Raw genomic sequence first — 144179 nt, 5'->3', positions numbered from 1 at the left:
CCTCTTATGATGATAGTGAATTTCCTATTTCTGAAAAGCACATGAAACAATTATTTATGTCTACATTGGCTGACAACAATAATGTATCACCAGATGAGTTAGCTTTTTATGATACCAAACTACAACCAAATACTAATACAAATACAAACTACATTCCGTGTGACCTCGAATTAGGTAGTGGCTGTCCAGTTAACGAAAAATGTGTGCCTGTATATCCAGATGTACCCACTGGGGTATGTAAATGTTCGCACGGGTTTTATAGAAATGAGCGGCATGAATGCGTTCTAAAAACTGTGGACTATCAGTTAGATGAAAACTCTCCTCGCTTACATATGACAATGGCAGCGGCAAGTTCAAATGTTTCTCCAACAATTACTGAATTTAGCAAAGAAGATGCGATAAATAACGACGCAGATTCAGCGAAGGAAGCTGAGAGAAAGAAACTTGTAGTATCTGTTGTATCAAAGCAGGTTCGACTACCTGAAAAGGAAGTGACTTTAGCCGCTTTTACCGTGCCAGATGAAGAAACGGCTAATACGAAATACAACTATTTATGGACTCTAATTAGCCAACCAAAAGGTCCGATGAACGGTACAATATCTGATCAAAGTAAAGCAAAAGTGCGACTTTCGAATCTTTCTGAAGGATTGTATACATTCCGTGTAACTGTTACCGGAGCTAACGATACGTTTGGCGAAGCTACAGCCAATGTAACGGTTTTACCAGAAGCACGTATAAATCGTGTACCACAAGCTATAATAAAGCCACCTTTCCAAATATTACAACAGCCTACCTCACATACTGTACTTGATGGTAGCATTAGTACGGACGATGACAAAATTGTAAGTTGGCAGTGGGAAGTAGTATCTGGTCCAATCGGCTATCAACCGAAATTGCCCAACACAAGTACATTGCAATTAACCGACCTTACGTCACCTGGAAATTATACTTTTAAACTAACCGTAACGGACTCGGATAATGAGAAAAATTCTACAACAGCCAATATTATTATGGTAAAAGCTACAGATTATCCACCAGTTGCAAACGCAGGTAAACGTTATGGAAATCAAAATAAGAAGTTCTTCATTTACATTGTTTTCAATTAAAATCAGGTGAAGCAGTTATATTGTTCTTGCCTAACAACAATGTCACACTTAATGGCACTGCTAGTACTGACGATCATGAAATTGTTGCTTGGGAATGGACGAAGGATGCGAGTGATGAAACGAAAGCAGTTGACATGCAAAATACTAGAACTCCATATGTGCAGGTTTATTCCTTCTTATGGTTGTATGTAAATTTTTTATTGAATCATTATATTGCAGTTGTCCAATTTAGAGGAAGGGATGTATACGTTTGTATTAAAAGTTACAGATGAAAGCGGTCAATTTAGTACGGCGAAAGTGAATGTTTTCGTGAAGCAACCTACAAATTCTCCTCCCATATCTGTAGCAGGACAAAATAATGTAATTTTAAAGAAAATGTAATTTAAATATGTGAAAATATTTATTTAATAATTTATTTTTTTAAGACCATCAATTTACCACTAAATTGGGCTCTACTAAATGGAAGTCAATCAACAGACGATATTCGAATTGAGCGCTACAATTGGAAACAAGTCTCTGGACCCAATACCGCAGCTATAAAAAATTCCAACACTTCGGTAAATATGCAAAAATTAATATTATGCTGTTCTCTCTGAGGAAATGTGAATTTTTGGCTTTTTACTGAACAGAGGACTACTTTCTTATGTATATGTTAACTGATATTGTAGTTGTAATCCGACAGGTCCTGTTGTTATTGTCGTTAAAGGCTGTGATGAGCAACATTTAGTCGCCTGTGCAGACAATTGAATCTTTGACGTAGACTTCTGTTCCTGGAACCTATACAATAGCAGCTTGCTTGTCATTACGTCATCCATCAGTTCAGTTGTTCTAAAGTAGCTAACTTAAAATTAATTAATTGTTAGCTTACTTTTGTTATATTGGTAAAGTTATTGAAATTTGATTCAGGCTTTACCTTACCGATACCCACTATACTTTCATTAAACTCAGCTCTTCTTAAAAGCACCGCAGGCGATAAAGCACCGGTGGATATAAAACACTAATCATTTCGTCTATATCTTCCTCTCAGTTTAATCTTTGTTGCACTTATATATTTTTTGCTTACTAGACTTTGTCAAGGACGGTTGGACAACATGGAGTAACATAACAACCATATAGAAGCCTAACATGCTTAATAATTTATTTTCTCTTTTGTGTTAGCATTTTTACCTTTTATAACAAACGGTCTAGGTCTGGCCGTTCTTGAAACCATAGAGCATTTTATTTAGTTACGATAGAATATATTTATTAAATGGCATTCAGAAGTTAGTCTTTACTTTTTACTTTCATTGAGAGTTTTTTAAAATAATAAGTTACTGATGTCTTGCTTATTAAATATGATACATAACTTAATGATGACATTTGTCGTTTTAGATAGTGAGCAGACATTCTCCACATATGCTGCTATACTGTGGAACAAGTGTAGTGGTCATAAATAGATATTAAAAGCAATGGGTGGCTATTCCATGAGCGAAGACAAATTAACAATACGGTTATTTAATGCAACCTATACTGTTCCAGTATACATATCCTAGTTTTGCTTTTTATATGCGCTTCAATAATATCCAGTCATGTACGTCACCTGTTCACCACCATTGTGCGGAGTCTAAAATGATTCTTATAAAATAATATAATGAGCTTTAATGCTGTCTCAGCAATTTCTACTTGCACGCCATATATAAATATATATATATAAATAAATATATATATATATAATATATAAATATTTAATATATAAATAAATATAAATAAATATAAATAAATATTTATATATATAAATAAATATTTATATATATTATATCTTCTTTCTTTTCATTCAACATTTCAGATCGCTAATGCCACATCACTTACTCTGGGTCTGTATGAGTTTGAGTTATTTGTAACAGATGCAAGTAATAATACTGCAAGCGATAAGGTTTGGGTTAAGGTAGTACAGGGTAAGAATGGACTTATATTTTATATGTGTAACTCCTGTTCTTAATTTATTTTGTTAAATATATAGAAAAGAATGCGCCACCTGTTGCGAACGCTGGTGGTGACAAAAGCGTCACTTTACCGATTTCTGCACTGTATTTAAATGGGTCGAAATCATCGGACGATCTGGCAATCGTGAAGTATGCGTGGTCTCGTGATGATTCTAGTCTTGCAGCAGGTGTTATAGTGGGAGACACGAATACAAAACCTGTTCTAATTGTAAGCTGAGATGTGGCTAGTTTTGATATCAAAACCTAAAGAACAGTTCCATTTTCTTTTAGTTAACAAATCTTGTGCATGGACGTTATGTTTTCAAATTGACGGTTAGTGATGAGCAGGGCTTAACTAATACTGACACAATCAGTGTCATAGTGCACCCGGATCCGATGCTTATGTACCTCGTTGAGTTGACATTGCCAATGAGCATATCCAACCTTGCTCAATCTGAATTGAATTCAGTTGTGCAAAAAATTGCATTATTACTAGGAGATATGAAAATTCATGTGCGAGAGCTGAAATATGATTCGAGGGCTGAGACATCAATTTTAGTCATTTACGTAGAGGTGTGTACTCATAGTTCATAGCTAATTTTTTATTATTTTTTGTAATTTATGTTCCCTTTTCAGTCTGCTGCTGGTTCTGATGGACAAACGAATCCCGTAGAGGGGCTTGTAATTGAACAATTACTTAAGGATAAACTGCAACGTGATGTCTCCATACTAGGCACAGTATTTGCAGACGTAAGAACAACAGTTTGCCAAAACAAATGCTCCGGTCATGGCGTTTGCAACACAGTTACCCGTAATTGCATATGCGAAGCATTTTGGATGTCTTCGTTTGGTTATTACTGGGGTGTCAGTGAACCAAATTGCGGTAAGACAAACAAAATAGACTATTTCACATACATACTATAATGTTGATACACAAAAAAAATTGCAGATTGGTCTATTCTATATGTGTTTGTTAGTGTCATTATGTGCTTCTTATTGTTGTCAATAATATTATGGGGCATTGTTTGTGCATGCAAAAAGTCAAAACTAAAATCCCGACCAAAAGCACGATCACGTCCGAAAGTGCAAAAGTATTCTCTGATTGGTAATCAGGATGAAGAAGGTGGACATTGTAAGCTAAAATCATCCACAACTCCAAGTATAAAGTAATATTATAATTTTATTTTTTTAGTTGGACGCGTTTCATCCTTAACAGATTCCGACACGGATTCCGATGTCCTTTTCGAGACACGCACAAAACCTAATGGAATTCTGCGTCTAAATGGAAACAAAAATAAGCACAATAACGGTCAAAACAAATACGCTATCACCAAACTTGGAAGAAAAGTGAAAACATAATTTCTTTAACTATTCTCTAACTTCAGTTGGATGAATGATTGTAAATGTTATTTTCACATTTAGAACCCATCTTAGATAGTTCTTAAAAACTAGTCTAAGATATTTATTCAGTATTTATTTGTTATGCTTTACTATGTACTTAATTTAATCGCAAGAACTTTTGACTCACTTGGGGAATAATAATGCCGTTGATGATCGCACTCTCAAAACAGATTAGTCCAATCATCACAACATCTTAGTTTTGCCTGTAGTTTCTTATCTTCTGCCCTAAGCTTTGTTGTTGCACGTTTTAAAATTTTAACTTTAACACATTATAATGTAGATGTGATACGCTTAAACTCGTGCATTGTCGAAAACATTCCAAAATTTAGTTCAGTGGGGTCAGTAAGTTCTTGGCTCCCGAAGAAAAACTTTTTTGAAAAAAGTTTTAAACGAATTTGTAAACAAAAAAAAAAGGTTGCCAAACTGCAAACTGAAATAAAAGCGGCATTTTCAATTGTAGATATTTTGTTATTTTGAAGAACCTAGTTTTGACATTATTTGTCACAATTTCCTATAAAAGATTGCAAAAATGTTCCCCAGCAGTCTAGGGCAAACTTCGCTCTATCTATCTATTTATAAACAACACTTGTGTATTATTTTTGTGCTCTCTTGAATTGAAGTCTATAGGTCGAGCCAGTTCCGGAAAACAAGCGTTCTCTCCGCAAACACAGGTTTCGACTGAATTTCATTTTTATACTTAAGATTTAATGGAAATATGATTTGTATATAAATTAGTTATTAGGAGTGTTTGTATATACTTTGTGTGTGTATGTGTGTTACCTATATGTGTTTATGTGTAACTATTTATATGTTCTATGATGTCAGATAAAACAAAAAAAACTTATTAAAAACATACTAAAATTTCATTATTTTTATTTGTTTATTTAAAATCATTTATATAGCCGTGTATATATGTTAATGATATCTGCGAGTAAATTTATAGTAAAGACTTGGATTGTATACGTCGTATGCTGGATGTCTTTCTACGATATATTTAAAATATAGTTTCTCACCACCAATGGCACAGAAAGAGAATAAATAACCGATTCCAAGCGCACCGAAAGAACTAATAAACTTAGTCATATCCATAAATGCCTCCTGTGGGGTTTCTTCTTCTGATGGTAAATTTTTTGTAATATCCTTCAACCACTTGTTGGTGAGTCCTAAAAAAAGGAATTGAAATATAAACTTATATATATGAAAAGTGAAGCTATAAGACCTGATTCAATGAATCTTTTCAAATATTTATCAACATTTGGTTTGAATGGTGAATTTTTCGTCATGCCAATTGCGACCGGAAGATGAACTATACAATCACCCATAATGTGAAGCACTTGATTTTGCCTGTCTCCACCCATAAGACGTATGTGCCTTAAAAAATATTCGTTATCGTAATAAGCATAATCACCCATAGCAATCCGTTGCGTCTAAATTTTATTTAAAACTATAAACAATTTGGAAATCTTTAGTTAAATATATTACCAATCCATCTATGTTATCAATGACGTCCATTTTAGTAGCAATTTTTTGTGCCTCTTCATCGAAGGCCTCATTGAAAAAACGCTCATTTTCCTTTTCTCCTACAGCCACGGTGATGCGGCTCTGAACTAATTGCTGTAGTGTATCGATAGTAATGCTGCATATAAATGAATTTAAAAAACATATATATACTACATTTCTAATCATCTATAAGACTTACCGGGGCGGAGGATTAGCTAAAATGGCGGTGAAACTTGCTCTATAAGTCGCTGTTATCAAAATGCAATAGAGCCAATACCAACCCGTAAGCACTCTAAGTGGCCAATTTCTGGGCATTCGCGGAAGGGCTACATACATTAGCATACTAGATGTGAAGAGAATGCAATCGGCGATATTATCAAATATATCTTTCTGCTGTGGTTGAATCAGGGGCATATGATTTATATATTTTCGGAAGTTGACATCGTGTAAGCCGTGTGAGTTCATCAAAGCTTTCAGTGAGTTTTTGCGTTTTTTCCTCACTTCAAGTACTTGAGTCGATGTAAGCATTAAAACCATATGGGAGTGTATATAGGATATAGCATAAAATATGGAGCCCACTAGTAACAATGAAAGCAGTACTCCAGTCCACATTTCAGCACTGTATTTAGTAAATATATATTCCATTGAATGTAAATAAACCTGAATCGAATAAAAGTATCTGCTTATGTTAGTTACAATATGTGCATGGAAAAGTGTTCCAAAATATATGAGCCGATTTGGACTGCCAAATTTGGGTCCAAATAAGTGCTTACCATACGAACCCTGGAATTGAAATGCAGACTCATCTGTCCATTACACATTGTACCAAAGCTGTATAAGTTTCTTAAAATACTCCAAACCAAATGAGACACGATTTGATAGGGTCGGATACCACATTGGTATTGATATTAATATCTTTCAACATACAATGAAAGATCTTCAACTTTTCCGATGGCGCTGCAATTTTGACAGGATTTATTGCAGGATTTTCAAATCAACTATACAATATTAGAAACTCTCCTGGTAAAGGCAAAAGCGAATTTACCAAAATACGTATAGAAAAGACTAAATATTAACGCTCGAAATAAAAGTTAATATTCTTAAAAAAACAAAATCGACTTTCAAATCAACTAACCCAAATTTGAGAGAAAGAAATGACATATATAACTTATCTAAAAAACATGGAAGAAGGTCTGAAATATGTGAAACTTTAGGCTGTTTTAAACTAGGTACAAAATAGTAAACAAAATGTTTTTTTAACAATCTTTTTTGAGACTAAATTTGATCAATAATATCTGAGTAGAGGCAAGGTTACATATGTTTTATAATAGTCTGGTGCTCTTAATTTGCGTACGAAGAACTACTACTACCACATATAATTTATATACCTCTATAGGACTATATGAGCTTCTTAGACTTATTCACCCTATTGATTGAGCAAAATAGATGACTACTAACTAACAGTTACCGTAGGAATTGAGTTTTTTTTCATAATATATAGGCATATCTTGTTGATATTGGCTATATGGTAGATCTATAATTATAAAATATGTCAGTCGTATTTTAGCATATTTGAGTGCTGACAAAATTAAATTTTAATATAACTATACTGCACTTTTTAATGGAGTCACTATTCATTTTCCATTATTCAAGAAAAATTCCAATAATTCTGTGAACTATTGCCGTTGCCACTTCAAATTGGAGATAGCCGTTCAACAATTATTGTGAAATATATTATTACCTAAAAGGTTGTATGAGTGTTTTCCATGAGTTATCCTGTGATGATTCTGGTGTAAGAAAAGTCAGGCATTCGTGATTATAGGGCCAACTAAAATCCAATATATCATTATAAAACGTGTACATGTGTAGGTCTCCAATAGCAAACTGTGCTTTATTTTTCATCTACGGAAACGAAATTAAAAAGCTTATGTGGCAATGCTTTAGAGACATTTAGAACCATTTCTCCAAGTAATCCATTGTAACTGCCATTAATTAATTTTCGTCCCCAACGGTTACTACCATTATCTTCATTTGCATAAAACAGTGGAGTAAAATTAAGCCCTTCTGCGAGTGTTTTTATTATTTCCACCTCTAGGCCTATATAATTACTGTTGTCCGCATTAGCCATTGTCATTGGTAAATGTTTCGACACAATTATGGGTACCAGTTTTCCTAAAATCATGATAATTTTTTTGGTGGGTAATATTTTTTTGCATTCTTACCATTCAAATTAGTGCACTTGTCCCAAAACAATTGGTGATTTTTTAGTCTTGTTTTTCTATTCCATGTGATAAAATCGGTGGTTACTGTCAATCCTTGCAAATATGTTGGAGGGGAAATTGTGGAAATCAGGAAACTGAAAGATAGTAAAAAAATCACATTTCTCTATTATAAAAATTAAGTTCCCTTTTCAACAGAAATAATTTTTTTAACTGCTGTGCTGAATTATCTTTTTTTAGTAGTTCTTGTTTTTATTACGACCCGTGCTCTGAGTAGAAGCTGGGCCCTCAGTATCTAAATATATTTTGAATTATATATCGGATATCTGAGGACATTAAGATGAAACGCTAAGCTTTTAGAAGGTTCCATCTTAATTTTCACTAAGATTTTGTTATACTTACGAACAACAATCACTCTTGTTTGTCTTTATAAAGACTGTTGAAATCGCGCTGCTCCAAATATGGTACATATCTGGTACAAAAAGCCTATCATCGTGTAACACTATAAAGCTCTGTTGTGCAGTGAAGAATTTGTGCTTATATATGAACTGGAAAAAACGCTTTGCTTGGTGCCCATTTAGCAACGTTACCAAATAGATGTCACAATAGTATAATCTCATAAGCTTAACGACTTGTAACATTTGATAATTAGGTGACATGAGATCTTCACTTTCGGCCACTTTAATATAGAAATATGGCCAGTAGAGTGATGACGCTCGAAAGAAGTCTTGATTATACGTTGTATGATAGTTGTCATCAGTTATGATAGCGAGACAACGGTGCAGACGTACTGTAAGCAAAATCTCGGAGAGCAGGAAACCTAAATGTGACACTTTATCCAAATCCGGTATGAGATTCCTTAAAATCGGTAAATAATTTTTAAAATTCCCAATAAACAAAACATTTAAATGTTTTAATTTTGCGCTACTTACATTTCTTTTAATGCAAAGCCTAACTGCGTTCTGTGCAGGAGTAAAGCAAAAAGTATGATTGTAACTGATTTCATTATGCTACCAGTTAAAGACTAAAATTAAATTATTTTTGAAGCAATCGATTTGTATATTACCTACTAAACCAAGTATTTCAAAGTCATTTAACGGTCGATTTTTGGGATCAAATGCCAAATGGCTAAAGGTCAATACTAAGCACGTTCTTTTTACACAGACTATTCTTAATGGAATGATGAACAGTAAAAGTGAATAAGAAAGTTGTATCTAATTGGATATGAAGTTGGGCCAAATTTTTACTAATACAAGTATAATCTATTATTATAGTTTTTTCTTTGGAAATATGCAAAATCGTAAAGAGGAGAATTGTAATGTTGCTGTGACCTGGATTATTCCATCGTTTCCGAGAAGGACTGCTCTAATTGTTTTACTTCTAAATGGTGAAAGTTCAACCGGAGCTATAAGTGACACTAAGTGGTTACTGACGTGTTAAATGATTTTAGCATATCGCTCCTCACATAGTCTTTTCCCTGTTAAAAAATGACCGACACATTATTGACTATTCTAACCTGATGTTAATCTATTATAATGACTGGAAAGATATTAGTCCTAACATTGTGAGTTTCTAATTTATTTTTAATAGAGAAATTATCAAACAATAAATATAACACTTAAATTATTGGATAATCTTAGGATTCATTAAGGGTTAAAAAGAACACCATCAGCAGATGCACAATTAGTTAAATAACCTTTTCTATTTTAAAGTTTCTCGTGAAAACATATTAGGGAAACAGATCATCTTATAACGAGTCAATAGGGTTTTGAGCATTTTGTCGTTTAAACAACGTTGATCATGATCTGTAGGAGTCACAAAGAAAAGATCTACACTAGTAACAAGTGATCTCTTACAGCAATAGGTATAAGTAAAAAAAGTGAAATCCACAAAATCATTTTGTGACTACGCATTCTCTTACATATATTCTAACATCCTTTCCATTTCATTCCATCCTGTGTATATAGAGTAATCCATTTATAATTTTCATATCTAATAAACTAAAGTCACTAACAATCGAATATAGATCACATTCGATCATGACAAACCTTCTAGATTTTTTAAAGAAAAGTGTACAATCTATCCCTTTAGAGAGGATATGCATATATATAACTCTTTTAATTCACTAAAATCAAGATTCGAACATTTTTTTTATTAGAAATTTAACAAATACATGATATTTATATATAATTAAAAATATTATAAAATAAAATAAAACTTAGTATTAAAGCATTTTTATACAAATATCCAAAAAATACTTTCACAAATATATATACCAGTTTTGGAACAATGATTATCTCTTATAAATAAAGCTACAAGTGTAAAGAATATCGAATTTATTATAATCTTAGCATCTATTATATGTGATAAGCACTTGCAATCCATTTTAAAAGATCTGTAACCAAATCTTGTCTAGCAAGACGAAAATCAGCAAAAGTTTCGATATTTGGATCTGTAGATATTCTAAAGGTCTTTCCTAAGCCTTGTAATACCTGGAATTATGAAAAATAAACATTTGTATAGATTTACAGAATAAACGGTTTCTTACTCGCATTGCATCCTCGTCTGTGTTATCATCACCAGCAAACACAACACCGGCGTGATTAGACCAATTGTTCCCGAATTTATTTTTTAGAATCAATAATGCTGCCTCACCTAAAAACAAAATTTTAGTATATGGATCGATGTTGCGAATTAGTTTAATATACCTTTATTCCAATTCACTGGTGGTTTAGCCTCAATTGCTTCGTGTGCTTGGTTCGCTCTAAACCCATGAGCCTCTATGATTTTAATAGCTAACTGTTTCTGCTCTTCTTTGATAAGTGGTGGCGTGTCACGATAATGGTACGTAAGTGACACACGTTTATCTTCAACCCAGGCATTATTTTTGCTAACTTGTTGATTTAGTTCGTTGACGAGCTGACGATAGGAATTTAAGACTTCACCTGACAACTTGTAGTCTTGCCGTGTACCATCTGGGTTCTCAATTTCAATGCCATGATTACCAGCATATGTTATATTGGCTATGCCAACTTTCTCCTGCACGTCTTTAATGCCTCTTCCCGAAATAACAGCTAGAAATACTTTAGGATGACTCGCAATTTTGTTCAACAATATTTCACATTCTATTGGCATTGCAGTTTTATTAGGGTTACTAGCAATCGGAGCCAAAGTGCCATCATAGTCCAAAAGGATTGCTAGCTTTTTTTCAGGATTTAAGTAGCTGATTAATAAGAAAAAAAAAACAATATTATTTAATTATGTTTTGTTTTGTTTATATTTAATTTAATAGTACTGGATAATAAGCTCATTTGTATTATAACGATAATACAAAATCAAAATTAGATTCAGATAATTTTTTAGATATCCAGCAAATATTTTATTAAAATATTTATTGTTGGAACTTCTAATTTTAAGAAAGATAACAATCTTCCGTACAGGAGTCCATGTTACTATTTACCATTAGAGACAAGTAGTGTGGTACGGCATACTAAAAGGCAGAGGAATGGTTTAACTCGCCCCTTGCTTTTTGAAGAACTTCCAAATGTGTAATTAACTAATATAATTTATATTGTTGGAAAAGTAATTTAAAAAATATTAGTTTGTGGAACTTCAATACTTGAAACATATATAAAACTATTTTTTACCGCTTACACCGTCTTATCTGTTAATCTGGTTCTTTGAGTTAGTTCAGTGACAAATGGAAGAGACAGAGAAATTCAGTGCTAACCTTTTTAAATTTCAGGAAATGGAATTTTCCTATGAGTCTTACAGTTAAGGAATTTAATCTTGCTGTAGTTTTACGAAGGTTAGGTTTGCTATCTAATAATCAATATCGTAGTTGCAATGGGAAGAACTAGTAAACCACTACACTATTTCTTCATCGGCGGTGACACCTATAAGTGGAACCTTTTTGTGCTTTGCTAAAACCTTAAAATAGTTTCTCAATTCATAGATACATTCGTAACTTACAATTATAACAAAATGAGACATTTATATTAAGTGAATCCTAATTTCTTAATGATATCATTCTAACTTGACCTTAGTAATCAATTCTATATGTAAATATTGTAAGCATTTTTTTTTGTCTTTGTTAATTACTTTATTCTAATAGAAACTCATGCTTTACGCTAAATAAGACTAGCCCTAGACTGGTGACAAGAAGGTTCACAAAGAGTTTAAAAAAAGTGTGAGAAATAGCGCTGTATTATTTCTTAAATCTTGAAATCATAGAAACTAAGAATGTACGTTAAGCTTTGTCCATAAATGAATGGAGCAATTAGTAAAATTCAATGTAGAATTAAAATAGAAGTTAAAAGAAATCCCTACGGAAACCATAAAATACCATAAAGTACCCGTATATCTTATATCTTAATCTAGTTATTGCATTATCTGCTCAAGAACATATAATTACAAATTTTTGTTTTTAAATATTAAATTGCCATATACCAAATTAATTATGAAAACTTGTATTTCTAACATACGAGGACGAGGTCTCAAACAATATTTACCATCCCGAAATCTACATGTCTTATTTACAACTAATAATGCTAGTGTCAGAATATGGCAACTTCTAGAACTCAAACCACCCTTTCGTTTTAAGCCTGTAAAAAATATTATCTCTTACTAACACAGTATTGAATAACCTGTAGGATCTGAGTATCTTTTAGAGCCCAAATGATAATCCATTATTGTTTTAAATATCAACTTCTTTAGGGTTTTGTATAAAAAATTTCAAACGGATGTTGTCAATACAATATAAAAATCTAAACAAACTGAATAATTTCCTATCATATTTAAACTATCGATCTTTTAAGGAAACCACCTTGATAATTGGAGGAATTGGAGGAAAGGATTGCATATTCAAAAATTGAAAAGTAAGTCTGTTATATAGGATTGTAATTGCAGTATTAGTCACTAAAATATTGTTCATTGAATTCTTTTCACGGACATTAACCTTTTTCTGACTTCCACACATTTGGACTTTGGCCTCATATGACCACTTTATGAACCACTTTTCAAAAGCCCGAGCGAATTGTATTTTTTATTTTCTTGTATACTAAAGGGTTAATAGACAATTGCAGTACATTTCACCTAGCCTTATTGCTCTTATCACTCGTCACAATGCAATTTATTAGCGCATTATAACGCACACACACGTCCATACACGTGTAACAGCTTTGGTTGATTGTTAGATTGTTGATTATATGTGGCGCATGAAGTACGCAGTCAAGGTCAGTTCGAGTACGGAAATAAACCGAAGGTGGGGGAAGTGGCTGTCACATTAAGTAATAAGTAACTTACCCAGGCAAATTCGTTTCGAATTCTTCCAAAGATGAAATTGCTGGTACCAATCGCTTCTCAGGCATTTTGTACTCCTCGGTGGTCTGTTTCAACAAATCAGAATGGTTTTCGTCCAATTGAGACGCAATTGAATTTTTGCCAAGTACTAGCAAAAATAGTAGTAAAAATATTCCTTGTCCTTTTTTTAGTTCCACTGCAGAGAATTCACAAAAATTAATGCGTTATAAAACTGATTTTATTACAACTTTTAATCTAAATGTTAATGCTAATGATAATATCAATGTTTATTTATTTTTCTATAATTTTTAATAAAAGTGAAAAACATTCGATTCTTCCTTCACTTTCAAAATCACTTGATCCTTCTTAGTGTACAAGTTTAGATTTAAGCGTTTAGCGTTTAGCTATCGCAGATCACTCACAAGGAATGAAGTTATAAAGTCTGAGCAAAACGCGTACTAAATACGAAAACAGATGCTTTTCACAAAAATTCCGAAATTATTTAATAATTTTTATATTATAACCATTTATATATATAGACACACAACAATCCACAAACTAACACACATCGGCACATCAACTCCTAATGAAATACGCTACTCTGATACTGAATCATTTGCATGGCTTGAACCGTAAACATGAGTAGAACAACTCTTAATAGTGTCTGTCATGTTGATTAGTGTTAGTACCCTACAGCATTAAAGTATCACTTCTCATTGGAGAAATTATTTGGAGACTTCGTAAGCAAAAGTTAAAGGGAGAGCACAAAATGCTAATGAACGTACATCACATAATTAAACACAAATTTATGTAGGGATTATAAATTTTTTTGAAAGAAAGTATGGCTTTCTTTTTATTAAAGAGGGTCTTTTTTATTGTAGAAATAAATGGCGTATTCTTATATATTTTATGTATAAGTACGATAAAGAGAAATTTTGATTAGGATGTGATAGTTCCGGTTTTTTATATATTTTATTCTGCTTTATGTCACAATTTTCTAGTTTTTAATATGAACAATTCTTATTTCTGTAGACTTTTGAAAATCTTTTATCTAGGATAAATGCATAAACTTCAATGACGACTTCTTTTTTGTAAAGATCTCTTTGTTCTCTTAAGGAGACCACTTCTTAATAATTAACTTAAGAACTATACGTAATAACTAGTAAGCGAAGCGACTTTCACAGTATTTCTCCAATAAACATGATTAATGGTCGTAATTCAGTAATTTCCAAATGTTTTTAGGAATCATTTCTATAACGTCTAATCGTTGTTTTCTTGGTTTAGTAGTCTTAAATATGTAAATATGTATAATATATAATAAATTCGCAATATATACAAATTTTCGATTTTCTCTGAACTAACCATATAGAAAACCTTCTACAGTAAAACAACTCTTACTATGAAAACTCTTACTAATTAGATTACTAATTAATTACTAATTAGATTAAAGGCATAAAAAACAAACATATTTTTATTTTCAATCTAAATCTAAATACAGGGTATCATACAGCTTAGATCATTAAAAATTTTTATTCTATTACATGTGAATTTATTTATCCGTTTTTGTAGTTAAATGTATAAGTACTAGTTTTATATTAATTTTTATGCAAAACATCCTACATTTACGACGTTATATATAGATACATATTATTATATCATCTATAGAATAAAAATCAACAGGGTGAATGTTCCATTATACCAGAGTATCGGGATCATTGCAGTTAATTTGTGATACAGCTGAGCTTAACTGACAAAAGACGTTCGGTCCTTTGAATGAATATCTTCGAATATTTCCAGTTTAGGATTTTTTAATATTAAACGGAAATAGAAGCTGCCAGATTAGTAATCTTAACCTGGTTCAGAACAAAACTTGACAGTTTGTTTATCTTTATATATTTACTGTATAATAAACAGGTAAGCCTGATAGTGAAAATTTATTTAGAACTAGACTTTTCCTTGCCTGATTAATAGAAAAAACGAACCTAGTTTATAACTAATTGAAACAATTAGTGATCTCACAAGTCTAGGCAACTTTATTGGCGCCTGTCCAAATAAAAAATTTTGAACTATCTTAGGGCGATTGTTGTGGGCGATGTCGTATTTAGTATTATTTTGTAATATAATGCTTTGTATATGTTTAAGAAAGAAAATAAATGTTTTAAAACACCGAGGGTTTTGAGTGTAGCACTACAAATAGTAGATTTCATATTAAATAAATAAACTGATAAGACTTTACACTTAAATATCTTGAACAGAATATTCAATACTCATTATCAATTCAATACGAAGTCTAAACGTTTGCAAAAATTTTAGTTCACATATTATTACCGAAATTTTTTAAATCGGGATTAAAGAAAATGTAAAAAAAGAATTACTAAGAGTTTGCTTATCACAGAGTTATCCATCACTAGTTTTCAGGTATGATAAGCGATTCTTTTGCAAGCATGTGCTTGCACGGCGTAACAATCCATATAGGATGAGGCATATTTAATAGATTATACATAGTTTATATATGTATGTACATATTTATAACATCAATGAAAACAACATGCACTCACATACACACATACACACGGCCCTCAACATGTATTCCCTTAGATTTGGAATATAGCTGAGTGTCGTTCTTATCAATTGAGTTTGCAATGCTCATCACGTCACGCACATTCTACACTTTATTGTCTTAATTAAATTTAATTAAAAAATTTTCCAAAAATAATAACAAAATAACTAATAAAAACAATGTACATATCTACAGAAATAACAATGGAATTTTGTTTATTTCCCGTTTGAATCTATAAATTTTTGAGCCTTGGAAGCAAGGTTAACTCTTTTTTATGATCCACTCTCATCTCAAATTCGTAGAAACACATTTTACGTACCGTCACTTGTTCAATTGCTCGACTTGTTATTGTTCTTAAATTATTATAATTAATATATTTAATTATTGTTTTTAATTTACAACTAAACAAACGATCGAGCTGCTAAGACGCGTGTCGAACCTTCTGACAATCTTCAACGCTTTTGGAACTGAGCCATTGCGATACTTGTTTTTATATAGCAGCGAACCGGAATTATTTTACTACGTTGACAAATGAAAATTCCCGAATCAATAGGAATCGGAAGTCCGAACAAAGAAATCACATTTCAATGCAATATACGCAGCTTGCATGCGTACCTAGGCAAGCTTTCTCTTCACAGGCGAGAAAGTGCATGTGTTTGTATGTATGTACGTAAATACCAACGAGTGCAAATCATTCGTAGCACTGACCGTTAAATGCTATATATGTATACGTATCGAACAAATAGTAATATATGTACATGTATTTATTTTTTCAAAAATAGATAAACCTTGTATACCTATGTACGGGTATATAGAACGAAAGGCCCGCTTTTCATATAAATTTAAAAAAAAAAAAACGAAAAACACTTGGCTCACATCAACACGGGTAAGTTAAGCCACAATCCCGTAAAGGTTACAGTTCCTAGTGAAGGTGCATTTTAAAAAAACATAGGAGCAAACATACCTGCCACATAACAACACACATAAATTGAAACATAATTCCATAAAGGTGAAAGCCAGTAAATCTGTCAGCTCCTAGTGGAGCTATTTCAAATAATTATATTCAGCAGATATGTATTTGCGAATGTCAACATACATAAGTTGGGCCACAATCCCGTAAAGATGAAAGGTAAGGAAAGGTGAAGTAAGGTCCTAGTCGACCTTATATTCAAATATATAGGTCCACTTTTGGGTCTATTGTTAAATTTAATTTTAAATCAAGAAAGTAAATATTAATTTATAATAAAATTCTTTTAAGTTAACAACGCCTAGTTAAAGAAATCAAAATCTGCTTTACGTTACTAATAGAAGTTGATAATATTTTAGCAAGTATATAAAGTAACAGCTACGAAATGCAATTTTGCATATATATTCCCAACGTGAAATTTCTCTACCTCCTTAGACTACATAATTAAGTGTCTTAGATAAGTTTTAAAAATATGGTGGACTGTATATTAATTATAAAAGTAAGATTATGTATAATGGTAAACCAGTCAAAGATATGGTTGAAAGGTCCAAATGACAGTGAGTCTGTGACACAAAGTTAAACTCCTACATATAAGTCCTCAAACGGAATTCACAGAGCAGACATCGACTTGGCGCAGCATCAAATATCTAAATTGCTGCTGAACTTTTATATTGTACATACACCATACATACACTAAAATATATGAAAGGATAACTGCACTTCTTATCCAAGAATATGATTTTTTTTTTTTTTTGAGATCCATTTATTTTATTACAATCTGTCAGGTATGAATGACAATAAGTAATAAGTATAATTATAAATCGTAATAATAATTATTACGATCTAAAAAAATGAAAGACACGTATGGACTATGCCCAGTGATATATCCCTATATATTTAAAGTAACAGTGTGATTTACATATACATATCTAAAATATCTCTAGATGTTTTCCTTCTCAGCCTTATAAAAGTGTTGGAAGGGGACATCAGGTGTGTCACCAGCGGGTTTGGGTGCATATATATGCGATGAGCGTAATTCTTTAAAATACTGGCTATTTCTTCCTTGATTGTCCAAACATGTAGTTGTTTATGCAGCTGTTCATTCGTTATATACCAAGGTGCAGTTGTGATCATCCGCAATGTTTTAGATTGGAAACGCTGAATAATTGGAACTGTCTCAAGCGTATGAAGGTTGTGCAAGGGAAATTTTTTTGAAAACATGGAGAAAAGAACTGCAAATGGTTCAAATGGATTGAATATTACTGGTAGCGCTCATAAAATATAACTGCAGTAAACTGCAGTTAATGTTTTCAAATTCATATGTGCAGTAGCTTTGTCTTCAAAAATAAAATTCGAATTGTAATTAGATGTGTCGAGTCAAATAAGAACTTATGTACTAAAATATCAGAACTTCGAAATAGCTATGTAAATTTATATATGAAAATATCGTTTTAAATAAAAGTTCAATATTATTTGACAATCCATCTATATCTATAATTCGTAAACCGATTATTGGTCTTCCAATTTTCGTCTGTTAAAAAGTTGACAAAAAAAAATTTTCGCAATACATACATCACCCTTGAAATGTGTTGGTTCCTTTGCCTTTGACACATATTGGACTCATTTTTCATTCAAAATTATTGCGACGACCAAAATTGACAAGCAATGTAATTTCTTTCTCTTGAGAAGAAAGAAAGCAAAAGTTAATAAACAAATAAAATCCACAACTCATCACGAGGCGAACGCGTGGAACTCGGGCAGGTTGCACGCCTATTTTCGCCACTCGGCGGCAAAATATTTTCCGATCATTTTATTTTTAAAATTGAAACAAACATGATTTCACTTTCTCAGACAAAAATTCACAAAAATCAAAGAGATTAGAATGTTTTCATCAATTAAATATGTACAACTGATCAAATATTAAAATCGATTCAATAAGAAAATAAAACCAAAAATATTTAAACAAAAAAGTAAAATTTGATGAATAATTTGATGAAGTGCGTCCAAATTATCGAGCCAACATCACAGTTCATCATCATGCGATGATCACGCCGTTAGTACGAAAGTTTTTCTATATATTTCTCCATATTGGCTTATAAACATAGAAAAAGATCACTATATCATACTGAATGGAAGCAGAAATATAGTCGATATTCAGGTTAAAAAATTCCATTAAGGATAAAGTTAAGGATCAGAAAATAACAGGTTAGCTATTAAATACAAAGAAATGCAATATTCAATTAACAAAATTATGATCTCTCCTGTGGTTTCCAGAAGTATCGAAGATAAGGTTGTAGGACTATAGATACAATATGTGGCCTTGCTTCATGGTTTGGAAGAGAAGAATACAGTTCCATAGATATACACCATGGTGAACAAGACAAAAAAATTAAGCTATAAATATATAAACAACTATAATATTCAAATTGTGCAGATCTTTCCTATACTTACCATAAACACATAAAGCTGTTTATATTCACAACTAAGAAGAGAAAGATGTGGGATCGTAGACACACAAATAGAGTTAAAACTCAAGTTGTATAGCTTTGTATACAGTTAAAAGCAGATGGACATGGAGCTTAAAAATACTTTTTTATAAGTTCTTGGTATACCTATACAATTTAAAAGATAAGCACAAAGACGCATGTAACCATCAAATAGAAACAATATTTAAAGTATGGATCTGTTTTCTTGAAAATCTAATTTGAAGAAGTACAAATAAGAACAATATTCAATTAAAAGAAAACAAGAATACAGTGTCGTGGAAATTCCGAATATAGACAATTTTTTTATTGTAGAGTAGGCCTTACATAACAAAAATAAAATTTCTAGACGTCGAACTATAAAAAATATGTATAATTATAATAATTAATTTAAGATCTGTTACATGGTTCCCATAAATACCAAGCAGTTTGTACTAAGAAGAAAAAGATGTGGGGCTGTAGAAGCAGGAATTGAGACAATATTCAAACGGTTGTCCGGTTTTTATGGTTAGGCAAATAATGATATAGTCATAAAAATACAAATAAAGGCACAAACGTATATAAAATATTACTATTCACAGTTACAAATTAAAAACAATTGATAATCTTCAATTACCATATTTCGTGTGAACATTAATTTAGAAAATATTGTTGAATAAACCCAGTAATAAACCGCTTGCAAATAGTGCTTGCATGGGTATATATATATATATAACATGTGTAACAACCAATTTTAATCGTAACTTCGTTGTGTCATGTCTAATATAGAGGTAAGTCTAGAAGTCATGTAAGTCATGTCTAGAAACGTACACTAGACCTTAATTAGATGGAATAAAAAGAACTTGTCAATAAAAACCTCGAACAATGAGTGCTCTGTGAAATTATTGATTCAATAAAAGAGAATATGATATATATCCTTAATGATAATATTATGTGAGGGAAAAGCTATAAAAATAACCTAAAATTCAAACAGTAATAAAAAGGAATAAAGTCCAATTGGCGCAAAAAAATAAATTATAATATGATTTTGCGAAGGATAACCAACGTTAAGGTTAATAATGGGCTTGATCAGGTTGCTGAAGTGCTTGGGATGCTATATTCTATTAGACTTTGTGTACAACATTGTAATGTGATCCAAAGCTACGAACTGGAGTACACAAACAATCGGCACATCATCACAATATATATTTATATTATTCTATTCTGTTATTCTTATTCATATTTTTTTATTCTAATTAAGAATATTGTATATGGTTTATATACTCTCCAGCGTTTCTTTCCAACATTGAGAATATAATAACGAAGCAACATGATGAATAATTTAGTTTCGATAAGTAAAATACTATTAAAATTGACCCAATGACTCATGAAGAAATTTATTACATTTGAAGGTGTTTCATATTTCCGTCTCCACATACATAGGTATTATAATACAGTGATTGTAGATTTGTTAGAATAACATAAAGACAGAAGATCACAAAAAAGTGTATGACATCTTTGCAGTGCTTTCCATATAAGAATAGAAAAGATAACTTACAACTGTACTAACGAGTTGTAGTCTCCTTGCCTTATCGTGAATTCGGATATCTTCATTATCATTTTCTTGATTTAATTCGTCGATGAACACACTGCAGAATTTAGTTGATAATCAAGACAGTAGATCACAAAAAACTGTCTAAATTCTTTACACTAGTTTTAGCCACAGAAAGGGTAATGGGAAGAGGGGAGTTGCGATCTCAAATGAATTATCACGAGTTCCGAAATCTTTGTTATAAGATGAAGGAATTACACCTTCCTGGTTCTATTCCTTATCTTTTAAACTCCACAATTTTGGGAATAATACAGTTCTTAAAAAATGATAATAATACCCTCTGGTCTAAATAATTTATAATTAATTATAATTAAATAATTATATTTATTTGGATCAAAAAATTATGAAAACTTTTTTATTTACTTTTTTTTACAAAAAAAATAACTTTTTTATTTTTTTATTGTTTTGAATTAATGCAAAAGTTGGTCGTGTTAGTGTGGAGATATGTTGAAGTGTGCGTGTGGGATGTTAGTGACCTTATTTATGGGTATGTAAGCTTATTGGACGTCTCTGGCGCTTGTTTTGAGATTTTTATATGTAAAATAGATGAAGTATGTTTAGAAATCGAATTTACTAAATATTTACTTGTGATGACGCAGAAGATCTGTAGTTCCGTTTATGTTCTAAGTTTATAATGCCGAGCACCGTTCTTTGTTCAGCACCGAAAATTCTTAGAAAACACGACAGAATGTTTTTTTGCCGATGCAACAAAGAAGACTGAAATTCTGTTTATTTCTAATATTTATTTTCAGTGTTTTGAAAACTTGAAAGTATAACAACAAATAACGTACAAAAAAGAAATACATTAATAGAACGAAAATAGAAAAAAAAATACATCAAATTTGCTCTGCTTCGGAACTTATAAAATGTTTATACTTCCGAATAGAACAGCTGGTAGATAATGGTCTGCATATGTACATACATATGTATATGAAAGAAACTGTAAGGTGCTTACTATGTTATCTTCCAAAGTTTCTGAAAATGTTATCGACTTTGGGTAGCAATTTTTTAGAAATTATAATTATAAATTATAATAATCGAGACCCTGAGATGCATCTAGTAAAAAGACGTACAACACAATAGCGCCAAAAGATAATTCTTTCTATCTACCTATCCAAACCAATTCACTGTTGAATTATAAAGAAAATCCCTTAACTTAAGAGTCGGCTCTCTGTTCTTTCTGTATATATCGGATTTTGATTAGGAAAAGAAGGCAGATCGTAGATACGAAAAGATATGTCAGTGTCTATCATTGGATAGTAAGAGATACAAAATGTTAGAGGTCCCTTTTCTCACCGACTTAAGAGAGCTATAGTCGTGCAAAATTTGAGACTTGACCAAGTTTATAGACTTATCGCGTTGCTTCACTTTCACTTGAACGGGGAGGAAGTCGTGCCATTAAGCGTTGTTTGTGTACTGATCACTGCAGTCAAACGTCGCTTTTCGACGTTTTTTTGGTTTGCATATGAACAATAGTAATGCGTGGTATCACAACTGTCCATTATTTGTGCTCAAATAGGGTTTGGTGCACAAGGATACATAAGGAACCTAACCCAACCTAAAGCTTGTCTCACGTCTCACAATTGTATTGCGTGGTATCACAACGGACCATTATTTGTGCTCAAGTAGGGTTTAGTCCGCAAGGAACCTAACCTAACCTTAAGTTCGTCTTACGTAGAAAAAGCGACAAACTATATCTACCATACAAAAGTAGGCCTTTATGAGACTCTCACTCTACAATTAAGTATTTATCAGTGGAATATGGTCACTCGTGTACATGTGGTAACCCACAAAAAAATAGAAAACGAACATTTTTTTTCTGCTCTATTTTTATTAACGAATTTGATATGTAATTTAATGGAATCAATACACATACATATGTACATAATTTTAAAGGAGTCAATGATAAAGGAGAAATGTAATGATTAAAATAATATATGACGTCCGTCCACCTTATTTACAGTTTCAATTATAAAACTTTTTCTCATTCTATCTACTTGGCCTGGCATTAGGAGACATACACACTATTAAAAAATTTTCCGATTTTCCGATTTTCCGATTTTCCTGGCTAAATTATGCACATTCTCATTAAATCGGATAACATTTGACATACGTTGATGTGTTGTAATTGGCGCCATTAACAGCTGGAATAGGTAAGAACACTCTGTAGTCATGTAAACAACTCTACAAGGTAAGGAGAAGACAGTCAATTGCGCTTTGTCGTTCATTCAAGTAGAATAATAGAAAAATATGTGCTATTTTTGGACGGCGATGACGAATAGTTGAAGCGCTACAAAAGAAACATTAAGCATTAACAGTGAACACGATTAGTTATGAAGTTTTTTATGCTTCGCAAGACCGACCACTCCTACCAAACGCTTTAATTTCTTTACTCCTGTAGAGTCTGTACAGTTTTATTTGATTAAAATGTGAGTTGAACTTCATTGATCTAACATCCAATTTTGGATTGTAATTGTCATTGTGATTATCATTATCATTATTATCATCGTTACTGATCGACGATGCTGATGTACCGCAATTTGTTTTTGGGGAATGTCTACAATTGTTTCATATCTGAGTGTGCTACCTTAGTTTTTTTTCTATTTTGTTTTTGTACTTTTTCATATAAATATGGAAGTCGTTAACAATTTACCGTTAATCGAACATCAACACGAGTTGCGAACAAAAGTGCCGCAAACAGTTCAAAAAATAATTAACAAAAAAACAAAAAATAAACTTTGAGCAAAACAATAACAAAACATATACATACATATATTGGAAACGCATTACAGGAACATTTATGTGCCACTCGAATCTTCAACAAAAACGAAATTTGTGAGTTGCGTGGGTGTGTGAGTGTGTGTGCGATATGTGGAATGTGTGGAGTGTGTGGTGAGTGCGTCAACATGCAAATAAACTACTTTTTTCATAATTATTCAATTGCTTATATGCTAAGTGCACATATGCATGTGTGTGTGTGTATGTACAGGCCTGCGTTAAGTGCGTGTTTATAAAAAAAATTGCTGGCTATAGTAAAAAAAATTCGAAATGTTGAAAGCGTTTAGTTTTTAAATAATTTTTGACTGCATTTCGTAATTTTATAAAAAAAAAATAACAATTAAAAATATATTGAAAATAAAAAAGTTAATTGGAGTGAGTGTGTGTGTGTGCTACTACCTCAGTTCTCGTTATTGTTGTTGTTTGTTACATTGTTTTCAACGATAAGACAACTTCTAAAATTTTTTCGAATCATCATTGTCTGGCATTGGAGAGAACAAATGCCACGATTCCCACGAATTTATTCAATTTAATTATTTCTAGTTTAGGACGAGGGTATAGAGGTGAAGGGAAACAAGTGCCTACAATCATAAATTATCAAATGATATTGAAGTTTTCACAAAATTTCCATAATTTTCTGTACATAATAAAAAAATGTTTATTTTTGTTAATTAAGAGAGGCAGAATGGAGAGAATCGTTCTGGTAGTTCACAATATCTACACATATGTACATACATATGTACACCTGCTTATTATTAACCCGATTGCGTTAAATGCTTGAAAGTTTGCTTTCTTCAGATTCATACCACGGTCCTGATTTTGGAAATGGCATCAGCCTAAAGCATCAAGTCAATGGTCAAAAGATTATTTGTCAAAGATTTTTTCTTGACATCACATCAATGACTCTCTTCTTAGTAACTAGATTGCTTTAAATGCTTGAAAGTTTGCTTTCTTCAGATTCATACCACAGCCCTGACTTTGCAAATGGCACCAGCCTAAAGAATCAAGTCAATGGCCAAAAGATTATTTGTCAAAGATTTTTTCTTGACATTATATCAATGACTCTATATGAAAAATTTAGTGTGATCTCTGCTATATGCTTAGGGTCATTGTCCTACTAAAACAAAAGGATTGCCTCAAGCCCTAACATTCTGTCATTTTCTTTGCAATTTGTTTTTAATATATTTAGATACCCATATTTATCCATTGTATCTTGTATAAATTCAAATTTGCCAGCACCATTACTTGCTACACACCCCCAAACCATTGAAACTAAGTTTTGTTTGTCATAGGCTGTACATGATTTTATCCACACAAGGAGAAAATAACTCTTTTCCAGATTTCTATAGGTTCATTTACATGCTCGCTTGCAAAGCTTAATGCAAGGGAGTGGCTTCTTTCTTGCATCCCTGGTATAATACTTGCTTTTGTTCAAAATTTTCTGCATAGGACAAATGTTTTTCCAAATTTTTCGGCAATATCTTCAAATAGTTTGTAGGCTGTTACTTTTGGATTTACTTTCGCCTGGTTAATTATACTGCGTCTTTCTCTATCTGACAGAATTGACGAACGCCCAGTGCGATGCTTAGAAAAATAAGTGAGTACTTACTTACAGGATAATGCTCTATACCACAAAGCCAAATAACTAATTTTTTGAAGGATGTTGGTGTCACCACTTTGAACAGGTCACCTTAAAGTTCAGATTTAAATATTATAGAAGCATTATATAATAATAACATTATAAGCATTATTTATAATAGAATATAATTTAGCACAACGATGGTAATATACAAAAATATATATAGCGGTTTCTGGTACAACGACGGTCTTAAACCAATGTACTGAAGAGCCTGTATATATTCGAAGGCATACGAATATATACATTCATAAAATATATAAAGATCTTATTTTACTATTCTCTACCATTCTACTATTATCATTATTCAACATACGTCGTATACTACACTGAACAATTTTTTATTTTTTTATATTAGTTCTTTTTCTATTTTCTTATATATAACTAAATTTAAATTTGTTTTTTTTTAATTTTTAATACTGGCCTTAGTAAGATTGGTTTTTGTTTGAAAATTCTTGCAGAAAAGGACTCTCTACTACCGGAAAGCAAATGTTCGATTTTTCCATGTTACGACTTTCCTATGGATCAACTTCAGTATTGTTATCCAAACATCATTGGACGAATATAAAAACCTGTTTGACATACAGAACTGCTTAAACTAAATTAAAATGACCACGACGTCACCGAAATCGTCGTTATCGAAACTCGGTTTACATTCAAAACAAAAATCCTTGAAAGTAATGGTACTGGGTCAGAGTGGTGTTGGAAAAACCGGTAATTTAACGCTTACAGAATAATAATTCTAATTGCCATTAGATTTTTGTAAATATCGAAAATTTTCTTCCAGCATTGGTGGTGCGTTTTATTACACGTCGATTTATTGGAGAATATGACAACACTGAGAAAATGTATACATATAATACCATGTTGGACAATGAACTGGTACAATTCGATATTTTAGACGCAGCAGGACAGCCTAGTGTAAGACACAAAAAGCTAATTGAATTTCATCTAATTACAGTTATTTATATGTGCAGATCGATATAGACTGTATAGCCTTGGAATCAAATATACGTTGGGCTGATGCCTTTATTCTCATCTATTCCGTAACAGACAAGTGCAGTTTCGATGAATGCAATCGTCTTAAGTTTTTAATAAACTACAACAAAAGACGACGTAAATTGGGTTCGAACAGTAAGGTAAGGCAATAACAGTTGGTAAGCGTAAAACATATATCAATAAACGTATGTATGACTTAACTTCGAGCCAACAGTACTTCGAAGTAGAATTTACATGCCTAAGCTTATATTAAGTCTACAATCTTAAGTAGTTGGTATTCATATATGTCGGTCGAATGTTATAGTTCTGTTTAAGGAATCAAATAACTATGATAAACTGATTAGTTTTAAAATAAATAAATTAAATTTCATCATCTCTTATGATGTAATAAATATTTATAAATAATTTAGAACACAAAAAAAAAATTTTGAATTCCTAATGGACTTAATCGATTTGCCTTTAGTTTTACTCCCCATATATGTTTATTTCCCACCACAAGCTACCTTATGTTCATTAACAAAGCAAATAATATATTAGATATACTAAGTATACTAGTATGTATAAAGAGTACTTAAGTTCGTTATTCTTGTTGTGATCTATTTACTTTAACCAAAGAATCTATAGTACTATAGATTCTTTGCTTTAACCATCTATTCGTCTGAATTGAGAATCTAAAGGAGAGTGTTAAGAGATGCTTTACCTCCGATAAAGACTGACATTGAAACCTTGACATGTCCATTCCTATCTTGCTGTGGTAAAGAAAATTTTTCCTAAATACATAAATCAATTCCTCAATACAGAATAGTTTGCATAAAATATTTGTACAGAAATTTTTTGAAATATATTGAGGACCGCACTAATTTTTTTCTTATTGTAAAAGTACATTTACTATGTTTATTTTAAAAATAGGACACACTGTCAGACGTACCTGTTATTTTAGTGGGCAACAAAAATGATCAAAATGGTGCAGATCGCATGGTTACATTGGAGGAAGGTCAGCGCAGATTTCGTGAACTCACATGCGCATGTTTTCATGAGATTTCGGTTAGAGAAAGTGTGGATCAGGTATGTTAAAGAGAATTTTTCGTTTAAAATTGCAATCCTTAAATAAATTTTAAAATATATAACTTCTCAGCATTTTACTATTTAAGGTACAATCGGTGTTTCGTGATGTATTTCGGTTTTGGCGCGTTTTTAGTAAATTTCCGAAGCTGAAGCGTTCAACAAGTGATGTACAAAACTCTACGGATTTTACTTTAAGTCCAGATGCCTGTTGTTCATATTATGATGCGGCTTCACTAGGAGCTGAAGCTCGACGCTCCTTCTTTGTTATAAGTATGCTTACATTTTTTTATAAAACTGATTTTATACGAAATGACCTATTTAATTTAGGTAACGCGTGTTTGGATGAAAGAGATCACACAGAATCGAATGACGCCATCGGATCTAATAACTTGTGCAATGATATAGTTGCATCACCCTTTCGTAGTCGGGCGTCTACAGATGGTACATTATTGTCCCGCCCGCGCCGTTGGCGTTACCCGCCTCCCGGCTGCTTATTGCCACACACAAATCGTGTGGAGAGACGTATGAGTATCTCGACTCGCGGTAGCAATGCCAGTTACTAATACAAGCTAATGTACTGCATTCTATCGTAAAGAACAGATAATGGTGTACGCATAAATTTTGTATCTTGCCGGGTTTTAACTTTTGTTTTATTAACATTTTACCCAATAAATCAGAGAAATCTTAATATGCATGTTTGCACCTTAATTTAAATTAGAGAACGTAAATTTTTATTAACTTAATTTCAAATTGTCCACATATTATCCAATATGAACAACGCGCAACGAAAATTCACTTGTCTTCATCGAGCTTCAAAAAGTATTCCTCAGTACGAAGCGCCAATTCTCTTATGTTCTTCAAACAACCAGCAGCAGCTAACTGAAGGTCCTTATTATTTGAACTAATACACTCTAACAAGAATGGCACAACTCCGCTCTACAAAAAAAAAATATAGAATGGAAAAAAAAGACCTGTCAATGTTATCCAATATGTTCTTACTTGGTGCATAGTAATGCAGTTTTGTGGATCTTTCGAAAGTTGTTCCAAAGCCATTGCAGTCGTCCTATGCACAGCTGGGCTATCGCTTGTTAGATATGTTACGATTGGTGTTACAGTGTGTAACCGTCCTAATAGCTCTGTATTATGGTCAAAGGCAGCACAGCTAGCAACAGCGTCGGCTAGATTCTCCCGCAAAAGATCATCCTCAGTATGAACTGGAAGTGAAATAAGTATTTAATGCTCGAACACAAAAATGTGATTTTAATCAATTCACCTAATTTCGATAATTTGTAGATAACTTTGAGATCAGTTAAAATTGATAAATTAACAGTGTCTTTTGCGATTGTAGCAATAGCAGCGCAAACAGCAGATAAGACAGTTACATGCTCACTTTTAAGTAGTATGACCAATAACTCCATTGCACCAACCAAACTACGCACCATCTCACCAGGTTCGAGTGCATTTTTTACGCAAGGACATATAGCGTAAGCAGCGTAAGTTTGTACACGAGGATTAGGGTTTTTCAAAAGAGACCAGACAAGACGAACTGCGTCATATTTTTCAAGAACGCGCATGCTGTCGGGATCATCCGCTATTTCTTTGACAGCTTTAGACAGATTTTCTAATAAAGGCGGACACGAAGAGTTCAACAAAGTTATAAGTGGAGGTATACCACCAATAGCTCTAAAGCCATCACGGTTAACAGGATATCGAAGAACTTCACTGATACAGCCTACAGTATTTGTTAACACCTCGTCATCGTCATGCGTTAGAAGATTTACTAAGTGTGGCATTGCACGCAAACTGTCTAATCTCTTAACATTGTTTTCGGAAGCGGCACACATCCACAGCGCGCCTGTTGTTCCAACCATCAGTGCTCTATAATCTCGTAAGGTTTTATCTTTGATGATGCCTACCAGTGGTTCAATTCCATTTGATTCATGTACTAGCTGACGAGTAGTTGGATCAAAGGCACATTTAAAAATCGCAGTGCTACCTTCCATTTTCAGATCTAAGTTTTGAGTGTTTAAGTGCTTAATTATATCAGACACCATGTTTTCAGATGTAATGGCTAATTGAAATTTTGGCTACCAAATGATGTATATGAGATAATTGAGGAATTTTCAAAAATTAATTGACACATTACCTGTGAGGCACATTTCTGTATAGTGCCCATTATTGGTATAACAATATCAATATGTACAGATTTTAATAAACGAGCCATTAGAGGTACAATACCGCTTCTTCGCATTTGTTCTTTGTTATGTCGAGAATCTGATAACGACCATAAAGCACGTGCACCTGCTCTAGCCATAAACAATAAGTCCTGTTCTTCGAGCGTTAGGTTTTCCCTTGGATTCTGTAAAATACTTTAAATTTCACATTAGAGAGTAATTGAAACTATTTAACTAATTCAGTATTGGCTCACTGTAATCTGACATCAAGGAGATCAACCAATTTAGGTATTCCGCCACATGTTCGAATATATTTTCTAGCTAATCTTACTTTAGCTATATTTGCTATAGTTTCAGCTGCCATTGTTTTAAGGTCTTTATGTGATGTACTTAATATATCTACTAATAATGGAACACCATCCAAATCGACGATTGTTTTACGTATATCGATATTGAGAGATATATCGGCCAAAACAGATAACGCGCCCAGGCGGCACTTACTATCATTCGATTCAAGAATGTTTACCAAAACTTCAAGACCTCCCATATCTTGTATTGCAAACTGATTAATTTGTACCTTAAGATTGTAATCCTTCAGGCAGCAAAGTGAGACTATGGTTGCAGTCTGATTGCCAGCTTTAATATATTTAACCAATTTTTGTATGTTGTAATAATCGACGGGAATTTCACTCGTGCGAGCTACATCTTTCCACCGCTCTTCTTCATCAGTAGAAGATTCAATTTCAGTTGACTCAGAATCGGAAAAATCATCGTCACCAGCATTGGAAAACATATATCCAGGGCAACTGCCACATGATTGCATTTTACTTTTAGATTTCTTTTTTCTTCTTTTTGAATCCTTGCCCTTCTTTTGCGGTCCCAACCGCATATATAGCTCTTCCTGCGGGTGCCTGCTAGCCTCCGCAGTTTCTGATCTACTAGTTTCTGTTGGCTCCATAGTGAGGTTTACAAAAAATAGTTATATAAAATATATCAAAGAATTTTTATCATGTTCCCTACTTCTACTTATTGTTTTTAATAAAAAAAATGATAAACATGTGTCATGATATTAAATAAATATTGTTGCCCTGGTTACTACGTTCAATTCCTTCATATTTAACTCCAATCAAATTTAATATTCGTCGAAGCCTTTGCAATACCCATTGCAGATGGCTAAGAACACTTCGGCGCGTTGGACATGTTGCCATGATACCGTGATACCTGCCTGTGGTATAAGCCAACAAGAGAATTTAATATTTTTAAATTTATTTATTATTTTTCAATAAAATTTTAATGGTTTGGACATATAATTTTTAATTTATTTCAAAACTTTTTATTAGTCAGCTATTCAACACGTAAAAAATGAAGGATCTTTTATATGCGGTGTCACATATTCGGCGCAGTGCTTTAACATTTTTAAATTTTGTTTAATAAATTCGCAGCCTGGCAACTCTACAATTCTACAAGCACAACAATAACAAACACATTTGATTGTTGTTTTCAGTTCAATGATAATTTCCCGTTCGATTTGATGCTCTTTTATTGTGTAACATTAAATAAAAAGTTTGTGGCAAACGAAAAGAAAATATATTAAATAAAAGAAAGGATGAACCAAAGAATATGGAGCACAATTAGAACTAAAAATTCATTGCGTTTAATTGCTAGTAAAATTCTGAAAATTGAACATGTATGCCCACAAATAGTGGTTCGTCGCTATGAAGGTACATTGAGCGATAGAAGTGGAGGCAGTGTTCCAAGAGCAACACACACTTTGCCAATTATTAGTTGCCAACAAGATTTTGAATTGAAACTACCAACGTAAGTAAATTTTATTCTTCCCAGCAATTGCAATTAAAAAAAATGTTAAACGAAAAATATTAAGTAATTGCTGTGCTGTGCGTGATTAAAGTTGCATTCCTTCATTTAACACAGGACAGACTAGTGGATACTGCAGTATATAGAAACTATATTCGAATAATTGCAAAGTCAACTGACACTACGTACTGTAAACACTTGTCAACATCAACGACCAATCGTCTCACTACAAGCTTCTGTGGTACTTCAGCTGCTGTAGTAGCAGAATTCATATATTATTGCCGTTATAGCCTGAAGAGACCTGCGGCCGTTATTGCTGTTGGCGATTGGTTGTTGAGTTAGACGAGTGGTTGCAGGACTTAAAGCCGGCCACTTCTGCTTTTAATGTACATTCAATGTATTTAGTTTTTGTAGATTTTGCTATGTTAGATTCGTGCCAAGCTCATCATTATGAGATCAATTATTTAAGATTTGCCAAAAATTTTCTATAAATGCTGACATAACCAAACCAATGCATCTAATGAATTAATAATTTCTACTTTGGGTTTTTTATAACAAATTTTTTAACTAATTATTAAAAAAATAGTTTTTTCAAACGTGCCGGAAGTTTTTTTTTGTCTTACATATAACTATTATATTCTTCACATAGTATCAATTTAGTATTGTTAATTATATGTATGTATAACGCAATATAAAAAGAAGTTCTATAAGATATACAACATACTGTGATTGTGGAATAGGTATTAATATCTAGAATTGTAACACTAAACGCTATACACAACTTATTTATAACACTCTGCAAAAATCAACTATAAAATCGATGTAACCTTCTTCCTGGGTATTACAAATTGAAAAAAGTACCAGTATCAGAAAGTATCAGACTATATGTAGTTTAATAATTTAAGACGAGCTAGTGTCCAGCCGCTCTTGGAACCTACTCAACGGACCTATAAAGCGAGCTATAACAACCACAATCCTGTAAAAGAAACAAACATTATTATTATTATTTTTGTTTTTGTAGCCTTCAAGGTTCTGCAAAGCAAACAACATGAGAGAAATTACAAGAGCAATACATGGATTAGGAAGGGACTACATAAGTTAACGTTGTTGGTTCTCTTAATTAGCACCTAAGTTTTTTCTAAATTTACTTATTGAATAGGCGACACTTATTAAAATAATAGAGTTATAAACATGTCATTGAGCAATGAGTCATTGTTACGATGTTGGACTTCAAGAATTATAACATGTTAAAGGTGTTATTTATTCTTTGGTTATTCATATATTATATTATTTTTGAAAAACATATCATAATATATGATTATCAAGATTATCAATTTGATGAGAGATGTATCTAATAAACAGAAGCGTACACAAATATTTATTTAAGGGGAATTTTTGAAAACTACTTCGCAGTTCATATGAAAATAAATAATTGAATTAATTTAGAGAGAGTTTGAACCACAAAGGCCGCTTCTAATTCTGACCAGAATAATGAACAACACCTCTTTGTTGGTACTAAAAGACATATTATTTTATTCTAACTGACGTAAGAAATACTTCATTTTATACTTTAAACTAGGAAATCAATATTCTGTTTTAATTAAGTGAAAATATCTATTGCATCTATCGGAAAGACATTTGAGGAAATAAACATTCCAAGAAAATAATGGTTTACTGGCGAGTAGTGGGCTATGAATGCCCTATGAACAGATAAGTGGTATTTTGCTTTTCCTCCTCTAAATTACAGGTTTGATATTCAATATTGCAATAGACACATATCCTGTCGACGTACCCATCCCTAAGACAGTGTCTCTTTAGTACATCACTTGTATTAGAAAGCTAAAGCAAATTCGACGAATTGATTGCATAATTGATTTACCTTTTTAAACTATTTAGTGTGTATAGTAAGTCCTACTGAGAATAAATGACATGTGTAAGCTTGTAAGTTGGTACGTAAAGAAAATAATGTCGGATAACTAATCATATAATCCTAATCACCTTAATAAAATTAATCCTTTTAATAGTATCAATTTTCCCGTTTATCTATTTTTTACAGTTGTATTGATCGGAGTGGGCGGAAGTAATTGATTGTATGAAGCGATACAATTATCTTTGTATCAATTTATAAGGTTGCTACTGAACATATCAAATTCAATATAAAAACATAACTATTTCATCATCATTACCATCATTATCATCATTATCAATATTACTATTTTCATCATTAACGTCAGTATCGCCATAATTATCATTTACAATTATCTTTGTATCAATTTATAAGGTTGCTACTGAAGATATCAAATAAAATGTAAAAACATAACTATTTCATCATCATTACCATCATTATCATCATTATCAATATTACTATTTTCATCAGTAATGTGAGTATCGCCATAATTATCATTCACATTATCATCTTAATCTTCCTTTCATCATTGTTATTGTTTTCATCATTATCATCTTATTATCCTCATCTCATTCATAATCATCTATTATAAACATCGTCATCGCCATTATATAATCATATAGTTTAATTAAGAACCTAATTCCACAATTTTCCGGTTAATAACGCATTAATTCCGTCAATTTATCTACTGCTTGAATCTTCTCTTTTGCGTATTTCTGGAATTTTGCTTTCTTTGCTATTCTTATATGTCCCAATCAATGTAGCCCTTATTTAAAGTAAAATTGGCAATACCACCACCATCTCATAGTTATAACGTCTATTATGTGTTTTTCAGCTTTTTAATGAACTCGCTAGCAAAATTTGATGATGATCTATGATTCACGAAACTTAGTCTAAACTAAATACATCAAAAAAGTACCAGCCATCAGTTCGGATAGACTAACAAGCGTTTAATGATACAGTTTAAGTTATATGAGACTATGAGAGCAATAATGGACTAACCTATTAATATATAGCACACAATTCTCCGCTGATCATACAAGTGCTACATTACGTCAACAAAAAAAGTTGTTTAAAATGTTTTAATGGCACTATCTACCGAATTCTTATAATTTATAATTTTGAAATTAAAAAAGGTTACCTAAAGATTTTTCTATTGTTGTGTGTTAGTACTGCTCCAGTATTGCTCTCATTGTCTTCTCCCTATCCATATATGTGACAGATAGTTTTTCTGTATAGTTTGCCTGATAACTATAATTTACAAATTAAACTCATTACTGTAGCTTTATTAATGCAGACTGCCAACTTGCTTTATTTTTCGATTATGATGGTACTTTGGCGTCCATAGCTGATCATCCAAAGAATACAAATCTTAGTGAAGATGTTCAGAATCTACTCAACAAAATCGTTAAATGTCAGAAAATTCGTCTTGCCATCATTACAGGACGATTAGTTGATGACATACAAAATAAAGTTAATTTTAAGGATAGGAGTATCGATTATGCAGGAAACCATGGACTTGAAATACAAACTCGAGATGGTTCACGTCATGATTATGAACTGTCAATCGAAACGCAAGAAGTATACAAACACCTAATAGAAGAATTGAATAAAAAATGCTCTATAAATAATGCTTGGATCGAGGACAAACGGGTCTCTTTGACTTATCATTTCAAAAATACACCAGCGAATCTAAAGGAAAAACAAAGACAATTAGCAAAAGAAATAATCGAATCATACGGTTACACAGTGACCAGTGCTCATGATGGTTTAGAAGGAAGACCTCCAGTTAAATGGAATAAAGGTATATTAATATTTAATATTGTATATATGAATAAGAAAATTGAATTCCTTTTAAGAAAATTGAGTACAGTTTATATCTTTATATTGTAGGTAGTGCGGCACTCTTCCTTTTGGAACATTGTTATGGAAGTAATTGGGCTAAGAATATTAAAGTAATATATGCTGGCGATGACTTTTCAGATGAAGACGCAATGAAGGTAAAATTCTATTTACATAATCTCATACTTATTACTTAAAGTAATACTTCGTTTTTTTAGGCTCTGAAATGTGTTGCAAAAACATTTAGAATATCATCAGATCCCAGTATTCAAACAGCTGCAGATTTCATATTACCATCACAGGAAGTTGTTGTTGATTTGTTGAAGTGGATAATTAAAATTTATAAACTTTAATTTTTTATACGAGTCAACTATAAATTTTACATATATATATATGTATATATATGGTATAATATATATATACTTATATATATATGAATGTATATACATAGATATAAATTTATATGCATGTCGTTGTTTATATTTGTGGCTTCATTAAAAATAGACTTCTGAAACGTTAAAATTAATAGTGTGTAAATGTTAATAAATAAAATTATGAAAAAGGAGAAAAGGCAACATATTTTGTTTATTATGGGGAACTTAGAAGAAAGTATTTTGCCATAGTTCAAAACTGAACAATATACATATAAAATTGGAAAATTTTCGGAGAAAATGCCGTCATAAATTGACTTTGTTGCTACTGTTTCTTCATTATTTTCTCGCTATGCTATCGTGCACTTTAGGCGGTTTTAGTGAGAAAAAAGTAAATTTATAATAGCATAAATTCATTTTTTGAAAAATTGGTCATATATCTTTGATTCGAAGAGTTTGTTGGTTCTTTGATTCTATGCACAAACAAGCACACACTTGCACACGCACACCAATGAACAGAGAAAGTAATGCTTGTGGAAACATTTTGTAGCCTATGTAATCCTCCAACAAGTGTACCGCTTATTTTATATTTAGAAAATATTGAAATGAGCGATGAGAGTGTGCGCCCACCAACGTTCGGTGCAGCATGGCTAGTTTATCTTGGCAACTGAAAAGCATATGAAATTGGTACATCCGATGCCAACTTGTTTGTCAGTAGTATTATAACAGTCTGCGAGCGTATACGCCACGTCCAGTAAAAGCGGGTCTCACCAATTATATATACATATATATATATATAAAATAAACTTCTTTTATTATTTGCTTTAAAAATTTGATAAACAAAAAATGGCAGAACAAAAGAAAGCTCCATTGTTAAAGAAGGAAGAAGATTTTGTTAAAGCCCTTGATGGGTAAGTAATTTCCGCATATTTACTATTCTGCATTTATCACTTACATTATCAATTTACAAGTATATTAATTTTAATTTTGTTTCAGTTTCATAAATCCAGCCACAGATCAAGTTGCTTTACTTCTGGATTATGATGGTACTCTTGCTCCACTCACCGAAGAATTGTCAGCCATGCCAAAAGATACTGAAATCAATATCAAAAAATTGGCTGCCAACGAAAAAATTTTCATGTGTGTTTTTTCGGGTCGTGAATTGAATGATATCAAAAATCATTTGAAATTCCCCAATGTTACATACGCTGGTAACCATGGTTTGGAAGTTGAATACCCATCTGGAAAGAAATTTAAAATCGAAATGCCAGAAGAATTATTGGAAAAACATAATAAATTGGTAGCTGAGTTGAGAGAGAAGGTTCGTTAAAAGTATTTCCGTATAAAAGTTTAATATTCTAGTATCAGACAGCCCAACGAAAGACAAGACTCACTTAGATCTTATACAGTAAACAGATTATAACAGATTATTATTAACTATAATCAACTACACATTATGAACGCTTGATGATAGTTTTTCCTCTTCGTGACGCACATTACGTCCGACTACAAAATTGTAGCTAAGCCGATACAGTACCATATATAAAACTTTAGTATGACGTGAACAGACTATATATCCAAATTGAAAAAAGAAAAATCATAATTTAAAATTTACAATTTCAAATTGATATACACACAGTTATATACATAAAGTTTTCGTTGCCAAAAGATAAGACCGAAGATATTTCAATATCGAATACTTATTTACTTTATATAATCACACAAGAAAGAAAATATTTACTCATTCTGCTGACGATGACGGTACACAGTTTCCAATAAAAATATGTAAAATTGATTGCTGACGCTTCCCGCCTTATGATTATATTTTTATTTTTACTATTATTATAAATCACTCTAATTGTGAATGTCAAAATTCTAGAATTCTAGAATCAATTACAAATTCATTATACTTATACTTGATTCTTCTCTAAGAAAATAATATGATTGTATATTAGACTGGATCATTACATTGTTAAGGACTCATCCAATAATAAATGATAATGTTCAAAAATCAGTAAGTTTCGTTCTTCACATTATAGATATTGGTTGCTTAAATAATAATTTGATTCATACTAGACAATTATTAAGTATCCCTACACAACTGAATGACAAAGCTCTAAATTTAATTATAATTTTAATGTTCATATTTTTGATAGTTATTAAAAAGTTATTTATTATTTGATTATTCTATTATTATTTTATTCTTCTATTACTTAAATTAATTACAAATTTATTCTTCATATTTTTAATTCTTTTCTAAGATAATAATTTGATTCTTAAGAGATTATTAAACATCGCTTTAATTGTACATAATAAGATTCTAATATTACAAATTACAAATTCCTCTTTTTTACTCTTAACCCTTCTCTTAGATAATAATTTGATATGTACTAGAAAATTATTGAACATTCCTCTTATACTAAATGACAAATGACCTAAAAAAAATTACTATTTTATTCTTTATATATTTAATCTTTATATCTTTTTCAAGATAATAATTTGATTCGTAATAAATTATTAAAACATCAAACATCAAACATCTCTCCGTCCTAAAAATAAATGATACAATTCTTAAATCATTCAAAAATCCATGCTTTTTATTCAAAAGTTTTCCTTTAGATAATAATTTGTTTCTTAATTATTATAATTATTAAATTATTAAATATTTTTCCAACAATAAATGATTAAATTCTCAAATCAATTATAAATTATATTATTGTTTATTTTCGATTTTTCTCTTAGATAATAAATTGTTACTTAGTAGAAATTATTAAACATTTCTCTTAAAATTAAATGCCAAATTCTAGATCAACTGCAATTTTATTCATCATACCCCAATAAGATAATAATTCTATTCTTAATATAATGTTATTTACAATCTCTCTAATACTGAATGACTTAAATCCTGTATTATTTACAATTTCATTTTCTCTTGTAAAGGTTGTGTGTTCCGGTGCTTGGGTTGAGGACAAGAAAATCTCAGTCACTTATCATTACAAGGGAGTAAATGATAAGCTTAAGGGAAAACTTATTGAAACCGCTAAGGGACTTATTCAAGGCCATGGTTTTCAACTAATTGAAACACCCTATGCTTTGGAGGGCAAACCCCGTGTCAACTGGGACAAAGGTAAGTGCTCTAGATCAAGAGTTCATACTTTCATTCACTTGTACTTGCATCATTTTGTACTCCCACGAATATCTTGCATAATATATAACATATAGATATATAACATATAGCATATAAGTATCTATGTATAATTATTTGTATAATAAATACTTCATGGCATATACTGCGAGATTGTACGTACCTAAGGCAGCTAAATAGCTAAACAGCTGCCTTAACCTATTACAAATTGGATTTGCGTTTGTAAAAGATTTTATTTTTTGATGACTAGAAATTTTAATTCAAACAATAAACAAAATACATAAATTTAAAGCGTTTTCTCAAAAATAAATTTTATATCAGAAACTTGCAATTCAATCATTCACACAATATTATCGCCGCGGTCGCAAAGTGTGTATCTATGAGTAAAAATATTGAAATAAATCATCAAAAAAATATTTGTGTAGGCGATCATACCGTGCCTAAACAACTGAACAACAACAAAGAACAATAACAACAAATAATAAAAATAATAAAAATAATATTAAAAAATTAAAAAATTAAAATAATAGCGAATGCAAAATACAGAACACATCAAAAAGAATATACGGACTGCAAAATAAAAATATTTAAATATTTAAAAATGTAAAAATTTCACGAAAAATAAAAATTAATGTCTTTGCATACAGTACATGAGCAACACATGTACCATGCACATAAGTTCATGGTAGATATAGTATTCTCTATTCTGATTTACATACATATATCACAATATAATTGTATTACAATATTGCAATACAATTACCACATGCAAAGAAGGGGATAAATGAATAAAGAGAGCTACGCGAGGGTTCTGGATTTGTATTAAATCGATATTGAAGAGGGATTATGCTATCCGATTAGATAAGCTAAATGATTTCAAATAAAATCAATGTGGTATATAAAGAAGGAATTAATGGAATAGATAACACTGAAGATACTGATGTATCACAATAGCAGTATCGTATGTAAGAAATGGAATAACGTATTTCCAAGATAGAGGACAATATTATACTATAAAAAAACTAGAAGTATTGTATTTAATGGAAATGGATATTGAGTAAATAAATTCTTAGAAAAAAGATTTATTTCAAAGCTTTTAGTTCTCATGGAATCGATATTGAAGAAGAATTTTAATAAATAAATTCTTAGAAAAAAGATTTGTTTCAAAGCTTTTAGTTCTCATGGAATCGATATTGAAGAAGAATTTTACTGTTAAAAAAGATAAGTGGCTTATATGATGATAAAGTCAGTAGGGTATATAAGCAAGAAAGTAATGTAAGGAAGTCTTCATTGAATCGATATTGAAGAAGAACAAATACTGCTAGAATATTTAACTATTCTTTGGGTTGTGTAACGATACAGTCAGTTTAGTATATAAATAGATACATGCGAATGTCTTAATATTATTAAAATATTAAGATATTGGACGGAAATAATGCTCAAATAGATGTTCTAATAGATAATCGGTATGTATAATAATAAAATCAGTCAGATTACTAAACAAGGAAGTAACATATTTAGATAATAAAGTGATCAGTTCCGAAAAATGATTACACTCTATGATTGCACACAAAGTCGTTTTAAGCACAAATAAAGAACCAAGCATTGTGATAATCACCACAAAATCAGTATAGTATTTGAGAATAAATGCTAATTTATATAGTGTTGTATAATTAGTATAATTAGTATAATATATAGTATAATGAATGATGGATACCAAGAAAAGAAATATATTTGACAGTGTTTGTTTTAATCACATTGACATTGTAGTGAAATTGTTCTATATGGGCAGTGAAATGAATCTATTAGCAGACATAGTTAAAGTTTCGAACTAAAATATTGTTGGTTGGTGCAACTATCATATATAACATATATTTTTATATACAGGAGTTTTAGAATTAAGTAAGTGATCAAAGTAGTTGCAGCTTTGATCACTCACAGTAATATTATAAAATTTGTAGCAGACTGAAAACAATAGATCTCTAGGTCGGAGTGCAAATTCTTCCAACATAATAATCTTCATAATCACCTTTAAAACAATAATACACCTATTATATATTTTATCGGCGCGATTGTGTTATGTCACAATCATAACTAAATCCATTTTCTGATATTAACAATTAATGTATAAAGTTATGCCATTATTCTAACTACTTTTATATGGTTTCTCGCTAGTGGCAATAGTTTCGAATCTTCCATAATTCCGCAGGTTAACAAATTATCTAATGTTACGTAACATTATATATATATAATTTTTTTTAAGTATACTTATGTACATATATGAACTCCATAAATACAAGAATATATACTATAAACATAAAGTGGTTCTTTCATTACTGAGAAAGCATTTAAACGCGCATGTCTGCCAAGAATCCACAGTGGTCTTTTTGTTTTTGAGTTTCCAAAAATTTAAAAATATTTAAAAACATAAAAGATTTCCACATTGGTGCCGTCTGAAAGCCAAAGTAAAAATACAATATTTCGCATATTCACTCTACTTTTCAAAAGTCTATAACACACACCTATATACCTATATATATATAATTTTAATATGTACATATATATATATATATATATATGTGGCATATATATACTATACATAAAAATAATGGCCCGTTTAGTACATAGAAACTTTGTTGATATGACAGCTGCTTTGATTAAGAAGATTCTGACTCTTCTAAACGTTGTTGTGTTCGTTAGTTCTCCGAGTCGTATCTCTTCTGTATCCAAAAAATAAACTAAACTAAACAAAAATATTTAATTAAAAAAAACATGCGAATCTAAAAAACATTTCTGAACAAATATGAATATTTGTTTTTATTTCAAAGCTGGACGCTCAAGAGAAAAATAAAATATGTTAAATTGAAAAACGTATGTAGGCTTGAGGTTCTAGAACTCCAGGACATACAACAATCAACACAAAGTATTTTACCGGTAAATGCGTCTTTCTGCTTTACAAAATACAAGTATTTACCTGTATTCTGGTATTTTCATATATAATTTTTTCTGAAAAGAATTTTCCGTTTTCCAGATCTAGATTTACTTTACATAACACCGAACCTGTAGAATTTTCTTGTTAACTGCTCAATACCTAAAGTTGCTTAAGAATTAAACTTCGAATAAACAATAATTTTACTTCTATGCCGTTATGTATTTATCATATAGATCATTTTTATATTCTAATAAAAAACTCAGAACTCTAGAATACTCCAGATAACTTTTTTTTTTGTATCATAGACTGTAATTAAATAGAACCACCAACCGAACCAATAGTTTTGCAAATACTAAACCAACATACAAAAGTAAATAAACTGTTTTTTAAACCAAACTAAAGGTCCAGAATATCGAATCATTTCAAAACCCTAATTGGGCACGATTATTATGGCTTATACTTAGTTTAATAATATTAAAAAAGAGTTACCTCAATAGATTTTGCTCTTATGTCTCGTTTTTTAATAACATTAAAACAAATATTTTATATATTTATGATTACCTAAAAATTTAATCAATTATAATTAAACAAAAATTTTTGTTGTTGCAATTCACTATTGTTCGAAACCTCTATGAAAAAAAATACTTTCTATTAAGCAAAATAATCACTGCCGTTATAACTGAAGTTAAAAGCAAATTTAATGTAAACGTTTTTTTTAAAGATTTCAATTAACGTATACCGATAAGACTCTCTCACCTAATAAGTCCTATTATTATTTTACATATTCTTGCATGGATTTGTATATTCGTGAATAAAATATCCACTGATCTTCTCGACTCATGCCAAATGGTTGCCTGAATTAAAAGCTTACAGTGTTCATTTGGCTCTAGTTTAAATACTGTATTATTTTATAAATATGCAGCATTCCTTGGGTCAATACTGCTTTCCATGACGTGGAAAATTTTTTCTATGACGGTTTTCCACTACTACTACATCTCTTGACTTATGTAAAGTGTATCGATAGATAACGTAAGATGTTGCTTATTAGATCCTTGAGAGTTGAGCGGTAAATGATTCCACGACGTTGAGCTTTTTAATAGGATATTTTCTTGCAGCTATAATTAAATATAATAATAAGAATTTTATAAATGTTTCTATGCCTTTAAAGTTATGCTAACATTATAATATTTTTTTTGTTTAATTTTAGGTGAGGGCGCTAAAATGATTTTGGAGAAACATTTCGATGCTGACTGGGCCAAGAATCTTAAGATCATATATTGCGGTGATGACACTACTGATGAGGATGCCACCAAAATGCTTTTCGGTATTGGCAAGACTTTCCGTGTATCCGAACTTCCAACATTGAAAACTTATGCCAATTATCAAATTAAAACTGTTGAAGAAGTTGGTTGGCTATTAAAGGCTATTCAAGCGAACTACGAGAAAAAGAAGAATTAAATATAATCAGTTTGAACTCATTGTTCCAATTCAGTAAGACAGATATCTGTGGTTATATGTAGACCATATGAATCGTCAAGCTGACAATTGCTCATACATACATGAACGTATGTATGTAGAATATCTTTTATTTTAGTGTTTCATCTCTTTTTAATCAAATTATGTATTTATAAAATATAAAATTAGTCAGCCCATGTAATCAATATGTTTATTACTAAACTGAATAAATAATAAATTTTTTACACAAAAGTATTGTTGTTTTTTGGTTTTACATTTTTTTTAAATTGTTTAACGAATTAATTATGAAACCATGACTGGTACGAAAGCAGGGCTGCTATCATAATAGAATATTTTAAAATTCACTATTATTGTTGTGCTTTGCTAGACTGTAGTGAGCGCGCCAAATAAACGCATCATATGTTTCAAAAAATAGATATTATATCGTGTTTTTTCACATTGAATATATGCAAAATAAACTGAGTACGAACGCGTTTCACTATCGAAAAGCTTGTAAAGTTATAATATCATATATATTGCGGCTTAACTTTTGATAAAAAACACTATAGAAACACATAACCATCATTTAGTTTAATTAAAGCTAATGTTATATATACAACTTTATCAAACTTTATTGAATTAATTATGCTAATGGTAACATATATTTACCTCCACCAAAAAAATCAATATGTTAAAGCTTTTTCGATTGCGGATTTTAATAAAGGCACGAATTTTACCATATGGGTTTTTTACAAAATAATATATTATAGTTTATAACCTATCCAAAATACCTATTTAAAATTTAAAAACTTCTTAATTTGGCATGGGTAAAATAATTTAATTGTTAATTTTATTTGTGTAGAAATGGCGTATTTCCATTTTTCTACTCTTGTAATTTGCGCATTATTAATTTTGGATTCCGAATAGACAATATTGTTCATTATTCGGTAAATCAACAGCTGATTCTGATTTGTCTACCGCGAATCAATAAACAAAATCAGCTGATTTAAACATTCGTTTTTAATTTTATCCAGAAAGAATAAAAAAATTATGTTTAGGTTTTTATAGTTTGCAAATTCTTTATTTGTACTTTCTGCGTTCTATGTAGTTTCAACAGATCATGAATGAACTTAATGAAACAATGCAATATATTTTATATCACGCACTCGTATTGTAAATTTACGACAATATGTGTGAGATGAAAATAGTTTACGTGCTAAAAAAATTTGAAAAGTATTTTGTTTACATAAACTTTTGAAGTATTCAGTAATCACTGCAATGCCTCCACAATTTAGCATAGTTCGCTGTTGTCATCACACGTATACGTCAAGTGCGAAACAAGAAACAAAACGTCAAATTGTTATCAACCAAATAAATAAAAAGTTTTGCAAAACAGACAATTCAGAAATACGTTGTATATCTTTTTGTTGCAAATGAGTTAACATTTATTTGAAAAGTATTCAGAATGGACAGTAAATTAGAGGTATAGTCATTTGAAATAATCTATGTATTGTCAGTATTAAATTACTTTTGTGTAAGATGTTTGAAGACATTCCAACAACACCACAACATTTGGACTTGGAAGGTGATATGTCCGTACCAGGTGCTAATAAGCAATCTTCGAAACCTGGAGAACCTGATTTTAATACACTGGATGAACCGATTAAGGAGACCATAGTTAGTATCTTTGCCACATTTAGTAAACGATTGTTATAATCAAATATTTAATCTGCAGTTGCGAGACATGCGTGCGGTTGGGATAAAATTCTATCACGTATTATATCCAAAAGAAAAATCAACTTTATTAAAAGACTGTGAGTAATAATTCTTGTGTTACGAAGTTTTATTATATATGTGTTTTGCGCTTTTAAACATTACAGGGGATCTTTGGGGTCCTTTAGTTCTCTGCACATTTATGGCAACTATTTTGCAGGGATCAGCAGAAGACAGCTTATATGATGGAGGCCCAGAATTTGCGCAGGTATTTGTTATAGTTTGGATTGGAGCAGCAATAGTTACAATCAACTCAAAATTATTAGGCGGTAACATGTAAGTGTGGTCTTATAAATAGTTAGTTTTATTTTAATGTGGAGAATCGACTCTATTATAGCTCTTTCTTTCAATCCGTTTGTGTTTTGGGCTATTGCCTTACACCAGTTGCGGTCGCACTAATCGTGTGTCGTGTCATGCTATTAGCGACGCAAACGAAATTATTATTTTTCTTGCGATTGATCACCACTATTGTTGGCTTTTGCTGGGCGACATATGGTAAACTTGTTAAGATTTCAATGCATTAAAATTTATTTTTGAATGACTTCATATTTTTAGCATCTTATGTTTTTCTGGGTGATAGTCAACCACCTAATCGAAAACCATTGGCGGTTTATCCAATATTTTTGTTTTTCTTTATAATATCTTGGCTTGTTATATCACATAATTGAAGTGATGATGTATTGTTTACGTTCCAAACTATGACTAATCTATTAATAAAAAATAAATACGAAAAGCATTTTTTTAAATATCTAAAAAGCTTTATTTAATAATAATAATAATTCAACTACACAATACATGCTTTTATACAACAAGAACAATAATGACAACCAAAATTTGGCGGTTCAACGTCCCTAAACCATTTCTTATCGACAAATAAATCTATCCGAATTACAATAAGTGCATAACATAGTTGAATGCAAAAGTGTCATATGTAAATGGTAAGATATGAAAAGAGGCGAGGAGAGGTGAGATACTTTAGTTAATGTGGTTAGGTGACTAAAAAGCATTTTCCTGTTTCAAAAAGTTTAAGACGAGTATTTTCACTATTTTGGTGCTTTAAGATTGGAACGGCGAATTCATAAAGTTGGATTTCACTTAAGATAAATGACACTTAATGATATCGTTGTCTTTAAGTAGGATACACAAACAGTGTCTTATGCTGCAAATGTGCTTAGTCATCAAAAGCTAAGCAATACTTATAAAGATTTAGATTTATGTTTCAAACTACAGCTTGGATAGGATTGTAGAATCCTATCATGCACAAACAAGATAAACATATTGCAGATATTGCTTTAACTTCAGTGCAATGTTCATACATCAGAAGTAATTATTTAAATATAACTTAAACCAAATAAAAAAAAATAGAACCCTATAATAGGCAATAGAAAAATGAGTAAAACTTAGTCATTTGTATAGAGAAGTAGCTCTAGAATGTGCACCCGCCTGTTTATAGAATTAAAGGGTCATAATAAACAATGCATGGCTGAACACCATCTGCATTGGATCAAAAAGTGCACACTCCTTATACAAAACTAAAAATCTACGTTCAATTGGAAATTTAAAATTATTGTAGCAGATTAGTATAAATAAATACTCTTTGCCTATCTGTACAATGAAGTGACTCGGTGACGTGGATTCGATCGCTCCTGGTTTTAAAAGGTTGTTATATACCATTCATACTTGAACCTATAACAATACCTTATAACAGTCGTCTAAACACTAATATCAGTCACTTACTGGAGAATGGCCGGGTCTGTCCCGGAGCTACTCGTCAATTTTGATGGCTAAGCAGGTCGCCATGGGTTACAATAACCACAAACATTGTCGTAAACCAGAACTACAGAGGCAGCTCTGTTAATACTACATCATTTATTTTGGTCTTATCACTTTTTGGAGTTCAGTACAAAAGCTTTTTTTCAGCAAATTTTTTATTTAACTTAAATCTTATAATCATCTATTTACTAGATTATGAAATGCATATACTTGTACACCAAAATGAATGAAAAATATACTTGGTAAATTTGTATGATTGTTATAGTTAGTATTGTATAGATAATCTTTCCTTCGTCTGTCAATCGGTTCGAACTTCCAAATTGTTTGATTTCGATGCGATTTGCAATGACATTTGCGTTTGAACAGTGTCTTCTTTTCTATTACGGTATGTTAGTGAATTAGCACGGGCTTTCCGACCCATAAATTGACGTTCAACCCATTTTAATAAGGTATAAACAGAATCGGTTGAAGGTAAGCGGTGATCTGCGGCTGTTTTTACAATATCAGACGATGTAACACGAAATGAGCGAGCCATACCTTTAAGAGCCTAAAAGAAAATAAAATTTACTATAAGCCTATATCTTCTATATAACATGCGTTCATTCAGTACTGACCACCATAGCGTCTTCATCAGTTAAGTCATCGCCAACATAAATAATTTTAATGCGCTCACTCCAGTCTACTCCAAATGATGTTCGTAATATATAAATAGAAGCTCTACCTTTATTCCACTGCACAGGAGGTCGTGCTTCTAGTGCACAATGAGTTTCTGTGGCTCGAAATCCGTATTTTTCAATTAAACTGCGAGCTTTCTCTATCATTGCTGGTCTCAAGTTATTTGGTGTCTCTCGATAATGGAAGGTAAGCAGTGCGCCTTTATTTTCTACCCAAGACCCGTCGCGGCACACCTTTTATGAAATAAAAATCTAAATAGATAAGAAGAATGTGAGGAAAATTTACATTTATCTAATTACCGAATCTTGAAGTGCCTTGAGCAAGAGACTGACTTTGTTTTCATACTCAATTGGCATTGGATGCACAAATGTAGTACCATCTGGATGTAAAATTTCCAGGCCATGATTTCCTGCATAAGTTATACCTTCAATCCCCACCATCTTTTTAACATTGTCCACATTTCTTCCTGATATTATAGCTACATAAACATCAGAATGATTAGATAACTTAAAAAGCACATTTTTTATTTCTGGCGACAACGTGGCTAAGTCTGGATGAGGGGCAATTGGTGCCAGTGTGCCATCATAATCTAAAAGTAGTGCTAATTTGTGATTGTATCCAATATATCTGTAAAAAGTAACAATTTTCAAAGAATTGATTAAACATTGAATCGAATTTAATACTTTAACAAATAATCATCAAAATCGTCTATGGTAACTGGTTGCATTGTTGTTGTACCTACATCATCCATTTCCAATGTGCCCATAGCTTTAAGGAAACAACGCATCCAATGGCTGACATCGCATTCAGATTCACGTCTTCTAAGACGACCCATACGTAACACTCTCTCGTCCTCAGGCATTGTAAGCGCACGATGAATAACTTCAGCTGCTTCATGCACTTCATAAGGATTGCAAATCAATGCTTCATGCATCATTTCACCAGCACCAGCAAATGGCGATATGACTAAGACACCTGGAACTTCATTAATTTGACAAGCGACAAACTCTTTTGCAACCAAATTCATGCCATCTCTTAACGGAGTGACAAGACACACAGCGGCATCTCTATATAGAGCAGAAAGTTCATCTTGACCAACATAGTCATAAATATAACGTATTGGTGCCCAATTTGCTGTTGTGAAACGACCATTTATGCGCCCAACTAGTTTATCAACTTCCTCTTTCAGTTCCCTGTATTCTTTGACATCAGTACGTGATGGCACTGAAATTTGTAATAAACTGACTTTCTCCTTATAGTGTGGATACTTCTCGAGTAAAACCTCAAATGCCATTAGTCTGTGCACAAGACCCTTTGTGTAATCTAAACGGTCAACACCAAGTATAATTTGTTGTTTTGACGATTTTAGCACTTTAGGTGAAGTCTTAGCTAAACTCACAAATCTTTCAAATGGAATACCAATGGGTAAAGGACGCACACGTACTGTACGACCACCGTGCTCAACCAAAAGATTGTTTCGATCTACACGGCATCCTAGATTACGTTGGCAACAATCAACAAAATTAAGACAATAATCAGTGATATGAAAACCAACAAGATCACATCCAAGCATTCCTTGTAAAATTTCATCAGACCATGGAAATAAACGGAAAATATCCCATGGTGGGAATGGTATGTGCAGGAAGAACGCCAATCGACATGCTAGATTCTTTTCCTCTGCCTCCTCACGTACCCAATTCGCAGCAAGCATCAAATGGTAATCATGTATCCATACAATAGGTGGATTCTTGTCGGTACCATTATTTTTGGCTAAACATTTTTCCAAGGCTTCAATAGTGCGAGTGGCGAAATGTTTATTTATTATCACATAATTCTTCCAGTGATCGGCGCCAAATGTAGCGCGACCAGGCATTGAGTGAAATAAGGGCCAAAAAATTTTGTTGCAGCAACCATTATAGTAACTATCAAAAATTGTTGGATTTATATTAACCGACACAACCTGCAAAAAAAATTAAAAGCAAAAAAAAACAGCTCAAGTAGTTGGAACTTTTTACTTTGCTATTAAATATTGTCTATTAAATATTAAATATTGCCGCCGAACATATTATTCGAATTTATTTAAGCTACGAGCATTTTAATTAAATATATGAATTGAATAATAAAATAAAAAAAATTAAGCAAAACATATTATTTTTCGAATAGGTCGAATAAGTTCAACTAGCTCGATCATATTCGAACATTTCAAGTATTCGAATTGTCGTATACTCAAATTGATAAATCAGTTCGATGCTCAGATACTTTGAAGCACTACTGAAAAGGTGTTGGGCGACTTACCTGTTCTGATTTTAAGCCTGCGGTAGGTGTTTGATCGTTTGGATTCGATTCTGGAATTGGCTCAGAACTGTCTGCAAGGTGAATACCAGGCCAACCAACCCAGAGACCTTTACCCTTGATCACCACAGGACATACTGCAGTTACAAGGCCGCCAGCACTGAACAAAGCAAAGTGGAAAAAAATAGTAAATTAAATGATAACAGAAATAATAACGAATTAGCTAATCGATCAGCATGTATCAATATGTCTACTTATAGTATTATTATAGTATTTGTACTAAACACGGTTTCACACATATAAACCAGATTACGTTTTCAAACGCAAGCAACCCAGAAGCAATGCGCCCCTATATCGATCGAACGAGTATTGGTACACAACCGATTAACTAACGAACCTCTACACAATGAGATAGATACAAATTTCACAGCTTCATATTCGCGAGTGTACATGTAAGAAGGTACATAAAATTTCCTATATACCACGAACTACTACTTTGCAAGCGGAACTCTGCCTATGTACGTGAAGTGATCATTAAGTGATAAGAATAATTACAAGTAACAGCAGCCTACTTTTGAACTTCGGATTGAAATCATTTTTAGCTGTGAAGAAATCTCTTATACTTTGGCGGTAGATCTGTTTACATTGAAGTGTGATGTTGCTATAATGCCACCCAATCAGTATTGGGTCTTTATATAAACCAAAGAACTTAAGTTGAATTGTACAAATATTGATTCTTTTGAAAGTTGTTTTTTCTTGGCCTTTAGTTGTTCTACTAATGTATTTCTTAGGCGCCGAGCTCCAAGCTGTCTTGGGTTGTGATTTGATGTCTTGTGGATTTCTTGGTACTATCTGTAGGCTTAGTTTTATAAGGCACAATAAAAGTAGAAAAATTCACAAGAAGCACTAATATTAGCATTGAAAACGTTTGTGACGGAAGCAAAGTTCAAACTGATTTGGAATCGGTATTTACACAGCATCTTAAATAATGTATATAGTAATAACTTTTTAAGGTTAAGTTGCACAGTTTGAATTCAAATAATGGACAATTGAACTAGTCTTAATAAAAACATCTATAGGTTCAATGCCATTCGTATTACTTTCAGAGAGATTAGAAAGTAATTTGATGTTTTGTTATTCTTTCTTTATTTTGTAATCTTAAATTGCACAAAGCTTTGAAAGCCAAAGTCTATTAAATTTCTGGAAATACTTAGCTCGAATGTCTGTCTCATTTAATACTTTTTTATATAAATATATTATTTTTTTTTGTAAATGAACTGCCTTTGGCCATAGTATTAAGCTAAGCACTATAACACTACAACAAACACCAAATTGAGGCACTTGAAAGAAGTTATTGAAACAGAAAGGATGTACACTTCCTGGCCCTTATTGTATAAGTGATTTATAATTAGTTATTACCTGGCTTTTCGTTCCAATTTTTCTGTTTTAGCATTCCTGACCAAAATAAACGGCAAACGATTGGACACAACAATTAAACTTGCTTTGGTCGTGGGCTCCGAAGAGTTTGTGGTGATGATAATTTCGGTTTCCATTACTTTGGATTATTAGAGAGCTCTTTTAATAAATCGTCTAAGTTGTTATTGTTTTGAATGTACTTTGATTATGATTTTGCTTTCGTCTTCTTTTCAATGTTTTATTGTTTATTGTCAATTATTGATAAGCGCAGTCTTGAGTATCCAAGTTCACTGTGGATTTCACACTAAAACTGAACAGTTTTATTGAAAATTTATTGATTTAATTAAAGTGAAGAATCAAATCTTGAGATTTGTACCGCGATAACGCCGTTGTTTTACGAGTGTGCGAATACAAAATATCTCCAACTATTGCTAGGAAGAACCGAAATTCAAGTATCGTTGAATGGATCACGTATTTTATATGACACACTAACGAAATAGCATCAGGTTTTTGATGCGCAGGATATATCAGACTTCAACTGCTAGAACATGAAGTTTCTGCTCTTTAGGTTGTTTAGGCTAGTTTTTTTTACTGCCCGTAGTTCGCAATTGAACACGTCGCGAGTATACTTAATGTACGCAATTAACCGACATACGTCTTTGATCGCAATCAAATGCTTTCTGAATTGTCACAGGGTAGCTCATTTAAGACGGTTCTCGGTTCTCGGTTCTCGCTGCTTCTATCGTTGTAGCTTCGCCTTATCACAACCTTTACAGATGAGCAGCATATGAAAATACGACAAGACTTACGTCGCAAATATCAAAAAATAAGCAAAAAAAATAACTAAGGGATATTATTGAAATCTTATCTCTATGTTAATGCAATAGAACACTTGAAAGTACGCGCAAATAGAATTCGGTGAAGCAGTATTAAAAATTTGATTCATTTTACTCAGATGCTTCGCTGCGAAATTGAATAGGTATTAAGGCGCCCCTGTGATTCTATATGCTAGAAAGTTTGCTAGAAAACTAGAAAACTAGAAACTCACTTCCGAAATTGTATACACTATTCGCTTTTCGCATCGATGGTTAGGGGCCACACAGATGGACATCTTTCAGTATTAGCAGTGCGAGGTTTACAATCACATATTTAAATGTCTTGAACGACTATTGTCGACTATTGTCGAAAGTATTGTCTTTCTTAAGTTCACTATGTTTCCATTTTATTCAGTTCTGATATATTGCGATCTTACATATGACATTGATCTTTAATAAATTTAGGCAATTTAGAAAAAGCTTCTAGAAATATCTGCATGAATCTTGAATTATCGTGCCCGAAGCAGATCGATTTGCTTTTAAACAAATATGCCATTACAGACAATTCGGTGAATGTGTAGAATTGTCATAGCTTCTACGCTCTTCGTACACATATTGCATACATAGAGGAATCATCGTTTCTTCATGCATACAAGTATATATGTGCCATACAGACTTCTATAAAAATATGCTACAATTGAGATACTGTTTACATAATATACAATATATGGGAGCAGCGAACTATTCTGGGTAAGCTTAATGTCTTTGAGGAGCGCTTAAAGCGCCGAGAAAATTTATTATATTTATAGTACTGTAAACAAATAAAAGTTTTGGGGGCTCGACCTTGTACTTGTAAAGTACATAATACAGATAAAGCGTAATGTAATTCTCTGGGTATGCTTGTTTAAAGTAGGATATTCACTTAAAAGAGTGGATTAGTCACTTTTAACGCTCAGATAGTTTTTTCTGATGTTATGATTTTTATGTCTATTTATTTGATACAGGTTATTCAGAAAAACTGCAAGATGGATGAACAACAAAAACAGACATATTAACGATACTGAGTGATTATAGAATACTATATTTTCTTTAAGGACTGCGTACCACTATTTCTCCGAGTAGTAGGTACTGTGACAATTTATGAGAATTGAAGATACCGGACTTGATTTCATGGAGATCTATCAGAACTTGGAGGTTAATAATTTCTTTAATATTCTTGATGGTTGAATTCAAATACGGAATAATTATATTACTTGAAATTTGATAAAGTTCAATTTGTGATAATTACACTCCAATTACTGAACAGATAAATGAACAGATGTTATCGCTTACGATGGATTTTTGGTGATAACCGAAACAGTTGTATGGTCGCCTTAAGAACTTACTCACTTGATTAAAACAAAATAAAATATTTTGAAATATTTTAAACATTGCTTCACTATTATACCCCTTTTCTTTCGAAATAGGTAGATGTCTTGTCGTATGAGAAAACCATATCTAATTAAATAATACATAATCTAAATCACAACTCGATAATGCGAATATGTTATTTTGTTCATAGATATTATAATTTAAATATATATAAGTTATGTCTATATGTAAATAAATTAGTATCATAATGGTCTTACCTAAGCTAAGTGTAACATTTCCAATTAAATAAAATAACAACCATATATTTACTTACCCATCTTATGAATTCTAAATTTCCATGTCCATTATTTTCATATACATATATTGTACTAATATTGGTACAGCAACTTAATCCGTTGCATTGGTATTATATAGTTTAAATGCATCGATTTTCAACCATCAAATCAGAAAAATAAATTCATTTATAATATGAATTATAGGTTCTAGGAACGTCTAGGTCTATTTTTCATAGCTAAGCGCCATAGAGTCTATATAAAATGGCTTAACCTAAGACGGTTTGATAAAGATGGAATTTCAAAGTTCTGTACATGTTTCGCATACTATTAGACCATAAATTTAAAAATACCAATAAATAAAAGCACCCCAAAGAATAACTGAAAGATTAAATATCAAAACACCGACGTTTTGCTAGGCAATGACTCAAATGTGTACATTCGGCTCTGTAGAGTATAGAGACATACATATATTTCCAGATCAATTTTGATTCGGAATCATCTATAAGATACATGGCATATTGAATACGAATAGAAGAGAAGAGAACGGTACTTCTATTTAATGGAATTTACGAAGGTTTAACACTAAGCATGAAAATAATAATTTAAAAGCAAATTTCAGAAATGTTTTTTTGAATTATTCTTTTCTTCTTGTTAGTTTGAAATTTTGTTTTAAATTTTAAGCCAACAGAGTAAAAAAGAAATTAAAAAACTTTTTGCCGCAATAAACAATCACGAAAAACTATTATGATCAGACGTGATAAGCGCATGAAAATCATTCACGTCAGCCGCCGACCATCAAATCCAATTATCTAGGCCGGTAGAGGAGAGTTCAATTTAATAATATGTTTTGTTAGTATTAAAGTCAATCTTAAAGTCAATTTTTATAACATGACCTATATAAAGTAACCACTGAATCGCTATCCTGTATTACTTGATAGTAACTATAAATAGTGGCGTAGGTTGTAAGACACAGTAAGTCACTTAGTAAGTACTTAGTTACTGTCCGCTTCGTTCGCCTCGCTTGGAGAACGTAGTTGTGTCCATTAATATAAATATTGTCGCCATATGTCAAAAATGTGCTACTTTTATAGTTTAAAATAATATAATAATTCTTTAATATTAATATCAGAAGCTTGAGTAAGGTAAGTCACAACTTTGACTGATGTAGAAGTTATTTTGGGAATCAAGTTATAGAGTTGTTTAAACTTTTCTAAGCTACAAAGTTCTCTATATAATTGGTGGAGAAAATTTATGCATCACTCCCAAAAAAAGTCTCTATTTAGGTACAATGAATAAATTAAGAATTCGTTTAATTAAATTCTTCTTAATCGAAATGAATAAAATTTCTTAGAGGGAAAAATCTATGGAAGATTTTTCAAATGTCGCTCTCGAAAGACACAAAAAATCATCAAAGTTATATATATATATATATATATATATATATATTTTATCTAAGAAAACTCAATTTATAGCTAAAATGGAGAAAATTATTTAGGGAGTAAAACCAAAATAAAAAACATTAAAAAGAGTTCATATATTATAAGGTAAGTAAAATGCAGTATGCGAGACATTAAAATAAATGGAGGCTTTGTCTTCTCCTGAGTGACTAGATTAAGTTTAAATCTATTTAGGAATAGTTCGGTATTTTCTGAATATTTATCGCTTTATCCACCACGTCTGTAAAACATATCGAAATGTGGATTTTTGAAATAATCTGATTTTTTATTTTAATTTTTGTTAAGAGATAAGTTATGCGGACAGTCCCATGACAATCAGTGGTTACGGCACTGACTGTTAAATTAAAATTACCTATATCAATAATACCTTTTGATTTTGCTTAAATTAAAAAAGTAATATTTTTTATAAGAACATATCAACATAACCATATAAAAATATACATATTTGCTTCTAAAAGGCCTAAATTCTGATATTTATTACAGAAAGTTTACCAAAATTTAATCAAAATATCTCTTTTGCTCTCATTTTATACTTCTTGATTTACATTGGAGATAACAACTATTTCGGATTTAACGTGGCCATGACTCTCTGCATAACATGGTATTAAGACAAATGACGTTTAAAAACTTATTTTTAAGTAGTTTAGTAACTTACCTTACTTATGGAATGCGTTTGATGATATATATTTATTCTCTTTACAAAGTTTATAGGATTTAATGTCTTGCTAGTAATAGTTTAGCACTTTTTACCAGAAGTTATGTCATTCGATACTTTTTTGTAAGTAATTCAATTCTTTTGACTAAAATATATACCATTTGATGACTTCTTTCTTGTTTTTAGTTCAATACCTCTAAAGAAAAGTACACGATATCTGTTAAATATTTTGTTAGTGGTTAAGCACTATTTATATATATATTTTTTTTTTTTATATAAAATTATAATATAATTTATAATTATAAATTAAATGATTAATTATTATTAATTATTATTATTATTATAATTATTATTATTAATTATTAATTAAATTATTATTGAATTATAATTATATAATTTATAATTATACGTAATCAAATCAATATAATAATACGTACAAATCAATATTTTACAAATACAATTGTTTTCAATAGGACTCATATGTAACAATATTCACATTAGATAATAATATTTAGCAAGTCTGTTAGGAGTGAGCGTTTGAGTTTTCTGTGTTGAGCTGATGCTTTCGTCGGTATATCTGGAGTTCCGAGTTTTAATGTGTAAATAGTCAAGTTATGTGTTTTGCACTGGTCGTCTTTATCACCTCGGTTATAGCTCAACGCCTAAGTCTTTATGAATTTCGTTGTTTGGTATATACCAATCTACATTGACGATGGTCCTTAATATTTTTGAGTGTTGCCTTTGAATGATACATATATATATATGAGACTTATTTTTTTGGAAATTATTTGATAGTAATATATAATATATATATGATATATAATAATATATTTTATAATATAAAATAACATGTATAATATATAGTAGTATTATTAGCTTTATTTTTACTTCATTTTAAATTTGTTGTATTACTTAGATATTAATAACAATTATATTATATATATATATATAAAGCTTACAGCTATGGCATTTTAGCACTACTTATCAGTACTAGTTTACTACTACTTATCAAGATATGTAACCATTGATGTTACATATAATACTTGTAAGAAATTAAGTACATTTTATCAAAACATGTAAACTAGATAGTAGATTCCTTAGTATTTAGTACTAAGATATATCACATTAGAGATATACCCACTAACAATTTGTAGGTAGCTTGATACTGTCTATTAAAGTATTTGTCTATTGATGATTATATTTATAAGTAGTTTAGTACATTTTAATAAACTATATAAATGCATTTTTTGTAGTACAAGTTTAGCACTGTTTACTAAAATATGCAACCGCTGATAACTTTTTTGTAGGTACTTCAGTACTTTTTATTAAGATATATGACCATTGGTGGTTATATTTGCATGTAGTTAAATACTTGTTACTAAGTCGAATGGGTGTTTATGAATTTTTCGCAGTTAGTTAATAAGAATAAAAAAATTTATTGATTTTTTTTATGATAAAACCTTTTCAACATTTACTAATATTGTTGTAAACTTTGGAAAATTGTTTCAAATCAATAACATTTTTCAAAAGAATATGTGGTTTACATACATATACTTATGTATATAATTTGGTTACCCTACACTAAGCAGCAATGCAAATATATCCAAATGCTTTATATTCTACATTCTTCAGAACCCCATACTTAGTTTGTTTATATGTACATATACATATATATGGAGCAGTCTAAAAGTGCGTTCACTTATCTCCACTCCTGACTGAGCACGACTACAACAATGTCTTTAGTATAATTTATTCTTCCCGTCAGCAATAATATTTCAACTTTTTATTAACAATAGTTCATTTCTAATTTCGATCTTAAGTTGAAAATAAAAACAAATCAAACCGAAACAATAACAACAATAACAACAATAACAATCCCAATTAATAAAACTTATTAGACAAAATAATATAAACAAAATAAATAGATTGACAAACAAAAACTTATGTGAAAAATATATAATAATAATAAATAAAACTATCATGACGGTCAAAGCAAGGTTAAACCCCTCGCACTTAGCTCACTTAGCGCACTATAAAACGTGAATCAGCTGTTCGTGTGTGCGTCCGTGTAACGTGTAAGTGGCTCTGCATGTGCCAAGTGTGTGCTGTGGGCTGCGTGCTCTGTACTATGTGCGGTTGCATTTGTAAACAAAGTATTGGAATAAACACTGCAAGCAAATAAATCATAATCATACGTAATACAACACTGCAACACCAGTAGCAACAATACACACATAAGCACACAGCACACACAGACACACACACTCCGACACGCTTCCCAGTAAAGAAATGATTTGAATGTTCTTCAATGCACTCTCTTATTATTTCTTTATTTTTTGCTGTGTTTATGGCTTAACATTTTATCAGCACTAAAGTTGTCACTGCTAATGCTTTCAAAGCTTCGCAAGTGGAGGTTTTGTGATTGTGGCTTTGAATGCCAAATGCAATAATAGACAACAGGAGCGGAGTTAACAGCAAAAGTATAAACCCCAAGCCTGAAATCGATGTAACCAATTTCTGTCCATAACTCTCCACTACTCGCAATGCCAACTATATTTTTGGCATTCAGTATTGGAGAAAATCACTGTATGCTGGTATTTCATCTGGAGGTGTGATAAGTCTATAATTCTCTAAAAATAAACAAGTTGCCACACCAGTAATTTTATAGCAATATGATTACTATTAGCAATATGATTACTTCTTTGGTATAAAAGGAATCAACAGTTAGACAATATGGCCCATTCCGTCTTTATAAGTTTATATATGAAAGTGTGCAATTTGACATTTCAGTGAAGTTAAGTTGAGACTAAAATAATGCGATTTGTTTTTTTTTTTGTAGGGTTACGCAAAGGATCGTATGCTTGTGGAGAATCCTGAACTCGACACACCATAACAAGCTACCGGCAGCACCGGTCGAATTTGCTACAGCAAATTCGCAAAATATATTTGGATGAATACATACTCAACAATTACAATTTAAATTTAATTTCCTTAATTAACTGTTGGAAACGATAATCTAAACGGCAGATTTAAACCCTATTTGCACAAGATTTTACAAAAGTGTGCTGTTGCTTTTATAAAATGAGACCAATAGTGACCCAAACTATATACCAATAAATCATGAAGAATGATTGATCTCTGGTAAAGGACATAAAGTCTCGGTTATACTGGATGCGTGAACCATCATTTCTCAATTAGAAGATCTATCACGTCATTAAAATCAGTGCTCGCTCTAACCTCTTCAAAAGTCTAAAATGTCACTACATCTGTATCTACACAAATAATGAACCAGCGTACAATACACTATTTTCTTAAAGATCAGCTTTCAGACTTCTATTGAATTGTTATGACACTATGAATGGTGCTTTAGTGTGTAATGGCTTACGCGACAGTTGCTGGTAATTAAGCCACAGATAATGACATAAAAATTGGTTCAGCCATGCAGTTTCACGAAGTAGATCTTTATAATAAAATTAACAGACCTACAATAAAGAATTTGATGAACTATTACATTCAGATAGATTGTGTAAAATTTTTAGTAGCAATGCGGATTGTAAGACAAAATTCAAGTAACGCAACATTATTAAAACTCCATCGCATGACCACTCTTATCCGAGGTATATCTTGTGTATAACTCGAATCTAAAAAATTATCGGAAACATGAAGTATTAGATAAATACTTTATTTTGATTGTAGAACTAATATATTATGTGTTTCTGTGAAGATAATCCTACGTCATCCCGTTAGTGTTATGATAATTTTTTAAAGAGCATAATTTGTAGGACAATTACCTATACACCATCTAACACACAAGTGCTAATTCTGTAATTGTGAAAACAGATATCGATACGATTTGAGACGCTTCACTAGCAATACTTGCCTTCAGTTTAACACTGAAGAAAAATGTGTCATATAGGGTACACTATTTTTTTTTGAAAATACGGAGAAGAAAGTAATTCGTTTATTTATCTACAAATGTGCTTTTTGATTCAGCAATCTCCAGCAATTCAAGTCTTCGTTGAACAGGAAAGAAGTCTTCTATTCAGTTTTGAATTCGCTTGCGGTATAAAAGGTCTATTAAGCTCACAGGACTCTGATCAATTGAAAACTGCTTTCTCTAGTTTATTATTGCACCAGAAGATTAATAAAAGTATATAATAACGAATTGTTTATAACTATAACAATATGTTATTTATATATTTTAATGATCACATGTTTTATAAACGTGAAATCGGGCTACTGTCGCAAAAATGGCAAAGACCAGCAATGAAGTGAATGCGGACTATATAAAACAATGAAATCAACTTAACCAACTCAACCCAATCAACTCAATTGTAAGTACGACACCAGATCGATTTTTCGAGTTCTGTGAAATGTCTCGATCATAATTTAATACCATCTAACATATTTCTAAGCAAAATTAAATTTAAATCTATGTTGAAAGAAGTAGTAGGCCTATGTTAAAGAAGTAGGCGATGTTGCAATCATTATCAAGAAATTTGTTGAAAAGTCAAAAATATAATTATTTTTTTAAAGAACTGTTACCCCGTTTATATAACATCTCTACTCATCTAAATTCGAACCGAAACGCATACTTAAACCGTATCGAAACTTTTTAGCACATCACAGTAATGTACATTGAAAATAAGAATTAGTAGCTGCTGAACTGTTGTCGTGTATAATACTGGATTCACACGAGAGTTTTGATTGTAATTTTAGCTGTCAAATATTTTCATTTTGCATTAAAAGCGTGGTATATATTCATTCATTCATATAATAAAGGTGACCTACAATAAATACTCTAACAAATAAGGAAGATGAATACACTGGCTTTCAATGCTTCAATGTTGCGTGTTCCAATCCGTATAGATGCAATATCTTTGCCGAAGGTGAAATTGTAAGTGGTGAGCGATATTTAGTAAATATAGACGAATTGCGCTTAGAAATATAATCGGTTTTCTTAAACCCTTTTTTTATTAAGTATCCAAAAATATATTCTACAGTTAATTCTACAGTTAACAATTAATTTACTTCATCATGCAAATGATCGTGCGCAGGATAGGTGATTACCATAATGGTAATGGCACCACACATAATTCTACAAATATGTCCAACTCTTTTCATTCGCTGCTATAGTTATATCATTGGATGTTGAAAGTGTGATGTGTCACTACAACCTTTCTGCTATTGAAAAATAATATTTGCATAAACTTGTTTGTAAATGAGGGCAGAACAAAGTATATATTAGGTATTAATAGAAATGTATATCTCTTAATGGTAAGCTAGTGATTGGTGACGATAATTTCAAAGTTGTCAAGATTTTTATCTATATTGGCACTGCCAGTTATAACAAGAAGGATGTCAGCCTGGACGTGAGATATAGAAATACCATTGTCAATAGGTGTAACTATAACCTCAGTAGACTACTGAAATGTTACTCGTTCTCTGGGTATGTTTTTTATGCCACAAATTAAGTTTAAAATTTAAACTTAAATAAAATACTAATTTAGTTTTACATTCATATATGGCCAGTTAACGTACATCTTTTATTTAATCTTTTTTCTTAACCTTTGAGCCATTAACTCTTTACCTGTACTTCTTACTGTCATAAAATAATTTCAAAATAAAAAAAAATAATGAAAGCTGTTTTAATCGGTTAATCTTTAATCAGAAAGCTCTTTGATAGAACCGGCAATTATGATTGGGAGTTAACTATCCATTTAAAAGAATGTACTTGATATGAAAAATGAAAACTAGGGACTTACAACATTGTATTGTTAAGAGATATGACTTTTCATCGGAGCTTTCAAAGTAGTAAACTAAATAGCATCTAATATACTTTATTTTTTTTTTGGGGAACATTTATTTTTAAACTTAAATGATAATTAAATTATTTTAAGGAGGGATTTATAATTCCAGCCGTCAATTCGGACATCGATTGACCGTTTTTTTTTGTCCATATTTAGAGGGACCTAATTGAACAGCGCATAGAATTTCTACTCACTGTTCACAAACAGATGTACTTGTGTAGTTGTTTTCCTTTGCAGTCAAAAATTAAAATATAGAATTTAGTTAATGATACATGAAATTTTCAGTCACAGTTTGTTTTTATTTTATTCACATTAGATTAGAATGAATTGGTTGGCACCAAGATATCACGCATAGACCCATTGCTAGCAATAGCAGTTTAGAGACCTAGTTGATAGAATTGGTGTGCTATTGAAGGTTACATTTTCTTCAACTTTTTAGGTAGATTATTACTATTTCTGATTCTTTAGCTGGTTAGCAAGAAGTTTTAACCTACTCTACGAATTAATTTCAACGGCCTCCACTATTGCCATATAATTCAAATTGGGACGTGCACATTGCACATATCGTAAAGAGCGCATAGAATACATATTTGAAATTACAAGCAAATGACTATGAAAGTAAGGTTCATTATACCAGGAATTCTCACAATTTTTATTTAGCATGATTTCTATCATCGTACTGAAATGCTAAATATAAACATCATAAGTGCATGTTATGTGAATAAATCAGAGTTCTCTAAAACTTTTAAAATCGTCCCTAAAACGATGACAATAGCTGAGAAGATGAAATTAAATATTTAGCATGTCTTTAGCAAGTTAAGATTTTGTATGAAAAATTTTTCAAAATAGTTGATAATATGTTGTGCAAATAAAGCTCAATCACGCAATTCTAATATTGAATTCACACGAGAGTTTCGATTCTATTTTTAGCTGTCATAACAAATTATTGTTGATTTCAATAGTAAAACAAGGGTCAATAGCAGATTAGACCTGTTCCACCAACTACTCGTAGTAAAACTCGAGTAAAACATAAGTAAAATACAAACTAAGAGCGTAACATAAATAAAATGCCAGATTACGCTTTTTACACAAATTTTCATGAAACAGCTTTTCGTAAAGTCTGGTGAGAACAGCTGTTTTTTGAAAAATAAAACAGAAATAGAAGTTGAAAAATGAGAGCGCAAAATACATTATGAAAAACAGAAAAATTTTATAATAATAATTTACACATTGTATCATATCGCAGCAGTTTGTTGCTAAAGGGAGAATTTTATTAGTGTTTCGAACCGAAACCGAACCGAAAAAACCAATATTTTGGTGAACCGAAAACCGGAACCTAACCGATATATTTTTTGTGTTTAAAACCGGGTCGAAACCGAACCGAAAACATAAAGAAATCGATATTTATGTCAGAACAACCGCAACCGAACATATATTTTTTTTATTTTGCACTGAAACGGAAAAAATTCCGGTTCGAAGCCATGAATTTTATAATTAAAGAATTAAAAAGGCTCCGCGAAATGCGGAAATGACTTTTGAATACCTTGTCGTCATATTTCGAAACAATATCTTGTATATAATTTTTTACACACACTCGTTTTCGTTTTCTTTTATATAATAATAAATTTACCAATTCTAAATCATCATCAGAGTCAATGTCTCGAAATGTATTGATTACTTTATATTCTAGTTCTATTGTAATACTTAGTTCACTTAACAAAATATTTATTATGTTTTTATCCATTTCACTGTTTACTTATAACAGTTGCTACAAATAAAATTTTAGATTCTTTTTAATTTTACCAGTGCCGAGCAAATAAACAATTCGAAAATTTAAATTCAAACCAAAACAGCTGATTCACAAATCAACACGAATTTTACTTGAAATAAAATGTACAAGTAAAGTCTGTGTAGCATTTTCAATTTTCGACAAGATGTTACGCTCTCTCAGATTCTCTCATTTACTAGAAAATTTGCTGATGGAACACACTTGTGTAAACTAAGTTACTACGAGTAGCTCGTGAAACAGACCTATAATATTATTGGTAGCTATCATGAATTTTGATTAGGAACTAAATTCGAAACACAGTTTGTTTTTTCAGTTAATTTTATCTCATTGTGTAAATTGTCCATAACACTATCTAACTAAGAGAACGAGATTAAGTTAATCTGCATTTTTAATCTCTACTGTTTACATTATATTTCGGAGATTAATTTTGGTGTTTCTCTTGTAGTGTTTTGTTTCGTATGTTTGATAAATTTTTGTACATAAAGCATTTAATTACAATTTTGTACAAAAAAGAGGAAATATAAATTTAATAATTAGTTTTATAACAATAATATAACAAATTTTATTTATAATTATGTACAAAACTATTTTTAAACAAATGTGTTAAAAATTTACTCTTAAATATTCAATGTTTATTTTAAATAGAATTTAACTTTTCTTTTCCAATTCCTCTAAGATCGTAAAAAAATCTACGATATTAAACCATTTGCAGAATTGCACAGATAGGTAATCATTAGAGAAATCTAGAGAAATAAAAAATTAGTCTCGACCAAAAGGAGATCAACTTTTGTATGGGAAATCTAAAATTAAACCACGAGATTAGTACTTTAATCTCGATTATTGGTTTAATTTATTTTTAATCTCACAATGTAAACGCCGTATAAATTAGAATGACATTAATGCCTCATCTACATTGATTTCAGATATTCAGAATTTTAACATTTGGAGAACTATTAAGGACGTGTGCGAGTTAGGCTAAGTTGATGGTAAACCAAATGGGAGATTTCAATGCTCGCTACATAATACATACATGTTTTTTTTTTTAATTTCTTAGTACTAGAATACATATATATAATATTTTTGATATATTAAAGACTATAATAACAGAGTTCCATTTCTAGATATGTTACACTTGAAGTTTCTATATAATATATAAAATATTTGCCTCTTCTATACTAGTAGCCATATCATAAAATCAGTTCCAATTATAAATTCGTATGTTAGAAAATTATTTTATAAAAAATTGCTTCTCACCCACACATATATATATATATATATATATATATATATAGGCATATGTATATGCATTTATCATACAGTTACCATATAAAAAATAATAATAATGATGTAAAATAGATTTGTGAAACGAAATGTATAAAAATTGTTTTACATATTAAATATATTTCAACGTTTTAAATTTTATGTTTGACAACAATATTGAATTATAAAAAAAATATCATAAAATTTCAAAATTTGTAGGCCAATGGTTAACCATTCGAAATAGTATAAAACGGCAGACACGTTTTTATACTAGCATTTGCGACAAATTTTTCAACAACTCTTTGCCAGCGAGTACACATGCCTAGGTCATTAATTGCATCACTAGCGGCGGGAGTTGCTGAGAAAAGCGAGCTGTCATACTCAAACGTCATTGCGCCAATAAGTGTCAAAATAATTTTTGATTGCCGAATTGAACACGAAAAGAAGAGCAAGCAGGAATAGTGCAACATTCCTAGGAGTCATTTTATTTTTTATTGATTATTGAATTAAACATTTTTATTTTTGATTGCATTTATATACATAAGCATTTAAAATTGCAATGAGTATTTGTGTGTTCAGGTGCGCGAGGTTTAAATTTTGTCGGCGGGCAGTTATATTGGCAAATGGCAATGTACCGGGCACAGGTAAGTTGAGGTTATGTTTTAATGTTATTTAAGCGATGTTATTGGTTTGTTATTACATTTCTGTTAAAGTGTTGATGATTTATTCAAAATTGGGCATATTAGTTATTGTACGTTTCTTTTCAGTTGGATCACGCGGTGCACATAATAGTTTATATCAAATGGTAAAAAAACGCACATTGGAAGCTCGAACTAAATTACAGTGTAACAAACATCCAAATAACGAACCCTGTGTTTCCACCAAACTTCCCGCTTCTTCCGATTCCACTTGCTCTCCTCCTTATAATCAAAATTCTTATCAATCAAGAGAAGACGATTGCTCAGTGTACAAGAAAAAATCACAAGCAAGCAACCGTCTCGGTTTTTTATTTGTAAAAATTAATTATTTTCTCTTTTTAGGATAAAAACAAACGAAAACTTTCATTGAATACGGAACTTTTAAGAGGTGTAGATTGTAAAGGTAGAGATACCACATCATCTTATACAGGAAGAGATGGCACACCATGTTATACAGGTAGAGATGGCACACCATCTTATGCAGGTAGAGATGGCACACCATGTTATGCAGGTAGAGATGGCACACCATGTTATACAGGTAGAGATGGCACATCATCTTATACAGGTAGAGATGGCACACCATGTTATACAGGTAGAGATGGCACATCATCTTATACAGGTAGAGATGGCACATCATCTTATACAGGTAGAGATGGCACGCCATGTTATACAGGTAGAGATAGCACATCATCTTATACAGGTAGAGATGGCACACCATCTTATACAGGTAGAGATGGCACATCATCTTATACAGGTAGAGATGGCACATCATCTTATACAGGTAGAGATGGCACATCATCTTATTCAGGTAGAGATGGGACACCATCTTATTCAGGTAGAGATGGCACATCATCTTATACAGGTAGAGATGGCACATCATCTTATACAGGTAGAGATGGCACATCTTCTTATACAGGCAGAGACTGCACACCGTCTTATACAGGCAGAGATGGTACATCATCTTACGGTTCTAACAAAATTAGTAAAAGTAGTAAAAGTATCAGTCCTTGTGGAAATATTGGCGAAATGGAAGAAGATGCAGATCCTTACGATCCCTGTGGAAGATGGAATACCAGTAGTAGGTCTCATGTCTCTCCTATGGCTAGTGGCAGTTACAGATATACTGACTGCCCCAGATCTCAGTCTAAAAGCAGTTCCAAGCCAAAAAGCCAGGCCCCCCGATGTATCGAGGAGCCTTATGATCCTTGTAAAAGACCTGCTAAGAGAAACCCTTGTGCTAAAAGTGCTGCAGCTGCAGCCAATCCTTGTGGTTTTGGCGGCCCTGACGATGGCGATGGAAAAGACGGAGATGATTGTAGCAAACTTGCAGGAAGCCTTAGAACTTGTAAAATTCTACTTGGTGCGTTGGCTGCGCTTGGTGCAGGAGGACTGGTAAATTTAATATTTCTCTTAAAATATTAAGATTATCAATATTAATATATAATATTAATATTTTTTTCAAGCTTTATTGGTTGTTGTCAGGTGATAACGATAAAGACTCTGGAGATAAAGCTTCTGCTGCTATGATAGGACAACAAACAAGTACTCTATATATTTTTTCTTATAAGAATAGTATAATTCTAACTTTTAAATTTTAGTGCCATTGAGTTCAGCCGACTTACCAAATCATGTTCCATATTTGCTGATAGGAGGTGGAACTGCTTCATTTTCCGCATTCCGTGCGATAAAATCAAATGATCCAACAGCAAAGGTACGAAATTCAAAAGTTTTCTTACATTTTTAATTCATTTACAATATATTAGGTTTTGATGATTACAAATGAATTTAACAAACCTTACATGCGTCCACCTCTATCAAAGGAATTATGGTACTCTGCACAAGACGAAGCTGATAAAAAAGATTATCGTTTCAAGCAATGGACGGGTGCAGAACGTAGTATATTTTTTGAACCTAATGAGTTTTTTGTTGATCCAACTAAATTAATGGATAGTATTAATGGTGGAATTGCCGTAGCTCAAGGTTTTACAGTAAAAAGAATTGACCCAGCAAAACGAATAGCTGTGTTAAGTGACGGTTATGAAATTGCTTACGATGAATGCCTCATTGCAACTGGTAAGATTTTCTGGCATTGATAGTTTAAATAAATAATTTTTATTGTTTTCATTTTGTAGGCTGTGCACCAAAAAATTTAGAAGTATTCAGTAACGCTCCACCGAGTGTCAGAGAAAGAGTAATGGTGTACAGGTCACCTGAAGATTTTGACCGTCTTAAAAAATATGCAGATGCGAGAAAAAATATTGCTATCATTGGCAATGGCTTTATTGGAAGTGAATTGGCATGCTCATTGGCAAATTATTCAAAAGAATGTGGTATGAAGGTTTATCAAATATTTCCCGAGTCGGGAAATATGTCCAAAATACTGCCAGATTATTTAAGCAAGTGGACTACAAAAAAAGTTGAGGCAACAGGTGTTTGCGTTATTCCAGATTCATCTGTGATCAAAGCTTATAGGGATGAAAATTCAGTTAAATTAAAACTTAATAATGGATCGATAATCTTAACGGATATTGTAATTATACATAATATATTTATGCTAATATTTGATAAGAGATATATCTATTATTTAACTTAAGATTGTGGTATGCGTTGGTTGTGAGGCAAATACGAATATGGCTTATGTCTCAGGATTGGAAGTTGATTCAACATTAGGTGGTTTCGTTGTAAATGCCGAACTTGAGGCTAGAAGAAACTTATTTGTGGTAAGATATTATGAAATAATAGTATGTGCCCATAGTAGTATTGTGAAATTATTTAATATTTTTCTTTTGTTTCTTCTTTTTGTATAAATGTAAATAATTATTAATTGGTGCCTTTTATATTATTAAAGCTCTTTAATTAGGCTATAGTGAATTGAGTTTAGGTCTGACTATTTTCATTCACGCTTCACTTATTGTAAAGTGAAGTGAGTAAATAGTGTATTAAGTTTGTCGGGATGTTTATATAGAGTAAAAGTAAAAAAGAGATCATATTCTTAATCAGCATGATGACACAATTCGACTTACCGATGTCTGTCCGTCCATTCATCTATTTACATGTAATATGTAAACCGGTATCGATAAAATCGATAAATCCAATTTGTAACTATTTGAACAGGGATTCTTATAAACACAGTCAAATTATTCGACAAAGTTAAACTTAAACTTAATTCTTTTTGCTTCATGTAACGTGCTTAGTGTAAAAATTGACAACTATTACTTAAATTCATTTTAGATCATTAAGTTCTGAGCTACCGTTGTAAGTTTCGGGAGTTCAATGTACGAATCTGTTTCAACAACATATTGTGTTCGAAAAATAAAAATAAAATGAAACATTTCAGTACGTCAATTGTTCGAATAACTCAAACATCTCCGAGCAGATCGAACAATTGAAAGAAGTGAAACATTTGTAATGCTAATAATAATTTATATATTTTTCATCAAATTGGTTTTTATATAATAGCATGATCGAAAGTTATCGTTATGAAATATTTTTATGACGTCATATTTGAAATAATATTAGGTTGGTAGATAAAACAGCTTAGGTGAGGCCACCTGTTAGATCCGTAGTAATGCCAGACAAAAGTTAAATGTAGGTTATGTAATCACATTACTTTTGATGTCTCTGTCATTAGTGAAAATATAAATTTATCAGAGATGTAAGCAAACCATTAATACTTCTAATGACTCCAAAGAGCTTAAGTTAAGATATAATAGTAATTTTTATTTTATTTTGTATAATATGTGGTATAATTTTTATAATTGAAAAACATTTCAAACCACTTCTAGGCCGGAGATGCTTCCTGCTTTTATGACCCCTTGTTAGGACGAAGGCGAGTAGAACATCATGATCACTCAGTAGTTTCTGGTAGATTAGCTGGTGAAAATATGGTTGGAAAAAGTAAGTCTCATAACAGTCTAAAGAACGTATATTTTAAAATTTGATTTTCAAACATAATTTTTTACAGAAAAAGCCTATACACATCAAAGTATGTTTTGGTCAGATTTGGGTCCAGAAATTGGCTATGAAGGCATCGGTCTTGTGGACTCATCTCTACCAACAGTTGGTGTATTTGCATTACCAACGAAAACAGATAGAAAATCTGACAACTTATCAGGCTCTAATGTAGAAGTCAACGGAGTAGAAGTCTCCAATTCTGGTAAAGATTTACCTGATGTTAAATGCGACATTAATAATGCCGATGATTATGGTCGCGGCGTTGTGTTTTATTTGAAAAACGATAAAGTCGTTGGAATTTTGCTTTGGAACCTTTTCAATCGCATAGGATTAGCAAGAACGATTATAACCCAAAATAAAAAATTTGATGACTTGAATGAAGTTGCAAAACTCTTTGAAATTCATTCATAATTTGGCACTAATAATAAAGTATAAACAATAAAAATCTATGTACAGAATGTAAATGTTAATTTTAAATTTATTTTAAGTCATAAATTTGTACGTATAGCGTAGGTAAAATTTTTGTTATAGCCAGTTTATTGCTAACTAATTTATATTTATAATATATAAACCATAATAAAAGAAATTTAAAAGTAAAAAATCTTCCATTAACTATCACCTGGGTAAAGTTCATGCATTTCCATAAAAAGATTTCTAGTACTTTATTCAACGGAGCAGCTGTCGTTACGTTCTCAAATGCAATTAGTTTTTAAAGGTCACAGTTATTTCTGCGTAAAATAAAAAACAACTTCTACCTGTTCGAATAACTAGGCAATTCGCTACTTCATAAGCTATCCATGACGTACGGATTATATCAAATTGAAAATCAGGTAATCACTCCATATCCTTTAAAAGCAGTCTGCCTCCACAGATGTGAGTCAGTAATTATTCAGATTTTAAATAATAATGTCCGTTAAATTAGAAGAAAACGAAGATATCTCCGCATCGCATGAAAAGAGCAACACGCTAAATGTTAGGAAACGCCGACTATCTAACAGTGGTAATGAACTTGGTAATTCTTGTAGTATAATCTATTATTACAAACATAATTTTTTTATATACTCTATCAACAGTTGCCATCAACAGCAATCACACTGATAATGAAATAGAAGCTGCAATTGGTCTTGTTATGTTAAGTCGCGAAGTTAGGATAGATGTTCAGACAGCTGAAAGTTGCAGTATTGCGCATACAACACCCACAGAACAATCAACTCAAACCGAAAATGTACCTTTTACCAAAAAGATTAAGCAGGCGACTGAGTCTATTACTACAAACGTCAACACCAACGACAGCAACAGTGTTCCTTTACGTCCAGAGAAAAAACGACCTCAATCCAATCGAACGCCACTGCTTTCTTCATGCAGAAATATTTTAAAAGAGCTCCTAAATCGGAAAAATTTCGATTAAAATTTTCAAAAGTAAAAAAAAGGCTTTAAAAACAAAATAAAACACTTTTTAATTAACTTTGAATACTTGTCCTTAATCATTGCGAATCCTATGTAAATGTGTTCCACATTTTTTTAATATGATTTCCCAATCTTTCACGTGTGGTATATGTTAGTAGTATACATTAGTTTCCGAAAATAGCAGGAATTTAAAATTGGAATTTATTACTTATTATTATTTTCTTCTGCAATGAATATGAAATTGAGTATACTAGCTGGCCCTAGATAGTTTATGTGATTTTTGTCAGTGTAATCAATTTAAAAATCTTGCACCTTGATATCTCAAGAGTAAGCTATATTGACATATAATGCAGTGGCCAAATAAACTCTACCAATAACAGTACCGTGAAAGAACAGCTTTTCATGCACCTTAATACACATTGGTTAGATTCTCCTTTGTAACACATACTGTAGGTATTCATTTCACGAAAGAGTCCAAGTTGCTGTCTAAGTATCCCAGTTATGTGGAGAGAAAGTGAATGATTGTTCGTTTGTTTAGAGAAATCGTATCGGTACAATATACATGAGTGTAATAATAGGTTTTTTTTATAGTACTGCAGCACTGAGTGTCGTCTTATAGTACCATAATTTAGGGTTATAAAAGTGAGTGAAAAGCAGAAATGAAGATGATCACCACTGTGTGGATTACACAATAATTATTAACCTTCACGTGGTTAGTCTAGTAGTTTTCTTCACGAAGATGAATAAGGTTTGAAAAATGAATGTAGTTAAGAGTAATCGATGCTGGGCTTTTGCGATGGTGCGCTGCAATATAACACCCACAGTTCGAACTCACAGATTTCACTGATAATGGGTATCAATGTGGATGCATATATTTTCAAATTTAATATATTCCGTATTACCAATACCTAATTAGCGTACTTTAATTCTCGTAAAGATTGAAGCTTTATTAAGAAAAATGAAATTTTAATTTCTTCTTCATTATGATTCCTACTAAACACGCACGTTTCGTAGATTGTTAGCATTGAAAATTAAGGTTTCATTATACGTAACGAATATACAACGATTAACCAATCCATACCAAGTTTTATCATTCTCTAAGATTATGTAAAGCTCAGTGAATAAGGTTTCCTTATAAACGCTGTTTTCACAACAATAACAGTATTGAAAATCAAAATGTGTGTGAGTTGCTTGTTATATCCGTGTACCAAAAACCCACTCTCAATCATCGATAGGGAATTACTTTACTGATGGGAAGGTAGGATTACTGATGCTATGTAGTATTTCAGAGAATACACCTTGTCATGTCACAAAGGATGAATTGGCAATATTCAACTAAAATAGCTAGCTTAATTAAATTTCTAAAGAAATTTTTTTTTAAATCCCTAAGGTCTTCTTAAAACATGTTCTTCATACATATGTATTATAGCATTCTAAGAATTTGTTTTTTTTTAAATTAGCATCAGATAACTATGACCGGTTATCCTTCGAACGTTGATGACCAGGTATCAGTCGTTACTGCCAACTGTTTGTAGTAGTGATAACAATTTATCTATTACTTAATACCACTCCATTTTTATTCTAAAATTGTCCCCCGGTACTCTCACACTACAATTAATGTAATTCCTTTCAAAAACAGATAACAGCATTAGAGATTCATGGCGTCTATAACAACAATTCCAAGGATCTTGTAAAAGGTTTCAATACAAAAATCAAATTGATATATGTGTATAAAATATATTTATTATTATAATTCATTAAAACAACAACACAAAAACCTTAAACTTAATATATGAAGAAAATGAATAAAAGTAAAGAAACATTACAAAGCTTATGAAAATGTAAAATGAATATATATGTATGTACGTATGTCTATGTATGTATACATGCTTATTTAATAATAATGAATTTAAACATTTTTGCTATTCTTTATAAAATAAACAAAATAAACTTAGTTTATATATAAATAATTTTACATATAAAAATATGTATTTTTAAAACTATGGAACAACATTAATTTATAAAATAAAATGGAAGCCAATGGATAAAAATTTAGGTGCAGATAAACTTAGGACATAAAACGATTTAATCAATTTTGAAATATAATTTTAAAAGCTTCTCGTACAATATTATTTTGTGTTCGTTGCGAACACATAAACATTAAAATTAATTTTTACATATTAAAGTTTTAATATATGTATATATATATACATATAAACTGATGAAATAAAATACATAGCAATGATAACTTTTCACCACCAAATTACTATATCAAGTTTTCAATATATATAAACATTTGAAGTCTTAATACGTATACATATAGTAATTCAAATATTAGTGGGTGAAAAACATAGTTAGGGTTTATTACATCCCCAAATCTGGCGTTAATCTGTACTATACGTAAAGTATACAGCATTACACATTGGATATGTACTCGATTCAAAACTAAGAAGACATTCATTCTATCACATTCCATTGCAACGATATATATACTCGTATTATATATGTATTATTTAGAGATGATCAAAAATCTATTTGATTATCAGATTATAAACTTTTTCATTTCCGTTTTTATTTCGGAGATTTGTTACATATTGGGATTTATACTACTTAGTAATCTATAAGCTTAACGGGTATCCAAAACAAATACAAATGCAAAAGCAAAACGTTTTGTTGTTGTTTTGCAATTATCATGAAAACTAGTAAAGCTAAAAAAACGGCTGATCCTCTAAGCACGGCACATAAGCCGAACACTACAATTTAATTAAAATAAATAATGTATAAAATTTTTTAAGAAAATTAAGTGAACACGTACATTATAACAAGTATGTGTATAACATTGTCCACATATTTATATTGTTCATATATTTGCATACATACAAACTTATATATATATATATATATATATATATATACATATAATGCAATAATGTGTTATATTGTGTATTATATTTAATACGTACTTTTTGTATATATCTATAAACATATATTAAATCAAATATATACATAATAAAAATATATAATATTTATAACCTTTATAATATATATCTAATATATCATATATTCGAACTCAATATGTTGTTCGAACATTTTTGTGCGGCTCTAACTACTCGAGCGTGCTGGGGCACCGAAATGATCAAAGATTTGATCATTTCAAAGTATATTTAGAACTCTATTGAACACATTTTTAAAAATAAATATATTGTATATGTATATATAAAGTATTTGTACTGTATACATTTATTATATATATAATAATTTTTTATTATTTTTGCTTATTTTTTTCATACAAATTAAGACAAATTTTTTTAATATATTTAATAAGATTTTCATGTTTATAGATGTATATTTATGCATATATAAACTTGTACATATATAAATTTATGCATTTATTAATTTCTGTATAATAAATTTATATTTGCATTAATTTATACTTATCCAAAAAAAGATATCAAGAAAATAATAAAATATATTTGATTTTTATATATAAACTATAATTATATGTTATAATATATTATATTATATACACATATATAATATGTGTATATATATATACATATATATATATATATATATATATATATATATTATAATATAGTATATATAATATTTATGATATATAAAATATAATACACAATATAAATATTACACCCACTATTCAATTTAGAAATATTTTACAAAATATATAATATATATATACACACGACTTTGAATGTATTTTTGTATGTTTATATATATATAATATATATATATAAAACCCATTTATGCACATAGAATATATGAATATAATTTATAAGAATTATGATTTAAATTGGCACATTATGTATTTATTCTTATCATTTTTTGCTTAAAAAAATGAGCATATACAACTTACACCATTGTAAATATATCTATATATTTTTAATTGTATATATACCTATAAATAAATTCATTTTTTATTTACTACTTTACTAAGGACAAAATATCGTTTATATATAATAAATCTTTTCGTCTTAAACAATGTAAATATAAAATTTTCTATACAACTATTATATATATATAATCTTATGTATCTATATAAATATAATTTTTCATAACTAATTAATTACGCTTATATTATATATAATTTTAAACTTTTATATAAACTTGCAAACATTTGATCATCTGCAGTACTACATACATCCGTTATATGCATATAATCCCGGTATATATTTAATAAGGAATTAAATAAAAAGGAGCGCTTTTAATTTAACATTTTATATTCCAATATCCTTGAGTTTCTTATATGGTATGGTAACACCTAATTGCCTAAATGGATACTTAGGATCGCATGTATAACCAAATATTTTTTTATTGATTTTTTAGCTTAGCATATGTTGGGAAGATTACTGATATTACTAATGATATTTTCAGTTTTCGAACACTATTGGATTAGGTGGAAGTCGACATTGGTATGCATATGTATGTAGGAATATACAGATCTAGATTCTTGTCTTAAAAGGATAATTAAAACGTGGATGATATAATGCATATATATGTCTTACAAGCTGTTTCGAAACAAAATCGTTTCGCTTTTGATTGTCAGGATATAAATGCAACTTATGTCTAAGTTGCATTGTTATTGGTGAGTCCTTCTTTATTTTGTAATATATTGGTGACGAAGATTACGCTGTTCAATACTCCGGCACAATATTAATAATTTATATATATATAATTATTATATTTAATTTGCACCGTGGATGTGGTCTATTTACTTGCGCAAGTCCGTTGGTAATATGTTGGTATATTGATTGGCATCCGAGTCAGAATGATTTGCATCACTGTCCATTTGCATTGAACAGTTTTGTTCCTGTTCGTCCTGACGGGACATATGGTTTTGCATCAAATTGTTGCTTTTATCTTGATTAGATTCTGTTCTTGGTAATTCATTGTCATTGTTATAGCGTATAAGCTTAATAGTGGTCAGACCATCCGCATTTCTTATGAGGCTGTTCGAAGAAATTATTCTTTAATTAAAATGTAAATTATTTATTAAACAGCTTATACTTACGGATAGCAATCTTCATTGGCAGATGGATTGGAATATGGTCTTTTTTCATTAGAAGAAGCTGTTCCTGTCACACTCAAGTCAGTCGGTTTATTTTCGTCAATGTTTTCAGAACTATTTTCTAATTTTAACGAATGAAATTGAAATTTTTCGCTGTTAGTATTTGAAGGAGCCGGAGAGTTGGGTGGTGCTCCAGCGGCATTCGACGACAAATAGTGGAATGCGCCATTTACGGCATGCATGAATAGTGGTGAATTTGGTGGTGGTCCGTATGCAGCAGCAGCTGCAGCAACGGCAGCTGCAGCAGCTGATGTTGAAATTGTGGGTAGATTCATATGGTTATTGCTACGTGAGGAGGGTCGTTGTGGTGATTGTTGGGCAGCCACTGTTCCAGCAGCCTGCTGCAGTGATACGTTCATGTTTTGGTGCGAAATTGGCCAATTTGTACTATGTGCGTTTGTACTTAATTGATTTGAATTATTTGATTGATGATTGACAGCCGCAGCGCCATTATTTATGCCACCATTACTGTTCGTGTTCGTTGGCGTTGAGTTTGCAGCATTTTGCCGCAGCAGTGATATATTTTTTATATTCTTTAACTCAGTTGGATTGCGTAAAAATTGATAACAGTGACGCTCACCCTGTACCTTACGCAAGATATTCACACGATAATAATATCGTAGTGCTCGCGACATTTTGTCGTAGTTCATTGACAAATGATTCTTCTGTATGCCCCATAGCTTGGCTAATCCGGAAGGGTCAACAATTTTAAATACACCAGTATCCCGACATTTCCATGCTATCAGGTCACTGTACTTTTGGTTGCGATCGTTAAGTAGTTGTTGTAAGAAATCCCATAATAGTCGCCCATCTGAAAGACGAAGCATTTATTCGATTTTTGAAATTTAAATGATAGTAGTTCATATATTTCAGACCCTAGTGTTATATGGAATACTAAACTTATATAGAAAAATGCACACGTCTATGCAAGAGATTTTAAGGCCTCAACCGTCAGCATCGAACTAATACTCAATACGCTACTGTCTGAGTGGTTAATAATTTCGTATAAATGTGAGTCGTATAGATTATAATAGTTCCTATATAATAATTTGCATATGTGCGAAACTGAAAAAAGAAGTCTCGCCATTGAATAATGGGCTGCTCCACATGGCATTGCTCTGAATCATTCCCAAAGCATATGTCTCCTCAACTTAAGAAGAAACAAGAATGTCCTTAACTGGCAGTAACCAACTAGTATCAAGAATAGTAGGGGCAATCCTGTACTAGCCACTCTTTTTACTAAACCTAAGATTTAAGATTTCTGGTGTATATTTATGACAATCAGTATCAACAAGTTTAATCTATCTATCTACTACGTACTTTCAATACAAAAGGCATGAGTGAACAATCCGTGCATCCATTTGATATAAAACCCAATGCTTTTAAAATTTCGAACCAATTCACAAGATTTCAATTTATTAAAGTTTCAAGAACAACAATGAGAGGGGTCAGATAAAGATAAAAAAAAACTGAAAGAACCTCCCTAATAAGTTTAAGTGCTGTTTGGATTTCACATTTTCCTGTTAGCACAAGTTTTTATCGTTTCATGTGTTGAAATAAAATATATACAGCTTTACTTCTTTTGTAAAGTTGTAATCGATTTTCAAGTTAATAAGATTAATAAAAAGGATTTTTTATTAAGCCTATAGGTTTTAAGGCATAACAGATCTAACACCACTATTATATGAGACGAGGATGCCTGTTTCTTAAATAAAAACAACACTAAGAATAGGACAGAAATGACTTTAAGAGTGTTGGTTTAGTAAGATCTAATATCACCTACACATGCATATGTGGATCTGTGAAGGTTTATTTTTTTTAGTAGGTTCATTTTAGTAGTTTTTTTTATGAAACTTAGATTATTTAAAAACGCAACAATTTCGTTTTGTTACAGAAGATCGTAATTGTTTAAATGCATGTATGTATGTATGTATAACATTACTTACTTGTGTTTGGTTCTGTATTTTCTGGAAAAAATTCCCTTTTCACTGGTTGCATATAACTTGGAGTAGTTGGCGCTGAAACCGATCCACCATTACCATTGCCTGCCTGCAACTTTTGGCCAGAATTTTGAGTTTGATTTTGTGACCATGAATTAACAAAAGAATTAGTTATCTGCTGGGAGAAACTCTGTGACATATCTTTTAAAATTGGTGTTGTTGGAGGACTGGAAGTGTAATGTGCAGCTGCAGCAGCAACAGCAGCTGCTACATTATTACGTGCAGATATTGAATTTGAAGCAGCCACAACATCTGAACAGCTTTCTTCGTCAGAATCAGAATGGGTACTGCTTGTGCTGGCAGTATTGTTTGTAGTGAATGCATTCGCTGTACCTATTGTAACAGATACAGTGGAAGAGCCACTGCCATTACTGTTAGCTATACTACTACAAGTGGCACTACTTGTACTTGTTGAAGAATTTGTCGCGTTTTGATCTTGGCTTTGTGGTGGGCTGCTTGCCTGTGAATCCACGGACGGTGGTGGACTTAATGTCACAGAATTCGGCGTCATAAAATGATGTAAATGAGCATTATGAAATGGACTTTCTGGCGGAGCTATTGGTGGCCATGTCGGTGTCGGTGGATGACTATGAGGCGAAAGTGGATATCGGCTTGTAGGCGTCACTGGGCTATTAGGTAAATGCCATTGCATCATATGTGATTCGATTATCAACATTTGTAAAACATTATGCAAAACGTCACCAGCACCAGGGCAGCGATGACCAAAATCTGCACGTGTCAATAAGCATAACGCTTTACCATTCATTTGAAAGAGATCATGATCGACCTTTGGTAGATCAAACTCACGCTCACAAAAACGCAAGAAAACTGTTACATCTTCACGACCCCATAGACGTGGATCAGATGGCAACGATGGTGGCAGTTGTGTTTTTAATTCTGCCAATTGACTGGGGGGTGCTGGTGGACAACGCCAAAGTACATCGCTCCATAGGCCCAAAGGTGGATTAAGTGATAATTGTACTGGAAGCATTTTCATTTTGATATTGTGACAACTATTTTGGAAAACTGTTGTTGTTGTTGACTGCAGTGAAGCCAAAACGTCTGAAATTAAAAGAACAAATAATTATAATTAAATAGATGTTTATATGTACATACATATTATGAAATAATAAAAAGTAATAAGTAATAAAATCCAGTTGGTTTGGGGAAACTACATAGATAGTTGGAGGTGATCATTGTTAATGTACGTTACAAAGTGAAAGCATATTAGTTCTTTATATATATGTTTTTTTTTTTTTAAATATTTATTTTAATTATCTTTTTTTATAATGTTTTTTAATTTAATTTTTTATTTTATTTTTTAATTTTTTTCTAATATAGTGTAGATCATCAAAAAATATCTCCTTTGTATGAATGATTAAATGGTAGGCAATTCATTTTGGGTATTATATCTACGGGTCATCGTGAACATTGACTATCAATTATTCATATTATTGTCCTATGTTAAAACATGTTAGTACTCCTCTGTCTGGACACTGAAATCTTCTTGGCAGGCGTCATTTTGGATATAACATCTGGGGGCTGTCGTAAGCATTGCTACTAAATTATTATCTTCTTATCCCATGTTAATATGGTTCTATTATAAGCTCTGCGAGAATGTCAAATATATTTTTTTTTGCATATATGTATGTATATATTTAGAATGGATTTGTAAAAATAGAATTCCAATACAGAAAGATGCCAATAATTGACAAAAAAAATGATAAGTAAACATAATAGTACTTTTCTTCCATAAAAGTCAACGCAACCCACGCACTATTCTACTAAAATTGATCGAATTGAAGATCATTAATGATTAATTAATGAAGCATTTAAGACAACAGCGCAGATTGCAACATTATTATTATTATTATTATTATTTTGTTTCGCTTACCAACTAAATTCATATTTCACTGAATTTGCAAACCTTAATATAAATTATAAGGCAACGGTAGTAGCAGCCGGACATACCATCGTACACACAGTCATATAAACATAAGAATGTTTATCTAGACTCTCGCACTCCGCACTCTCACATGCAAGCTCGCCATGCCATTTCCTAAACGGTGTGGTAATGATCCGGATGCGAAGAGATACAATGTTAACTTACTGCTGCTTTCAGTTTGCTTTCAGAGACTTGATGACGTTGTTTTGCTTTTATTTTACTTTGTAATTTTTTATATTAGCACCATAATCACAACTAACAACAACAACAACACAGCGGCAGCAGCAACAACATTTCACATAGATACATACATACGTACACGCATACGTACATATATATACATATAAATAAATTCTATATTGTAATAAACGTCTTACAATTTTTACAAATGCTCACAACACTCTCCCGCTCTCCCGCCTTTTGCTTTTAATATTATTATTATTTGTGTGTTGTCTGTCTGTACGTCTGACTGTTGGCTTACTGAATAACTGACCGCCGACGATAGAAAAAATGGACAGATCAAGATCTACACCACCCCACAGCCTAAACCCAATAAGCAAAAAAAAAAAAAAAAACGACAAAAAGAAAATCTTATACTAACATGAATTAAAAAAAAAAAAATTAAAATAATAATAAAAATAAAAAATAAAAACTTTAGCACCAACAAACGGAAGTGCGCATGCCAAACAAAAACTTGTTTTTATTTAAAACAACAACAACAATACTAAACAATGACTGCATCGCATCTGAATTGTAAATCGTAAAGAAAAAGAGTCAAGCGAAAGGAAGAGCGAAGAGTTTAGTGTATAGTGTATAGTGTGTAGTGTGTAGAGTGTAGACTGAAGACTGAAGAGTGAAGAGAGATGGGGAATGTAAAATAAGTAATGGTGAAATGTTGAATTTGCCAGTAGGTAAACAGAGCACATACATAATCGAATACGCATGCAAGCAAAGCTTGATATACAACAACCCGAAAACCGAAGCGAACCAAATCAGCGGTTGTTCGTTCCCAGCACTACATAGCATCACATAAAAATAAATATTGTAAACAAATAAATATTGTATTCTTGTTGGGTTCGCTTAAAAAGACGAAGAAGATGAGGCACCCTGTAAAGATTGGTAAACGCATACACATACACATACAAACGCAGATGTACATTCCAAGCATTAATAAGCACAACAGCACAACAGCACCACAATAGACGGATGATGATGATGCCCAAATGAGTAGAAACCAGAATTCCTAATAATTTTTTCCTCTTCCAACTTTTCATATGACATGTGTAAACATAAATACATTAACAACACATTCACATGCATACACACATAGGGAACACATATGTATGTATGTATGTACACTGATATTCCTCTTAACCAGGCAGGCAGCATATTTATACACAAATACATATTTTCAAAAATATGTATTTATCGGATTTCTTTTGTTTCTTATTCCGTCCAAAGCAAATGAATTAAAGAAATGAAACAATTTAAGATATTTTTACTTTGAGGAGGTCTCTGCGTCGTCTCGGTGTTCCTGTTGACGATCTTTGCATTCTACATACTTTTTTTTTTTTTGATATTCATTGGATTTCGCTTTACGTTATATTGTGCGCGCTTCGTTGTATCTCTGCTGCGGATTTGTCTCTGTACCGTATCTACATATCTATTCTTGGTTATATCCGAATTATTAAAGACGCCATCTGTAGCAGACGTACATGTCCGTATTCATTTCTATATTAGAAAATATGTAAATAAAAAATATATTTAACATACAAACACACGTGAAAAAATCGACACCAATGCAAGTTTTTAGTTTTTTTTTATTTTTCAACAGAAATGAAACCCTAATACACTTAAAAAAAACCATTGACATTTTTTAGTCACTTAGAACCTTGCAGTTTTTAATCTAAAACTAATTTTACTGCGTATACGGTGGACTCATAAAAAAATATGATAAACAAATTACAGTGGTCGTCCAGTATAACGAACGCTCGATATTACGAATTTTCGATATAACGAACACCCAAAATATTTACATTGATTGTTCTATATAACGAACGAAAAAAAAAATTCTGCTCCATATTACGAACAAAAAATTTTTTATTTCTTATTCGTTTTTGTTTTATACAAATTATGCTTTTGAATATAATTTTACTATAAAACTAGCATTATTCAGCTTAGAATATGCATGTAATTGTCCGTTTTTTTTTTTTTTCTGAGAAAAATGCCTATATATGGCAAAATGCATATATATAGATCAACAGATCAGGCGCCACTGATCTGTTGTTTACAAATTCAGTTTATCATATACGAAATACTATCCAATACTATCTAACTATTTATTGTTAGTGTGACATTAGTACATACGAAGTTAATAAATGGAATAATGCTGATAATACCATCGATGTCTCGGACGAGGATGATGGATCTGATGACGAAAATATAGAAGAAAATAATTTAGAAATTATTAAACATAAAGATGCCATAAATCATTTCGAAAAATGCATAAAGTGGGCGATTAACAATAATGAAACTTCAAAATTAGCTGTACTAAGAGAACTACAAGAAAAAGCTGTTCAGAAAAGTCTTGAGTGTAGTAAAAAACAAACAAAAATTAATGATTTTTTTTACTCTACACTATGATTGAATGCGTCCTTTCTTATAAATAATTTTTGTAACAACCGAATAAAAAATACTTTTAAATAAATATATACTCGTACGTGTTTATAAGTTAATTTATGAACTCAAATGTATGAAATCTCCTAAAAATAACCATATTGGTAGGTAAATGTATAACATTCGATATTACGAATTTTTCGATATAACGAACAAGGGGTGCAACATAAAATTCGTTATATTGGACGTCCACTGTACAAAAAAAAAAAATTATAATATTTTTAGTCATTCGGATCAATGATAAAAAAGCTAATAGGCTTTTCAGTCTAAATAACAATGAACTCTTAACTGGTCATGCTCTCTACTCTACTGTTAACTACTATTTCTCAAAGATAGAATTAAAGAAACATCTGCAAACACAATGAAACACAAAGTGAGACATACATATGCTTATCCTTTCAGCTGTTATTGTTGTAACCCTAAGAATTCTTCTGTTTTTAATCCTGATAAGATGTTTGTGTTGTAACCCAAAAAGATTTTCTGATTTTACATCTAACGGAAGGTGCAAGTGACGCTAGATCATTCGAAAAAAAACGAATAGCTTTAGAACGTAGACCACGGCGCACCAGGAAGTACCGATTGAAGGTGCGCACTTCGTTAGATCGTTCAAAAGGCGAGCACATTTAGCCGCTCCTGGAACTATGTATCATATCCAAAGAGATTTTCTGTTTTTCCTATTGATGGGAGATGGGAGGATGTTATATGTTTTGTTAAATACGTCGATATGTCGGTTTATCGATAGTATGATAGATGTCAAACGTAGCGGTATGCAATTGCTTCTACTAACAATAATAATAATATGTTACATCAAATGCAGTGCTGTTCTTGTTGCAACTCGAAGAGAGTCTTTGTTATTGTCTTTATTGAAAGGAGTGAATAACACCCGCAAGGCAACTATGTATCATATCTGCTCGTGAACTGCAATTGTCAGAAAATAAAAAATTTACAACGATATAGCTTTAATTGAACCTAATTTGGTGTAAAGTCTCTTAAACCAAAGAATGCTATAAATTTCTTCGAATCCGTTTTTAAAGGAACGAGTGAACAACACTTGAACGTCAAGTAGCTTTAAAACGTTGATCAGGCTAATTTAAATATTTCTTTTTAAATTAGTTAGATATCACTTGTAGTAACAGCTATAAAACTCAGACTTCTGAAACCTGCAATTGACGTACTTTTTAAAACTATAGCCGAACTTAGTGTATTTATTTTTATTTCTTAAAATTCAATGAATCAATGTTTCAAAAATAATACAAAAATTAATTTGAAGAAGTATTTAAAATACTTAACCTATCACAACCTCACAACACGTTGGACCAACATCAAAATGAGAATATTACATATTAGAGAGGATGACAAAATCCTTTATATTATTTATCGATAGACGAAATAAACGGATTAAACGAAATGAATGCACGTCTGGAAAGAGACCAAAGCTTACATTGTACTGTTGTGACAAAGCAGAAGAACAGTGTTTTAATTCGACTACTACATTCCTTCATTGAGCTGTAAGTTCTTAAAAGTTAAGCTCACACATGTATATATTTAGATCCCACTTTAGTGTTATCTTACCAGAATAAAATAAAAATAAAGAGACTTCTTTATACATGAGTTATCTAATATTGTTCGAGTAAGTACGTGTTCTATTCACAAACAGATATCAATACCTTCCTTAAGTGTAACAAAAATCATAGTTGGATGAATTTAATTCCCAATAGTTTCCAGTTATGATATACACTGTAGGGACGATATTTTTATAAGATATTTCAATGCGATCACAAGATTTTCTTTCATTTGAAAACCACTAACTTACATGCATATTGTAGAACCTTCTCATCTTATATTTATGATTGACATATGTCCTAATTTATTTTTACAAATTAGTTTTGCAGGTATATTTATTTAAAATAAACAAAATATGTTGCTTATTGATTATATAAATTAATTTTAATCAAACTTCATAAAAATGCAAAAGATTACTGGAATTATAATTGTAGAACGGAATTGCAGCAGAGATATGGGCAATGTTGTTCAGGTGGAAGACCATGAGTTAAGGATTGTACATTATATTCTTAAACAGATCGATAGAAAGTTAAACTTTCCACGTGAATTCACGTGTAACATTAATAAAACATCTATAAGACTTATGTAATTTTGGACAACTACAGAGAATCATTGCACAAATTATAGTCTGAACTAAAAACATTTATATAATATATACAACCATAGATATATAAATATAGTTAATTATACATAATTATTATAGATAACTGTAGATTACCACTGCAAAAGTTCGTGTAGGTTTACCGTAAATCATTTAGGTAAGGATATAGGATCTTATGCATGACATTTCTTTTTAATTAGTTTAATATAATTTAATGTATAATTTTTTTTGCATATGTGTAAAAATATTTTATTAAATGACTACAAAATATCATTACTTAATTTGAATAAAAATCCAATGCTCCTAATCCAAGCATAATATTTGGCATTGCACTCATATTTGATATAGTTAATTATATATAATTATTATAGATAACTGTAGAGGACCACTGCAAAAGTTCGTGTAGGTTTAGCGTAAACCGTTTAGTTAAGGATATAGGATCTTATGCATGATATTTCTTTTTAATTAGTTTAATATAATTTAATGTATAATTTTTTTTGCATACGTGTAAAAATATTTTATTAAATGACTACAAAATTTCATTACTTAATTTGAATAAAAATCCAATGCTCCTAATCCAAGCATAATATTTGGCATTGCACTCATATTTGTCACAGTGTATTTTCACAATGCATAAAGCGATCCTGCCATCCCACAAAGAGTTGTCACCTAAGATTTGTTAAAGGGGAATGGGTATACATCGCATGCGTTATGATTACAATGTATTAGCTACTGCATACGGCTATTTACAGGTACGTAGATCCGCTTCGTTTTTACTCATGTAGGTATGTATGTGTCGGCACAGTGCACATGCCTTTCGCCAACTTCTAAATTATTTGATTTATGATTAGCTAACGTACAAGGAATTGAATGCGTCAACCACTCTTCGGTTTATTTTAAGAAATCTCGTATATTAATATCTGGTACTCAACTTTATATACTATGTATGTGCATAACAGTGGCGGCAACTTATGGCCATGTCCTAATTTACTTTTTATCAAAAACTAATGCAGCGTTACAATTCGAGGTCAATTAAGTTTAGAATTCGTATTTTTTTTATGGTGGCTATAGATCAACCGACCTATTCACAAGTCGAGACGCGACTACCTGTTCGGCATACATACATACATAGACAAACAAGCATCAAACATTAAGCATATCTATTGTAATACTGAAACACTGAAACAAAAACAAATTCTTGTGGCTGCCACATTCGCCTAGTTTATTACATTTTTTCTTACACTCTTTCTCCCCTGTGCCCCATGCAGCGTGAGCATATAAAAATGGCTCTCACCGACCAACTGAAAATTTACTGTGTATCATCGTATGCGATGATAAAACCAGTTTAAACGGAAATTCAAATTCTGATGATAAAAAGATGTTAAGTTTCAGAAAAAAAGAAACAAAAAAAATTTTAATAGAAGAGGTATTTTTTGTAAGAAGGAAGAGAAGAACACAATAATAAGAAGGAAGATTAAAGAAAAATTTTTATAGGGATAGATTACGATAAATGTGTGCGGAACAAAGTACTTGTGCTTACATATTTATCGTAGGCACGGCATTTATTTTCATCCGATCATTTACACGGACAAGAGTGTGTGTACGAGTGTTCGTGTAGAACAATTTATGTGTTGGATTCTTCAGTCTTCAGTAGAATTGCTTTCTACAGGTGCTTTATGTTTTTACACGGAACTAAGCCCAGTCAATAGAGTCCAATAGACTGCTAAAATTGGCAATATAATTATTCAAGATGTACAAATTTCGATGTACGAAATAGTTTTTTAATTAACGACAATGTTTAGAAGATAGAAATTAGTTATCTTGTCTCAAAATAAATGACAGTTAGGGCCTATATCGGAGAACAATTAAAAAAGTAGAAAGATAGAGTTTTGTCGGGAACTTTCAGAGGCCTATTCATTTCTTTGTATGACACATATTCCACAGTGTTTATTATTGGGAAAGAGAGTAAGGATATATCCCTACTAAATATTTGTTACAAGAATTTTTCAAGGACTGACCGTTTGACAATAGATCAATGCTTTATTTGTCGTGTGATGCTGCTTATGTTTCACCTAATGATTATTGGATTACAATTTTAATATTACATTCAGATACATATTTGACAGTCGTAACAGCAAAAACATAGAATTCAACCTATAACACTGGGTATACAACAGAAATATACACATGTCAGCAATGAGTATAAAACCTTCTATTAATAATAAATGAACAACTATCATTTTGGCGTTGTTCAAACAGTGGTAGGAACCAGCGAATGTTGAAAGAAATAGTTCTATACCAAATATGCTTATTTTTAAAGATTCAAAACAAAGGTTCAAACTAACATCTAAAACACAAGTATTTTAATAGCATACAAAAACAACTTAGAAGAGTGATGTTCTGCAGCATTAGCAACACCTGAATTTTCGTCTACATTAGTAGAAAGAAAGCACACGAAGGTAATTTTAAATTCTAATAGAAAGCGACTCGACCCAACGATTCTACTTAACAGGTGAAAAATTGATAATGTGAGTGCTGGGATGGCCCTAACGCAGTAGATGACGAACGTGTCCGTGTCTAATTTCTATTCTAGTCATTTATATATAACAGGTGCAAAGCACAACCTAACGCCCTAACACGGTTGTGGACGAACGATGGACCACTATTGAAGATACCTGTAAAGACACCAAGATGATTGTTGAAATTTACTAGAAAGTGATGGATAATTGTTTAGTGTTGATTAGAAAATCTGGTAAGGTTTCAAAATGAACGATATAGAATTCAAATACTTTAACGGTCGTTTTTATACGATTTAAATGGAATTTTCGGGAACATGTTTGATCTTTTGGTTTTAGAGTATGTACATATCTCTCTCGTATAAGATATTATATTTTTCTAACAAAGTGTTACAAAGTTCATCGAAATATGAAGTTGCAGTGGTATGGATAATTACTAAGAACAGATTATAAAAGAGTAGCAGTGAAGTATATGAGGTCAACCCTGAAGAATATATTGAAAAGAAAATAAGAACTATTTAAATAAGGAACTATAAAATGAAAAAAAAGTAAAATGTAGATTGTAATCCTCTCAACATATATGATGTCCTTTTTTCTTGACAATAATAAACGAATTATTGGTGTCTATTCTAAAAAATCAAAGTTTAATAATATTAATATATTATAATAATAAATGAACAGTAAAGTAACCATTAAAACTTTTTTAAAGAATCTGGTTTAGATTTTTTTTAAACAAAAATATTTATAATATATAAATATATATGCGTGTATAAACTTGTATGTATGTAATTAATTACGTATACATAACTTTTGTGTATGTTTGTATATACATATATGCATATATATAAACATAGATAAGTGTATTCCTCCCGTATGCAAAACATAATCGAGATTTAGGAGTAAAAATGATTTTTTAATAACGTCACCCAGTAATGAATACCAAGAATATTTGAGTTCATCAAAATAAAAAAAAAAATAAAAAAATAAAAAAAAAAGAATTATACAACACAACAACGAGCGCTTATGTAGATATGTACGTATAAGCATTTGGTTGGACAGACTGACGGACGTGTTTACTTATGAATATCGTTCACAATCAAGAAATCAACCTAACATCAATTTAAATATCTTTGGTTTTTGCATATCAAATATTCATTTAATAAGCATAAAAATTTAGCCGAGTCAACGACCTGCTTAATAATCGGAGGAAGAAAAAAATTTGCTGAAAAGAACTAAAAACATAAAAAATCGAAACAAAAGCGCGCTTAGCTGATCAGTACGAGGAACTTGTAAACAAAATTTTCAGATACTTAATTTTCTGATTCGAACTATTATTGCCAACATTTATTGCCAATTACGACTTATGAAATACAATACATAAATTAAAAAAAAAAAGAGAAATAAAAAATAAATGAAAATTAGATGCACAACAATGTTTTAAATTAAATAATAGAAATATAGATTTCCGACCGAAATAATATGAATTTTTCAGTATGATAAGTTTATTGATTTAGAATACTAATATATTATAAACTTTATATAAACAGATTTAGAATAAACAAAACAAACGTCTATCCAAAATAAACCAAAAATGAAATTTGTTGTTTTTATTGCGATGACATTCGGACCCTTTTTGCAATAAAGAGGTAGTTCACACATATATATGGAGCATCGACTATACTAAACAGTCACTTTAGTTCAAGTGACAATTAACTGCCATCAGTAAACAATAATGGTGCCCTAAGCGATAGGAAAACTATTATACAACGTTGGTAATATTGTCACCAATAAGATTACCAATCACCAATAAGATGACGATGTTATCTGATAGACAGTCATAGGAGAGCATAAACACAGCTTCATTTGAATTTAAAATTATAATGATGTCGTTATTTGAAGAAAAAGATATTTAAAAGAAAAGCTATAAAAAAGATTACAAACAGCAAAGATCGTTGATTACAGCCGACTTTTGTTTTGCTTTCTTAGAATGGTAACCCGGATTGGGCATGTCCTTCTTTAACAATTTCTCATTATCATATTTATCTTGTTATCATATAAATTTTTTACTTTTCTATAATTTTTGAATTGATCAGTACGCTTTTTTCTCTTTTCCCAAAGGCTTTTCTTAATACGTGGCTCAATTACCTTACGCGCTAAGATCCAGATTCCAAAAAAACTTCATTGTCATAAAATTCCAATTCCAATGACCAACATTCAAATTGATTAATCAAAATGAAAATATCTTTGAATGCAAAAAAAAAAAACAATAATTTACAAGATCTATATTGTGTATATATAAAAATTAACGTCAAATACCATCCAGTTTTTAATAGCTTTCTGTTTAACTAAAACAAAGACTGCTGAAAATCCACATGGAGCAATATGTCTTCTCGTCTGATTGAAATAGACAATTATTTGTCGTGAATTAACCTGTGTATTCTTGTAGAATATCCATATAGCAATTTCAAAACTGATAGAAGCACACAATTGCTAGTTATATAAAGATGCGTGAATGTTGTCAGAGTTATTGCAGTTCTCTCCAGTCATTAGTGTAAAGGAACCCACGTAGAGAAACTGCGCATTCATTGCAGAAGTTGTAGAAACTTATAGGAGAAAGAACTTATTAAGTATCTTTTCTGTATATGGCCGGCTCAGGCCTCCACAAGAAATAGATTTTTAGGGAAGTACTTTTTTGAGAGCTTGTCAGACTGCTTATCGATAGGAAAGAAAGTTCTTTTAAATCAATTAAATTTATCGGAATGAATTTAGCTTATATCTTAAGGTTTCTTGTGAGAAATGTGGTAGCAAAATGGTTGTTTTCTAAACTACCATTGCAATCACCCATATAAAGATTGTATATTATATTCAAAGATATCTTCTTTCGACACCATTTTCTTCACCAAGTGAATATTTTTTCAATAGAAAATTGTAAAACCGTCGACATTATGAAATGATCAACAATATCAATGTATTACTCAAACAAGTGACTTAAATAAGCAAATCACCAGATGGCGCTAAAATAGACACAGAACCAGGCAACGATACTATTAATAGTGAGGGAGAAGAAAGTTTATTTTGTACTTATAGTTAAAATTATAATGATTATAATGTTCATAATATCAGCTTTATAGCTATTGTAGAAATATATAATATAATATCGTTTCATTTAGATTAACTGTTTGCTGTTGGAATAGAAAACGCTACGGCTAAGTCACTTCCAATGAAATAGAGACGAGGTGCGAATCGTTCTCAATTGAAAAACAAAACGTGTTTGGAATAATCATAACATAGGTAAATGGTAAGTGTATAAATATTTGTAAAATGAATAGGAAAGACAGACCTGGAGAGTGATTTTAATATTGAACAAATACGGATTCATTAGTATTCATACATACATATTTGTGTATCTTAGCTTGGCTATCTTTTAAAATTCAAATGCTAAAACTGCTAAAGACAATTAATATTAAATGTTCGGTTATTTGTTCGGTGTCGGTTTGTCGGTGGATCGCTCATTCGTTCAATAACCTTTTTTAATTTTTCTTCTTTTTCGGTTCATCTTCTTATGAGAAAACAAGAAAAAGTCATTATTTTTCAATTTGATTGCGACCAATGTACGCAATCTTGGATTTTATTAGTTAGATTCCGGCAGCAGCAGCAGCAGCAGCAGCAAAAACAGCCACCACAACGGCAGTAACAACAGCAGTAGCAACAACAACAACAGCATATACAACAACATCAGCAATATAGCAATAGCAACAGCAGCAATAAAATTGTACACTTTTCATTTGACTTATTTATTAATGTAACATTTAAGATTCCGCTTCGGTGTGTGCACTCGATTACTCAAGCCATTTCTGTTCCTCTCCATTCCCGTCTTCTTAAGTGGCCTTTAGACATCAACGCGCGTTGACAAACACACGAAGTCTTCTCTCTCCATTACACATTAAATTTACCAACAATTTTTTAAACACGCCTCCAGCAAACAATGCAAAATTTGTGCACTCATCAGTATTAAAGCAATCGCTGAAGTGTCGACAGCGGCTGCTATGCGTAATTTCCTTACGAAAAATGATGACATTTAATTTATAATTTTAATTTATATATTTATATTTATTTTTATGATTTCAATTTATATATTTATTTTTATATATATTATATTTTATATAATTTAATTTTTTTTTTGGTATTTTTTAATAACAAATTTTCCGTAGGTGCACAATGCAATTAATATTTAAAACAAAATTTTTATTGTAATTTAATGTTTGGTTATTTTTTTTTAGTCCAAGGTTATTAATATTTTAATTCTTCTTAAAAATGTTTTGGAAATTAAAAAATTTTACCTAGGTAAAAAATACAAATATTTAAAATAAAATTCATTCATATTTGCAAAGCATCGCATGCGACAAATCATGCGTGCATTTAAACGATGTTTACGCTTCCATTTCTCAAAATAAATAAAATTTTGCATGCCGACCAAATCCGACTGTATATGCAAAAACACGAGCGTGGTTGAAGAAATATCAAAATTTTTTGATTTTCGTCAACACATTTCTTAAAATTTCAAATGTTACTATTACACAAACAAATTTCGCATTTCACAAAGTAGGAGAAAAAAATTCTCATGTGAGAGCGATTTTTTAGTATATTTGTTGTTTTATCTGGGGCGTGTTTAAAAAATTTTTAAAAAATTGTTTGTGTAATGGCAAGCGCGCGTTGACAACGAACGTTGCTGTCTAATGGGCCCTTTACATAAAACTATATGGTCAGTAATTGCATGGCGTCATAAAAATGGCTGAACTTTATTTCCGTATTCGAAACAACGACAGCGGCGATCTACTGATAAGAACATGAACTTACAGATATAGATACATACCTACATACTCAAACGAATCTGATTGTAAATTGCATATGAGTATATGCATACATTATTATCTATAGTAGATACGTATTGTGGGCTACAGCAAATACTTGCACTATAATATACATATATAGGTAAGATATTTGAGATATTCTCAACCTCTCAATTTGGACATATCATAACATTATTGAATTTAGAACTATAAGAAACATATCTTTGAAGATTCAAAAACAAGGCTGTAAATTATTTTCGATCATATGGTATATGAAATACTTATATATGTATTATTTAAACAATTAGAATATAATTTAAGTTTATAATTTGTTTATATATGAGTACATGTATTCTTATATTGGGGTAAACATAGATATAAATGTTGATAAACGACTATTAAATTTCTACACAATCAATTCAAGATACAACTATATATATTAATAGAATATAATAATAAGTGTACTAGTAAGCTTTACTTCGCGTTCATATTCAAAGCTCTATAATATTTTCCCACAAGCGCTAATGTATACCATAGTAGAGTATAGAGTACTCGTATAGTATGTGGAACTTTCTTTATATGTATCCACACATGTTCACGAAAGCGTCAACTGGCGAACGATAAGATAATAAAGAATTTTATTTCATTTCTTAAAGTAAGTCTTCCGTGACTTTCTAAGCACAAGTTCACAGAGAGAAAGGTAAATATTATAAAATATTTGTTGAAATGACGGATGTGCGCAACGAAGAAGGAGAACGGAGAACGGAGAGGGGAGAGAGAGACGAAGAACGGGACAGAGTGCTAAGACGGAGAGGTTAGTCAATATATGAAATATATTTTAAGCATATCCGCATACTAACTCACTCGCACTCACACGGAAATTAATAGTAGCAGGCAGTACTGCCTGCATTAATATTATTGCTATAGCGGCGTCAATTGTATATCAGTAGTCAAAATTACAGATTGTGATGCAAGTACTAGCGAACACTTAGGCAAGGCAGGCAGGCAAACGCTCATATTAGTAGTATAGGGGGACACGGAAGAAAGCGTTTAGTTTTAACTTTTTAGTAAGAATTCCAAATAAGATTTTATTATATTTTATTGCTAAAACTACAACAACGATAACAGTCACAGTCACAGCCACAGCAACAACAGCAACAGCAGCAACCGCAACAACAACAATAACATTTAGTTAACAACTTTGATGTGCAGAGAATGCGCTTCGCTTTTAAATTATCATTCTACATGCGGTGACTGCTGACTTGATTGTAAAGTATGTTCTGGCTGTTATAGCAGCGATTTGTCTACATATATATTCATATATATATATATTTATATATAGATATGTATATGCGTAATGTTCAGGCAGCCATATAAATAATAAGTGTAGAAGCAAGCGGCGAACTTACACGAATAAGTATAAGTATGTACATACATATATACAGACGGACGTATCGATATTAAGAACAACGCAAACCATACATAAACATAATACACAAATGCGGAAGCGGATATTAAAACAACTACATGATATTGTAGAAAACAAGAAGAACAATCAAGTCATGCAAGTCCATATATTCTAAAGCAATTATCGAAGCTAATGTACAGACAAGACGATATGTGGCACACATACTTACGATGAACGATGAGTTTAGTTAGCACTGAGCAGCGAGCACCGTCACGGCACGGCGCGGTGCGGCTTGGTGTGCCGTGCCGTTCACTGAGTGTGAATAAATGAAAGAATCATACAACCCAACCAGAAGAAATCAAAGCGAAAATATTGCAAAATATGTAAACAAGAAAAAGTAGGAAGTTCGAGATTTAAAGGTATTATTACTGGCACTTTGACTCTACATGCAAACTCTACATGTGAATTGATGATCGTACGTCTGAAAAGATCTGATATTCAATTTTATTCAATATCTGTTAAATAATGGGTGCAAACAGTATCAATTATTAGAGACTTACTTCCCTTACATACTACTGAAAACTAATTTCTTTCATCATCACTAGTAAATATATGTGAGACGATTTTTTTGCGCCAAATTATATTTGATTAAATTACCAAAAAATAAACATAAAATATACAATTGAACTTATCGAAATTATTTTGAGTTTTCGAGCTAGTCGCCTTTACCACGAAATATGGCACTTATTCTGTCTTGGGTCGACAAACCTATGGAATGAAATCTTAAGTTTAAATTTGTTTTTGAATATATATTGTATTGTGTGATATATGCAGCTAAGCTCCCATTTGTTTTCCCATATGATTTAGATATAGTTTAATTCGAATTTGTTCCTCACTTTCGATCTAGTCGCCTTCACCGCGAAATATGGCACTTATTCTGTCTTGGGTCGACAAATCTATGGAATGAAATTTACCAGTTTTGCCGGAATTATTATCAATGTCAACAACTGAACTGTAATTAGTAAATATTTTTATTTAAAATTGAATTTTATTGAACTTATAGAAAAGAAGTTTTAGAAAACAAATAAATTTTTCCGAAATCACTTCGAACTTTTAATACTCTTGCTTATAAAGCGAACTGGGTCTAGCTTGGATCAACAAATCAATATATACAAAAAAAATTTCTTATATACAAAGAAAATTTAAGTACATTAACATTCTATAGTCCTTCACTGGGTTAGGAAAATTTTCATATTGAAGAATTGAGCAAGTTCACATCTGGTATGGAATGTTGGTTTTCACCAAATGTTGTCTAAACGTCTACTCAGTTTCCAACCGAAATATTTGATTACCTTAATCTTCAGAGTCATTTTCAAAACTGCCGCACTTATCGAAAAGCTATTATCATGACCACCCAAACTATTAGAAACAGTGTTCTTTGTATCTTGGAGCCTTCTGACATTCAAAAGTCAACATTTTCATATGACGTCTCCTATATAAGTTTCATCGATCATTATCGATCATCTTTATTCAGTAATTGAACGAGTTTATGCAAACAGAATAATTCTTTCGCTACATCGAATTTAATTTTTTTGTCTTTTCTGAAATCCGTAAACCTTCAAACTTCAAACTTGTTTTAAATATATATATGGTATGATTGATTTTGGTATGTCCAGACCACCATTATTTTGTAACAATATCAGTTTTGTTATAACGTACTGTGATTCGAGATATAAAAGAATCATAAACATATTGAGCTAGCTAAAGGAGTGTTCTAATAATACTGATCTGAGGTTTTTCATCTGAATATAACTTCACTATATAACACCTAGTGTACGTTTATATTTTATAATGTACATTTTTTTTAATCTTAAACAATTGCAATAAAGTTCACTGTCATTAGATGAAATATTGACAAAATTTTTCAATTCGACAATTAATAAATATTATAGATTTACAGGTATTGATTGGTCTGTGAATACCTTAAGAAAAAGCCGTAAACTACGTATATCTGTAAGCTATATCAATGGTATTGCGTGACAATTTGCTTACTTTATTATAGTGCTTAAGTAGTAACATGTTCTGGTATTTAGATAACAGATACATACCTTGTTTTGTCTACTTATCTCGCTTAGAGATTAATTGAAAGAAAGGGGTGTAAAAGTTTGTTTGCGGCTATCAGAAAAAAATGAATATTAGTAGTTGATATGTGTCTGTCACTTTCGCTTGCAATATGTCACACTTGCAAAACCTAGTATTCAATGTGATACCTTAAATCTGTTCGGTTCTAAGTTACTTCTAAACCCAACTGTATTACCTAGCTTAGAGTAAAATAATATCCTTAACTAAAAGTTTAATTTTTAATGCGTTATTAGTTTTAAAATAATTAAAAAAATTAAATTAAAAAAAGTGCGTAAGTGTTACTTATTAACAATTTTATTTTTATTAGATTACGCTCGATTAAAACCAATTTTTTTTTACCTGAATCAAGATATTTTTAATGATGCATTATATGATGTAATTGATATAATATATTGTATAAATTATTATGATTTTTTGAAGTCTAGGTAATAGACTATATAATCAACTCCATAAAAAAATAAGCTATTATAGTAGAATAAATGCAATATTTCAGTACGAATGAGAATTTTCTTGAAGACATTTTTGACTAAAAATTAGTTCCTTTATAGAAAGCAGATATACAATTTATAACGTCAAAACAACTACAACAATTGTAATTTAAGTACTGCAACGTTATTACCTAAGGCGTACTTTTTCTCACCGAAAAACTAAGGAAATTTATATTAGTTTAATTTCATATGCTTGTAGATTATATGGATGAGTGCAGTACACAGTACCATTGCGTTCTGATAAGTGCAACGGAATGCAAATTCACAGTCCACAAAACAGAAAACAATGAAACGTGTAAACAATTTTATTCCGCATTTCAACCAATGCAACAAACAGAAGAGCCTACAATGGCCTAAAGATATGCAGACAGCCGCAACGCTTACAGCAGAATTCCTCATTTCAGGTTGATTATGAATTAATTTCACGCAACAAACGAGCCAGTGAGCTTTCATTAGATCATCTACACAACAATAACTCATTCCATTCCATCCCCATGCATATATATGCATGTGTACCCTCAGACAATGCTAATTCTACCAAAAAGTCAACCATAAATATATATAATAGGAATAGTCCATGTCCATCATCACCACCAACACCAACACCAACGCCAACACCAACACCAACATCATCGTCATAGCCATCATAGTCATCATCGTCATTTAAGTCATTGAAGTCATTATCGTTGTAATTACCACATTGCTGCATACGCGGCATTTGAGGATTCACACAATGCATGCAACTCGCGCAACAATCAAGAATTCTAATGCAATGAATGACACACAATTGCTACGTGATGTTCGTGTCAATTGTATTCAATGTTCCTCGAAAATAAGTATGTGCAAAAGTAATTACAGTAAAAGTTACTTCAGCAAGGTACTTCATAAACACCTTCAAGGAATATGCAATGCAGAAACACCAATACTTGCACACCCATACACCAGTGACACCTCCACTGGCACCTGCACTCTCAACTGCACATAATAGAAGATTCATAGATACGAATGTGTTTAAGAATTTGATCAAATGGTCACCAAGTACTCCTCCTCCATACACTTACCTCCTCCATATACCTTTCTTCAAGTTGCAGTCCATGGGTCTGAAATTCCCCATATTCTGGTAAATCTATTTACTTTTCAAAATAGCAAACCTAGATCTTAGCACATATTATGATTTAATACACATTTCGAGTATGTGGAAGTACTGCGATAAGAATAGTCTTAGTCGTAGACACAATATTAGTATGCGTGGTATATGTGTTGTGTGATGGCATATACTTTCATAAAATCGTCCACACATATCTCGGCTGATAACACTTTTCGGAACTTCCCCAACTGATTTCTTCGGATACGAGTACACAATGGCATGCACTTGTTAATATCAGAAATTCTGATTACAAATTAAACAAACAATTATATATTCAGGTACATATTATACACATATGCATATATACATACACTCGCATTTATATGTAGTGTAGAAATGCAAAGGTATAGATTATATACCTGATACACTTTAAGAGTGGGCTTTGTTCAGCTGAGTTCGTATTTTTTCTTTCGAACATTTTTCCGTCATTTCCGTAAAAATGTTCGCTTTCATATTTTGATTTCTGTTGTGTAAGAAATGTTTTCGGTTGGTTCTATATCGTAAAAATGTGTTATCAGAAACTTATATATAAACATATATGCATATTTTTTATTTAAATGTATTTAATATTTTTCCAAAATAGTATTATCAGGTTAAAAAAATTGATTTATGACGCTCATTATTTCTTAAGAAATATAACTAGTACGCATATATGTACTCGTATGTACATACATAATTGAAAATATAATATATATAGAAGGGTATAAATGAATGATCTTTGAAATAAATAGATCTCTATGGGAATAAATTCTCCCCCGTCAATAAGTACATACAAAATTTATAATATAGGATAATATAAACATTAGATTTTCTACCAAAAGTTATTTAATATATGGTATTTCAAAACGAGCTCAGTCTGACAAAACTCGTTTATTCGGTATTTGGTATCGAGTTCGATCGCAATATTTCTATTCTTTGGTATTAACAATATTACGCAATACGATTTTATGGGATAGAATACACAAAATATGGTAGAATCGTTATCGTTCTCGTTCTGGCAAGAACACACTATGGGAAGTTTTCTCTACTGTAGTTTTTGTTTGCATTCGCCACGATCTATGTATGAAAAATCTGTTAGATCTTGGTTAACCCTCACACATTCCTAATTTAGCTTCTTGCACATTATTTTGGGTAAAAAGTCATTGGATTTGTTAAATTATTATATTATTTGGATTATTAAACTTTCAGAAACAAGATTTAATGTACATAAGGCAAAAAATATTAGCTTCAGTGTTATAAATGCTACAGTGTTAAATATCATAGAATGTAATCTTCAGAGCAATCAAGTCTTGTTCCTACCCAAGATAACGACATAAGTGTAAAAAGATTGATTTCGTTGCTAATAAAAAATGTCTTTAAAAAAAATATTGAATATTCTATAAAGAGTTGACATATCTAAGTAAAACCAAGTTGGGATGCGTAACAGGTCACTGATTAAACATATTGCGGACTTATACTTTGAACTATCTTAATAATTTGCATTACTTTGAATGAGTATATATTATTTCTTTTAACTCCTAGGAGGAGCATAGGACCGCAGTTTTCGTTAATCAGTTGGTTTCAGATTCTAGTGTTGGAGCTGCCAACTGTTGCCTCCAGACCGACAGAAAATATTGTGGCAGTACTCCTTTTGAAGGTATAAGAGCGCCAACGTTGACCAGTTACGGTTCCTCCGCCACCATCTATTTTACAGACTCCTGGCATGATTTCGTAATTAGGATTAAAATGGAATTTAAGCATCAGTTTTTTGAGAGCAACATATAAATAAGGAACCAAAGAATTTTATTATAACGAAATAATAAATTTCACAATGAAGTACGAAGAAGAAAAATAAAAACCCATGATCTATTTTTGAAAATAGGTTTTAAAACAATAAATATGAGCAACAACTGCATCCCAATCCAGATTAACAGTCAATTAAGGTTAATTCGTGTGGTGTGAATTGGTTACAATTGTATATTTGTACTATTACAGTAAAAACTTTTTTCGGTGAACACTCACCGTCTTTCACATTTTTGGTATATTTAAGTGGGTTGTCTTAACATCTATATGATTCCAAATAGTATTTTAAAAATTTTTTTTCTGAAAAATTGTTTATCTAAAAGAGGATTCCGTTCACCAAAAGTATTCCATAGAGGAATTTTCACTGTATTTCTTATGTATATCATAGACTTTTCAACTTTGACTATATATTAATTATTTTTTTAATACCATATCAACATATATGAAAGGAATAATGATGCATCTATGGTTAAATCACAATATTTCTGTTGATGGAATTCTTTAGAAATAAAATCTATTTCCATGGCAATATCAATTACAAAAGAATCGCTTTCTTAGAAATTGGTTTTTACTGTGAGTTATCACAGGTAGGAAGAAAATTAGGATAAAGACAATAATGCGATCCACCCTCACTGCCAAACAGACAGACAGACAGACAGACAATAGGAACCAATTTCCTGCTAGCAGAAATGAAAAATGTCAAAAATGAAATACACATAAACCCTAAGTAAACTAATCGCAGAGACAAGACAACAAATCCAGAGGATATTTATCAAAAGGTGCATTACCATTTTTTGTTCGTCCCTCTCTCCTTTCCTCTTCAAATTAAATCTTTCCACATTTTGGTACGTCAATATTTTAACAGGTAGCAACGCAACAAGTTACGAAACAAAGCTTTTCAGTTATAAAAAAAAATTAGGTAAACAATTTTTTCTACCCTCGTCATATAAGAGAAGAAATGAAATCACAGAGGCAAACTGGCAAAGAGGAAAAGAGGCAAGAGGTAAGGAGGCAACACGACAGAGAAATGTGTGCAGTAATGTGTATGAGAAAGGCAAGAAGGCAACAAGAGGAACAACAAATTAAACCAAATACAGTTCAATAAGTTAGTTGAGCTACTCGAAAGTAAGAAATAAAAAGAAAATAAAAGAAGAAAAAAAAGTTACTTAATTGTGGGCTTCAGCATTCAGCAAAGAAAATGTGCCATGAAATGCTGCTGCTGCCACGGTTGCCTCTGCTGCTGCTGCTGCTGCTGCTGCTGCTGCCATTGCTGATCGCAAGAGTAGGAAAAAGGCGTGAGTGAGTGAGTGTGCAGCAGTGAAGCGCGGATTGTAGACTGCAGAAGTTAAAGGGGCACACACAGTACACTATACACTATACACACTGTACACATAAACGAATATATTTACATATATACGTGCATAAATATGTACATACCCAGAAACATGTATTAGCGTTAGATAATACACAATACGTAAGACCGTTAAGTTGTACGAAACAACAACAGCGCAGCAACAACAAAAATTATGTATACTCCATCCAGCAAGACTTCCTATATTTTGAAACATATTACGTTCGTAACATAATTCACAACAGGTTACTGGGTGCATTACTACAACCAAAGGAATGGCAATAGTAACACAACAGCAACAGCAACAATAATAATAACAACAACAGCAACGATAATAATAACAATGCAATAACAGCAACATCAAATTACAGAAATATTTTTGTTGCTTTTCTTTTTTTTTATTTCTTGTACATTTTTCTTAACGATTATTTCGTTTTGTTATTTTCCTTTTAAAAAATTATCTTCGCTCTGGACCAAACGATCAAACTCAGCTCTCACTTTTGTTGCAAAAGCAAATTATGCCGAAATTACAATTTGAATTTAACTTGGTCAGAGCGGAACTTTTGAGCCGCTTCTAATGAAAAATGATCCGGAAAGCAAATTGTTTTCGAATCACCATCAAAAACAACCAATTAAAGTCACAATACATAATTGTAACTGAGATTTAGAAATTTCTTACTACTTTCTAGATTAGATCCGTCCCATTTTTTAATAAAAGGTCAAGTTGTATTAGATTGTAGAGTTGCTGGATTATATCCACATACATTTATATTAAAATAAAGACAATTATGATATCACAAAGACTACCTAAAAGAGACGACCTTAGAAATTATGGCAGTCAAAGAAATCTTTTTAAAACATTTAAAATGCATATAGGCATTGTGATATAAGGTAATCCCTTAAAGAAACTTTGCTTATTATAAAAACTAATGCAATGTCCTTATTACCTTTAGAAAAAACTAGAAACTTAGTAGTTCTTAAAAATCTGTTAATAAAAATATACTTAGAAGTATGGATCGCTTTAAACTCAACGCGAAATAATGGCACAAATGTTGTTACATCGGTTCTACTTAATCACAAGCACTCATTTAATTCCACCATAGATGTGTTCATTTAATTACATATCTGCCTAATAATCACTGTTCTACAGATCTGTTATAAACACAAATATCTTCGTTAAAAGCGAAAATTACTGATTTCATTGATTACTGTCGTATTTGAACCACATTCAGTTGGTAGGATAAAACGTATTATTACAAGTTCAGCGAGTTTATTGATATATTTGTGCTCCAGCAGTAAAGATGATCTATTAAGATCGCAGGACTCTGATACATTGGAAGCCTACAACTAATTTAGTTTTAATTGATGCCATTTTACATTGTTTGCATGTTTGAGGTTATTACACCTCTTAAGAATTCCCACTGTAGATTAAGAAATAACTGGTACAAAAGATGGATTTAGTAGCCATTGAGAATTATCTATTTTTTTATTGCTTTACCTATACCCTATCATATTAGCTAGATGTACAAAGCTTTTAAAGCTTTAGCAAGTTTGATCTTTCTATAATTTCCCGTGGATATATAATATACTAAACTTCTTATGTTTCACCACTTGATTACTGAAATGCGATTGCAGTCGGAAGTCTTTCCTAGCCTGATAGCTGAGATCTTCTAAACTCATTCCAAACAGTAGATTTTGAAGTGGGTTTTGGTGGTTTTGAAGAAGTGGGTTCAAGTCTCACACTGTGGCTTTTTATATTTTTCATGTATTACAGAAACGAAGAAAAAAAGCTAGATAATTTAGATAGTAGATCAAAGACTCTTAAGAAATAGCCAACTTAAATACTTTTTTTTAAAAAAGTGCTAAATAATAATAAACATTTTGTTCTCTAAAATATTTGTTGTAGAAAAGCTTTTTATTTAGAAGAGAATTAATCTTGCCTCTCTCGACTTGACTAAGATCATGGCTTCTTATTTTAAAAGAAGGTGGTATGTCATAATTTTATATACATTTTTCAACAAATTAAGACGAAAACAATAACCAAAATGATGCATCAAATAACCTGTTAGGAAACGCAATTCTGGCGAAAATATATGACGTTTTGAAGACAAATGAATATCTCCCATAAAAAATATTCCATATTTTCTTCTTATTAATTGCAGAAGAGTCAAAAGCTCTTGCTCCAATGTGGGTATTTCTGAAGATCAATCGATTGCTATATAGAATGTGAACTGAAGTCTAATAAATAAACTGCAAGAAACCCCATTCTGATCAATAAATAAATATTGATCAAATAATACTACACTACGGAACCAATCTGCAGAACTCGATCAATAGGCAAACACAATCATTTATAGATCACATGATATTACATTAAGGCGCAATTATGCAGAACTGCTTAGATCACCTGAATCTCACGGTTTCATACGCAATTTCAGTACGTAAATACGTAAAAAAAATTTTTATTTTTTTTTATCAAAATAATAAACCGATGTGATTATAATGACATCTCATCGGTTAAATATGTATGACACATATGGTTCATAATATAAAACGTTATCAATGAGTGATAGATGATCCTTTAGGACAACAAAATTAAAAATAAATAAACATAAGGAAAAATAAACATAAATAAATTAAGTTTTTTACTTTTATTGACTTGATCTTAATACGAATAAACGTATTAAACGTAAACAAATTTCTGCATATATTGATTGATCTAAGGGTGTTTCAAGACATTTATTTGTAGCTTCGTTTTGCCTATGTCTTCTAAAGACTTCAGTACAAAGCGAGACACGTTCATGTGCCGGATTTAGTATATTTTATTAAACAATATGGTCGTTCCAATTTTTTATAGCTTACTAAATTTTTGTATATATTATTTTTGTTGTTTTTTTCCGTCTTCTCATTTCTACCTAACTATACAACAAAAGATGTATTGAAAGGGATGGATCACTTCAAAATCGCCACAACATGTGCACAGAAAAAACTAAAACGTCATCACTATGTGCGATCCGATCCGATCGAATTCGAAACGATGCCATCCATGCATTGCAATACGACACAATTGGTTATGGGTAAAAATTTTTTATTGCAGACGTAAATATATAAGTATCTTTTCGTTTATATGGAAGTAGTATGTAGCAGTGATGTATTTATAAATGCCTTTGGATACACTGTGTGCACAGGCATACATACATACATATGTACGACTGTTTGTTTGTAGGTAAAAATATTTTGTTCCTTTACTTATGTTCTTCCTTCTGTGAGCAGTGATTCGTAATATTCCGTTGGGTGAGAGATCAATTATGTTTGTGGTTCATTATGTTCCATCATTGTTTTTTGTGCGTACAATATCATCTTCCCTAAAAGCATATTCAGTCGGCATCGTCAGTCACTCTCTTCTTCTATGTATGATCTAAATTCTGTAGAATTTCTTATTTCATCTTTATAGCAAGACGACTATCAAAAACGAGTTTCGCTTCCTAAAATCAGTGCTGAATACAGCACACTCACTCACTACATCATTCGCATGCTGCTTTGTCAGTCATCAGACTGATCGACCGATCGACCGTTCTGTCTGACTGTCTGACTAACCAACCAACCAACCAACCAACCAAACAACCGATCAACCGACCCATCTACGACCAAATTATTGTTGTTTGAATTATGTGCAATTGTATTTACAGCTTTTAGTATTGTTGGGCCAGCTACTTGCTGCTTGCTGCTAGCTGCTAGCTGTTAGCTGCTAGTTGCTTGCTCATAGATATGCTGACACAACAGAAATAACGTTTCGTATTTCTAGTTACTGTTGTTGTCGTCTTGTGTTTTATTGTTATTGTTGTTGTTGTATGTGTGACTGTATTCGTAACAATATTTGTATTTGTGGAGCAATGCGGAAGTGAATTTAATTTTTTCGTTTTGTGCTTTGCTTCTTTCTGTGTACTATAAGACGCTAGAATTGAAATCAGGAAAGGTATTTATTTATACATTTTCCTTCTCTCTTTCTCGCACGCTTGCTTACTCATTGTATCATACACGCGAATGCCTTCTGCTGCCTGCTTGCCTGCCAACCATTTGTTTGTTAAGTGTATCGTTCATTATTATTTTAGTTTATTTAAATTTTTGCTTCCCACAAAATGTTAGGGAAATGCTTTTAGATTTGTTGTGGGCTCTACTTTGATTGGAACATGTTGGTTGGTATGTGTGAAGAAACAGGTTGGTTTCTGAATATTTGTTTTTCTAAAATTCTTCTCTTCAAACAAAAAAAAAACAAAAATTATTTCTACTCCAAATAATAAAATCACATCACAATCTCTAACATGATTAAGTTTTTGTAATAGAATCAGAAAGGGTTGCTGACCAATTAGCTCATATCTTTATATGGATCATGCTAGAGTACTTTTCGGTATAGTGGCAGTATCTGTAGATTCTACAATTTTACTTATAAGATGGTGCTATCCGAATAATAAAATTCATAGTTGAGAGAAGATTAATTTAACTGTAAGGACTATACATATATATATATATGTATACATATATATTCTTTAAAAAACACTACTCCGGATACCTTTCATCCGAATAGTAAAATACATAGTTGAGAGTGAGAGATTTATTAAAGAACAGGGGCAATTAACAACAGGGTACATTTATATTGCTTTAAAAGAGACAATTCCGGATACCTTTCATTCGAATAATAAAATTCGTAGTTGAGAGAAGATTAATTTAACTATAAGAATATAGGTAGCTAAATATATATTCCTTAAAAAACACAATTTTAGATACGTTATATCCGGATAATGAAATTCGCAGTTGAGAGTAAAAGATTAATTTAACTATAAGGTCTATAGGTAGACACATATATATTCTTTAGGAAAGACAATTTTGGATACCTCTTACACGATTAAAAAAAATTCGTAGTTGAAAGTAAAAGATTTATTAAACAACAGGGGCTATAAACAATAGTTTACATTTATATTCCTTAAAAAAGACAATTCCAGACACCTTTTGTCCGAATAGTAAAATTTTTAGCAAAGAGTAAAATATTAATAAAACTGTAGGGACTATAGGAGTCTTGGAGTGGAGTAGTGCGACTATTATATCTTTTTTGCTCCATTAGAGAACGATAATAATCTATCAATAAATTGTAAGAATGTAACTTAACATTACTACAGATCGTTTTAGACAAACAAAGATGAATCATTTAATAAAATGTATACTATCTTAATCATCATTAGGTAAAAAACTAGTTCTCAATATTACAATTCAATATTTATAATAATCAACAAAGTACTCTCAAAAATATGAATATATACTGCAAAAAAAGTTATTGGACTAATTGTACATACAATCACTTAGGATATGAACATAAGAACATTTACAATCTACTTCTAAGATATGATATTAATTTCGTATTATATTATTCATTATATTGGTTATATATTGGTATATGGTAAGGAGTATACATATACAAGTGAATAATACTAGAAACTTAAGTGAACAGGAAAGTTGACAGAGAATGAGAACACTATAATCTAAAGTTACTAAGTATCCTTTACAAAAAACACACTTCAATAATAAATCTATTCGTACCAAACATGGAATATATATGCAACTATAGATGTCGGGATCATTATAAAAATTAAAAATAAAAAGAAGTAAGGTAAAAGGCGAAAGCTTTATAGTAATAGAACATTAAAGTCTTTTTAAAAAATAAATCATATTTGAATGAAACTTAGATGGAGGGAAGGAAATTCATCAAAAAGCAGAAAATTTGAGATGTTAAGATTTTAGTAATAAACCCTAGAACTGAGTTGAATGAAGCTAAAAATAACAGTAGATAAAATCCCGTATAGGGTTGTTCCGCAAATGATGATTGAGTTATTTTCAACAGATTATATTAAATATTATCACACGATATGTTAATATGGATAATATGTATAATATTTTAATGAATTTTAAAATAATGTTTTCACTCTTAAGTTTTTGAATAGCCTACAATTTTCGCTATTTAAATCACATCAATAACAATACCAATTAAAAAAGGAACTGTGCTCAATTGATTAACTAATCTATTTGATAGAGAACGATGAATCATAATAACTCTCATAATTTTGCGTTATCTACCTTTATTAAATATATATTATTATTTCAAAATAATAAGAACAATTAAAGATTGAACATATATCGATTTGGCTACAATAGTTATTATATATAATGAAGAGCATGAATCACGAACACACTTAAACTTTATTTTTCTAAGGACATCCATCTCAATCACTATTTTAACAATATCAGTCAATCTACTATGATGTCTTTTCTTCTCTTTTTTTTTGTCTTTCTCGTCCAGTAAATTGTGAAACTTGTGTCAAATTCTCTATGGCTTTGCTTTGGGTCAGTAAAAATATAGTGAAACAAGAGTATTTGACACTGTCTGTTAGAATCTTGGGGTTATTATTTTTTTTTCTTTGCCTTTAGAACATACTTCAAAAATAACAAAATAAAACCCATAATTAATCCATTAACTATACTATTTTCAGTGAACTTTACTTTTTCAACCACTCAAATCAACAATAGAACACTAAATACATAATATGACTTGATCAATTCAATAATTAACTTATTTTGAAGTAACTGACACTTTGAAAAATAAAGAGTATATATAGATCATATTATCCAAAAACAAAATTTAAATTTTGAAAGTTATCTGTAGAAGAAAAAAATGTTTGTACATAAAATGGAAAGACTCTTATTACTAAATAATTATAGCAAATGTTATATATATTTTATATATATTGCGCTTTGACTCATGATCAGAAATTCCTAATTGGAAACACCACGTATTATCACATTTTCAATCATTAACCGCACAAAGTAGTCATCTTCAAATCAGATGTAATATAATTAAAAAAAATGAAGTGAAAAAGGAATTCGTGATGATGATTTTGGGTCAAATCTATATTCGAAAGATATTGCTGTAGAAGTAGAAGAGATAGTAGAACATTTAATTGTTAAATGCTTAGATTTAACTTAGACTTCGCAAATGATTATAAAAAAGTTCAATTTATCGAAGCGGGGACTATTCTTAATAAAAAGAACAAGTCAATAAGATTAACAGAAGGTATAATAGTCAAACCTGTGCAGAGAGAGTGCACAACTGTCTTTTGGATCTTATATCATATACTATAATATATTATTGTCAGTAATAAACTATTACAAAAAAAAAAAAAAAAATGATCATTATAATTATTACAAATTAAATACTAATAAAAAATTCGAGAATAAATTTTGGCTATATTTTAAGAGTAAAAATGTTGAAGAGAAATAGCTCCATTGTTCCAAAAAATGTTCCATTTTAAAAACAGCTCCTCTTTATTAATATTTTTTTGTAATTGGTTAACTTAGAATTAGTAATAAGACTGGACTGATTGGTCCAGTCGTAGTATTTGGAGTTAACTAATTTTATATAGCGTATCACTTATTGTTTTACATTTTATTAATTATTATATTTTATAAAAAAAATAATGTGATAAATTTGAGTAACTTACTGTTGTTTTAATCAGGCAGCTTCCTTTCTTTGCTTTTGAGTAACGTCTAGAGAACTTAGAAGGAAGAAACGAACACACGGAAGCGCAAGTATTTCCAGATCTAGAACATAAACTTAAGTGTGGCAACTGTTTTATCGTTCTCTCCGGTTTTCAATAGTGTTTATGATTCTTGTTTTTTTTGTTTAATTTATTAAATTTGTTATACAATCTCTCTTTTTTTATGGAAAATACTTGAGTTGAGTATAAATTTGTTCTGTTTTATGTATAAGATCACCTATGCACTTTAAAATACTACAACATATTCACTTAATATCAATTATTTTTTAATGAAACTTAATTATAAATTCAATTTTTCACATGCAAAGCAATCTTTCACTCCACGATTCTGGGGAGGAATCGCTTAAGCGTTCCCTTAAGTCAAACACTTCCTTGATTTGTTGTCCTCAGTTTGTTGATGTTGCAATTGTTGATTTCTAGATTTGTCGCACATCCAAAATTGTTGATTAGGTGAATTTGCAGCACTGCACAAGTTGCATTTTGTCATATTTAAAAGAATGCATATTGCTTATGTTACATATTGTGTACTTTTATTTATTTATGTTTGCATTTTCTGCTGATTGCACGCTATTTTATCCGCGAAACTGTCCAATTCGGATTCCAATTCCTATAATTTTGAGATATTTATTTTGAATTAAACGCTTCTGTTTGGAACCGCTTGATAAATTATTATTTTTATCTTTCCGTACTTTTGTTTCAATGCGAGTATTTTATTTGTTTATATATTTAAATATATTCAAAAATTATTATTATTATTTCATAATATTTATTTATTTATTTTGTTCTGTTTAAGTAATGATATTGCAATGATTCTTGTTTGTTTCTATTGTTAGTTAATTATTTCGAATATCACAATTTGTTAATTATATTAAAATAAATATATTTCTATTTATTGGTCTCGGATATGGCGAACATTTCTTTGTAATTCACATTCCGCATTCAATAAATAACAAATAAATCGTATTAGTTAATACTCGTCGACAACCGCTGAATGAAATTTGGCCGACCACCGGCCGTCGTCAATGAAACCAAAAAACAGAATGATGACAAAAAGAGATTGAACAGACCGACTACTACATTACAGAGTTGCCAGACTCAAAAATTTATAAATAAAACTTACGTATACTACAAAATAGTATACAATATTATGTAATCATTTTTAATAAAATTATAATTTTATTTGATACAAACATATGTTTGTTTGTTAGAAATAATAATTTAAATAATTAATAATTAATATTTTGTGTACTTGAAAAAATAATAGTTTAACAGATTGACATAATCTGTTAAATAATGAAAATGAGATTGACTCATTTCCATTATTATTTTCTGCTTTATAAATTTGTGGTTATTAATAATTCATCGTTAACGCAATATGCATGCAATATCTCTTAATTTATTAATATATTACACAACAATTTAATTATGTTTATCATTTTAATTTAAGTCTAATGGCAACAATGGATTGAAATATAAATTGTGCGAAAACACATAAATGTTCAAAACGCCTGCACATTATTCAATTTCTGAACATTTTTTTATATATTAATTGTTGGGAAAAAATCTCTGCACTGGCAAAATAAGTTAGTAGAAATTATATAAAATTAAATCCGAAATTTAGGCACTTATTAACATTAATATGTAAAAAAAAAATTTTAATAAAATTAAATAAATAACTATTTAAAATTAAAAACTACAAGAAATGCAAGATAATTCATTAAAATTAACGATATTGCACTGCAAATAAACGAAGACGTTTTATTATTTTATTTGTTGAAGGGGGGAATATTTGAGTTATTAATGAAAAAAAGTTTATTATAAATTTAATGGAGACCAAACAAATTAAAAAAATATATTCTACTATCCTAAATTATTAATAAGGATCGTGTACCTACAATCCAACCTTCTGGACGGACAGCCGGTTAATCACACTACGTGATAAATGTAGCATGCCTATTTGCTTTGATCATGACAATTAATGTTTAGACTATTTGTATTTCATATAATTATTTATATATAAGCTAAGGACTTTATAGCCTGTTCTTCGCATTTTTATTTACGATTTTTTATATACAAAACACACAAAGATATCCAAACTGAACTCGGTATTCGATAAACTTTTGTGTTTGGATAAAATATTTGCAAACCTTGGTACTTGTGGTCTCAAAAATAGTATCTGCGAGTAATTAAATGTAAGAAATAATTCTAAGACCACTGACGATGGATATTTGGCAATATAGCCATAATTTCAACGGTCAGTCAAAAATTAAATTAATTAGAAATAATAAAAAATATTTGTTGTTGCAATTTCACTACTATTCAATAAAAAACTCTCTATTGAAAACAATAGTTTGTATTAAGAATTTCGTTTATTTTATTAATTTTTAATATAAATATTTTTGTGTAAATACATAAAACTTTTCAAATGTGATGCCACACTGCAGCTATTTATTGTCGTTGAGGAACAAAATGTATCACTTTCTATTAAACCAAGTTGTATAGAGGTGGCTATTTTATATATTAAAAAAATGGCGATCTTCTCACTAATCATAAAGATAATAACTTTGTAATCAAGTAAGTTGCTTGGGCTTAATGGCAAATCTCATCCAAATCTGTATCCCGAATAAACTTATTATTGGTCTTCTATTTGTGATACAGACATATACATATTCAAAATAGTTTTAATACCTTTTGGTAAATTAAGAGTGCTCTGTTCAAGTCTTAATTCTAAATGGTAACATCAAAATGCTCGTAATTTTAAATAAAATATTGCATTAGTTGAGTTCGGTGCAAGATTTCATACTAATCTTGGTACATACGTATGTCCCGATATAAATAATTATTGAGAAACAAAAGATGTGCACTTTTAAAAAAGGTGGACACCCGATTTTGTAATGTCAGAGCGTTGGAATAATATAAAATGGAAATATAAATGAAATGGAACTTATACTGCTTCCATAATCATTAGGGTGTGTGGGTGTGGTTCTTTAACGGAGACCTTGCTGTTAAAGAACCGTAGCCGACCTCAATGGTATCTCCGTTACAGTAAGAGTCGAAGTATTCATTATGCGGAGAAAGAGATTAATATATGCAACGCGGAGGGAAGAGTTTATTTATTATAACGCCATATGAATGTACATCTGTGTGACATGAAGGAAGAATTCGCTTTAATAGTAGATTGTAGGTGCGTTTTGAATTCGCATGATGGCTATTATCTCAATAAAATGCAACTCACTAAATTGTACATTTATTACGTTGCAAATATATTTTTAACTTTATATATAACTTTATATAATATTTTAATTTAAACTAAAAGTTATTTTTCAATTCTATGAAAGATATATTATGAGCGAGTTCGAATAATTTCTTCACAAATGCATGAGATAAAGAAAGCGTCCCGAAACAATGAGAACAAAGTTTCGCTTTGCTTTCCATAAATCCGGAAAATTCTCAGTAATCTCTAAAATAATGTGTAAAATGTAGTAGTTAAAAGAATCATGTTCTGTTTAGAAATCTGTAGTTAATGTCAGTTTAGTTACATTTAAACTAAGAAACTTGTTAGCATATTCGTTGTTGACTTGGATGGACTGTTTATATTACCGTAGCAAAAAGCTTATAATCGTTGTTTTTCTAATTATGAAGAGTCTGACATGTACAGATCACTATTTCATCTTAAAGCGGAAATTAATTATGCAGAAAAAATCACAAGACAAATTGCAGTCGTTCATTTTATTCCATTTGATCTTATAGATTTATAATTCCTACATGAGATCTAATATGATTCACATAAAACTTTTGTAAGAATAGCTATAATTATATGATTTCTTATTCTAAACATAACAATTTATTGAAACTTATGTGATAGAGTCCAATGTTTAACAATTAAGAATATTATCTATGTGCTTTCAAGTATGTACGCATGATCAGTAAAAAGGATAGCCTATGTTATATCCTTTACTGATCGTTTTTCATCTTTCAATTATTTTAACATATTTTTTCAAAGTACTTTGTCATTTTACTATTTACAAGAAATAGAAAATGTATTTATGTATTAATGTACGGAGTCATTCTTTTATACATATTTACTCACATAACAAAGGACTTATCTGAGCGCACATTCATACATACTTTGTTATCATTGTAAACACTTCCTATAAGTAGGAATGTATATATGTATATAAGTTCAGTTTGTTACAAATTCCAAAACTGTTGTTGTAATTATAGCCTCTTTATTGTATATCAATCAGTTCCAAATACTTGGCAATGCAACAGCAGCAGGTCTTCATTCTTTTTTTTTTGTTCTGAAGTGTTGTGTTGCCCGTATTGAATTATGCACTCAAAGGAAGCAAACCGTGGGAAGTTGTTGAATGTACTAGTGCTGTGGTATCGTGTATGCCTGTCCATATGGCTTAGTAGAAAAAAAGGTACTTAAATATTGAACGATCGCAATGGCTTCCTTTGAGTGATCAATTTTTGTAAGTAAATACTACGTAAAGTGGATGCATGAAGACAAAAAGGCATACATGCATACAGAAACGAAGAATCCATAATATTGATATCGTTTATGTGTATTAATGTTTATCCAGGAGTGTCGCTAAAAGGACAGAAGGAGAGTAATTAATACAATGATGAATTTGTGGGGGTTTTGCGTCTCCAAGGTAGATGGCTTTAAAGTTGACATCGCCAGGCTCTTAGTTGCTTTTACGACAGGCAACATGTGGAACATTTCATTCAATATGAACTAACTAAGACTGTGACTAAGTGAGTGATATCAAATTTATTTCATCGAGGCACAAATTATATGTACGCCCTTATTATCAGCACCAAAGGAAGTTCTTTCGCTATAGTGTGTGTGCTTCTCAGTGTGCGGGATCCTATACACATATTGTATACTGTGATTGCATTTATTTAGGTACTTTTGATGTAATTTATCCCAGTGAATAGTGTCAGGTTGCAAGTATTCACAGCGTAGAGAAAGAACGACCTGTGATCCCTTTGTGTAGGAAAATGAAATAAATACTTAAATACAACAATGTAGAATGTTAACAGAAAAAATCATACAAAAGTACTAATACACACTACCAAATATTTCCATTGTCCTGCCACTTTGGGTTACATATACATCTACATAATTCTGTATTATTGAATGGTTAGACTTAAGCAAATCATTACTCTTAGGTTACCCTTCAACAGGCACTGTTCCGCATTCCTATGATCCGGCTTTGACCGTTATTGTTCAACTTGAATTCTTTTGATTCTTGCTGTATATATTTAGTTACATTTATGTACATTTGTATATAATGTACTAATATTGAACATTTTTTTGAGATGTAGTTGTGAAAAGGATTTATCAAAAACGAAAAAAAAAATTTAAGAGGAGATATTTGTTTTCATTTATGTATCATATTAATCTCATATTGTATTGAGTTATTTTCTAATTGATTAGAGTTTGTGGAATCCAAGTGGATCATACATATAATATGAATAATCCTATTTGAAATTGCAGTTGATTTAATTATATTTATGTTTCTATATAATACTATGATGATATTGTATCCAATTACTAATAAACTATATCATGGATTGTAAGTGGGTCTTAATTTGTTGAAATCATCTATATTTGCATGTGTTAAATATTAATCGTAACAACTTAAAAATTTAGTAATAGTAAACGATCGGTATCCTTATTTTATTTATATATTATTGTAATACCACATTACGTATTATACCTATGATTGAAGTATTTCGTGTACTCTAAATGGTTTAAAGGAAACTGTTGTATTCGCCTGTATTTAAACGTGTTAAAAAAGAATCACGATCACTCACAGTTATTGATCCTATTTGTCATTGTTGGAACAAGTTTAGGTGAAACCTGAAATTTTAATTCCACATAATATGTTAGAACTGTGCTTACCAATACGCCTAGTTAAGCAATCTTCTTCCTTTAATCCTCTGTTTTTGATAGAGCACAGTGGTATAAAGTAAGGTGTAGGGTCCGTATAGTTTCTTTAAATGATTTTGTGTTAATAGTTTAAGTAAATTTATCATTCTCTGTATCAGATATAGTTTTTTTATATTAAGCTTTTTTAGATTTTATAGTCTGTAAATAACACGTGTAAATAGCGGTTCTTCGAGATTTTAAAATAGCTACTATTCTACAACCGCACTGTGAATTTGGGAACTTCTTTCATCCCGTTAAAATTGTTGTCATTAATAAGCTTATGATCATTGCTATAAAATGATTTATTGATTTATGTTTTATTGCCTCTTCCGTAAGAATATACATTCCCAGGAGCCTATTCCGTATGTGCATTAACGTAGGGCATTCAGCACATGTATAGCCTCCTCATTCTCTTCACAGAATCTACAGTTTGCATCCGTATGTATACCCATACCCAATGGGTGCAGTATTATGTATATTTAATGTTCGAGTCCGTATAACTATAATAATAATAATAGCGCATAAATGAATGACATGCTGAAAGATAGATAAATAAATAAACAATATGGAGTAATGTGTTATTTCCATTAAGCGAAAAAATTAATATGTTGTATATTATATCTTATATATATGGTATATAAGCATCTTTAGAAATTATTATAAACATAAATTAATAATAATAATAATAGTGAAAAGGGTAAATAAATATAATGGAAAGTCAAGTTAATTTTAGTTTTAAGAAGACTAAAATAGTTTCGTTCAATTTAACGAACATTTAGGTAAATTACTATAAAAGTCATCGAAAGCTTAAAATGAATCTCAAATTGAATCCACAATGTAGTAGAACACTGAAGAGGTGCTAAGGAACATAAAAATTATTTATTATGAATTTAAAAAAAAAAATTGAAAACATTGCTAAGGAAGGCTTTTGTTGGATATGTTATATGTCAAACCTATATCTCCTATACGGGATAAGAAAAAATAATCGAATTCAAAAGTATAAAACTACTGACTACCTTAAGTGTCCTTAATGCGGACAAGAGTGCTGAGGCTATTTTACTGTAATTTCTAACAGACACATCGTGTATATAGTGTTGGAAGGGATCTGAAAAATTAAACATGTTATAGGATAAAAATGATAGAACATCAAACTGTTATAAAAGTTACTTCTAAAAGTAACACATCATGAAATTACTATATATAAGTATACACTTACTATTATAAGTATAAAGATATGAGTTATGAGGCTATTTAGAATTAAAAATTAGAAGAAAGTATTTTTAGAAATATAAAGATGTAAAGGAGCAATAAGAAATAAATTTATTTTTTCATTTGAAACATATGTAATTAGATCCTGAATAAATTGAGCATCTCTTAAAGCAGAGCAACTATGTCATTTTATGTTATGAACTTGCGTTCCTTGGGTTTTTTCTGTAAGAAGGTGAAAGCATTCCACACTGTTTTTTTTCGTTTGTAGTTGCTTTCAAAATAGCTCTTCCTTGAAAATGCACTCGCTTCCTGTGTTAAGGAAATCGCATTTTTATTTGAAGACAAATTTTCAGGAAGTAAAGTGCGTCACCCTTTGATTTTCATTCTAGTATTATGCTTTAGTATACTTACGCTATTAGAAATATGCGCTTGAAGGCAGAAGAGTAATTCTGTTTTGGCTCAGTTTGGGGTGTTATTTGCGATGGGTGGAGAGTGGTATATGAACAACTGTCGGAACAACGCTTGCACACATTTATTCAAGTGCTTCCACACTTCCTGTTGGCAGGACTGTAAACATTGCCAATGACAGAGCATTTCAGCCTCATTTCCGTCGCAAATGCTTATATTGGCAGTAGACGATGTAAATTCATTGTTCTATGAGCTTTGCACGTTAATGTTAAGCACATCATTTGAGGAAAATCTTATGTAATTTAATGCAATACCGACTGCAGGATTAACAGCAATACAAATTTATATGTTTGACTTGATAGTTAATACAGAATCGTATTAAACTATTAATTTTTTTAATTATTTTCTTATGTATTGTGTATTTATGTACCGTGAAAACTATAAAACGGACGATTTCATAAAAAAACAACTCTCTTTGCCTTGCAATGTTATTAATTATTAATGTTAATTAATGTTATTATTAGTTCTTTTAATCAGAAAAAATTGCTCGATCCATTGGTATCTGCTTAAGAGCTTCACCATTACATCCATTAAAATTGACTATTTGGTGCGGTTTACACGCTGGCGGCATCATCGGTCCTTATTTCTTTCGAAATTCCGCTACGGTTAATGGCTACCGCTATCGAGCCATGCCTATTGAAGTTTTGTTTCCAAAAATTAATCAGTTAAACCTCGACCACATTTGGTTTTAACAATCGCGCTTAGCAATCGATTTATTAGGAAATCAATTTCGCAATTTGAAAACAACTTTATTTCCACAAGTGGTCCTGTTAACTCATCTGGCCCTCTCGTTCGTGCGATTTAACGTTCCTCGATTACTTCTTATAGGACTATGTTAAGTCATAGTTTTATGCCAACGAACCAACAACTCTTGAAACATTGGAAGCATTGAAGCATGCTACCATTGACGCCATACAGTCACATTTATTGCAAAAAATAGTCAAATAGTGGACTGATCGAATAAACCATGTAACTCGTAACCCCGGTAGACATAAATTATGAAATTATCATGAAATTATCCACCAATCTGGTAATAATAAAAAAATTTCATTCCAACAATATTTCTCTTTTGTATTATCATTTTAAGATCTCATGCAGCTATAAAACATCCGATATATACATATTATATATATAAGTTGTATCGAAGACACAGATTAATAACCGAGTCGTCAGCTATAGCATGTATAGTAGTAGTTTATAAATACCTAGGTACTATACAGTAATAGAATATTGACAAGGAGTATATACAGTTTTAATGACAGTCAATCAGTCATTGATGACAGTCAACCAGTGATATTCTTAACAGCTGTTGTGTCGATAAACTAATGAGTAATATCATATATTTTTTAATCAATATCAGTAACATGAATAACTTTAAGTTCAGTCCTAATCCTAAGTTTACAGGTTAACCAAATACAGCATATCAAATCTAAACCTTGAATAGCATAGATCTCTTCTTACTGTCCAATATAATTACACGGTAAGAGCTATTGAATCACCATCGACAGGGTAGGGGCTTTGTCCAGTAGCTATTATTGTAAGTATGTGAAGTAAAATTAAACATAAATTTATAGAATTTATATTAGTAAATATTATATAGAAATTATTAGTCTTATCAAGTTTATAACTTGCTATATAGAATTAAGGAAAAGTCGATCATTTTCTTTTTGAGTTTCTTTTTTAAAATACCTACAATACATTTTAATTATAAACATATTATTTAATATTCTTGAAGCAGTAAATTTGTTTATTCATTTAGAATAAGTGGTTTATTACTTATGTTATTTCCCAACACTAGTTGGTATGTTATCTCATGATATATACTAAAATGGATGTACTTCTTATGGAGTAACTAAGTTTTTTCTTTTACTAAGAGGCTCCTGTTAGTGTTGCCATTTCCCGTCTTACAGAAATAGGATACTTCTTTTTTATAGTTTTCCAAAACTATACTTTATTTAAAATAACTGTCGGTTTATGCGAACTGGACGATAATTTGAATTGAATAGATTTGTGACTAGAACAAATGAAAGAAGATGAAGAACGAAGACTCGGGTTCATCGTATTACTTATAATGCAGTTCAATTAAAATAATTATTAAAGTGTCATGAGTGTTATATTCTGTTACATTGTACGTTACTGGTATTTACTGATTTGGATAACGAAAACAGAAGCACCATAATTGACATCACTTACTTGTATAAAGTGTAATCCATCAGTTTGTGCTGTTCTACTGCGTTCTTTGCAGCCGGGCACGTAAATTTGAGTGCAAGAAGTAACCGATTCTGCGGCTGTTGTTCGAAGTCATAAATTAGGGAATTTAATATGCAGGCCACATAAAGTGAACACATTCCTGCAAGTGCACACACACAAGTTGGATTCGTACGTGAAGATTAGTACTTTTACATAACACCCGTAATCAATGCGTTTGGGTTCAGAAGAATTCCTTTTTATCGTTTTGTATTCATGCCCTATGCTCAGTAATATGTTTACCGAAGATTACGTGCTGCACTTGGAGTTGCTTCCTTCTGGCTTTGTTTCTTTTTTTCCTCCTTTCCTCTTTTACACTTCGTGCACTTAGAACGCAGTCTCATTAGCCCGCTGGCCTGCTCAGCTGGTAAATTGATCGTCACTTAGTGTTAACTAAATAGCTTATACAGGTACTCCACACTGCTTTAAATCACAAATGCACTTCATCATCACAGAGCCGTGCACATCTGTGAGAATTATTATCGAAAGGGGCACAAATAGACACAATGAAATCTAAGAAGAATACATTTTGATCACTGTTAAAATATTGCATGAGAAGGTTGTGTACTCGTAAATGTTGCTCCAGTATGAAGAGTTGAGTGGGTGCTTTGTAAACCATCAATTAATCCCTGCAACAGAGCCACTGTATGAAGTGACATTTATAAGCAATGTTTTCATGTTTCACTTAAGGGCTTGGCTCGACTCTTTCGCGGTAGTTCGTTATTTACTTTACCCAAAGTAATCGTATATTAGTTAATGCCTCTCTCTCACTCATTCACCCTATTTCTCTTCATTTTTCACTTTATGTTTAAGTTTATCAATTGTATGGACGTGAAGGCGCGCACTTCATTTGCATACCCAAACTGTATAGAATAGAGAACATGGAACGGAGAGGGCACTTCATTGGGCACGTAATTCATAACGGATGCGCATGTTGTACTGAAAAAGACATATCTTTACATATCGCATTTTTCAACAGTTGATACTGAAGATTGCGTTTACCGCCTATTTATTAAACTCTGCATTTGTAATGCATAAAATGAACGATTGCTTCGCAGTCGGGCTCGGGTTAACGAATGTCAATGCACTTGTTATTTGAATTCCGTTGAAACTTCTTCACGAGGAAATGAGGAAAGCTATTTAGCGAAGAGCAATACGGTTAAGTATTTCCTCAATGCAAATTCTTAATGCTTACAAAACCTATATTAAGATACATTATATACTCGTATATGACTTATGAATCTCCTATAACTAAGAGGACAGAAACTATACATACTGTTTTATATTGAAAAATTTATAATAATAGTAAAAATAATATGGTGACATTTACTATAATATAATTTTGATATCAACATAGTCTGTATGAATGGCACTCCTATCAGTCCAACGAATTATATCTAGCAAATTTACGTAGATTCATAGAAACAAGTTATTACATCTGAACATATTCAATAGTTTCAGAAATAAATGAAGTTCTCCTTATTAATTCATCTTTATAAGGTTATTTTCGGGCATTTCCTGCATTTTGCGCCATTAGAGTGTGATTTTAGTACTTTAGTTGCTAACTTTTAGAATTGACTTCTAACTTCTAGAACTGTTTTTTTTAAAAAGTTTTTGCTTTATAATTCGACATAACGAACGGGTGGTTAGAAAATTTTCTTGAGTATAAGATAGTGATTATAAGACCCTCGGACAGTTGTAAAAATAAATGTAATTTTTGTATTTATTCTATTTACAGAAGACATTCATTAGATGTGGTATATTTACGTCTATATATCATATATTCAGAAGTTTGTATAAGTTTTGTCACAATTTCATTTCACATATTAGATATAGTAAGTAGTTACCACATAAAACTACCGAAGTGTATGACCGATCCATTTATATATTTTTTGCTCTATTGTTTGCAATAACTTATCGTAAGAAATTATTAGTAGACAACAGGTACAGATTAGTCCAACCGTATATCGTATTCCAGTTATATCGTATTCCATTCTTCTTAATAAACAAATTAATCGATTTATATAATTACATTCTTGAGAAAGGTGTCTATCCACAAAATTTGCGTGTTACTGAAGTTGTTGCAATACCGAAATTAGATAAATCTGGCTCTGTAACTAGTAGTAGTGAAATTCTAGAAAAAAATCGTTGCTAAAAGTTTTTTTGTGGTGCTTAGTTCATATTTGGGAGTAAATAATCCCAATCAAGCTACCTTTAGAAAAAAGCAAAGTACAACTGATGTCCCCTTTCTAGTAAAAATTATATAACTATTTTAGCATCGATATACACTTTGTGCTTAAGCAACTTGCTATTTGAAAAGTTAGTCAAATATTATAAAGAAATATATGGATGAGAAACAGCAATGGAATGGTCAATGTCAGTGGATTAAAAGCAATATACCCATAATCACCCTACAACAATGTCAAATTTTTATTCGATTGCATATGGGACACTTAAACCTTTTTCATGAGCACCTTTTAAGTGACGGTCAGTCATTTTAATGTCCGGTTTGTAATAGTCCTATTTCAGCTATAAGATTTTATATTTTGTAATTTATTATAATAAATAAATAAATAAATAAAATAAGACGTAAACATCTATCCAGAAATACTTGGAAATTTGCGGAAATATTATTTGAAATGTTAGATGGAATTCAAAACTCTCCTTTTGCTTGCTCCTTCATATCATAACCATTGTGATAACTCTAAAAACGAAACTTACACATCATCCTTTAATCATCATTCATTCAACCTTTTCTAAAGCTTTCGGGCCCAGTTTGGTAAAAATATTAGTCTCTCTTGCATTTTGTTGTTTGTATTGCAAAATAGAAGTGTATTATCATTATGTACTGGATCACTAAATTTCAGGACCTTCTTTCTATACATATCAGTTGGTTATTTTAAATTCTATGTCGTTTGCTGTAGTAAAAATGAATATTTTAATATCTCCAAGTCTAGTTCAGTTATTCATTTTGTAGTATCTGACACGATACGCTATTATATGTTATATGTATTTCATAATGTTACTTACTAAGTTTACTTATTGATACTTGTAATCACTAAGTAAACCATTATGTGATGTTATTTAAATTAGTAGGATATAAATAAAATCAGTTGTTGCTTCTTTGGAAATCTTAAAATTTTTTGGTTTATTTTCTTTTGAAATTTTTAAAATTAATTCTTTCCAATAAAAGTTCTATCTGTTAAAGTAAATCTTCACAGATTTACTGGAAGACGGACCAAAGTTCGGTTATTGTAGCTTTCAATTCCAATCCGATAGGGCTTAATCAAAAACTTTACTGCGGTGTATGTTATCTAAGAACCAAATTTTTTACTTGACTAAGCTAGTATTTTAAAAAGGTTCGGATTGAAATCTATTTTAATTATAGTAATAGCAAGAATAGGAGCGGAAAAAAGATGATATAGATATACCTTTAACTTTCTTATATATTTCTTTGTATAACACTTTAAAGTTACTTTTGATTGATACCAAAGTTTTTATTTTCTTATTACTTTTATAAAATAATATATGAAATCAAGATATTGTAAGAAATATTTGTATTTGGAAATGATCAACAGTAATAATTTTTTTTTAAATATAAAGTAAAAAAAATATTAAATGGACTATTTATTCGTTATATGCAGAGTAGGTTATTTTATAGTTACTTCAACAGATCTGAAGCTGCCATTAATAGTTAGGTCTACGGCTCAAAATCTTTCGTCAACATATACAGCCAAATGTTCTTCATTACTTTTTTTTACTATAATTTTCTAACTTTTATTATGCGTAAAAAAAACAAACCAAATACGATGTCCATGAACTACTAGAACCTCAAATCGGAATACAAAAATAAAACCATGGCACATTCATAGATATTATTAAAAGAACAAAAGTAATTAAAACTAAAACCACTTTCGATCTTAAATGCATTCTATAAAACTAAGCTATTAAATATCTATTGAAAAATAAATCTTTTTTAATAGTTTCTCGGCCATCAGTTGGTAATTACTGGACTTAGTTTGGTTTCTTGCTTTATTGAGACAGTTCTCAACTATTGTCCATGTATGTACTTATGTATACATCAAATAACGAGATTCGGCAAACAATCGAAATTGATCTTACCAAAAATTAGTCAGAAGTCTATACTTTTTCTAGGGAATTTATATCACAAGAACTGTAAAATTTTTTAAGGTAATATTACTGATCACACCAAATATTTACTGGTAATATTGACAATAGTATTTGCATATCTTCTCAAGAGATATAGTAATATAGTATAATGTAACTTTGCATTTGTCTTGATCTCTCTAGACCCCGATCTAAAAGTCTTTAGTCTGTCGTTGTAGGAATTTTCAAAAGAATGCATGTTCTGATTACTATATATTCTATATACTAAATATATATATATGATTTCTTTGCATATTAATAATTTTTAAATTCTATTGTGTTAAAGTTAAAGCTTTTGTTACCTTTGAGTTGGAATACATAAAAAAATTAGTGATAAAACCAAAGGGGAAAAAGTCTTATGTTATTTTTAAATTAAATTAATTAAGCTTAGTATTAAAGCTTTAGGACCTAAATTAATAGACTGCACTACAACATTCGATTGACGATCTGGTGTACTCTACTGCAAAATATGTTTCTTCAAATAGTTAATGTAGTCATTCATATTTATTAATATATATTATTTATTTAAAAACTTAAGTAACAATTTTATTTTTGGATTTTTTAACACTTTTTTGTCTGAAAAATGGTTGTCATCCGATAGAATAGTTTTGGTTGATAGTGTTAGCTTTACTGCTACTTCCGTAAAATTTTTATGGTTAGTACTATCTTCGGTCCCGGATCCGTAAAAGATGAAAACCAAATATTGGTGCCCTTGATGCCACTCCCCATATGCCTAATATATACTAATTCTACGGTTGTACTTAAAATAAATTAACAAATTCAATATCACAAGGGAATAAACAATTTTTTTATACAAACACAGAAATATAAAACTAGAAACAGGAATACTAATGAGTATCTGATATTCATAAAGAAACCTCAGTTAGAGAAATTATAAAAACATTTAGAACAAAGCAAAAAATAAAATCCTTTCACGATTTTATTTGAAGCTCATTTCTTATATTGATAGTCCTCTGTAAATCCATAACTGTCGGCTTCTGTGAAGTAAATAAGAGATTTGTGAGATAACATATATGTAGTTATATTATAAGAAGAAATTAACATACTTTCGAAATCAGAAGAATAACATTCGAAAAACTCTCCCAATAGTTTTCCTGATGGTAAGTCCCATGTAGCTGTTCCACCATATTTGATGGGTAACACGCTTTTATCAATATGTGATGTTAGAGACTTCCAATCCTTGCCATGGAAGAATATCTAATAAAACGTTAATTTTATATTAAAAATTTATTTTTATGGTACTGATACTGATAAACTTACTCTTTTCCTGAGCTTTTCACGTATGAATGGCTTGAAAATAGCGAATAACATATTGAATATATATGAATTATTTACAATATGAACTCCTTTCAATCTCATGCAAATACAGTCTTGAACATAGTCAAGCAACATGGCAGCAAAAGATGGCGTAAACTGAAGGACATGACTCATTGGTAGGCCTGAATAAGAATTAAAATATACATGTAAGATTTATTTGGTGCATTATATTCGCAGTTTTTTTTTTTTGATTACCTTCCATATCTATAATGACTACTGCGCCACATATTTGAGACAATGGTTCGACCATTGAACCCAAGACCGTCAATTGAATGCATCGAAACAAATCATTTAGTGGCACTCTAGAAGGCTTCCATTTTTCTATTCAGAATTTAGTTATTATAATTAATGATAAGTTTATATATAAAATATAAAATATTTGATAAGGTTCGCTATCTATATATTATTTTGTTCATATATACAAATTATAATAAGTACAGTGACTGAGAAGATGCAGTATCGATCTCTATTAGGACTCTATAATATACAAATATATATGATACAATATATATATATTTGTAGTATATGCATATCGTAGACTCTTCTTAACTGGAGAAATGAGGTGCAACTAATACATAGTTTCTAATGTTAGAGGTTTTAAACGAGTGTTGAATATTTAGAAATTATTAGAGGTTAGAAATTTCTTTAGAGTTATAAATTCCACGTTATATAGAATTTTTGAACAGTTTCGATAAATTTATTTTGTGAAAGACTCTGAAATATAAGTTTAGGATTTTTAAACTTGCAGTATATAAAATATGAAAGGCCTTATAAACTTAAAAAAAAGTTAATAATTCCAAAAACGAAAACTTAAAGTAAAAGCTTTTTGTTATTATACATTATGTAATTTTAAAACCATATTTTTTGTTTTCCAACCAATTATTCTTCTCTACTACATTTCTTAAGTACTAACATGGAGACTATATTCATCTTACAATACGGAAAATGCGGATATATGTTCCCTTATGACCAGTTCTTACATTTAATATTTATAGCTCATAATATCTCATGCTATACATCATCTATATTTTCTATCTCATATCATTAACATATATGTATATTATATCTTATTTTTATCTCAACCATTATGAATTATGAATTATACAAATATGTTTTTTTATAGTCTCTAGAGTAAGAAACTAGTCTCTATAATTTGGAATTAGAGATCTTCAACCAAAAACTGGAGAACAAAAACTTTATTTTTCCAAAACGGCTTGGGCTCATTAAGTTGTCATGACGCATAAAGAGAAAATAATTTTCTTCACTGTCTTTAATGGATTAACGTTGAATTTTAGGTAAGTCATATATTTTTTTGAACAACTAGTTTTGTTATAATTAGTTTATGCAGTGAATTAATTGTTTTCATGTTGAAATTTATTTTGCTTGAATCCAAGCATAAAGTTATAATCAATAAAAAAGGTAACATCACTTCCAGAAATTAAAATTAGTTCCAGAAATGGTTGAGTGTGAGTCTCAAAACCACCTTTTAACAATGGTAAATAAGTACCAGGTAACTCCGAACAGAGTTTGATCATGCACAAAGGAAGGTGAATTAAATAGGTTTTCTGTGAGGATTAATAGTTTTCTTAAATTGGTCCACAACAACAATAACTTCAAAATTTTAGTTCTTGAAGAGTAGAGGAACATCACTACTATTACACTAATGGAGCCATAAATATTGAGAACTAAAATTTATTAACAATTGTTAAAGTGTTTGTAAGCACTCAGTATTAATATGTTAGTAATCTGAAGATAGGGATTTACTACAAAATAGTAACTGTACGTGGACTTTTCAAGATATTGATAATACGAAATAAAACAAGCTAAAACATATAGATTTGATAGTGCGAGACAACGAAAACTATCTACCAAAGCGGGTGAAAACGGTGAAGTCAGTGAGAACGATTAAACTTTCTTCCGTAGTAAGATCAGTTTGAGAAAAGGTCGCCAATATGTATATGATTTATAATTTAAGTGGTTGAGAAAGCGAGTCAAATATCGTCATGATATGAAGTATTAAATAAGAAGAGAATTATAAGTTTTGAAAAAACACGGACTACTACAAAAAAGAAAAAAAATAAATTAAGAATTTTTCTTGTTTTACTTTTCATATGGAAACGTAGTATAAAGTTATTCTAGGGTTTATATTAACTTCCGGCTAGCAACCAAGCTAAAATTTAAGTGTTTCTTTTTGGCTCTTTGGTTCTAACCGTAGCTGTGGAAAAGACGGAAAAAATTAGCAAAAATTTTTAATCTGTGCAACATAGAATGAAGTATGTTATGAATGCACTTTCTGAAAGATTCTAGTCAGCTCTTTAGCGAATTACAAATGGTTTTAAATTTTTCAAATAGTATACGGAAACAAAATGACTCTAGTAGTCTTTTAGGATAGCAGTCAGAAATAATACTGACTTATTGTAATTAAGGTCATTAGTACTTCTTTGAAGTGAAGTGCTAATGAAATGTTTTAAAAGTGATTGTAACCTAAGAATATCTAGAGGTTGAGATCCAGCATACCAGGGGGTTTCTAAAAATAAAATATTTTATGTCACATTCGTTGTATAATTCATAAAAAGCATTGAGCAGAGAATTCTCTCTCTCTCTCTCTCTTAGGAAATTAAAAAAAAAAACTTTATTGCCGCCAATCATAACGGGTTTCCAAATACTTTTCCAACTCAAATCTATTGCTATATGCTAAATAGGCAATACTTTCAATTAAGTCTGTGCTTCAAATGACAAAATATAATCAGTGACATTGCTAGTCCAACTTAAACGGTACTACTCTTGATACATACTAAGTTAAATCCGAATTCATAGACGCAAGAAAATTATTATATGGTATGTAAGACTTTATGATGGAAATACGAATATTTGTTATAATCTCAGGAATTAGTACCATCTTGCATTAAGTTCACTGTATTCACCCTTGCAAACTATATAAATTAAACTAAATAAGTTACAAAATTCGTTGGACTCTTTTATCCAGATATTTTTGTTACTAAACCATAGGTTCTTAAGGACCTTTAGATATATCAATAAATTAAATTGAACTTTAGAGTATGTACATACTTCCTGCTTCTAAAACGAGCAATCTGCGACCATGTTGATCTCTATTAGGCAAGAGGGATAGCAAATCATCTTCGAATACGTTTTTTACTTTTGATGGGACTACAAATTTACATGAATCTCCATATTTTAGTTTCATGTGGTAAAAACTTTTTAACTGAAAGAATAAGTTACTATTAATAGTTTTTGAATTAGCAAATGTAAAGAAAACCATACCCGTTTTAAGGCACCTTCTGGATAGTAATGGCAAGGACGTAGAAACATTTTCATGTATTCATCATCTCGTGGCAAGAATAAGTGTTCTTCTTCTAATAATTTCATAAAAAATGTTAAACGAAATCGAAGTTTTGAATGAAAAAAATTAATGATCATACTTTCCAATAGCTCCTTCAGCTTTTTAATACTCTCTTCCATAATATCTGGAGTTTCTCTTAGTTCTTTTTTAGCTTTTTCAAGTGCCCATTGTGGTGCTTCTTCTTTTTCCATTCGGATTACTGCGGTCTCCAAATCAATATAGGGTAATTTGTTTTCATCGAAAAGAAGTACATCGCTTTTCCCCATGTCGTTTAATTATATTCTAAATTATATAAGATGGTCTACGAAGTAGACCGAAATATTTGTAATTAAAATAATTTTTTAATTTTTTAAATAAAAATTATATATAACTAAATATTTAAATAGACACCTTTTTCAAGTTCATGAACGTTTTAATTTCTGTGTGCTGGAAAAAATTATATCTAACGTCAAATTTTGAATTATCGCTGTTAATACGACCGTTATTACTGTGCATCACTTTGTAATTCATAGTGATTGTATTGAAAAATTCTGGCCTTATTTTTTTTGGAAGAAAATCAAACATCTAGTAAGAATTGGAAAGTTACAGTTTTAGATTTAAGGGAGTAGGCATCATTAAGAATATAGCTGAAACGGACAATAATGAAGACAAATCAAAACCTCCGGACAAAAACTCTCAATTGAAATCAGAAGTTAAAAAACTCAATGAACTCTTGCAAGAAAATTACTCAAAGTTGTTGCTGCAATTCCAAGAGTTGAAATCACATTGCGTAGAGGTGGAGCAACCGCTGCAAAGCAGCTCAAAGCCAAATACAATTAGTTTACAAGGCCGCAAAAACAAAAGGAATAAGGTTTCACCACCCTTTCCACTTAGCTCCTCCCGTGGCTCTGCTGTTTCCAGCGATGAGGATAGGGAGTTGGTGACCGCCGCTGAGGAGCCCATTGCCTCAGACTGTGGGTCCTCTAGCTCTTACAATAAAGATTTCCCAACTTACGACTTGAAAATCAAATTGTCTAAGAAACTTAAGGAGAAAATGGATGGCTTCCATCCATTGTGAGAAAACCTTAATAAATCAGGTAAACCTTCCGGAATTCCCTAAGCAAGTAGTGGTTCAAGAAGGCGAGGTCATTAACGTCAAGCTTCTAAAACCAAAGTCTCCAAGCGCAAACGTCACAAGTAATTCAAGTAATCGCAGCGAAGGGCAACCGGTTTTTAATGGCGCGACCTCTGACAAGAAACAAGGAAAAGTTGTCCCCATTGTGCTACGTCGGATTAACACTTGGGGCTCTTTGGTTAAACAATTCCATGTAAGAAACTCAAACTTTAGTGAGGCTAAAAAGGTGCGTCTTGGAATCCAAATAACGCCAGTGACAATTGATGGCCACCGGAAAATGGCGAAATTCTAGCTGTTCCATGGTATATTAGGACGAATGACATCCTCAGGGACATCAAGATTGATTCCATCAAAAAATACATAAAGGATAGAACCCTGAAATTATTTACGAAAACTGACAGACTTACCAACACCGCGTTATCGAATCTCAAAATGGTTACAGGGTCCTCGGGGAGGTATGCAGATCTGAGGTCAATTATTACTTAGTCTGATGAAGTGATAAACAATAATCTAGTCAAGATGTAAAGAGGGGTTTTAAAAATTCCTCGAGTTAAAAAAGAGTATAAGTGCTTAAGTGCACTAGCTGAAAACTGTTTCAACATAATTGTAATTGTAAATATATATTGTATTGAAAAAATTAAATCAATTCTCCTATAATTCCAACGTACAAATTTAACAAAAAAAAAATTTATAACAAAATTAAAACTTGCAATATTTCTGTTAAACAATATTAACAACAGAACATTATAATTCTTATTCACTTTAAATTTTTAAAACTTTAAATAAAACGAAAAGATGATCGTTAGAAGCACTTTGGATTTTAATATAACATTGTACCTGAAAAATAAGATAAAATTTCATTTCAAATGTTTTTATAAATTTAAATTGTTTGTATTGTTGGTATAGGTAAAGAAGCTTCAAAAAAAAAAAAAACTACAATGAAACTGGGAGTTAAATATCTATTAATTAATGTTTACAACGAAGCGTTATAATTCTTATTTACTTTAAATTTTTAATGCTATAAAAGAAATGAAGACTAAACATAAGAACTGTGAGTTTTAATATAATTGAAAACTATACAATTGTCTAAAATTAAACAGTTAAAGCGTCGGATTAGTATTGAATCAATATTTGCAATGCTCTTCATTTATTATGCGTGAAAAAGATTTTTTTAATCATATCCAATTGTATTTGGTATTACTATTTACTGTGTTCCAATAATAAATTTAGTGTATTTAACATCATTAGTTTATAAATAAATAAAATGTTGAAAAGTTGTTTAGAAATCTCTTACAAAACATTTCCAGAAGTAATTTTTGGTCTAAATTTAGATGCCAAACGAAACAAAGTTTTTTCTATCTGAATATAGATCTGGAACATGAAATATATAATGAAGCTGTCATCTTTCTTTTCAATCAATTTTGCCTTTTTTTTTTAAATTTTTCTTACTTTAACAGCTGATAATAGAGATTCGAATCAGTTAAAAATGCCTATGTCCGCTTTATGTACGGTCTAAAAACAATCTCCATGGTGTGGCAGACAGTTTCTACCCTGGAAATTTTCGGGAATACTTCAAGCAAGGGTTACTATTTTGGTTATCCATTAAAATTTTTCTTAGTTACCTTGCGTTTAGGCTTTTGATGGATGATACTGTTGTGATTCAATCAAGTACATAAAATGATCTTTCCTGTCTATAATCTCGATGTTACACCAGACTCTTAAATTGAACGATGATTCTATGTGTTCTATTTTTCCTTCAAAAATGACCAAAATTCATTTCGTTCCAATAGCTTTGAGCAGGTTTAATGTTTTCGTCGATTAAATGTTCCTTACTCCGTTTTATATAAATATCAACTGAGTTTGTTTTGTGATCAACTGTATGCAAATGGAATACGACTAAATCATTATGATTTAATTGGAAGAAAAAGCAGAAATGACAGCAAATATCGTTTTTCGCACTCAATGTATGTATTTGTGTATGTATTTAAACATATTAGCATAATTATCATATAACAATATGCTATATACAGTAAGTGATGACCCCGTGCTTCAAATTCGGATAGCTGACAGGTACGAGGTAGCTATACACAGAAAATAAATTTTCTGTTTTGAAATAAAGAACACCTTAAAAGTTTGTGCTTTAACTTAATTATATAGACGTCAAAGCATAATAATTGGATTAAATTATTTAATCAATCTATTTAGTATTTCGATTTCTGATTTCACTTTCTGTAGAATTGAAACAGCATATTCGTACATTACTTAATTGTTTTAATCAATTTTTCGAGTTAAGAAATAGATCTAAACGATGCAGTGAAGATTCAAACTTTTAGTTAGCAGACATCATAATGTTTGGTCTCAATGATTGCTTCAGGTTGATATATCAACCTGATATATATATCTCAATGATTGCATCAGACTATCATATCGCTTTGATACTTCTAGCAAGAGTGAAGCCACATATCTAACTTGGCTGCGAAGATTCGAATATTAAGTTACGAAGCAGACTCATAATTTGTCAAAATGATGGCATCAGGTTGTCATATTGACTTTAAATAATACATCTTGTAAAAGTGAAGTTACATATCTGAGATTATAGCTAGTTACGATACAGCTTGTTGTATACTTGTTATAAATGATTCAATTAAGATATTTCTCGTCTCGACTTTAAATGTGTGGTTTTTTGTAGAAGTCAAGCCGTACATGTCACTAAATTATAAGAACTCTAACTTTTCGTTAGAAACTATCTTAAAGACGGGTTCTTTCACAAATAAATTTATGTTTATTTGTGTAATTTTTAAGAGAATATGGCCAATCAATTCCACATGTAGAACCTCTGACTTAATACAGGGAAGCAAATCAAAGGTATCTAGGTTAATATCTGTCTTTACAGGGCACTGAACCGTAGAACGGTATGGAGCTAGGCTTGACCCACTCTGTGGTATCTTCTGCAATGCGTGTCTAGCAGCTCTCGAAGAATGGATACCAAAACACCTGATGGGTCTATGTCCAGGTTTGGTCAGAACTATGGTTAAGTTTCTATGGTTAAGTCTCCTTTTTCAATACACTCGGCGATATCTTTAGCATTAGCATTGGCTAGATTCTTGCCTTTATTTTTTTTTTTTTTTATATAATTTAAATTCAATATGTATTCTGCCACATAACATGGTATAAAGGTAAGAGAGATTCTTGCCTTTATAAATACTTGTGGCTGGTATTAGCTTGACCTTCTCTCTACTACTCACTATAACGAGGATTTGTGGATTCAAACCGGCTTTGTTAGCTAATTGAGGAAGACTCGTTCCTTCCTCCACCACAACTTAAGAGAATTTTTTTTTTAAAACAAGAAACTAGAATACTAGAAGAAGGGTTGAACTCAACCTGCATTTTTAAGTCTACATGCATACAAATTCCGGTATCTGATATAAGACATAAAGTATGTTTATAAGAATGAATGAGTTAGCGGATATATCAAATATAGAGTGTAGAGAAAATATTATTCTCTAGGATACAGAATATAGATTTGTATTATACGATCTGTGCACCTGCGCTCGGTTCGATTTGAACTCAACTAACATTATAAGCGACAGTCATTGAGCTTAGTAGGAAAAAAATCGGCTTGAAAAAATGAACTCACTGAGACCAAAAAAAAAAAAAACAAAACTTAGTTCATAGAACGCAAATGTTGTGAACATTGATCCAAACCGAAAACTGTCGTGCCTCACACCAGTCTTACGTAACGAAATGAATTTCAATTTGAATTTAAAATTTTTTTTAGATTTATTCGAATAGCGTTTGTTTACTAAGAGTATTTACCCAAATCTCAAGCTACGAAAGCTTTGTAAACTCAAAAGAAACAACAGCAACAGCCATAGCAACAACAACAGAAACAACTACAACAATGTAACAACAATAAACAATGCAAAAAGCATGATTACTTCAATAACAGAGCGGTACGGCTCTCGATTTTCTGCACACCAATCATCCGGCGTTGAAGGTGACTTTACATTATACCAAAAAATGGATCATTGTCAATGTTATTACTTTTAAATCTATCGTCAGCTTCTTTTTTCTTTCTTCATTTTTTTTTGTGCTTCTCATTGTAATTTCTGCGCTTTGTTGTTATTTAATTTAATTTTTGTATATTGAAGGTAAGACTAAATCCGGAAAATTTTGTGTTATGTGAAGACTGCGAACTAAGCATAATTTGATCAATTTACAAGGCTATTATTTTGTCAAAATTATTAAGCAGCCCACAAGAACTATTACTATGATGCAAGTATGATTTCAACAATTTACAAGGCTATTAATAGGTTGAAATTACTAACTAGCTTACAAGAACTATTAATGTTATCCAATCATGATCAACATAGAAGGCCTAGAAGACCTAATAGGTCGAAATTTTCAAGCGGCCCACAAGAACTATTATTATTATCAAAACGGCTGTTGTTATCATCCAACAAATTTTCATTAACTTAGAAAGCTATTGATAGTCCGAAATTTTAAAGCAACCCACAGAAATTGTTACTGTAATCTAAATTTAATTTGATTAATTTCCAAGGCTTTCAAGAATTATTACTGTGATCCAAGCATAATTTAACCAGCTTAAAATGCAATTATTAGGTCAAAATTTCCAAAAAGCCATAAAAACTGTTACTTTCAACGAAACATAATTTTATAAACTTAGAAGGCTATTGATAGGTCGTAATTCATGCTTAATTAGAACAACTTAGAGGGCTACGACTTGAGCTATCAACAAACACCCAAAAACTATTTACTCGAACTAAGTACAATTTGATTACTTAAAAGGGTACAACCAGGCCCAAATTGCCAATCGCTTAAACATAACTATTGGTTCGGTACGGACACAATACTATTAGTACACAATGCAATTATTTGATTAAAAGTATCAGGCAGTTCACTTTGGAACTAACTTTGGAACTTAACTCAAGTCCTATTTGTTCTTCTACTGGAGATTTACTTCATCCATGGAATATAGGAGTACTGAAATCTTCAGCTAATTCTGTTTATAATTACACAAAGTGTTTGGAACATTTGCGTTTTCCATATTAATTGAGTATCTGACGATAAGTTCCAAAGTTCTGTTGTTAAGATAAGATGTCAGCTGTTAAGGTCGCTTGGCAGCTCTTTCATAACAGCTAAGCCAAGTCTAAATAAGGTCCATAAAATGTTTGTAATCGATGTATTTATTTTGAATACATGCATGTTAACAATATGGAGAATATGATATTCTGTACGTTCGTGAACTCGCACTTACTCTATACTTTCCTTAGATTATTACTTTAATTATATGCATCCATATGCATCTATATACAGATATAGGTATCTGTATATACGTCTGAGTCTGTATCTGTATCTCAACAATTCCGATTGTTGTGCTTATGACTCGACCGCACGGCCTGTTGACCAAAATGAACGTTATGACTTTCGGTTAATTTTTATTTACACATCTAAGTAAGTATATTAACATACTAACAGCAATAATTTTTCAACTCAATTGTGTTATAATCAGTGCACATACGTACGTACGTACCTACATCACTTGGCTGCGATCCGCGTGCGCATCTCTCCGCCTCGACTATATTTGACTGATACTTATTTTCATAATAATTACATACAGCATTTGTGTAATGCATACTTAAATGAAATTTCAGTTACTCCATCCTAACCAGTTCCAGTTTTGAATTTTTGTGTAATTTTTTAAATTTCCAATTAAATATTTCGTGTTAAGCGCAAAGTCTCATTGCAACAAACTTCCAATTGTGGTCTTGATAAACTTTTGATGAATGATCAACATTATATGACCAATTATACTGACAGGGTTCGTGTTTGTAAGCTATATAATACATTAATATATATATATATATATATATATATGTATATATATATACATCTCGATTGCATTTAGAAATATCCATGACACGTAAGGGACGGCTCCAATTGCAATTGAGATTGTATTGATCAGTTTGATCAGTTTGATCAGTTTGATAGAGGCTAATTCCTCGCTTCGGCTTACAATGCATGAATTCTCTAATCAATGGTGCATGTCTATTTTTACAATATTCCCAATTACTTCGAATTCCGCTTCAACATCTACAATTCATTGGAGTCTCTCTTGATATTACACTTTCAGAAAGGGCACAAATATGTACGCATTTGATATCAAATTATCACTGATATTCAGCACAGTCACTGCATAAGAGTTCAATCATTACTTTTCGTTCCGTTCTATAATTTTTTATAAGTTTCTTGTAAATATTCATATTGAAAATATTCGAAAACTGTAATCTCCCCATTCCTACTTCGGCAAAAAGGCAAATATTTATATATATGCAGATATCAAATAAAAGTCCGCTTTATCTGAAGTGATTGAATAAACTACGATGTATAAATTGCTAATGTTTTGTTCGAAGCTTTTTTTTTTTTAGAAAAAGAAACCAGAACCCAATATTACAAAATACGTATTTGTCAGTTGAGCGAGCGACATAAGATTCTCTATATTCTTCAGTAATAATAAGCTTTGCTCTGGAATCATCAAAAAATGTGAATACCAGGACTATAATAGCAAGTAGTTATAAGGTATGGTATTGAGTTTGTATTATGAACCAGCTGAAACAGTTTCTCGAATCATATAGAACTAAACTACAACAAAACATGTAAGTTGAGACATTGATAAGTCACGTATAAGATGAGCAACAATAGTCTTGTCTGCAGAAGAATTCCCTATAAAGAAAAACCTAAACATTGGCTTTGTGTTATATATGTACCTCAGCCACAATAGTCTTTTCATAAAGGAATTCTCTATTTAAATATAAACCATGTAGGTAAACTTAAGTAATGAGTGATTGATATTCACTTTATATTAGGAGTAATTATCTTTTTCATGGAGGAATTTTCCAACTAAATATGAACCATAGTTTTACTAACGAGTGATTGCATTGACTTTTTATTAACAGCAATAATTCCCTTTGTAAACATGAACTATAACTAAAACAGATTAGTTGGTGTTGGGTATTGTCATTGTATTACTAGTCAGTAGAATAATATACTTCCTCTGTGGTACGAGTAATAGGTAATAGGCATTAACTTTGTATTATGACTCAGCTATAAGAGTTTTCACTGTAAAATAATTTTCTTTGTAAATATATATCGTAGTTTAAATTGTTGAGATGAGAGTCAGCTATTAAAGTCGTCCTAGTAAATGAATTTTCTATCACAATATGAATTATTGATAAGGTAACGAGCATGGACTTTATATTATGAGTCAGCTATAATAGGTACTTAGTATTACTAAAGAAATGTTATTTCTTATAAATATAAATAGTAGCTAACGATATTGTATAAGGAATCAGATAAAATAGTGTTCACTGTAGAAGAACACTTTCTCTTAATATAAGCCATAGGTTAAGGTAAAAGTAATAGTCATTGTTTTTGTACTATATCATAATTCAACCAACTATAATATTTTCCATCTGTAAATAGAAATATCATACTAAAATACTTAATACTGGGTGGAAGTTAGACAATGGTATTGCATTAGAAGCAAGTTATAGTATGCTCGTCCTTACAAGAATTTCTTTTCTGAATAGAAATCATAGCTAAAGCAATGAGTATAGGGTATAGCTATACATATTGACTTGAATAGAAATTCTTGTAAAGACAAGCATACTAATATATGCTTCTAATGCAATAGCAATGTCTAACATCCATCCATTTTGTATCAAGATCCAGTCAATTATAATATTCTCCCTTTATTAATAAAGTCCAAGTAAAGCAGTGGTTGGAATGCAGATGTTGGGCATTGATTTTGCATTAGAAGCCAGTTCTAATATTCTCCCATTAAGTAGAATCCTATAAATATATATAAACCATCGCTAAAGCGAAGAATATTAGGCATGGACTTTGTATTCTGAATCAGCAATAATAGGCTCTTATGTAAAATAATTCTCTGTAAACATTAACCGGAACTAAAGTATTAAGTTTGTGTTGCGCATCGATTTTATATTAGGAGACAATAATAGAAGGTACTTCTGTAATCTTCTTTATATTTTATTATAAATATAAATCAAATCAGTGAGTTGTAAATCAGTGATATGCAAATCATCGATTTTATAGATGCCAATAAAAAACGATTTTCCTGCAAACTGAATTTTTGTAATTATAAACCAAATTAGTGAGTTGAAAGTCGATACAAGTAAGACATCGACTTTACATTATGGTTCCAGTCATAAACGTCAGTCGATTATGTGCATATCGAATACTACATACAAGAGATGCAATAGTGATTGGAATTGATTGCAAATATCGTCCTTGTCAGTTGCGGAAACAGGCATTCTCTTTTGCAGCCAATCAATAAAATGCAAACAGGTTCGAGTCAATGAACAAAATAAGTTTGCAATTTATTTTAATGGATGTTACTTTCAGGAGGTGGCCCTGACATCAATCAACCTGATAACAGTTGCTCAAGTAATTATTTTTTATTTTTGCATGAATGCAGTGCAGTTACTGTTGATCAAGTTGCAACTTAAAATCAATCTAAATTTTGTTGTCGAAACAAACAGGAACGAATGTATATCTTATATTTTCATGTTGTCAATTGGTTTTTTTTAGGTGTTGTTGTTTTCCGTTGATTTTTTTCCGTTTTGCTCAATTTTAGATTTTCGTACCCTTGCCACTCTCTGCCTTAGTCACAGTTGATATCTTAACTTTGCAAAACTTAGCGCGATACGGCTATTGAACGCTACTCTCGATTCATTTAAATAAAAAAGAAATGAAATAAAAATATTTTTGGAGATACTTACACAATAACAACAATAACAACAATTATAATACAACAACACCAGAAATGTATGCGTGAATTCTATTTATTTGTGCACTTTAACGGCAACGGCAACAACAACGACAACGACAGCGTTTTAATTGCGAAATCCTGTATGGATTATTAACGCGGATTTCAGAACGATTTCACTAGGAGCGGATCGAGTTTTGTATTTTTAGCGGCATTCACTAACGTCTTAAACGATCGAAACTTAACTAAACGCACAAGAACTGCCGAAGTGATTTCGCTATGGTGTGCCGCGATTGACTTGCAAAACGCGATAAATGTACATATATGATCCACAAGCAAAGAGTTGAGAATTAGTCGCAGGTGCGCAACGCGAACGATACAATGTACTAACCGCCTCCGGTGGCCGCACTGTGGAGAATGATTCGTTACATTGCAGCGAAGTTTAAGTTAAACTCTAAACTTGTTCGATATTGTAAAGCTTTGGCAGCGACTAACGTTGCTGCGACAGTGGCGAAGCGGAGCTTTTAAAATCTGGTTTAGGTACGCTACACTCCGCAAATAGATATACTGGATATACATTACACGAATATCAGTCACATAACATACAGCTCTACACTTTGACTTAAAGTTATTTTATTTTAATTCATACCTAATATAATCTATTACGACCCTATGACGATTGTTACAATATTATCTAATGAAACTTAGTTTTTTCCTTGTCATCTGAAATGTTTTAGAAAAATACACAAAAGTACTAGATTCATTAATATATAATGATGAGCGAAGTTGTTCTTACATGATAGGGTCTGTTATTGATCTTTGAATAGCTGTTACTATTACTTGTTCTATCTTATCATCTTAAATGTCTTGGAAGAATACACAAAAGTACTAGATTCATTAATATATAATGATGAGCAAAGCTGTTCTTACATGATAGGATCTGTTATTGATCTTTGAATAGCTGTTACTATTACTTGTCCTATCTTATCATCTTAAATGTCTTGGAAGAATATACAAAAGTACTAGATTCATTAATATATAATGAGGAGCGAAGTTGTTCTTATATGATAGGATCTGCTATTGATCTTTGAATAGCTGTTACTATTACTTGTCCTATCTTATCATCTTAAATATCTTGGAAGAATATACAAAAGTACTAGATTCATTAATATATAATGATGAGCGAAGCTGTTCTTACATGATCGGACCTGTTATTGATATTTGAATAGTTATTACTATTACAATTATTGCTATTGTTATATTGCTATTTCCTGATAGCAATTATTATTGTTGTTGGCAGTTTGTAACATTACGACAGTTCTGACAGCAATAGTAAAACTATTACTTTTTAATTGTAGTTACTATTACAATTACTATTTTCTGTAAAATATTGTTAGTTTCCAATAGCAACTATTAATGTCTGCTTTTACTAAAAAAAAAATCTACTGCTTTTTACTGATAATTGCTATTACGTCTGCAATTTGTGATGGAAGCTGCTATAATTTTGAAAATTCCTGAATCATACTACTATAGTCATAGTCATCATATAGTTATAACTATTTTCCAATAGTAATTGTCATTGTTGTTGTTGTTGCTATTGTCTGATACTATTATACAAGTTATACTATATTGAAAGTTATTCCTGTTAGTAGTAGCTGTTACTATAGCTAAGGTCTCAAAATAGGTACTACGGCTATTTCTTGACAGTAGTTGTTATTGTTACTGCTATTTTAGTAGTTGCTATTCTTTAAGGTAGTATCTATTAGCGAATAGTACTTTTATTTAAATTAGTTGCTAATGTTTTTGCTAGTTTTTGTTAGCGACTGCTATTGATACAGACAGTGATTGCTAATACAACTGCTATTTTTGGTAACTTCTGTTACCAACTGCTATAGTTATATTCTGATAGTTTTGTTAGTCCTGTTTGTTGTTGTTATTTTCTTACAATAGCGGTTACTGCTATTGTCTTACTCTGAAATCAGCTGCAACTGACATTGCTATAGTTTGATAGCAGGTACTATTGCCACTGTCATACTTTGACAGCACCTGCTATTGTTATTACTATTTTCTGATAGAAGTTGTTATTGCGATTGATATTTTTCGATAGTATCTATCAAAGATAAAATAGTAACAATAGAATCAAATAGCAAAAATTAAACAGCTATTATCCTTATTAATTAATTAAGTTGAAAAAAAAAACAAAAAGTATAGAACAATAGAGGCAATAGCAAATTAAAAATAGAACAACAGAAATAGTGAAAATAGAGAACCAAAAGCACCACAGTAGAGAAATAATAATAATATCAGAATCATAAATTCATTAATTGCAGAAAAGGATTTAGAATAGTAAAACTGTGGTAGCAGAATCATAAGTTCCAGAAAAGGATTTGGAATAGCAAAACTGTGGCAGCAGAATCATAGGTTGCAGAAAAGGATTTGGAATAGCAAAACTGTGATAGCAGAATCATAAGTTGCAGAAAAGAATTTGGAATAGCAAAACTAAAAATTGGAGAGCAAAATCTAGCAGAACTATAACAGTGAAAGTATGACTAAAAAATTTAGAACAGAAGTGGCAAATATATAATAAAATAAAGTATAGCAGAAGAGAAATACATAGCAACGTATAGCAAAATATCACTTCAAATAATGTCAACGAACTGTAATTAGCAGAATTTTAAGAAATATAGATAACTACATAGTAATAATCATAATAGACATGACAGCTGTGTATGTTTTTATAGGTAGATAGCAGTTGCTATTTCCTATTTTCCAAATAGCAGTTTGCAAAATGTTGCTAATTTCTACTATACTTGGCAGTATTGAATGCTGTAGGTAGTAAATGTTGTAGCCTCAAATGTATCGCCAGCATACATGACCCATAAAACACCAATGCTGCCTATTGATGAAATAGCGCATTCACTTGCAATGCAATGACTTTTCCAAACGGGTTTTGTGTTTAACATGAAAATTATAAACGTTTTTCTTAATAATAAATATTAATTATTATTTTTAATGCAAAAATAGATAAATATTAATTTTGTTGATATTGTTAATATCCTAACATTATCAGTTCAACCTCGACTAATATTTTTTATAGGTGATCAAGCTATCAACTTAATTTGTATACTCGTAATATAAGTAGTTTGTATAGGACATTGTAGTGCACTTTTACTATCGTTTATTACCAAAACAGCATTCCTCAATTCTTTGACTCGCTTCATTCTTCTTTGCAAAATATGGGTCTTCAATGTCGTTGAAATTTCTCGCTTTCATCGAAAATTTGCTGAACTTGGTCAGTAAGTCGGAATTTGAAGGCAGCTGACAAGTCATCTTATATGCTATATGAAATCAGCAAATCCAAAATTAAATTTTAGCAAAACTGAAAAACCCTTTGTCAGCACTTAGACCCTTCTTAACTTTTTAGAAAATTCTTCAAATTTATACCGACTTTGCTCGTTATAATTGACTTTCGAGCGCTACGCTTCTTATCGGCGTATCGCATTGAGCGATAGCGGCTAAGCGGTGAGATTTGTAATTATAACAAGTTATCAAAGTTAGAAATATCTGATACAGACAGCTAATCTATATAATCCATATTATCTGGTCGCTGCAGTTAATTTTTGCTCAGTAATCGAAGACCAATTTATATATACGATTGATTTCAATTAAAAACTATAGATTTGAATGTGAATTTTTTTTTAATTTCTACTCATTTTTATTGTTTACACCCTTCACACATATTATCCGAAAATGAGGTATTAAGTTGATAGAAGTGATTGTAATACATTGGATATAAATATATTCTTAATCAATTCGGGGACGAATCAATTAAGGGATCTTGGTTTATTGGCCTGTCCATAAAACTTAGATAATGAAACTTGAACAGTTGCCAATATGACTGGATAACTTTATACCATATAGCTGACACTTAAACTAAGGCGATCATAACTGACTTCTTGGATATGTGATTATTACGAATAATGGTTGATATATGCATAGAACATATATATGTTTTTGTTAATTATGTATTATATTTAATTAACAGTTGGTTTGACTAATAATTTTGATAGGTTCATGTGCTCATAAAATGATTAATAGATAAATAAGTATATGCGAAGTGAAAGTTTTCTTAAGCGGTCACTGATGGAACCAGTAATTCTGACCGGTTACGATAACTGTGCGGCTTGAAAACGTATTTAGTATAATAATCGAAAACATAGGACAACATACGTTGGAACATATATATGTTTATGATTGCGTTCACTTAACAGACATTTTACATATCATACATTCAAAACTTAGGACTATACTTTGCAGTAGATATCTCTTTGGGATAGCGTCCACTTAACAGAGATTTACTATAGCAGCCATGTTCCCTTAGATTTACATTCACTTTTTTTTATTAAATTTTGTGGCCGCGCCAAAAATCTCTTTTAGGAACTGTATCTATCAGATTTTAGAGATATATAAACGTTATGTCAAGGCTACCACGTAATATTATCGTTCTCGAAGTATTTCTAATAATTTTTTACGATGAGTAATTAAGTTTTGCTTGGTCTTTTCTTATATATACAATACATATACTATATACTATACATATATATTTCGATAAGTATTAAACGCTGATGCTAAACCATATAAATATTGTGAGCATCTGGTATAAAACGGCTATAGAGTACAGTCCGGGGTGGAATCGGTATTTGTTTTATTTTAGTGGATTACAATAAGTATTTTTGATCTTTATTATTTTTATTTTAAATATTATATTATTACTATTATTTATTGAATAAATATATTAAATAAACTAAATAGTTTATCAAATAAAAACAAAGCAGGTTTATTCAAGTTAAAAAAATATAAGTCATCTTAGTACATTTAATAAATGAGGTCTTAAGTAGCAATTAAATTTAATTTATACATTTGTAGCTAATAAATATTGTAATAGTAATTAATATTTACATTTTTTATGAATGTTGTAATTGTAATTTGCATTAACATTTTTTATCTACAGACTAAGATGCTGTGCCTTAAGCAGAACTTCATACGTCCCAGTAGGGCTTTGCATATTTAGAGAGTCTTGCTTTATTTTGTATGTTTAAGTGTGACTTTGTTGTGTTTTAGGTTCCTCGTGTTAGTGAATTGAAGTACTTGCTTTCCCCTTGTTTACTTCCTACATCTATGAATCATATATTGAATCGGGTTACATTTTCAAATTTTCTGGTATATTCAGATATGTACTATTTATAAAAAAGTTCTTGGCGGTCGTAGATTTCTGCGAGAAATAATAAATTGTTTGATTTGAATAGTAAACTCAGATGGAAAAAGTCCGTTTCTTTGAGTGCAAGCTCTATTGCGAATTCATCAATTACAAGCGTAAGCTTAACAAACACTTTTTTAATTTCGTCTTTCTGGACTTAGCCAAAATTACGAGCACCTCCTCTCACTCGCCCAAAGGTGCCTCACCCGGCTAGACAACCTCCCACCTGATATCTCACCCGCAAACCCCCCAACACCTTTCCCATTATTTTGATAAGTGGGACTCCGATCTCTCCGTCATCCCCCTTTTCAACTGCGGTTTTTGTGACCCCGGTCACAGAGTTTATCATTACTACCACCGCACTTGCGCGATAACCCCCCTCCGCTGCACGTGGCTGCAACTCTCCATATCTATTCCTATGAGGTGGTTTTAGTGGGTTCAAGTCTCACACTGTTGCTTTCGATGCTTACTGTAAAAATTAAAAAAAAATTCCTGATTCTTCTGATGATGATATGTTTGTATTTTCTTACTTAATACAACACAATTAAATAGAAGACTCATACTTCTAAGTTATTCTTACATTGTCGTTTTGCATCTAATACCCCATTTTACATCCTATACTCTTCTTCAAGGAATCTTCTTCTTTCTAATATCGTTTTCTAAGATAAATTTGGCGTCGTTAGTCCAATTATATTAGTCGTTAGTCCAGATATTATACTGTGCTCTTCGATTCATTACCTTGTGTAACAGCCGTAAATAATTCATGATACCAGTGTTTTCCTTTGAGTACGTAATGTAAGTAACATTAGCTAAGAAAGATACTGAGTTGCTTTCTTCTTTTAGAAAGTCTACAATCTTGCTTTGATTTTTTTCACAGAAAAACGATATGTGCAAATTCTGACTTTAAATTCTCTGTTGTGCAAAATGTCTCTAAAGAGTTTACTCGTTCCCAAAGAAACCTCGAAATTCATACATTTTAGAAAAAACCATGCGACCATACCTTGTCGTTAGGTTTGACGATATCGAACAATACCATTCCTGTGGATGTCATATTACTTAAGGAATCTAAAGTTATTAAAGAAGCTCTTTCATATGATATGCTGACGGCATATTAATAATGGGGTTAAACAAAGCGGAACTTACTCTACTGATGGAACTTACTCTACTCTACTCCATCGGTCGACATCAGTCGACTAAAAATCCGCAAGTCTAAAATACAACTCGTAATAATCCATCGAATATGTAACAACCAACAAAATTTAACAACGATTATAAGCAACATTGTAATTGAGAAATTCAGTAAGGCTCTCTCACAATAGGTCCCGACGGTAGTTCGGGAGAAACAAACCATTAAACGAATAAGGCGAAATGTGCCATCGCAACACTCACAAAAATATAAAAAAATAGCATTATTGAACTAACTAGAAAATATCTTGATGGTTTGATGGTATGAAAATAGCCCTGTAAGGAGGCAAACGTTAATCAGAGGTTTAGAGAAATAAATGAACGGAAGTACAAAAGAAGGAAGATCGTACTTTCGATTTTTACATCAGTTGCTCGGAAAAATGATGAGTATGTATGTATGTATATTTATTTTCATTTTAAATTTCATTTTTACAATATGATGTATCTTAAATTAATATATAAATAAATATAAAAATAAATATAATTAAAATAGCGACTGTGACACGATGTCGTCCGTGTAAAGCGATACATACAACGCAACATCAAATAAATCAACGCACCGTAACGAACCATATATAATTGTAATACATCGCTAGTCCCTGTGAGGAGCAAATGATTAGAGAGTGAATATTTAAGTTACAACACAGTACGACTTTGATAACCAGGCTGATATGATGGGAGTTATTCATTAATATTCACTACTTAAAAAGAATCAAAAATTGATTTAGTAATTTAGTAATTATATTGATCACAAACCTCAGTCTAAAAATAATATTTTTGGCTTTACTGATTTACAGCTTTTTACATGTATATTAATACAAAATATATATTTCTACCGATTAAATTAATCCGTTTCTTGATATCAGTAATCAGTAATATATATCAGTAATATATAAGCAGTCCTTTATATGACTGCTTATCACAAGTATTGGTTAATCCGCATATGTCAAATATCATCGTTTTCATTTTTGTTTGGGCAATCAATATTAGTTCTTCGTCTACATCAGGATTGGCCCCAACTGATCCTTGTTCTAAATGATTTCTAGTTTCCACATATATAGCTGCTATATCATCGTCAACATAGCTTCTCAATCTCAACCATGCTATGATCTAAATTGTTTCTTGTAAGCAATAGGTTTCATAGTGGGTCTTTCAATTTTCGATATTGTGGTTACAATAGTATATAAGTGATTTTCCAAGTCGTGGAATTTACATATTATAAAATGTATTAGCATCAAATCAACTGCTAATATGATATCGTCTTGAAATTTGATCAGAAAATAACACATATGTTATG

General features: G+C 31.0%; 12 protein-coding genes and 1 long non-coding RNA gene across 20 annotated transcripts in view; 7 read left to right on the top strand and 6 right to left on the bottom strand.

Moving 5' to 3' along the window:
* The window catches only part of LOC119687508 (dyslexia-associated protein KIAA0319-like protein), a 6353-nt gene extending 1032 nt beyond the window's left edge, over positions 1–5321 (top strand). The window contains exons 3-12 of the mRNA XM_038101841.1: positions 1–1050; positions 1113–1270; positions 1326–1466; positions 1532–1663; positions 2932–3040; positions 3106–3296; positions 3359–3640; positions 3704–3950; positions 4017–4199; positions 4260–5321. The exon at positions 1–1050 is cut by the window's left edge and continues 7 nt beyond it. Coding sequence (XP_037957769.1) covers positions 1–1050; positions 1113–1270; positions 1326–1466; positions 1532–1663; positions 2932–3040; positions 3106–3296; positions 3359–3640; positions 3704–3950; positions 4017–4199; positions 4260–4426 — 2660 coding nt within the window. The 3' untranslated portion in view covers positions 4427–5321. The remainder of the gene's footprint in view (positions 1051–1112; positions 1271–1325; positions 1467–1531; positions 1664–2931; positions 3041–3105; positions 3297–3358; positions 3641–3703; positions 3951–4016; positions 4200–4259) is intronic.
* A 56-nt stretch (positions 5322–5377) lies between these two features.
* On the bottom strand, positions 5378–9193 carry LOC119687543 (glutamate receptor ionotropic, delta-2). The gene is made up of 9 exons (XM_038101885.1): positions 9120–9193; positions 8590–9045; positions 8191–8324; positions 7926–8140; positions 7710–7870; positions 6168–6587; positions 5951–6104; positions 5688–5895; positions 5378–5631 (listed from the first exon to the last, which is right to left on the bottom strand). The coding sequence occupies exons 1-9, from the start codon at positions 9191–9193 to the stop codon at positions 5384–5386; spliced, it is 2070 nt and encodes a 689-aa protein (XP_037957813.1). The 3' UTR covers positions 5378–5383.
* Positions 9194–10437: 1244 nt separating this feature from the next.
* Positions 10438–21784, bottom strand: LOC119689266 (probable trehalose-phosphate phosphatase C). 3 transcript variants are annotated; one of them, XM_038104059.1, is made up of 5 exons: positions 21675–21784; positions 13492–13684; positions 10896–11410; positions 10736–10842; positions 10438–10679 (listed from the first exon to the last, which is right to left on the bottom strand). In XM_038104059.1, coding segments are annotated over exons 1-5 (951 nt in total). In that variant the 5' UTR covers positions 21676–21784; the 3' UTR covers positions 10438–10544. The 3 variants fall into 3 exon arrangements, with proteins under 3 accessions (XP_037959987.1, XP_037959988.1, XP_037959986.1); XM_038104060.1 differs by lacking the exon at positions 21675–21784 and adding an exon at positions 16368–16514; XM_038104058.1 differs by lacking the exon at positions 21675–21784 and adding an exon at positions 13833–13925.
* Positions 18569–19790, top strand: LOC119689267. Its single transcript, XR_005253391.1, has 2 exons — positions 18569–19220; positions 19290–19790. It is a non-coding gene; the product is annotated as an uncharacterized LOC119689267 (long non-coding RNA).
* Positions 21785–23765: 1981 nt separating the features above from the next.
* LOC119689356 (ras-related and estrogen-regulated growth inhibitor) lies at positions 23766–28255 on the top strand. Of its 2 annotated transcripts, none has more exons than XM_038104174.1 (7): positions 23766–23924; positions 25965–26217; positions 26291–26424; positions 26481–26642; positions 27412–27567; positions 27654–27837; positions 27895–28255. In XM_038104174.1, exons 2-7 carry the CDS (start codon positions 26112–26114, stop codon positions 28128–28130), a joined length of 978 nt encoding a protein of 325 aa, XP_037960102.1. In that variant the 5' UTR covers positions 23766–23924; positions 25965–26111; the 3' UTR covers positions 28131–28255. The 2 variants fall into 2 exon arrangements, with proteins under 2 accessions (XP_037960102.1, XP_037960101.1); XM_038104173.1 differs by having other exon boundaries at positions 23766–23981; positions 27895–28130.
* On the bottom strand, positions 28192–30788 carry LOC119689355 (armadillo repeat-containing protein gudu). Its single transcript, XM_038104172.1, has 5 exons — positions 29996–30788; positions 29714–29936; positions 28841–29654; positions 28567–28781; positions 28192–28503 (listed from the first exon to the last, which is right to left on the bottom strand). The coding sequence occupies exons 1-5, from the start codon at positions 30697–30699 to the stop codon at positions 28360–28362; spliced, it is 2100 nt and encodes a 699-aa protein (XP_037960100.1). The 5' UTR covers positions 30700–30788; the 3' UTR covers positions 28192–28359.
* Positions 30789–31108: 320 nt separating this feature from the next.
* Positions 31109–35683, top strand: LOC119689909 (probable trehalose-phosphate phosphatase C). The gene is made up of 4 exons (XM_038104842.1): positions 31109–31559; positions 34746–35266; positions 35356–35462; positions 35523–35683. The coding sequence occupies exons 1-4, from the start codon at positions 31348–31350 to the stop codon at positions 35655–35657; spliced, it is 975 nt and encodes a 324-aa protein (XP_037960770.1). The 5' UTR covers positions 31109–31347; the 3' UTR covers positions 35658–35683.
* Positions 35684–36323: 640 nt separating this feature from the next.
* LOC119689540 (probable trehalose-phosphate phosphatase D) lies at positions 36324–43459 on the top strand. Its single transcript, XM_038104389.1, has 4 exons — positions 36324–36586; positions 36672–36996; positions 38616–38802; positions 42960–43459. Exons 1-4 carry the CDS (start codon positions 36522–36524, stop codon positions 43208–43210), a joined length of 828 nt encoding a protein of 275 aa, XP_037960317.1. The 5' UTR covers positions 36324–36521; the 3' UTR covers positions 43211–43459.
* Positions 43460–44506: 1047 nt separating this feature from the next.
* On the top strand, positions 44507–45713 carry LOC119687298 (protein YIPF6). Its single transcript, XM_038101555.1, has 6 exons — positions 44507–44690; positions 44747–44884; positions 44943–45021; positions 45088–45256; positions 45318–45475; positions 45536–45713. The coding sequence occupies exons 1-6, from the start codon at positions 44673–44675 to the stop codon at positions 45646–45648; spliced, it is 675 nt and encodes a 224-aa protein (XP_037957483.1). The 5' UTR covers positions 44507–44672; the 3' UTR covers positions 45649–45713.
* Positions 45714–46337: 624 nt separating this feature from the next.
* Positions 46338–51836, bottom strand: LOC119687297 (alpha,alpha-trehalose-phosphate synthase [UDP-forming]). The gene is made up of 6 exons (XM_038101554.1): positions 51140–51836; positions 49724–49880; positions 48112–49388; positions 47728–48055; positions 47368–47661; positions 46338–47300 (listed from the first exon to the last, which is right to left on the bottom strand). Exons 1-6 carry the CDS (start codon positions 51271–51273, stop codon positions 47052–47054), a joined length of 2439 nt encoding a protein of 812 aa, XP_037957482.1. The 5' UTR covers positions 51274–51836; the 3' UTR covers positions 46338–47051.
* Positions 51837–60243: 8407 nt separating this feature from the next.
* On the top strand, positions 60244–69678 carry LOC119687577 (putative apoptosis-inducing factor 1, mitochondrial). 3 transcript variants are annotated; one of them, XM_038101937.1, is made up of 11 exons: positions 60244–60606; positions 64788–65212; positions 65336–65553; positions 65609–66658; positions 66730–66808; positions 66865–66977; positions 67030–67339; positions 67399–67796; positions 67861–67986; positions 69052–69163; positions 69231–69678. In XM_038101937.1, the coding sequence occupies exons 2-11, from the start codon at positions 65128–65130 to the stop codon at positions 69629–69631; spliced, it is 2892 nt and encodes a 963-aa protein (XP_037957865.1). In that variant the 5' UTR covers positions 60244–60606; positions 64788–65127; the 3' UTR covers positions 69632–69678. The 3 variants fall into 3 exon arrangements, with proteins under 3 accessions (XP_037957865.1, XP_037957866.1, XP_037957864.1); XM_038101938.1 differs by lacking the exon at positions 60244–60606 and having other exon boundaries at positions 64732–65212; positions 65336–65373; XM_038101936.1 differs by lacking the exon at positions 60244–60606 and having other exon boundaries at positions 64732–65212.
* Positions 69679–74719: 5041 nt separating this feature from the next.
* LOC119687882 (ets DNA-binding protein pokkuri) lies at positions 74720–108822 on the bottom strand. Of its 2 annotated transcripts, none has more exons than XM_038102415.1 (4): positions 107730–108822; positions 77660–78775; positions 75657–76524; positions 74720–75594 (listed from the first exon to the last, which is right to left on the bottom strand). In XM_038102415.1, the coding sequence occupies exons 2-4, from the start codon at positions 78708–78710 to the stop codon at positions 75357–75359; spliced, it is 2157 nt and encodes a 718-aa protein (XP_037958343.1). In that variant the 5' UTR covers positions 78711–78775; positions 107730–108822; the 3' UTR covers positions 74720–75356. The 2 variants fall into 2 exon arrangements, with proteins under 2 accessions (XP_037958343.1, XP_037958342.1); XM_038102414.1 differs by lacking the exon at positions 107730–108822 and adding an exon at positions 79608–79887.
* A 13513-nt stretch (positions 108823–122335) lies between these two features.
* Positions 122336–136842, bottom strand: LOC119689035 (alpha-tocopherol transfer protein-like). Of its 2 annotated transcripts, none has more exons than XM_038103766.1 (8): positions 136454–136842; positions 126597–126818; positions 126439–126530; positions 126226–126379; positions 123352–123477; positions 123100–123278; positions 122886–123036; positions 122336–122816 (listed from the first exon to the last, which is right to left on the bottom strand). In XM_038103766.1, exons 2-8 carry the CDS (start codon positions 126781–126783, stop codon positions 122770–122772), a joined length of 936 nt encoding a protein of 311 aa, XP_037959694.1. In that variant the 5' UTR covers positions 126784–126818; positions 136454–136842; the 3' UTR covers positions 122336–122769. The 2 variants fall into 2 exon arrangements, with proteins under 2 accessions (XP_037959694.1, XP_037959695.1); XM_038103767.1 differs by having other exon boundaries at positions 126597–126799.
* Between the last annotated feature and the right edge of the window lie 7337 nt (positions 136843–144179).

Source organism: Teleopsis dalmanni, chromosome X, assembly GCF_002237135.1.
Source record: "Teleopsis dalmanni isolate 2A chromosome X, ASM223713v2, whole genome shotgun sequence".
Lineage (NCBI taxonomy): Eukaryota > Metazoa > Arthropoda > Insecta > Diptera > Diopsidae > Teleopsis > Teleopsis dalmanni.
Note: the sequence above shows the minus strand (reverse complement) of the source record. Positions and strands in the feature narration are given on the sequence as shown.

Excerpts from the sequence above, each read along its gene's own strand:
- LOC119689540 (XM_038104389.1), top strand. The coding sequence starts at position 36,522 with ATGGCAGAACAAAAGAAAGCTCCATTGTTAAAGAAGGAAGAAGATTTT. Across the intron at positions 36,587-36,671 it reads TTTGTTAAAGCCCTTGATGG|TTTCATAAATCCAGCCACAG; the intron begins GTAAGTAATTTC and ends ATTTTGTTTCAG. Across the intron at positions 36,997-38,615 it reads TAGCTGAGTTGAGAGAGAAG|GTTGTGTGTTCCGGTGCTTG; the intron begins GTTCGTTAAAAG and ends TCTCTTGTAAAG.
- LOC119687577 (XM_038101937.1), top strand. The coding sequence starts at position 65,128 with ATGAGTATTTGTGTGTTCAGGTGCGCGAGGTTTAAATTTTGTCGGCGG. Across the intron at positions 66,809-66,864 it reads TATGATAGGACAACAAACAA|TGCCATTGAGTTCAGCCGAC; the intron begins GTACTCTATATA and ends TTTAAATTTTAG. Across the intron at positions 67,340-67,398 it reads TGAATGCCTCATTGCAACTG|GCTGTGCACCAAAAAATTTA; the intron begins GTAAGATTTTCT and ends TTCATTTTGTAG.
- LOC119689266 (XM_038104059.1), bottom strand. Across the intron at positions 10,843-10,895 it reads ACCAGTGAATTGGAATAAAG|GTGAGGCAGCATTATTGATT; the intron begins GTATATTAAACT and ends TTTTGTTTTTAG. Across the intron at positions 10,680-10,735 it reads CAGACGAGGATGCAATGCGA|GTATTACAAGGCTTAGGAAA; the intron begins GTAAGAAACCGT and ends TCATAATTCCAG.
- LOC119687297 (XM_038101554.1), bottom strand. The coding sequence starts at position 51,273 with ATGGAAACCGAAATTATCATCACCACAAACTCTTCGGAGCCCACGACC. Across the intron at positions 47,662-47,727 it reads TCAAGGCACTTCAAGATTCG|GTGTGCCGCGACGGGTCTTG; the intron begins GTAATTAGATAA and ends ATTTCATAAAAG. Across the intron at positions 47,301-47,367 it reads CTGATGAAGACGCTATGGTG|GCTCTTAAAGGTATGGCTCG; the intron begins GTCAGTACTGAA and ends ATTTTCTTTTAG.
- LOC119689355 (XM_038104172.1), bottom strand. The coding sequence starts at position 30,699 with ATGGAGCCAACAGAAACTAGTAGATCAGAAACTGCGGAGGCTAGCAGG. Across the intron at positions 29,937-29,995 it reads CTCCTTGATGTCAGATTACA|TATTTTACAGAATCCAAGGG; the intron begins GTGAGCCAATAC and ends TGAAATTTAAAG. Across the intron at positions 28,782-28,840 it reads CTACAAATTATCGAAATTAG|TTCATACTGAGGATGATCTT; the intron begins GTGAATTGATTA and ends TTTCACTTCCAG.
- LOC119687882 (XM_038102414.1), bottom strand. Across the intron at positions 76,525-77,659 it reads AAATACAGAACCAAACACAA|ATGGGCGACTATTATGGGAT; the intron begins GTAAGTAATGTT and ends TTCGTCTTTCAG. Across the intron at positions 75,595-75,656 it reads GCCAATGAAGATTGCTATCC|CCTCATAAGAAATGCGGATG; the intron begins GTAAGTATAAGC and ends TTCTTCGAACAG.
- LOC119689035 (XM_038103766.1), bottom strand. The coding sequence starts at position 126,783 with ATGGGGAAAAGCGATGTACTTCTTTTCGATGAAAACAAATTACCCTAT. Across the intron at positions 123,279-123,351 it reads AGTCATTATAGATATGGAAG|GCCTACCAATGAGTCATGTC; the intron begins GTAATCAAAAAA and ends ATTCTTATTCAG. Across the intron at positions 122,817-122,885 it reads TTATTCTTCTGATTTCGAAA|AAGCCGACAGTTATGGATTT; the intron begins GTATGTTAATTT and ends TTTACTTCACAG.
- LOC119687298 (XM_038101555.1), top strand. Across the intron at positions 45,257-45,317 it reads AAATTATTAGGCGGTAACAT|CTCTTTCTTTCAATCCGTTT; the intron begins GTAAGTGTGGTC and ends ACTCTATTATAG. Across the intron at positions 45,476-45,535 it reads CTTTTGCTGGGCGACATATG|CATCTTATGTTTTTCTGGGT; the intron begins GTAAACTTGTTA and ends TCATATTTTTAG.
- LOC119689356 (XM_038104174.1), top strand. The coding sequence starts at position 26,112 with ATGACCACGACGTCACCGAAATCGTCGTTATCGAAACTCGGTTTACAT. Across the intron at positions 26,218-26,290 it reads GAGTGGTGTTGGAAAAACCG|CATTGGTGGTGCGTTTTATT; the intron begins GTAATTTAACGC and ends ATTTTCTTCCAG. Across the intron at positions 27,838-27,894 it reads ACGCTCCTTCTTTGTTATAA|GTAACGCGTGTTTGGATGAA; the intron begins GTATGCTTACAT and ends TATTTAATTTAG.
- LOC119687543 (XM_038101885.1), bottom strand. The coding sequence starts at position 9,193 with ATGAAATCAGTTACAATCATACTTTTTGCTTTACTCCTGCACAGAACG. Across the intron at positions 8,141-8,190 it reads CAAGTGCACTAATTTGAATG|GAAAACTGGTACCCATAATT; the intron begins GTAAGAATGCAA and ends TCATGATTTTAG. Across the intron at positions 6,105-6,167 it reads TTAGCTAATCCTCCGCCCCG|CATTACTATCGATACACTAC; the intron begins GTAAGTCTTATA and ends ATTTATATGCAG.
- LOC119689909 (XM_038104842.1), top strand. The coding sequence starts at position 31,348 with ATGAACCAAAGAATATGGAGCACAATTAGAACTAAAAATTCATTGCGT. Across the intron at positions 31,560-34,745 it reads TTTGAATTGAAACTACCAAC|CTTTATTAATGCAGACTGCC; the intron begins GTAAGTAAATTT and ends TCATTACTGTAG. Across the intron at positions 35,463-35,522 it reads CAGATGAAGACGCAATGAAG|GCTCTGAAATGTGTTGCAAA; the intron begins GTAAAATTCTAT and ends TCGTTTTTTTAG.